Source organism: Caretta caretta, chromosome 22 (genome assembly GCF_965140235.1).
Source record: "Caretta caretta isolate rCarCar2 chromosome 22, rCarCar1.hap1, whole genome shotgun sequence".
NCBI lineage: Eukaryota > Metazoa > Chordata > Testudines > Cheloniidae > Caretta > Caretta caretta.
In genome coordinates, this window is record NC_134227.1 from 6,260,226 (window position 1) to 6,382,121 (window position 121,896).

At 50.4% G+C, this 121,896-nt stretch overlaps 2 protein-coding genes across 2 annotated transcripts; both read left to right on the forward strand.

Moving 5' to 3' along the window:
- Nucleotides 1-42,695: 42,695 nt before the first annotated feature.
- HEPACAM (hepatic and glial cell adhesion molecule) lies at nucleotides 42,696-120,481 on the forward strand. The gene is made up of 7 exons (XM_048827282.2): nucleotides 42,696-43,200; nucleotides 74,740-75,081; nucleotides 89,268-89,549; nucleotides 111,159-111,252; nucleotides 113,468-113,541; nucleotides 115,612-115,682; nucleotides 117,899-120,481. Exons 1-7 carry the CDS (start codon nucleotides 43,116-43,118, stop codon nucleotides 118,193-118,195), a joined length of 1,245 nt encoding a protein of 414 aa, XP_048683239.1. The 5' UTR covers nucleotides 42,696-43,115; the 3' UTR covers nucleotides 118,196-120,481.
- LOC142069789 (uncharacterized) lies at nucleotides 101,524-109,330 on the forward strand. Its single transcript, XM_075122209.1, has 2 exons — nucleotides 101,524-102,317; nucleotides 105,098-109,330. Exon 2 carries the CDS (start codon nucleotides 106,630-106,632, stop codon nucleotides 107,893-107,895), a length of 1,266 nt encoding a protein of 421 aa, XP_074978310.1. The 5' UTR covers nucleotides 101,524-102,317; nucleotides 105,098-106,629; the 3' UTR covers nucleotides 107,896-109,330.
- Nucleotides 120,482-121,896: the final 1,415 nt, after the last annotated feature.

Consider the following 121,896-nt stretch of genomic DNA (forward strand, 5'->3'; position numbering starts at 1 on the left):
GAGTTTGGGTGCAGGAGGGGGTTCAGGGTGTGGGCTCCGGGAGGGAGTTTCGGTGCAGGAGGGGGTTCAGGGTTTGGGCTCCGGGAGGGAGTTTGGGCGCAGGAGGGGGTTCAGGGTTTGGGCTCCGGCAGGGAGTTTGGGCGCAGGAGCGGGTTCAGGGTTTGGGCTCCGGGAGGGAGTTTGGATGCAGGAGGGGGTTCAGGGTGTGGGCTCCGGGAGGGAGTTTGGGCGCAGGAGGGGGTTCAGGGTGTGGGCTCCGGGAGGGAGTTTGGGCGCAGGAGGGGGTTCAGGGTGTGGGCTCCGGGAGGGAGTTTGGGCGCAGGAGGGGGTTCAGGGTTTGGGCTCCGGGAGGGAGTTTGGGCGCAGGAGGGGGTTCAGGGTTTGGGCTCCGGGAGGGAGTTTGGGCGCAGGAGGGGGTTCAGGGTGAGGGCTCCGGGAGGGAGTTTGGGTGCAGGAGGGGGTTCAGGGTGTGGGCTCCGGGAGGGAGTTTGGGTGCAGGAGGGGGTTCAGGGTGTGGGCTCCGGCAGGGAGTTTGGGAGCAGGAGGGGGTTCAGGGTTTGGGCTCCGGGAGGGAGTTTGGGCGCAGGAGGGGGTTCAGGGTTTGGGCTCCGGGAGGGAGTTTGGGCGCAGGAGGGGGTTCAGGATTTGGGCTCCGGCAGGGAGTTTGGGCGCAGGAGGGGGTTCAGGGTGTGGGCTCCGGGAGGGAGTTTGGGCGCAGGAGGGGGTTCAGGGTTTGGGCTCCGGGAGGGAGTTTGGGCGCAGGAGGGGGTTCAGGGTTTGGGCTCCGGGAGGGAGTTTGGGCGCAGGAGGGGGTTCAGGGTGTGGGCTCCGGGAGGGAGTTTGGATGCAGGAGGGGGTTCAGGGTTTGGGCTCCGGGAGGGAGTTTGGGTGCAGGAGCGGGTTCAGGGTTTGGGCTCCGGGAGGGAGTTTGGGCGCAGGAGGGGGTTCAGGGTTTGGGCTCCGGGAGGGAGTTTGGATGCAGGAGGGGGTTCAGGGTGTGGGCTCCGGGAGGGAGTTTGGGCGCAGGAGGGGGTTCAGGGTTTGGGCTCCGCAGGGAGTTTGGGCGCAGGAGGGGGTTCAGGGTTTGGGCTCCGGGAGGGAGTTTGGGCGCAGGAGGGGGTTCAGGGTGTGGGCTCCGGGAGGGAGTTTGGGTGCAGGAGGGGGTTCAGGGTGTGGGCTCCGGGAGGGAGTTTGGGTGCAGGAGGGGGTTCAGGGTGTGGGCTCCGGCAGGGAGTTTGGGAGCAGGAGGGGGTTCAGGGTTTGGGCTCCGGGAGGGAGTTTGGGCGCAGGAGGGGGTTCAGGGTTTGGGCTCCGGGAGGGAGTTTGGGCGCAGGAGGGGGTTCAGGATTTGGGCTCCGGCAGGGAGTTTGGGCGCAGGAGGGGGTTCAGGGTGTGGGCTCCGGGAGGGAGTTTGGGCGCAGGAGGGGGTTCAGGGTTTGGGCTCCGGGAGGGAGTTTGGGCGCAGGAGGGGGTTCAGGGTTTGGGCTCCGGGAGGGAGTTTGGGCGCAGGAGGGGGTTCAGGGTGTGGGCTCCGGGAGGGAGTTTGGATGCAGGAGGGGGTTCAGGGTTTGGGCTCCGGGAGGGAGTTTGGGTGCAGGAGCGGGTTCAGGGTTTGGGCTCCGGGAGGGAGTTTGGGCGCAGGAGGGGGTTCAGGGTTTGGGCTCCGGGAGGGAGTTTGGATGCAGGAGGGGGTTCAGGGTGTGGGCTCCGGGAGGGAGTTTGGGCGCAGGAGGGGGTTCAGGGTTTGGGCTCCGCAGGGAGTTTGGGCGCAGGAGGGGGTTCAGGGTTTGGGCTCCGGGAGGGAGTTTGGGCGCAGGAGGGGGTTCAGGGTTTCGGCTCCGGGAGGGAGTTTGGGCGCAGGAGGGGGTTCAGGATTTGGGCTCCGGCAGGGAGTTTGGACGCAGGAGGGGGTTCAGGGTTTGGGCTCCGGCAGGGAGTTTGGGTGCAGGAGGGGGTTCAGGGTTTGGGCTTCGGCAGGGAGTTTGGACGCAGGAGGGGGTTCAGGGTGTGGGCTCCGGGAGGGAGTTTGGGCGCAGGAGCGGGTTCAGGGTTTGGGCTCCGGGAGGGAGTTTGGATGCAGGAGGGGGTTCAGGGTGTGGGCTCCGGGAGGGAGTTTGGGCGCAGGAGGGGGTTCAGGGTTTGGGCTCCGCAGGGAGTTTGGGCGCAGGAGGGGGTTCAGGGTGTAGGCTCCGGGAGGGAGTTTGGGTGCAGGAGGGGGTTCAGGGTTTGGGCTCCGGGAGGGAGTTTGGGCGCAGGAGGGGGTTCAGGGTTTGGGCTCCGCAGGGAGTTTGGGCGCAGGAGGGGGTTCAGGGTGTGGGCTCCGGGAGGGAGTTTGGGCGCAGGAGGGGGTTCAGGGTTTGGGCTCCGGGAGGGAGTTTGGGCGCAGGAGGGGGTTCAGGGTTTGGGCTCCGGGAGGGAGTTTGGACGCAGGAGGGGGTTCAGGGTTTGGGCTCCGGGAGGGAGTTTGGGTGCAGGAGGGGGTTCAGGGTGTGGGCTCCGGGAGGGAGTTTGGGCGCAGGAGGGGGTTCAGGGTTTGGGCTCCGGGAGGGAGTTTGGGCGCAGGAGGGGGTTCAGGGTGTGGGATCCAGGAGGGAGTTTGGGTGCAGGAGGGGGTTCAGGGTTTGGGCTCCGCAGGGAGTTTGGACGCAGGAGGGGGTTCAGGATTTGGTCTCCGGCAGGGAGTTTGGACGCAGGAGGGGGTTCAGGATTTGGGCTCCGGCAGGGAGTTTGGACGCAGGAGGGGGTTCAGGGTTTGGGCTCCGGCAGGGAGTTTCGGCGCAGGAGGGGGTTCAGGGTGTGGGCTCCGGCAGGGAGTTTGGGCGCAGGAGGGGGTTCAGGGTGTGGGCTACGGGAGGGAGTTTGGATGCAGGAGGGGGTTCATGGTTTGGGCTCCGGGGGGGAGTTTGGGTGCAGGAGGGGGTTCAGGGTTTGGGCTCCGGCAGGGAGTTTGGGCGCAGGAGGGGGTTCAGGGTTTGGGCTCCGGGAGGGAGTTTGGATGCAGGAGGGGGTTCAGGGTTTGGGCTCCGGCAGGGAGTTTGGGGGCAGGAGGGGTTCAGGGTTTGGGCTTCGGCAGGGAGTTTGGGGGCAGGAGGGGGTTCAGGGTTCGGGGTCCGGGAGGGAGTTTGGATGCAGGAGGGGGTTCAGGGTTTGGGCTCCGGCAGGGAGTTTCGGCGCAGGAGGGGGTTCAGGGTTTGGGCTCCGGGAGGGAGTTTGGACGCAGGAGGGGGTTCAGGGTTTGGGCTCCGGGAGGGAGTTTGGACGCAGGAGGGGGTTCAGGGTGTGGGCTCCGGGAGGGAGTTTGGGCGCAGGAGGGGGTTCAGGGTGTGGGCTCCGGGAGGGAGTTTGGGCGCAGGAGGGGGTTCAGGGTGTGGGCTCCGGGAGGGAGTTTGGGCGCAGGAGGGGGTTCAGGGTGTGGGCTCCGGGAGGGAGTTTGGGTGCAGGAGGGGGTTCAGGGTGTGGGCTCCGGGAGGGAGTTTGGGCGCAGGAGGGGGTTCAGGGTGTGGGCTCCGGGAGGGAGTTTGGGCGCAGGAGGGGGTTCAGGGTTTGGGCTCCGGGAGGGAGTTTGGGCGCAGGAGGGGGTTCAGGGTTTGGGCTCCGGCAGGGAGTTTGGGCGCAGGAGCGGGTTCAGGGTTTGGGCTCCGGGAGGGAGTTTGGATGCAGGAGGGGGTTCAGGGTGTGGGCTCCGGGAGGGAGTTTGGGCGCAGGAGGGGGTTCAGGGTGTGGGCTCCGGGAGGGAGTTTGGGCGCAGGAGGGGGTTCAGGGTGTGGGCTCCGGGAGGGAGTTTGGGCGCAGGAGGGGGTTCAGGGTGTGGGCTCCGGGAGGGAGTTTGGGCGCAGGAGGGGGTTCAGGGTTTGGGCTCCGGGAGGGAGTTTGGGCGCAGGAGGGGGTTCAGGGTTTGGGCTCTGGGAGGGAGTTTGGGCGCAGGAGGGGGTTCAGGGTGTGGGCTCCGGGAGGGAGTTTGGGTGCAGGAGGGGGTTCAGGGTGTGGGCTCCGGGAGGGAGTTTGGACGCAGGAGGGGGTTCAGGGTGTGGGCTCCGGCAGCGAGTTTGGGAGCAGGAGGGGGTTCAGGGTTTGGGCTCCGGGAGGGAGTTTGGGCGCAGGAGGGGGTTCAGGGTTTGGGCTCCGGGAGGGAGTTTGGGCGCAGGAGCGGGTTCAGGGTTTGGGCTCCGGGAGGGAGTTTGGGCGCAGGAGGGGGTTCAGGGTGTGGGCTCCGGGAGGGAGTTTGGGTGCAGGAGGGGGTTCAGGGTGTGGGCTCCGGTAGGGAGTTTGGGTGCAGGAGGGGGTTCAGGGTGTGGGCTCCGGGAGGGAGTTTGGGTGCAGGAGGGGGTTCAGGGTTTGGGCTCCGGGAGGGAGTTTGGGCGCAGGAGGGGGTTCAGGGTTTGGGCTCCGGCAGGGAGTTTGGGCGCAGGAGCGGGTTCAGGGTTTGGGCTCCGGGAGGGAGTTTGGATGCAGGAGGGGGTTCAGGGTGTGGGCTCCGGGAGGGAGTTTGGGCGCAGGAGGGGGTTCAGGGTGTGGGCTCCGGGAGGGAGTTTGGGCGCAGGAGGGGGTTCAGGGTGTGGGCTCCGGGAGGGAGTTTGGGCGCAGGAGGGGGTTCAGGGTGTGGGCTCCGGGAGGGAGTTTGGGCGCAGGAGGGGGTTCAGGGTTTGGGCTCCGGGAGGGAGTTTGGGCGCAGGAGGGGGTTCAGGGTTTGGGCTCCGGGAGGGAGTTTGGGCGCAGGAGGGGGTTCAGGGTGTGGGCTCCGGGAGGGAGTTTGGGTGCAGGAGGGGGTTCAGGGTGTGGGCTCCGGGAGGGAGTTTGGGTGCAGGAGGGGGTTCAGGGTGTGGGCTCCGGCAGGGAGTTTGGGAGCAGGAGGGGGTTCAGGGTTTGGGCTCCGGGAGGGAGTTTGGGCGCAGGAGGGGGTTCAGGGTTTGTGCTCCGGGAGGGAGTTTGGGCGCAGGAGGGGGTTCAGGATTTGGGCTCCGGCAGGGAGTTTGGGCGCAGGAGGGGGTTCAGGGTGTGGGCTCCGGGAGGGAGTTTGGGCGCAGGAGGGGGTTCAGGGTTTGGGCTCCGGGAGGGAGTTTGGGCGCAGGAGGGGGTTCAGGGTTTGGGCTCCGGGAGGGAGTTTGGGCGCAGGAGGGGGTTCAGGGTGTGGGCTCCGGGAGGGAGTTTGGATGCAGGAGGGGGTTCAGGGTTTGGGCTCCGGGAGGGAGTTTGGGTGCAGGAGCGGGTTCAGGGTTTGGGCTCCGGGAGGGAGTTTGGGCGCAGGAGGGGGTTCAGGGTTTGGGCTCCGGGAGGGAGTTTGGATGCAGGAGGGGGTTCAGGGTGTGGGCTCCGGGAGGGAGTTTGGGCGCAGGAGGGGGTTCAGGGTTTGGGCTCCGCAGGGAGTTTGGGCGCAGGAGGGGGTTCAGGGTTTGGGCTCCGGGAGGGAGTTTGGGCGCAGGAGGGGGTTCAGGGTTTCGGCTCCGGGAGGGAGTTTGGGCGCAGGAGGGGGTTCAGGATTTGGGCTCCGGCAGGGAGTTTGGACGCAGGAGGGGGTTCAGGGTTTGGGCTCCGGCAGGGAGTTTGGGTGCAGGAGGGGGTTCAGGGTGTGGGCTCCGGGAGGGAGTTTGGATGCAGGAGGGGGTTCAGGGTTTGGGCTCCGGGAGGGAGTTTGGGTGCAGGAGCGGGTTCAGGGTTTGGGCTCCGGGAGGGAGTTTGGGCGCAGGAGGGGGTTCAGGGTTTGGGCTCCGGGAGGGAGTTTGGATGCAGGAGGGGGTTCAGGGTGTGGGCTCCGGGAGGGAGTTTGGGCGCAGGAGGGGGTTCAGGGTTTGGGCTCCGCAGGGAGTTTGGGCGCAGGAGGGGGTTCAGGGTTTGGGCTCCGGGAGGGAGTTTGGGCGCAGGAGGGGGTTCAGGGTTTCGGCTCCGGGAGGGAGTTTGGGCGCAGGAGGGGGTTCAGGATTTGGGCTCCGGCAGGGAGTTTGGACGCAGGAGGGGGTTCAGGGTTTGGGCTCCGGCAGGGAGTTTGGGTGCAGGAGGGGGTTCAGGGTTTGGGCTTCGGCAGGGAGTTTGGACGCAGGAGGGGGTTTAGGGTGTGGGCTCCGGGAGGGAGTTTGGGCGCAGGAGCGGGTTCAGGGTTTGGGCTCCGGGAGGGAGTTTGGATGCAGGAGGGGGTTCAGGGTGTGGGCTCCGGGAGGGAGTTTGGGCGCAGGAGGGGGTTCAGGGTTTGGGCTCCGCAGGGAGTTTGGGCGCAGGAGGGGGTTCAGGGTGTGGGCTCCGGGAGGGAGTTTGGGTGCAGGAGGGGGTTCAGGGTTTGGGCTCCGGGAGGGAGTTTGGGCGCAGGAGGGGGTTCAGGGTTTGGGCTCCGCAGGGAGTTTGGGCGCAGGAGGGGGTTCAGGGTGTGGGCTCCGGGAGGGAGTTTGGGCGCAGGAGGGGGTTCAGGGTTTGGGCTCCGGGAGGGAGTTTGGGCGCAGGAGGGGGTTCAGGGTTTGGGCTCCGGGAGGGAGTTTGGACGCAGGAGGGGGTTCAGGGTTTGGGCTCCGGGAGGGAGTTTGGGTGCAGGAGGGGGTTCAGGGTGTGGGCTCCGGGAGGGAGTTTGGGCGCAGGAGGGGGTTCAGGGTTTGGGCTCCGGGAGGGAGTTTGGGCGCAGGAGGGGGTTCAGGGTGTGGGCTCCAGGAGGGAGTTTGGGTGCAGGAGGGGGTTCAGGGTTTGGGCTCCGCAGGGAGTTTGGACGCAGGAGGGGGTTCAGGATTTGGGCTCCGGCAGGGAGTTTGGACGCAGGAGGGGGTTCAGGGTTTGGGCTCCGGCAGGGAGTTTGGGTGCAGGAGGGGGTTCAGGGTTTCGGCTCCGCAGGGAGTTTGGGCGCAGGAGGGGGTTCAGGATTTGGGCTCCGGCAGGGAGTTTGGACGCAGGAGGGGGTTCAGGGTTTGGGCTCCGGCAGGGAGTTTCGGCGCAGGAGGGGGTTCAGGGTGTGGGCTCCGGCAGGGAGTTTGGGCGCAGGAGGGGGTTCAGGGTGTGGGCTCCGGGAGGGAGTTTGGATGCAGGAGGGGGTTCATGGTTTGGGCTCCGGGGGGGAGTTTGGGTGCAGGAGGGGGTTCAGGGTTTGGGCTCCGGCAGGGAGTTTGGGCGCAGGAGGGGGTTCAGGGTTTGGGCTCCGGGAGGGAGTTTGGATGCAGGAGGGGGTTCAGGGTTTGGGCTCCGGCAGGGAGTTTGGGGGCAGGAGGGGTTCAGGGTTTGGGCTTCGGCAGGGAGTTTGGGGGCAGGAGGGGGTTCAGGGTTCGGGGTCCGGGAGGGAGTTTGGATGCAGGAGGGGGTTCAGGGTTTGGGCTCCGGCAGGGAGTTTCGGCGCAGGAGGGGGTTCAGGGTTTGGGCTCCGCAGGGAGTTTGGGTGCAGGAGGGGGTTCAGGGTTTGGGCTCCGGGAGGGAGTTTGGATGCAGGAGGGGGTTCAGGATTTGGGCTCCGGGAGGGAGTTTGGGTGCAGGAGGGGGTTCAGGGTCCAGGCTCTGGCCAGGAGGCGCTTACCTCAGGCAGCTTGCGGAAGCGGCTGTATGTCCGGCAGCGGCTGCTAGGCTCAGGAGCGACCAGGTGGCTCTGCGGCTACCCCTGCCTGCAGGCACCGCCCCCGGAGCTCCCTTGGCCGCGGTTCCCCATTCCCAGCCAATGGGCGCTGCGGAGTTGGCGCTCTGGGCGGGAGCAGTGCGCATGCCGTCCGCTTCCAGGAGTGGCACTGAGCCAGGGCAGGCAGGGAACCTGCCATAGCCCCGCTGCGCCGTTGGACTTTTAGCAGCCTAAAATCTCCCGGATTGGCTTTAGTAGCCTCCGGGAGATCAAGCCCAATTCCAGGAGACTCTGGGCCAAACCGGGGGAGGGTTGGCAACTCTACTGGGCCTCAGGCCGCCTGTCAGAGTGGGAGCCGCCTGTGCAAGTTCCCCAGACCAGTGACAAGGGTGACCTGGGGGCAGTGAGTGGAGCCTGCCAGGCAGCCCCAGACCAGGCCTCAGGAATGCTGCTCTGGCTCCCCAGGGTGGCTGGCTAGTGGTCACTTATGTCAAATGCACAGCATATTGGGCCTGTGCCCAGCTCCTTCCCCTGGATTGGTGGGCAACTTAGAGCTCACGCCAAAGACAGCTGTCAGCCAGTCCTAGAGTAAAAAAGCTACGGGTTTATTAACTAGGAAAAGGCAATGGGAGTGTTACGGAAAGGTGAAAGCAGCCAACACGTCAGCACCAATGAATCACAGGCTATGGTTCCAAAGAGTGACAGAGATGTAGTAACCTGTCTGTTGAATGCCTTTTAGGGCTAACCGTGGTTGACCTGGGGATCTCTGCTTTTATTTCTTAGCCCTTGTGACAGTCCAAACAGCAAAGAGATAACTTTCTTCTTGTGAGCATCTTTACCTGTCCTTTCCCCCAGAGTTCAAAGCCATGAGACAAATACTCCTGCACGTAACTTCTTTGTGGGTGGATGGGGCAATCAACAAAGTTCTTGTCCTACAATGCCCCATTTAGTTTTGATAGCCCTTCTTTGTGGGTGGGTGAACCACTCTTCCTGCCCAGATGCACAGATTCGGAGTAGGCATTTTTAAAATTATAAAGTAAAACTTCTATATTACCTTAGCACGGGATACAGACATTACAAGTAAGATTAATGCACACAGCAACTTACAAGAATTTCTGTGAATCTAAACACATCTGCACAAGTCTAACACTTTCTTGAACAATATTAATATACAGGTGAGCTGGTCTGAATCCAGCTATAACACCTACAGCATTGTCAAGAGCTGGCACCTGGTTTACTGGCATCATGGGGGCAGCTGAAGGGATGGGGTGCAAGGAGTAGCAGCTGATCTTCGGGCAGCATGACCGTGTGCAGGGGTACTGGGGAGGAGGAGTGCCGGCTGTACCAGCCCAACCATAATGGGAGCTGGTTTTGGGGATCTCAGGCCCAACTCACAGAAACAGCCTGAGGCTGATGCCCAGTGTGGAAAATTTTAGCCTGAACATTTAAAGTTTAGCAAAGATTAACAACTGAAAAGAGCATCTTATAGCGGGAGATGCTGGTGACATCACTAGTGGATGGTGCCACCAGCCCTGCCTGTAATGAGCCCTTTTATCTGGTACTGCTAGCTAGAAGCCTGTGCTGGCTCACAGGTGTAATTTGTAAAGTTGTGTGGGTCGTCCCCCCCCCGCCCCAAAAGAGAGAATTTAAAAACTGGACAATAGCAGCCAGCCCATGACTTCAAGTGACTGAAGCTGGCGATAATCTCAACAAACAGAGCTGCTTCCAGCTTACTCAAAGCATTTGGGGCTTCAGAGAGACAAGGTGGGTTATTGGACCAACTTCTTGGAAGCTTGTCTCACCAACAGAAGTTGGTCCAATAAAAGATATTACCCTCACCCCCTTATCTAATATCTTGGGACCAGCATGGCTACAACAACACTGCACGCACCGAGTGACAGTCCTAGACTCTTATTAAATAGTTAAATGCATCTATGTAGGGTTTCTAACTAGACAACATAGACAAGGCTTAAGGTTCATGGTGAGCCATGAGAGGTCTCCTTAGAGGCCCACGTGGCTCCCCACCGCAGAGTTCAGTGCACACAGGCATGGGGACAATGCTGCTCGACCCCCAGTAGTACCACCCAACCTCTGTCTCCCAGATTCCCCCAAGTCAGATGGAGCAGGGCTCCCTTCTTCAGAATCACCACATTTTGTAAAGGCTGTTCTTTGCTCCCTATGACCCCCCTAATCCACATGAAGGGAGGCTCCCCCTCTCTCTTGAGCTGCTGGATGGCGAGATCTTGATTGTTCAGCGACCAGTCGCACTTGTAGCTCTAGCTTCCTGCATGACAGAGGATGGGTCTGGATCTGCAAGTGCCGCGACACGCTGGGCTCAGGTCTCCAGCAAGAGATCCCTTCTGCAGTTACCAAATACAACCATGGCAATGTAGCATGTTCTCTTTCCTACCATTGAATTGTGGAGCTGTGCACTAGATACCAGATCCCACATCCCACATCTCAGCTATGGAACTGAGCCACACTTCAATCCTGCAGTGGGGACCTTTGCTACCTAGTGGCAAATAAGGAATTTGGAATTTATGGGAAAGCAGTGACACCTAGTGGTCATTTAAGTAACCACAGGTTTCCTCATTGACGAGCAGCAGCATCTTGGGCTGTAAGAAAACCCCCAAATAATGTGAGACTCACGATACAACCAAGGACCTGGCGACACTGTGAACTAGTTTCCCTAATGCAGAAACAGAGAAATGCCAATTAAGCAGCTCACACGTTCTGTGTTTTAAGACAGACCTGTTTGCCAACTTCTGCTTGGGTAGGGCTGTGGTTTGGAGTGTGTTAACATCATACAGGGAAATCTTACAACTTCACATACCATGTTGCCACCCATATTTTACCAGGGCAAATATGACCCAAAAATTATGAGTTTGCAAATGATACCTTAAAAGGCATACTTAAGAAAATTAGGACAGCCAGACTGGGTCAGACTAATGTAGCCCAGTACCTGTCTTCCCACTGTGGCCAGTCTGAGGTGCTTCAGAGGGAATGAACAGACCAGGCAATCATCAAGTGATCCACCCCCTGTCATCCACTCCCAGCTTCTGGCAAACAGAGGCTAGGGATGCTCATACCATGGAATTGCATCCCTGCCCATCCTGGCTAAGAGCCATTGATGGACCTATCCTCCATGACATCTTCATACAAAGATTATTACAATAGTGCATAAAGTATCAAGACAGGGATACATTCTGTCACAGGTCCCAACCCTGTATATACTACAGAATTAACGCAGACAAGCCTTCATTTCCTGACTATTAAGGCAGCAACAGGACACACCCACCACTCAAGAAAGTTAAAGACAAAATCTCAAACATTCATGGCCATCTTCATGTTGCCTCCTGCACAGTCATTAACGCACTGGTGTGTTCCCCAAGGGCCCACTTACCCCTCTAACAGGAACTGGAGGGCTGTGTGCACCCGACGTCATCCCAGGTCACAGCAGACGATCTAATGGTCCTTTCCGGCCTTACCCGCTACGAAACCTGTGCTTTAGTGCAGAACCTCGGCAGCGTCACACAGAACAGCCTGGCACCCATGCAGCATTTCAGCAGCCGGATTGGTGAGAGCATGAGGCGGGTCAGGACGACACCCAAACCCCTGGGAACTCTGAGGACGCCAAGGACAGGGAGGCTTCAGCTCAGACACAGTGTGACAAGCTCACAAACCGGAATGGAGGCATCTGCAAGGCTTTCCCCAAAGGGCTGGGGGGGGGGGGGGGTGACTTTGATTTGTTGACACTACTGCTAGCAGAGGGCAGCTCTGCAGCGGGAATCCAGCACCCTGATTTTCCATTTTAAAGGGCGCCCGAGTCAGGCAGCAGTTCCTGGCAAATGCCCCTGAGCAGGAGAGCGAGGAGCCATGTTTGCAGGTATGGCTCTCTGCTTCCCTCTGCCTCTCTCTTCTGCTTGAGCTACTTTCTTGCTTCTCTCCAGTTTCCCGTACTTTGCCCACACACACTTGGCCAAACTTCCTGTTCGCCAACTCTGGGGTAGCATTGACCTCTCCTTTTTTCCCACTCTGCCAGCTTTAAGTGCCATGGACCACTCTGTGACCGACACTTCTTTCCTCTTCCTCTCAAAGGGATGTCACTCAGACCACACTGGGCCTGAGTCTGTCTCACTTGCAGTCTTTTATGCCGCCTTCACATCCTTGACTCCTAGCTGACACCAGATGGGTGGGAGGAGAACTAAAAGACTTGTACAGGATTTCCCCCATTGCCACATGCCAAGCTTGAGGCTAAGAAGGACCTTATGCAGCCTCTAGTGATTCCTCTGCTCCAGGGCAGTGCCCCATCCAAAAACATCCAGTTTTCAACAGGCGCGCCTAGTCAAAAAGGGAGCCTGGCGGTTCCAGTCAGCACTGCTGACCAGGCTGTTAAAAGTCCAGTCGGCAGCGCAGCAGGGCTAATGCAGGCTCCCTGCCTGCCCTGGCTCCGCAAAGCTCCCGGAAGCGACCGGCATGTCCCTGTGGCCCCTAGGCACAGGTGCAATCAGGGAAGCTCCACGCACTGCCCCTGTCCCAGCACTGCCTCCGCAGCTCCTATTGGTCCTGAACCGTGGCCAATGGGAGCTGTGGGATGGCACCGGTGGGCGCGGGCATCGTGCACCATGCAGAGCCACCTGCCCATACCTCCACCTATGGGCCGGACATGGCGGCCACTTCCCAGAGCAGCGTGGAGCCAGGGAGCCTGCCTTAGCCCTGCTGTGCTGCCAACCGGGAGCCGCCTGAGCTAAGTGCTGCCTGGCCGTAGCCCACACCCCGAACCCCAGGTCAGAATTCCCTCCTGCACCCAAGCACCCTACCAGACCCTGCACCCGCTCCCGCACCCCAACCCCCTCCTTCTCAAGCCCTGAGGCCCCTCCCACATCCAAACTTCCTCTTGGAACCCTCACCCCAAACTTCCTCCCTCCCATACCCCAACCCCCTGCCCCAGCCCCGAGCCCCCTCCTGGAGCCCACACCTGCACCCCCTACTGCACCCCAACTCCATGGGCCCTGCCCCAGCCTGGAGCCCCCTCCCACATCCTTAACCCCTCATTTCTGGCCCCATCCCGGAGCCTGCACCCCCAGCTGGAGTCTTCACCCCGTCCCGCATCCCAATCCCCTGCCCCAGCCCAGTGAAAATGAGTGAGGGTGTGGGAGAGTGAGCAATGGAGGGAGGGGGCTGGAATGAGTGGGGGCAGGGCAGGGGGTGGGGCAAGGGTGTTCAGTTTTGTGCAATTAGAAAGTTGGCAAGTCTACCCATCCATTGTTCCAAAATCACCTCAAGATGGGCACAGCCCAGGCTGGACTGATCTTGCTGATGCTTGCTTGTGGTTTGGCTTTTGATTCATGGCCTGCCAAAACGTGGAGGTATGGGGCCATGTCCTGGCCTTGTTATCTAAGCACCACAGACTTTCTGAGGCCAGGTGGGGGAGCGGCTCGGGGAAGAGGCTGGAACTGTGCAAGGCCCTGCAGCTGTGCCCCTTGGGGCAGGTTTCGGCAACCCTGTATGTGTGTAATATGCTTTGGGATGAAAGTGCCTCATCACGGCATCCAGGGGTGCTGGAACAATGCGTACAGTGGGAGTGCTGAGAGACATTGAACCAAATTGTAAACCCTGGGCATGATGGAAACCACTTCAAGCCAGGGGGTGCAGCACCCCTAGTTCCAGCACCTATGACTGTGTCTCTTTGCTGTCTCTGCTCATGGCTAGGGGGCGATGCATTGGGCAGAGAGGGAGGATTATTTGCACATTCTTGGATTACAATTCACCACTCAGCAGGTGGACCTAACAAATCTTCATTAAGGCAAAGCTCATAAGAAGTGATCAGTTACTTACAAGTGGAAAGCACATCAGGATGGTCTCACCATGATCACATCCAGCACCGGCCAATACACAGCTTCAGCTTCCATTTATATAACTTTCTGCTATCTTATACGTACGTGTTAGTCTGTCGTTTCCACGTTAACGTTCCTTTACTGTCAATACAGGTTTGATGTTAGTGCAAACCAGTTTCTTCTAGTTTTGGGATTACTTTATCTTTTGTTTTGCTCACAAACATGATTACTCTGCATCTTTCTTGCACATGCCCAACATTAAGCATGATAAGCTGTAAAACTGTAGGATCACAGCTGGCTTCAGTCAGGCCTAAATATACCTTTCCTCCGAACACTCCCTAGCATGAAGCAATAGAATCCTTTTTAAGGCTTCATCAAGGCCTGTATTTCATTTACATCTCCTCTTTCCCAACTGCCTAACCAAGTGCCTGTCTTTTCAAATCTAAGTAATTAACATGATCACCAATATAGCTTGCATAGTTACAAAGCCTATTGATACCATTTGTATCCACAGATGGTCCCCAATCTTGTATGCGAACTTCCAGCATGGGGAATTTCTCAGCACATCTGTATCACTTTGAAAAATTCAACTTTCCTGACCTAAGGTCAACAAACATTCTGGGTGCCTACTCATTAAGGCCTGCACATTGAAATGCGATGGCGGCATGACTCAGCTTAACTGTACCGCAATGTCTAGGGCAGTTCTACTCAAAGTGGTGGTGGTCCACGAGCCATCGGCTGCCGGTTTGCGCGCATATTGGGGGGAAAAATTGCTGGTCCCCCACATCAGATATCTTGAGAAGCACTGGTCTAGGGCACCACCAATCAGAGGGGCAACAGCTGATATGTTGTGGATCTCATGGTGGGGAACTGGAAAAATGGCCTTTCCCCATATTCAGGTAACCTGCGTTGGAGCAAAACAGAACATTGGCCAGTTATGTGCCCTATTACAAGTGTCCAGCCCACAAGGTTACACAATCTTTGCCTTCTCCAGCCCTTGCAACCTTGGCTTGACCTTGTCCCCATTGTCTCAGGCATACTGTACAATCTGGGGTTTCTTCAACCAAGTTGAGCCCACATTCTGGCAATGCACTTTGCAGTACCTCATGACATAACCAGGTGCTGCTGCCCTTGGGGCATCATGAAGTATCTGGGGATTTTCAGACTCCCCCACCTGTCTGTACCAGTATCTGAGGTTGAGTAACATATTCCTTTAAGATGTAATCTGCCATGGTAAACTCCAATGTACCTATGGGCTGGACACCAAATACCCTTAATGCGTGATTTAGTTCTGTGGCCACAGGTTCTTCTACTACCAGAGGAAGTGTAAGAGGGTTCCTGGAGGGCCAGGCGGCCTAGTGGGTTGTACACCTTACCTCTGGCCCCTTGTTTCCCTGGTTGAGGTGCCTCGGTCTTTTAGGCAGATGGGGGGCATAGGGGGACATGAGCCTTCCCTCTCCACCCAGGGCCCTGTGAGAGTTGACTCCTGAATAGGGGGTCCTCCCGACAGGGAGTCTAAATCCACTGCCCTGGGCTACTTCCTACCACTCTTCCTTCAGTTTGGAGCATGGCCCCTATATTCCAATTCGCTGGGGTGGCTTTCCTCCCAGAGTGCCCCTTCATGGATCATGGGTGACACCCTGCCGTAGTCCCAGGCTTCTTTGGGCAGGGCAGCCATAAGGTTGGTGAGGCCGAACCCAAGGGTGAAAGTAACTTAAAGGATCTACGGTACACCGGAGTCCTGAGTGGGGGCGTGGTCTCAACCGGAAGAGGCGATTTAAAGGCCCCGGGCTCTGGCTGGGAGTCCTGGGGCCTTTAAATTACCCCGCTGCAGAGGCGGCCGGGAGCTCTGGGCCCTTTAATTCACGCCGGGGCTCCCGGCCGCGCAGAGCTCCAGGCATTTTAAATCTCTGCTGGACCCCGGCTCCCAGAGCCCCGGGGCTCTGGGAGCCAGGCTCAGGTGGGGATTTAAAGAGCCCGGTGCTCCGGCCACTACGGGGAGCCCCTGCCCGAGCCCCGCTGCCAGAGCTCCAGAGGTGATTTAAAGGGCCCAGGGCTCCCCACAGTGGCAGGACCCCCGGGCTCTTGCCCGTATGCCGTATCGGGCCAGACCAGCTTACTTTCACCTCTGATTAAACAGTAATTAGTTTTAAGATTAAAGCTCTAATTAAGTAAAAATTAATGATAGTTTAAATTTAGAAAATCTAACATGGCTGACCAAAATGGTGGAGACGGGGATAATAGTCTAAATTTAAAGGAGTACTTGTGGCACCTTAGAGACTAACCAATTTATTTGAGCATAAGCTTTCGTGAGCTACAGCTCACTTCATCAGATGCATCCCATGAAGTGAGCTGTAGCTCACGAAAGCTTAGGCTCAAATAAATTGGTTTGTCTCTAAGGTGCCACAAGTACTCCTTTTCTTTTTGCGAATACAGACTAACACAGCTGCTGCTCTGAGACCAGTCTAAATTTAGGTAGTGGAAAGTTCTAGCAAACAAGATGGCATCAGAAGGCGGAGGTTAGAAAGGTCTAGAATCCAAGATGGTATCAGAGGGAGGAGCTTTCCTACCTAAAAATAGGTATGAGGTCATAGGGAGGAGCTGGAAAAGCTGAAAGCTGATTGGCTGAGAGGAGCTGACCTTATGGGAGCAATCAGTATATAAGACCGAGAGCCAGCAGGCTGGGTTGGTAGCGGGTTTGGGATCCTTGAGAAGAGCAGAGCTGCCGGACACCTGAGAAGAAGAACAGAACATCCGAAAGCAGCTACCTGGAAGAACAAGAAGCATCAAGCAGCGGCAGAATTTCTAAGGTTGCCATAGCAACAAGCAACTGCCTGCCAGCAGCTTCCTTACTAGCAGCAACCAGTGCTGGGTTTACAGTGGCACCAGCGGCTCCACTGAGCCAGGCCCATGCTCAAACGCGGCCCTGGCCTACTCGGCTTGCGCTGCACCCCGAGACCCTGCTCCGCTCCCCGCCCACCACTTGGTCCTGCCGGCTGGCCGAGGGCTCCTCTCTGCCCTCTGGCCAGACCCCAGTGCACCCTGGCTCCGGGCAGTCTCTGCTTCCCACCACCTGTGGGGCCCCACCCGTCTCCCTGAAGCTGAGCCACCTGGGCCTGGTGCAGAAGCCTGGCCAGTCTCAGCCAGGTGGAGGGGACGGGAAAGTGTGGGGGACTCGGCTGGGCCCCTCCAGGCAAGGCGTCTTGACTGATTGCGCCACTCCTGAGGGGCCGGAGCGATTCCTAGCCCTGGGACCTGCCCCTGGCTGCGCTGCTGGATCAGCCCGGCAGACACAATCGCCTCCCAGCAGGGCTGGTGAGTGCAGCCAGGAGAGAGGGCTTGGGGCAGTGGGTCTCTGGGAGGTCGGGGGGGGGGGGTTGGGTTGGGTTGTGAGGGAGCGGGGAAGATCTGTGTGTGTTGGGGCACTAGGGAGTGGGGGTTCTGTGGGGGCGCTGGGCAGTTGTGGTGGGGCTGTGGGCAGGGGAGCATTGGGCCTGAGTGGTGTGCAGGGCCCTGTGCATTTGTGTAGGGCGGCTCTGGGCATAGGGAGTCGGAGGGTGTTGTGCGGGGGGGGCTGTGTGGCGTGGCATGGGCCCACCCCAGAGGGGAAGGGGCACACTGGCAGCACAGGGCTGGGCAGGCCACTGTGTGTCTGGCAACTGCTGGTTTGTAAATAGTGCCCTCGCACTGGGCTGGGCGGAGTGGGGCCAGCCCTGCCATGCCATGCCCCATTGCCCCTGGCTGGCCCCTCGCTCTGGGGACCGACCTCCCTGTGCCATCCTCCATTGCCCCCGTGGGAGCCCACAAATATGTTTGGCGCCAGGCCCACAAAAGGTTAATCCGGCCCTGCAGCAACGGATAAGTGGCAACCACCGTCCACCACTGCTTCTGAGGAGACCTAGAGAAGACAGCAGCACCCGCCTTGAAAACAGCCACGCTACCAACTGCCAGAGCAAATGGCCCGTTTGTGACTATGTCAGAGGGAAGTAAGAAGAAGTGTAAATGTGATTTTTTTTCTATCTATCATTAAGGAATGTGTGGGTCCTGGCTGTCAATAAAGCTGGATGCCCGTGTTTGAGTGAGATCTCCCCTACCCATGCTGTGACAGCCTGATCAGCCCTTACAGGAAGTTAATGTAAATACTTTGTTAGGTATTAAGTATTAAATGTTTCTGTTTAATATTAAATGTTAATGTTAGTGCTAAGTAAACTTCTCCTTTAAATCTGTGGCATTACAGTGGTTTCTCATGTGTATATAGAGGTCACGTATACAATTTAACCCCGTACTTAATCCAATATGGTATCACTAATACTAAAAGCCTTTGTGTATACGGGATCCCTATGTGCATGTTACATTGAAACTACTGTATGTGTTAGATATCCTATGTAGTCTGTGTTGGGTTTTTGTTGTTGTTTTTTTGTTTTAATTTTGTTCCGCCACTTCTTTGAAATGTAATTCTATTGTGTTTTACTATATCTTATTTATTCTTTCTTGCTTTATTAAAAACATTGTAACCTCCTATTTCATTAAATAAATATTTTTTTGTTTTCAAAGAATTACTGCTTGTGTGTCTATCCTTGAGCAGAAGGCTGTATCTGTGTCCTTGCGGGGTTAGCAAGACTAACTTGCTCTCGGGAGCCCGCCCCTGGTCAGAGACAAGCTCCCTGGTAACATCCTGGCAATTCCTTTAGGGCAGGCCACAACCTTGTTTAATCTTTTGATAAAATTAGATAAATTTTATAGGTAACAAAACTGGCGCCTAAAATTTTAGGAAAAAAGAAAAGGAGTACTTGTGGCACTGTAGAGACTAACAAATTTATTTGTTACAGCTCACTTCACCGGATGCTTATGCTCAAATAAATTTGTTAGTCTCTACGGTGCCACAAGTGCTCCTTTGCTTTTTGCGGATACAGACTAACATGGCTGCTACTCTGAAACCTAAAATTTTAGGGTAACACACTAACCATGTGACCAGCCCTGTAGGGCTTTGCATTGGTTTTTATGGTGTGGCTCAGCACCTGTGCCTATCCTTCTGTGCTTTGCTGCATGCCAGGCGGACAGCCATTTCAGCAGTGTGTTTGTGAATGACACGTACCAACCTGCCCAGGGAGAGCTGCTGTGAAATGCTCCAATAGCAGATAACCCAGCCCGGGGGCTGTTTGAACTGGATAGAGGCAGGTTTATTTGCCTGCTAAGTCTCACAGGACATGTGACCATGTCACCTGGTGCTGGAATCTATCTTAAACCTGGTGCTTTTCCATTTAGAAGGAGGGGTGGGGACCCAGAGAGACAAAAGAGTCCCACCTTGTGCCAAAGCTATAAAAGGGGGTGAAAAAGACCAAAGGGAGCTGCAGTCATGAGAAATCCCCTAGCTACCACCTGAGCTAGAACAAAGATGGTACCGGGGAAAGGATTGGGTCCAGACTAGAAAAGAGTCTAGTCTGTGAAAGAAGCGTATTGGAACATCTTTGAGCATGAGATTTGATCTGTATTCAGTTTCCTATTATATTATGCTTAGACTTGCACATTTTATTTTATTTTGCTTGGTAACTTACTTTGTTCTGTCTGTTATCACTTGGATCCACTTAAATCCTACATCCTTTTTATACTTAATAAAATCACTTTTTGCTTTTAAAAGAAAAAAAGTATTATTGAGCCCATCTAGGGACGTAAGGTTGCCAACCCTCCAGGATTGGCCTGGAATCTCCAGGAATTAAAAATTAATCTTTAATTAAAGATTGTCATGTGATGAAATCTCCAGGAGTACATCCAACCAAAATTGGCAACCCTATGTAGGGAGCAATGGGAAAGGGAATAAGCAAGGTCTTAGAGCGGCTCCTTTCTCTGGTTTTCCTGGTGTGTGTCCAGTTTATGGCTGCTCTCAGCCCTGGAGCTTTAAAATGAGCCCCCCAAGCTGCTGCCAAGTCCCTGCATCCTAACCAGGCTCCACTCCAGGCCTGGAGTCACCTTTGTCTTCCAGCGCCACAAACAGGGCATGGGCAAAGCCCTGCCACTCACTGAGAGATACAGAGCAGTCTTAGGATTCCAGTACGGCTGTCATTCATCAGATCCAATGTTTACTGTACACAGAATCCCTCTCTGTGCTAACATAGCTGATTTGAGATGGGGCAGCCCCCTGGGTACTCCCACAATGCCTCTCGGAGCTGGACCACACAAAGTTTATGGCACTAGAGCCTGGGAAATGCCTGGATCCAATGCAGGCTGGGCACTCCCCTCCCTGTCTCCATGAGATCTGTGCTGCAAAGGCAGCTCTCTGGAAGTGGGTACATGAAGCCACACGCAGGTTTGCTGGGAAGGAGCTGTCTAGTACTAGTTCCCAGCAGTGTGTTTGTGTTGTAAATTCACACAGCTAATCTCTCTGTTGTTCCTCGTGGTGGGGAGCCTGGACCTCACCCCTCCCGGGCAGTCTCAGTCCCACACAAAGGCCTTGTTTCCCAGGCACAGACTGGCATTCCAGCCAATGCTGAGCCCCTCCCCTCTCAGTTGCTTCTCTGCCCTTTCCCTGCTGCATGGATGAGATAAGCTGTGGAGTACCTCACAGGCTAATGAGAACATGTGTATACCAATGGCTCACAGGGTGTTTACAGTTAAAAGGCTTAATTCCATAGATTGAAAGGAGATTGTGAAAAATACTTGAGGTTTTGGAGCTGTGTATGCCTCTTGCTTCAGTTTTTGCTAAATTTAAACACCAGTGTGGGAGAATATGTATGTATCTGAGTGGAGGGACAGGATCCCCTTCCTCAGAAACAGTATCTATACAGTAGAGAGGCAGCAGATTTGATCCATGTGGTTACTGAAAAGCCGAAAATGACAAAAAGCAGCTCTTTCAAGGACTGTCTCTAGCAATACAGCTTTGCAGCTGCAAAATGAGTATCAAAGGCACAGAGATAAGCTTAAAGCTCCCAAATAATTTGGCGGAAAACTGTGTCACTCTGCCATATATGGTAGAAAGTTTACATCCCAGAATTTAGTAACTAGTGAGGCCTTGGGCAATGTCTTGTTTGACAATGAAGAACTGAAGCTGAGTGACGTAAAGAAAAGTGATATTAATAGGAGCTTTGGCACAGACTCTAAGTACATTGCATAACTGAGACATTCAGGAATAGTGTGTTAAAGAGGATATTAATAATCTTTTAAAAAAAAGGGAAAACACCTAGTAAGTCAAAGAAGAAGAAACATGAATAACACCATAGCCAAAACTCTATTGAGATCTTAGTTGCTTGAGACTCAAAAGAATAAAGAGCTCAAAAGTGGCAGTAAAACAGAGTGTTGCTAACAGAGCCCAGGCCAAAACGTTATTTCACCTGTGAAGACAGTATTCAAAGCTTAAATATAAAATAAAACCACAGTTAGAAGTGTGAGCTGCTTAATTTAGGGGAAGCCCAGTGAAAATTGAAAAACTATATTTTGATGGCCAAGCCTGTGGCAAGGAGCATGAAGTGGAGATCGGGTACTTATGCAGTATGTCTCAGATAAAAGGCCAGTTGGGAAGGTCCCTACGATGTAATGGATTGTTGAACTACTGTCATGCAAAATTTTAGAGAATCTATGGGTGAGGTGGAATTGGAAGAAATTTGGTAGCCTGAAAAGGGAAGAGAGAGAAAACGTATATAGGAACAATACTGGTAGTTGAAGTGTTGGGAATCATGGATATCACAGAATTGTGGAAGGAAAATCAGAGAGAGTTCAGCTGAAAAACCTGTTAAAGCTAAAGAAACAACAAAATGAAGATATAGGGGAGGATTTCAAGGATACTTAGAATGCAAAGATAACTGCACAGCTGTTTAGGGAAGTGGAGGTCACAATCAGCGAAATGGGAAAAATAATGAACCATTCTTTTCTAATACATCGAAAATTACCTGTTTGTGGTACGGCAGCTTCCTAATGCAGGAGCTAGAGGTAGGATGGAAGAAATTCAAAGCGGCAAACTGCTTGCCTTCATAACAAATAAGATGTTGGCTCAATGGACAAAAATAAAAGGAATAGATTTGTGCAGGGTTAGGTGCTATCCAAGGGTCTGTTATGCTGAGAAGAGGTGAAATCTTGATGAGACATGGAACCTTCCTGTGATGAAGCAGAAAAACTGCCCGCCAGGAGTTAAAGAGCCTTTGGGCCCAGCGAGCCCTGCCTCATATCTCTGCAGCCAATGTGAGGCCTAGAGTGGGGAGAAAAGGAGACCTTGGCTCAGTATGGGGCTGGCTGGTGAAGAGACAGGAGCTACTGCCTCTCTACTAGAGAGGAAGGGTCAGTAGCCTGCCAGCTGAGTTAGCCACCAGGGAGTGTGAGGACTGTCTTTCTGACCAAGGAAAACTGTAGAGGAGACCTAGGAGCTTCTGGCAATTGAGGGAACTGCGTGACTGCAGCCCTGAGACAGTGTGGTGTTTGGCCAGAGGTGAAAGTAAGCCGGTCCGGTCCGGCATACCAGCAAGAGCCAGTACGCCATGCCGGACTAAACCGGCTTTCCCGGCGGTGATTTAAAGGGCCCAGTGCTCCTGCCACTGTGGGGAGCCCCGGGCCCTTTAATTCACCTCCGGAGCTCCGGCAGCAGGGCTTGGGTGACGCTTTAAAGGGCCCGGGGCTCCTCACAGTGGCTGGACCCCCGGGCCCTTTAAAGCACAGCCGGAGCCCAGCTGCCGGAGCCGGACTCAGGCGGGGATTTAAAGGGCCCGGTGTTCCTGCCACTGTGAGGAGCCCCGGGCCCTTTAAAGCGCCACCAGAGCTCTGGGAGTGGGGCTCGGGCGGGGGCTCCCTGCAGTGGCCGGAACACTGGGCCCTTTAAATCCTCACCTGAGCCCAGCTGCCAGAGCCCTGGGGCTCTGGGAGCCAGGCTCCAGCAAGGATTTAAAATGCCCAGAGCTCTGCGGCGGCCAGAGCCCCAGGCCGTTTAATTCACCCCTGAGCCCTGGGGCTCCCAGCCACCTCTGCAGCGGGCTGATTTAAAGTCCCCAGCGCTCCCAGCCAGAGCCCCAGGGCCTTTAAATCGCCTCTTCCGGTTGAGGCCATGCCCCCACTCAGGACTCCAGCGCACCAGTAAATCCTTTAAGTTACTTTCACTCCTGTGTTTAATGCAAACCAAAGTGTCCTGATATTGTCACCACCTTAATTATGTCAATTTGGGAGAAGTGATTTTTATGATGTTTAAACACCTTCCGAGGTTTTTCTGCAATTTTCTATTTAAAGTGCTGCAAGGTATTTCAGAGCACTCAAAGCAAAATCTCTTATTACAAGTGGGCTGATGTTTATACAGGTTCCTGAATGCCGGAAAACCCATCTCGATGTTCTGGGCTCTGAGAACTGAAGCCCGGGACTTTGGGGCTGGTCACTGTCCCTTGGTACCCGTGTTCCCTTCCAGATGTGACAAATCCTTCCTCTGTTTTCTTAGACACACATCAAACCATTTGGCACATGTTTGGCTTTGCTGAATGTTGCTCTGCCAAGTACCAGTAATTGCTCAGCTGCAGTGAGGATGGGCTGGAGGACAAGGCAATGGCCTGCAACCTGGGTTCAGTTCCCAGATCAACAGCAGACTTTGTGTGTGACAAGTCACTTAATTTACCCAGTGCTTCATTCCCCATCTGTAAGGTAAGGCTAGCCCCTCTCTGGGTCATTGGGAGGAGGAGGATAAAACCATTAATGACTCGGGGGTGCTCAGATACTGTGTGTGTGAGACAGCACAGGATAGCGCAGCATAGGCACCAACTTCGTGCTGCTCTGGGGCTCAAGCACCCACCAGCCACAGCCGTTTGGCAGAAGAGCGAGCGGTGGGCAGGTGGAGGTCTTGGGGGAGGGGTTGGAGCAGGGACGGGTAGAGGCAGAGGGAGGGCGGAGCCTCAGGAGAGGGGGTGGAGCCTCAGGGGAAGGGGCGGAGCAAGGGAAGGAAAGTGTCTGAGTGAGGGCAGGGCCTTGGGTGAAGTAGGGGCAGGGCCTTGGGATGGAGTGGGGGACCCCCGGGGAAAACTAAAAGTCAGCACCTCTGTAGTGCAGCACAGTGCAGGGTTTCATAGAACAGCACAGGGCAGGGCAGTGTACTATTCATAAATTCTAAGGCCAAGGACCACTGTGATCATCTCATCTGACCTCCTGGATAACACAAGCCAGAGAACTTCCCCATAATAATTCCTAGAACAGAGCTTTTAGACAAACATCCCATCTTGATTGAAAAATCATCAGTGACGGAGAATCCACCTCAACCCTTGGTAAATTGTTCCATTCATTAATTACCCCCAATGTTAAAAATGTACACCTTATTTCTAGTCTGAATTTGTCTAGCTTCAACTTCCAGCCTTTGGATCATGTTAGACCTTTCTTTGCTAGATTGAAGAGCCCATTAGTAAATATTTGTTCCCTATGTAGGTGCTTCTAGACTGTGATCAAGTTACCCCTTTACCTTCTCTTTGTTAAGCTAAACAGATTGAGCTCCTTAAGTCTATCACTACAAGGGAGGTTTTCTAATCCTTTGTCATTCTCATGGCTCTTCTGTGAACCCTCTCCAATTTATCAACACCCTTCTTGAATTGTGGACACCAGAACAGGATGGATTTGCTATCACTGACAATTTTTATATCAAGGTTGGATGTTTTTCTAAAAAATCTGCTCTAAAAATTATTTTGAGGAAGTTCTGTGGACTGTTTTATACAGGAGTCAGACTAGATGATCACAATGGTGTCTTCTGGCCTTGCGGTCTATGAATTATGTAGTTTGTTTGCAGTGCTGTAGCTGTGTTGGTCCCAGAATAATAGAGAGACAAGGCGGGTAAGGTACTATCTTTTATTGGTCTAGCTTCTTTTTACTGGACTAACTTCAGGTCCTGAAGAAGAGCTCGGTGTAGCTTGAAAGCTTGTCTTTTTCACCAACAGCTGGTCCAGTAAAAGAAATTCACTCACTCGCCTTGTCTCTCTTTGTAGTTTGGTCAGTAGTCCTTTTCCATTACGGTATAGACCAGGCACTGACTGCTGCCCAAAGGGCAGGGCAGTGTACTATTAATAGAGTCTAAGGCACAGCACAAAGTTTCTATTGATGCTACAGATCCCAGGAACTACTGTTGAGTGCCACCTACTGGAAACTTGTTGACCTATATTTTGTTGACCTATTTGTGGATGCAGAGCACTCCTGTAACATTTCTCTTCCGAATATGGAAAATTAGTAATCTCCCACGAGCCCTTCGGTCACGCTAGGGTGGTGACACAGGCTGTATTTATCTGTCTGGGTGCTAGACAGGCCCATGGTCCAGCTGTCTTACTAGAGTCTCCCCTGCCATGTGGGGGTCTCCAGGCTAGTTGCGTGGTGGCCAGGTCCTAAACCCTGTGCTGGGGACAAGCAGCTGACCAGCACCAACCCCCTTTAGGGAGGCAGGAGGCGACTGCTCAAATCGACATCAATAAAGCGAAACTAAGCAGCGAAGCCCCAGCCTGTGTCTGGAAGCAATGTCCGGAGGAGATCCCTGTGGAAAGTTACACAGAGACCTTCCCCTGAATCCCCCATGAGAGTAGGGATTCAGTCCCCAATGCCTAGGTACACAGATGAAGTGCTCTCTGACCTGGTTCAGAGTTCAAGAAGCACAAATCCTCAGCTCCCACTGTGTGCTCTGAAGCGAGGGTGCAGCATGAGCTCAGAACGATGAGTTTTTGGTCCTGCTGCGTAGACTCATCCCGGTCCCATGGTGGCTACATTAGCCAGGACTGTCTGGCACTAAGCTGTTCTTTCTGTCAGCCCTACAGCTTTTTCACTCCTGATTCTCCTTCCCCAGCACCAAAATAAAGAGCCTGCAGCTGCAATTGCTTCCTTCTAATCACCTGGCCATGAGTCACATGGGTGAACCCCAGCCAGCCCAAGCTTTGGGTTTTGGAGTGGCATCCTGTGAGAGATTACACTATGTCTGCACACTCCTATGTCAATCTGCAACCTCCGATAACAGAGTGGTCTGCCCCTTTAAGAGCCAGGAGGGCCATGGAGCAGCCAGCCCTATTCTGGAGATGATCCCAGCAGGCAGGTGCTGGGAATCTTCATACCCAGCATCTAGTGACTGCACCTGATGAATCCCAGCTAGGGGATATAAATGAGAGCCCAGCTCTGTAAGGCAATGGGAGGAGGAGATGCTCATGTCTGTGCCCATTTACTGGGGTTAGCGCGGATAACTGTAAGAGGGCAAACTGGCCTTGCAATCAACCCCCATCCTTCCCTCTGCTTGGGGAAGGTCCTGACCAGTAAGCTGACAGAGGGTCCAAACCCAGGTTAGGAACAGGATGAGTGTTTTATGCTATTGCTCCACTTTTCTCTGTTTTGTGTGCTGGAGAATAAACAGGGCCCTGAGACGGGGTGACAGACTCAGCTGGGTGTGCCTAGTTGATTTCCCAGTCTGGAGATTGGGTCCACCAGCCTACCTGTCCATTTTGTTTTGTGAAGGCCATTTTCATTGTAAAACTGGCCTTGGAGCCTCCAAGCTGAGCTAAAACACAAAGGAGAAGTTGGGAACATTTCTTGCACCTAGCAGAGGGCTAACAAGGGAGAGCTAAGATTCCATTCAAACGGAAGCTCCATGTGCTAGCTAAAGTAAAGAGCACATGTCATTGGAGACCTTTGCAAAACTTGTATGTAAATCTTTACTTCACCTATGCTGTGCCCCTGAAGAATCATAGAATATCAGGGTTGGAAGGGACCTCAGGAGGTCATCTAGTCCAAGTGGTCCAAGAAGTGAACTATAAACCCAGAGTAGCCACAGGCGTGGAGCTTTGGGAGGATGTGCTGAAGACAGGGTCAGCACTGGTCCTGAGGCATAGGGGACCCAGGCTGTTTGGGCCCATTTCTGTGAAGGGGTCACAAACAGTCTGTGCCCAGAAAATGTGCCAGAGAGGCAGGGAAGAAAAGCAGTGCTGCAGTCTACTTAGCCCAAGGGAAGCTTAAAAGCACATGGGCCTAGCGTATAGGACCCGCACTGGTGACTGTCCAGATGGCTCGGCTCTTGTGTGACACAAACCAGAGAATTTCACCCAATTACCCCTTCACTGAGCCCAATAACTGATGTAAGCAGTCAGGTTGAGCTCTACCCTGACATCTGGTGGTGAGTTGTAGAAAAGGACTTCAAGGGCTGATCTTGTTTGCATGAGCACACCCACCCCGCCTAGCATGATGGGACTCCTTGCCAAAATGGTCACTTTGGCTGCTGTGGGATCCCCAGTCTCTTTGTTATTGGAACAGGAGTAATAAAGTGTTGTTATCATGGTTATGTGAATCAAGGACAGTAGAACTGTACCTGGCATTTTATGATGGAGGGACTTGCCCTCAATTAAGTAGCACTCGCTAGGCAAGGGACATGGGTTCTAGAACCCAATGTGTTGAGAGGTATGTGTGTTTCTTTTGATGGTTTCAAATGCTAATTTCATTATGGTCTCCCTCTACTATGTAGTGTTAGAGCTAATTTTGGTTCTATTAGGAGTCAGATTACAGGCTGGTGAGCTGTATTTACTTTGGGCCAATATTGTACCAGCACTGAAGATATAGTGGTGAGCAGCTAGGGGGATGTGGCTTTTGGAATGGTTGGTGGAGTGGAGCAGCTTGTGGTGAAGGCTGTAGAAGACCCCCGTGGAAAGGCAGGGCAGTTGGCTGTTGACACAAGTGACACAAGCAGCGGAGTATGTAAGGTCTCCCCATACCCTCCCCCTTTTTCCACCCAGGCTGGGAGGTAAACTCTGCAGATGAACTTTTGAACTCTGGGGCTGTGCTGGACTTTTGGGACTTTGGGTGACTTTTAGGTTGCTGGACTCAAGAACCAAAGGGAAAGGGCACAGCCCAATCTGCTTGGGGGTTGGTCTCTGATTCATGGTTTGTGTTTATAAACCCTAGTTGTGGTGTTTCCACAACATAATGCCGTATTGTTTCCCTCCTTTACTAAAAGGTTTTGGGTTTTTTTTTTGCTACACTCAGACTCTGTGATTGCAAGCAGGGAAATATTGCCTCTTAGAGGCGCCCAAGGGGGTGGTATGTAATTGGGTGGGGGCTCAAGCTGGTTTTGCATTGTGTTATTGAAACAGAACCTCTAGATACTTAACCCGGCCCTTGTTGCTGCCAACTCTGATGGGCAGAAGGTTACACTTATGTTTGACTAAAATATCCAGTCTCTATTTGAAGACATCAAGAGATGGAAAATCCGTCACTTTCCTTGCAAATTTGTTCCAATGCTTAATCAGCCTCAGTGCTGAAAAATGTGTGTCTCTGTAGTCCAAATTTCTCTGCCTCTATCTTCCAGCCACTGGTTCTTGTTCTGCCTTTCTCTGCTAGATTACAGATCGCTTCAGACCAGGGGTCTCAAACTCAATTTACCTTAGGGCCAGTGCCGGTCCTCAAATCCTCCCAGCAGGTCAATAATATCACTCATGATGCCCAGAACCTGCACCACAAAACTCTGCCCCCCCAAACTCTGCCCCCCAACCTGCCTAAGGCTCTGGGAGGGAGTTTGGGTTGGGGAGGGGGTCTGGGATGAAGGATCTGTGATGGAGTTTGAGTGGCGGGTGCAGGCTCTGGGCTGGGGCAGAAGGAGGGGGTGCGGTTGCAGGCTCTGTGAGGGAGGAGGGTGAGGGGTGCAGGCTCTGGGAGGAAGTTTGAGGGCTGGGGTGTGTGGGGAGGGGGTGTGTGGGGAAGGGGGAGGGAGTACAGGCTCTGGGAGGGAGTTTGGGGGTGGGGGAGCAGCACTTAACCTGGGTCTCCAAGGCAGGGTGGGCTGAGGGGGGCCTCCCTGTGCTGCTACCCCCAGGCACTGCACCCGCAGCTTCCCATTGGCCACAGGGGTGCTTGGGGCACGGGCAGTGCGTGGAGGCGCTGCTTCTCGCCGCCCTGCCCTGGGGCTGCAGGGAGGGGCCGGCCGACATGTGGAGAGAGCAGGCAGAAGCCAGTCAGCTCTGCTGCGATGCCGGTGGTGAGTGGGGCCCCGGGCCATTGTAAATGGCCCAGGGGATGCGCGGGCGGGGCCTAGGGAGAGACCCGGCCCCAAAATTGCTGGAGCCCCACGGGCCATACTGGGGAGGTTCTTGGGCTGCAGATGGCCCATGGGCCGGGAGTTTGAGACCCCTGCTTTAGAACCTGGTATTTTCTACCTATCAAGGTACTTATACACTGTGTAAGCAGAGTCAGGATGAGCTCCACCCTGACATCTGGCGGTGAGGTGTGGCAAGTTGTGGAAAAGAACTTCAGGGGCCGATCTCATTTGCATAGGCACACCCACCCCGCCTAGAATGAGGCCATAGCTGCCCAAATAGTCACTTTGGCTGCTGAGGGATCTCTGTTATTTATTTATTCTTCCTGCCCCAATAACAGAGCGGCTTGTGGAGCAGAGCAGTTTGTTGGCTGCCTAGAGCATCTCATGGGGCAGCTGGCAGAGCAGAGCCCCATGGAGAGGTGGGGCCATCAGCTTTGGGCCATGTCAGGTGCCCCTTAACACCCCCCCACACCAATCTCCACCCAGGATGGGAGGTAAAACTCTGCAGATAAACTTTCAAACTCTGGGGCTACCCTGACCAGGGACAGAGATTTTGGGTCATTGGACTTCTGGGACTTTGGGTGATTTTGGGTTGCTGGACTCAAGAACCAAAGGGAAAGGACATGCCCCGATTTGCTTGGGGTGGGGTTTTTGCTCATGGGTTGTGTTATGAATCCTGTTGGTGGTGTTTCCCCAACATAATGCCACATTGTTTCTCTCTGTTATTAAAAGGCTTTTTGCTACACTTAGACTATGTGCTTGCGACAGGGGAAGTATTGCCTCTTGGAGGTGCCCAGCGGGGGTGGTATACGTTTGTCCGAGGTCACTGGGTGGGGGCTTGAGCCAGTTTTGCATTGTGTTATTGGAATGGATCCCCTAGATACTGAACCCGGCCCTTGCTGCTGCCGACTCTGACGGGCAGAAGGGTTACAACTGTAAGCAAATCAACTTGTCATCTTCTTATTGGTAAGCTAAAAGATTGAGCTCCCTAAAGTCTTCATTGTAAGGCATTTTTTCAGCCCTTGTAACATTTCTATGGCTCTTCTCTGCACTCTCTCTGGTTTTTCCTTCTACCTTTTCAAAATGTGGACCCCCTTGGTTAGCTTCCTATCTGGGTTCTCAATAGCAGAGCAGCTGCTGTCCCTGCCCTGGATCTCCCCGGGACCAGAACATGCTGTTGCACTGATGGCTTTGGACAACAGGATCTGCGTTTGGTTGATCTCAGCATCCATGCAGCCTGTGCAGGAAAGAGACAAAACACACAAGACAGAGACAGTAAAACAAATGGCTGTCACTATGAGGGAGACTGTGATGGGGCATCTGCCCCACACTGGCCTATAAAGGGGTTAATAGAGCCCTAGGGAGTCTGTGTAGGAGGCAGCCAATTAGAGAAGGACTGCGAAGAGCAGCCAATCAGGGCTGAGCAAGCTGCAGGGAGTCCTCTGGCCCCAGCCCCAGGGCAGTCTGCACTCCAAAGTCCTCATCCCTGGCCTCACCCCAGAGCCCACACTCCAGCTGCAGCCCTCACCGCCCCAGCCCTTGAGCCCCCGTCCACACGCTGAGCCCCTCATCACCGGCCCCTCACCCCAGCACCCCAACCCTCTGCCCCAGCCCTGAGCCCCCGTCCACACGCTGAACCCCTCATCACCGGCCCCTCACCCCAGCACCCCAACCCTCTGCCCCAGCCCTGAGCCCCCGTCCACACGCTGAGCCCCTCATCACCGGCCCCTCACCCCAGCACCCCAACCCTCTGCCCCAGCCCTGAGCCCTCACCCCCACACTCTGAATCCCACGGCCTCACCCCCGCCACACATCACCTTCATATTGGTGCACAAAATTCATTCCACACATAGATATAAAAAATTAGAGGGTACATTGACTGCAACTCCCCCACAAAATAACCTTGTAACCCCTCCTCCAATAAACCTCCTTTTTTGGATCAGGACCCCTACAATTACAACACTGTGAAATTTCAGATTTAAATAACTGAAATCATGACATTTACCATTTTTATAATCCTATGACCATGAAATTGACCAAAATGGATGGTGACTTTAGTAGGGCCCTACCTATGTTCTGCCAAGAGACACATGGCTACACACCAGACTGTTTGGGACCCAGTGGCTAGCGCTGCCTTGCTGAGTAGTGGCTGAGCCTCCAGCAGCGGTTCTGAGATTGTGTTTCTGCCTCTGGCAGTGATGTAAGATCTGTCGGTGATGGTGCTGTCACTGATGGCTATGTCTTCTAGTGGCGTGTGGCTGTGTCCTTTGGGATCCAGATCTGCAGCTAGAAGAAGGCCTGCTTTTGACGGGTGGGTCAGAGCACTTTGGTACAATGAGTGACTCCTTCACTGAGGGTCTGTACAGCAAACACAGCAGCCTTTCCAAGCTCAGCAGTACCTTCCAAACAGGCTAAGGCATTGCAGCCTGTTTTACCCAGAAGGGGAAATTTGTCCCAAACACCACAGTGACAAACCAAGGGCCAAGAGATCTTTAAATCCCTCTGGTTTACCCCCTGCAGCCCAGAGGAGCTCAGCTTAACAGCTCCTCTGTAGTGTAGCACCTACCGTGCAGTATTGCAGCCTCAAGGTTGGACAGTGAATCTAGGTACTCTGTGTGGAATCCACTGTCTAGTGTTTGTGCGTGTCTTGTGCTGCACCGCCCCTAACTAGAAGGGGTCAGAACTGCCCATGTGCATTTCCTTTCCTTTTGATAATCAAAGGACGTGATTCCTTCTAGACAGCAACAGAGTCTGTAAAAGAAAATCTGTAGGCATTGTGTGCGCGTGTATCTCCTATAGATCCCAAAGAACTAGCCTATCCACATAGCTCCCTGGAAAGGGGCTTGTCTGCAGTCTAATCTCCCACCACCCTTAACACTCTCTCTTAAAATCCCTGACAGATCATGGCAGAATGGTGGGCAGGGCCGCCCTGCTGTGCAGCTACGTTACAGACCACATCAACTTGGGGAGCAGTAGGTGATTCCCTGATACATAGAACACAGCACAGTACAATGACTGACCTCTGAGACCAAGATCAATGGCACAGGCACCAAATGCTTCCTTGTTGCCCTGTTTGTCAGAAAGAAACACCTCTAATATCTCCTCAAGGGAGCAGTATGCACACACATTTGTAAAGTGTCCATTCATTGTGTTGTCTTTCTGATTCCTCAAGTATAAATGCAGCGGAAATGCTCCCAAGTTTAAACCCTCCATGGCTGTAAACACAATCCATTTATACTATTTTCCAAGAATTGTAGAAATGTCAGGCTGGAAGGGACCTCATGAAGTTGCCCCCTCCGCTCTGGCAGGGCCAGGTAAACCTGGACTATCTCTGACAGGGGTTTATCCAACTTGTTCTGAAAAGCCTCCAATGATTGGGATTCTACAACCTCCTTTGGAAAACTATTGCAGAGTTTATCTACCCTTATAGGGGAAAGTTTTTCCTAATATCTAACCTAAATCTCCCTTGCTACAGATTAAGCCCTTTACTACTTGTCCTACCTTCAGTGGACATGGAGAACAATTGATCCCTGTCCTTTTTATAACAGCCCTTAATAGATTTGAGTACTGTTATCAGGCTCCCCCTCAGTCTTCTTTTCTTAGAACGAAGAGGGGAGCAATCACCTTCCGTGTCTTACATCTGACACTCTTGTTAATGCTCCCCAGAATGATATTAGCTTTTCTGCAACTGCATCGCATTGTTGACACATATTCAATGTGTGATCCACTATGACCCCCAGATCCTTTTCAGCAGTACCACCACCTAGCTAGGGTATTCCACATTTTGCAATTGTGCATTTGATTTCTCCTTCCTAAGTGTAGTACTTTGTGTGACAGGGTCCCTAGGACTGTGGGCCCCAATCTGGACTGTGGGCCCGCTGAGCCTTCTGTCCCACCAACATGGGGTATCCCTCTCACACTGTGATGCTGTTGTCAAGCCATAAACCTCTGGCAGGGACTGCACTAACACAGCCATCCACAGGCAGGCACACACCCAACAGAGTTACATGAATGCTCTCCCAGCCACTCATGAACCAATAATAAAGAGACTACAGCCAATTCCCCCCAGACCCCCCAGCCTTACACCCCAGAACTGTACCGTCCTACGCTGATCAGAAGCCTGGCCAGTGTAAGTTCATTATCCAGCTTACCACTCGCTCTATGTGGAGAGGGCACACACCAGCCTTTGTAAACTGAGCTGAGATTTCCCAAGCACTTCAACCAAAACACACTGTTTTAGGTAAAAAACAGATTTATTAACTATAGAATGATAGATTTTAAGTGATTATAAGTAGCAAGCATAGAGATCAAAGTTGGTTACAGAAGAAATAAAAATAAATTTGCAGTCTAAGTTATATAAACTAAACAGAATTTGAATCAAGCAGTGTCTCACCCTGACAGATGGTACAGTTCCTCAGTACACAGGCTGGGACTCTTTTCCAGCCTGGAACCCTCTTCCCCAGTTCAAAGTCTTTGTCCTCCAGACATTCCTCCAGGTGTTGAGTTGGTAGGGGGAACGGAAAAGGCCAAGTGATGATGTCACTGCTGTGATGTGGGGATCAGGCAGTCCCCATTAGTCAAGCGGTTTCCATTGTCCACATGTTCTCTCTGAGAAGTCTTCTGGGATGGCTGTTGAGAGTGTGGATTCCCTTTAATGAGCCATCAGCACGTCTGGCTACTCCATTGTTGTACCTGAAAGGCTGGTTGTGGGTGTTCCCAACCTCACAACATATTTCAGTAACACACACATAGCAAAACCTCATAACTTCACAAACAATGACAGCACATACAATCCAACAGGATATTAATGTTCAACAGATCAAGACTTTTAAAATGATACCTCACAAGGCATACTGTGTACAAAACATATCATAATTATATTACAGTGGTAAATATGGATTCCAGAGTGCTACTCAAAGGTACTGAGTGTCACACTTTGCATTTGTCTTTATTGAATTTTTGAATTTTCTCTATACCTATACTAATTTTAAAAAATATTGAAATTTTCCTGTTTGCATTGATTTTAATTTTAATAATTTGAGTTGTAGCTATATTACAAGTGTTTTCTCCATTCATAATTATAAGGGATTACAATGAATATAAAAACATATACTTTAATAACACAAGTATTTTCTTTTGGGATTTTAAATCCAGTATAACTACTAACCTAAGACTAGAAAATTGACACAAGTTATTTCAGGGCCCATATCCCCCAAGTTCCCACGGCTCAATGCTAGGAACATCCTGAAATGTCTGAAGTTAAAGACAGACAGATGTCTGGTTAGAAGTTTTGTGCCTGCAGAGGCAAAAGAAGCATTTTTTCATTTTGGCTGCAAAAACACATGTCCTTGACAAAACCAGAAACACATAATTAAGAGATATGGAGTAATTTATAGCCTGAATTAGATGAACAGTTGATCTGTTTGAGGGAAGATAGGCCAAATGGCATGAACTGATGAGTAGGGCCCACCCTGCATAACGATTGCATCATCTGTGGGGATTCAACCTGGGAGCGCCGCATCTAGGAGCACGAGGCAGAGCCTTCGCCGCTTGGTGGCTACCCATAGACTAACTACTAGAGGGGCCAGAGGGCAGCATGAGTGTGGGTTGCACTTCTGTGTTTGAGGATGGGTTAGGCAGGCAATGGTGTGAAATTGCTCCAGGTTTCTTTGTTTCTGGGTTAAGTTTGTTGGTGTTAGATATTACCGGAAAGCTCATGGAGCATTGACTGTAAAGATCTAGGAACCTTCCATGAGCTGTCAGTGTAAAACTCAGCATAGGCAGCAAGTTATATGGGCCCGGGGTGCCTATGCTCCATCAATATTCATGAATGTGGGCCCAGCTTCACCAATGTTTGGGCCCCAGACCCCGTGCTTTGGGGGGGCCCCGCACCATGCGTCGGCAACGGGGGACACTCTCACCTCAAGGGCAGCTCCCTCGCCTCCCCACAAGCAGCTCCTCCAGATCCCGGAGTCGCTGCATGCTGTGGAGAGGCCCCCGCACTGACCCAGCTCCTGGCCCATTGGTTGGGAACCCTGGGCAATGGGAGCTGCAGGGGCCAATGCCAGAGCTGCCTGGCCACAGCTCCACAGCAGGGGTGGGGAGAGAGCCGCAGGCAGAGAGAGCAGCAAGCGTCTGTCGCTGTCAGAAACACACAGATATGGGGGGGGGGGTTGTGGGGACAGACAGACGGAGCTGTGGGCGGGGGAAAGGAGCAGCGATGGGCACCCTGGGGCTGGCATAAAAGACACAGTACAGAGGGGGCTTCCTGAGGGGTCTATAGCAACACCCCCCCGCAGAGCAGACCTGGGCTGCGGCTGGCTCCGTCCATCACTCCCCCCACCCCACAGAGACCCACACAACCCTCTCCCCCTCCAACTGGCCCTGTGCCCCCATCACCCCTCTCCAGAGAGTCCTCCCCTTTGTGCCTCCAGAAACAGCTCCCCACCCCGACTCCAGAGCTCCCTGCAATCTCCCCCTTTGCCTTCCTACTCCACCCCAGCCCATTGGCTGGGAGGCTCCCAGTCTATTGGCCAACGCGGCCAATTGGAGCCGCACCTGAGGCCGGGGGCCCGCTTGGAGATGCAGACCTGCCTGGCTATGCCTCCACAGCACGGGGAGGGGGAGCCACAGGTGAGCAAGCCCCAGTCATCGTTGTCGTCATCACAGGCCCAGCAGTTCTCTGGGTATTTAATTTCACTGAGGCAAGTAATTCAATCGACTCTTCCTTTCCAGACAGTTTGTGTTTTTTCTTGTAAGAAAACTGACAATTTCTTTGCAAAGAAGTCCATGGAGTTTTTTCACTTGAGAAGTATATTTTCTGGTTGTTCATAAGCTCATTTATTTTGTTAACTCGGTTTCATAGGCAATTTGAAAAGTCACTTGAATTGTACCTGGTTTTTTCCATTGGTCCAAAAACACATGGAAGGTGTGCAGATTTTTATTTCTGTGGGCCAAACCACCCTGTGTAGAAATGTAAATGTCAGTGCTAGAAAAGCTCTGCAAGGGTAAGGGTCCCGTCAGGAAATTGTTCTCATTTGTCATTATGCAAGGTAGCCTATTTCCCCTTGTTTTTTCCTACCCCCCCCCCCCCGCCCCCAGACGTTCTGGTTAAACTTGGATTTAAACTTGGAGAGTGGTCAGTTTGGATGAGCTATTGCCAGCAGGAGAGTGAGTTTGTGTGTGTGTGTGTCCCCGGAAAAAAAAAGGGGGGGGGGCTGAGAAAGCCTGGATTTGTGCTGGACATGGCCCACCTTGATTACCATGCACATTGTAGGGAGAGTGGTCACTTTGGATGAGCTATTACCAGCAGGAGAGTGAGTTTGTGTGTGTATGGGGGTGGGGGGGGGGTGAGAAAACCTGGATTTGTGCTGGAAATGGCCCACCTTGATTATCATGCACATTGTAGGGAGAGTGGTCACTTTGGATGAGCTATTACCAGCAGGAGAGTGAGTTTGTGTGTGTGTTTTTTGGAGGGGGGTGAGGGAGTGAGAGAACCTGGATTTGTGCTGGAAATGGCCCACCTTGATTATCATGCACATTGTGTAGAGAGTTGTCACTTTGAATGGGCTATTACCAGCAGGAGAGTGAGTTTGTGTGGGGGGGAGTGGAGGGTGAGAAAACCTGGATTTGTGCTGGAAATGGCCCAACTTGATGATAACTTTAGATAAGCTATTACCAGCAGGACAGTGGGGGGGAGGAGGTATTGTTTTATGATCTCTATGTGTATATAAAGTCTGCTGCAGTTTCCACGGTATGCATCCGATGAAGTGAGCTGTAGCTCACGAAAGCTTATGCGCAAATAAATTGGTTAGTCTCTAAGGTGCCACAAGTACTCCTTTTCTTTTTGCGAATACAGACTAACACGGCTGTTACTCTGAAACGTTCTCAAGTCATTCATTCTTCTGGGCATTCCATTCTATTGTTCCCTCCTATAGTGAAAGTGATCAGTGTTTCCACCCACAGGGGAGAGGCAGAAGACTGGGTCAACCCTGCAGTGACTCTGCCCCTACCCTTGTTCTCGGTCTGCTCCCTCTAGCAGCCCCTTTGGTCTCCTTAGGATTGCCCCTCCCATTACTCCCTCTGGGTCTTCTTTCTCTGGAGCGTCTCATGAAGTAAAGCCTGTCCTTACAGGTTCTTATCTCTGTAATGTATTTACTTTTGATGTATTTATTAAGTGTTAATTAATGCACTGTGGGAGTCCCCTTCAGCCCTCTGTATAAACTGATCCTCTTCTTTCCATATGTTTTGCCCATAGGGTTTTCTGCAGCCCTAGGGCAGCCAGCAATAACCCCTGTGCCTTTGCAATGGGGTGAGAGAAGGGGACCATGGGTTCCCTATTTATGTGATTTGAAAGAAGTGTTATCATTACTCAGGGTACCAAATGTGTTTAAATGATGTAAGTGCCTTGTAAAATCCCAAAGCAAGCTCATTTTCATTTCTCATATAATCTCATATACAGTAGACACACATTTTTCATTAATTATATGAGTTGAATTTATTATTATTATTCTTTATTCTTGTTATTATTTATTAGCTAGGTTACTGGGGGGTTTTCAGTGTGGCAAAATGTGTGCTATTTTATGGGTTGAATGATTGAATGATATAATACCCCCCCACCCCCAATGTCCGTCACTAAGTCCGGGAATTTTGTCAAGTGTTCATCGCACAACACGGTGGTGCCTACCCCTGCCTTGTACTTCAGGGGGTCATGGGGTCCAGGGTGCTCAGGGGAGTTAGTGGGGGGCCTGGCACTGGCAGCAGTGAGTGACCTGGCCCCAGCCCACTCCGCTCCACTTCTCCGGCATTGCTCAGGGGTGGGGGCTTCAGGGAAGAGGTGGAGTGGGGGTGGGGTAGGAAGAGGCGGGGTGGAGCAGGGTTGCTCACTGCCATCGGCGCCAGGCACCCCGCTAACCTCCCAGGCCACCCTGGACCCCATATCCTATGGATGGGTTGGATCCACTTGGTCACCACCAAAAATTATACAAACCTGCTGCCCATAAACTCAGGGTAACCCCAAGGAGTCTTTGTCTGGTTTGGAAAAAGAAAAGGAGGACTTGTGGCACCTTAGAGACTAACCAATTTATTTGAGCATAAGCTTTCGTGAGCTACAGCTCACTTCATCGGATGCATACTGTGGATACTGTGCATACTGTGGTTTGGGTCTGTCCTTTTCTCTACTTTCTGCACCAAGCTATGGTGCCTATTGACTCTCAGGCCAGGGCAGCAGTGAGAAGTACCAGGAATCTGGCCAGGCCTAGGTCTGGATTTATCTGCTCTCAGATGATGCTGTCTCCAAGGGGGAAACTTTACCCAAACAATGGGACTGCCCCTCCAATCCAACTATTCCAACCTGACCCCAGATGGACCAGAAACTCTGCTTATTAAAGGAAAAAGCCAAGACTTCAGTTTGAAGCTGCCAGCAATCATTACTTACCTACCACCAGCACAGAAAGGAGTTCTCTTCCCTCCCTTGTCTCCTCTTCTGTCTGTGCTTGGAGACAAAACCCATTGTTTAAGTAGCCGAGAACGTTCAGGTTGTAATTTCCCATCGTTCAAGAAGAGGGTTCAGAAACCATGCTGGTATTGTAACTTGCAGTTTTTCTGCGCCCGTTAGTTGATGAAGCAGAGGGGGCCCCAGCTTGTGTGGTTATTCAGAATTTAAGAGTGAAACTGTTAAAAAGACCCCCTAGGACAGCAACTGTTGTGGGTGCAACACCTAATGAGTCCATCCCTGGGCCAGCTCCTTGTCTGAGAGAACTGGCTTCAGCAGTCTGCTGAGCCGAAGGTACAAGAAGGCATTGCTCCTTACCAGCGCAGACATAGTGCGGGGGCCAGCATAACCCCGCGGCTTCACTGTTTCTGCAGAGTCTGTACCTCCGTCCTTCCGGTGTTTGTAGGGTTGTACGCTCTGCAAGTGTCTGTCCTTCCTAACACCACTTCTGTCTTTCCTGCACTGACTGTGTGCCAACTGCGTTTCAGCCAGCTGCAGATCCTCCAGGCACTGGGACGTCTTGCGGACTGAGGTTATAAAGATGGTGGCCACGCCTTATTAGTAGAAGAGATGAGTGTCATCCACGTACCAGCAGCACACATGTACACAGCTCCTTACAATCATAGAATCATAGAATATCAGGGTTGGAAGGGACCCCAGAAGGTCATCTAGTCCAACCCCCTGCTCAAAGCAGGACCAATCCCCAGCTAAATCATCCCAGCCAAGGCTTTGTCAAGCCTGACCGTAAAAACCTCAAAGGAAGGAGATTCCACCACCTCCCTCGGTAACCCTTTCCAATGCTTCACCACCCTCCTATTGAAAAAGATTTTCCTAATATCCAACGTAAACCTCCCCCACTGCAACTTGAGAGCATTACTCCTTGTCCTGTCCTCTTCTACCACTGAGAATAGTCTAGAACCATCCTCTCTGGAACCCCCTCTCAGGTAGTTGAAAGCAGCTATCAAATCCCCCCTCATTCTTCTCTTCCGCAGACTAAACAATCCCAGTTCCCTCAGCCTCTCCTCATAAGTCATGTGTTCCAGACCCCTAATCATTTTTGTTGCCCTTCGCTGGACTCTCTCCAACTTATCCACATCCTTCTTGTAGTGTGGGGCCCAAAACTGGACACAGTACTCCAGATGAGGCCTCACCAATGTTGAATAGAGGGGGATGATCACGTCCCTCGATCTGCTCGCTATGCTCCTACTTATACATCCCAAAATGCCATTGGCCTTCTTGGCAACAAGGGCACACTGCTGACTCATATCCAGCTTCTCGTCCACTGTAACCCCTAGGTCCTTTTCCGCAGAACTGCTGCCTAGCCATTCGGTCCCTAGTCTGTAGCTGTGCATTGGGTTCTTCCGTCCTAAGTGCAGGACCCTGCACTTATCCTTATTGAACCTCATCAGATTTCTTTTGGCCCAATCCTCCAATTTGTCTAGGTCCTTCTGTATCCTATCCCTACCCTCCAACGTATCCACCACTCCTCCCAGTTTAGTATTATCCGCAAATTTGCTGAGAGTGCAATCCACACCATCCTCCAGATCATTTATGAAGATATTGAACAAAACCGGCCCTAGGGCACTCTACTTGACACCGGCTGCCAACTAGACATGGAGCCATTGATCACTACCCGTTGAGCCCGACAATCTAGCCAACTTTCGATCCACCTTATAGTGCATTCATCCAGCCCATACTTCTTTAACTTGCTGACAAGAATACTGTGGGAGACTGTGTCAAAAGCTTTGCTAAAGTCAAGAAACAATACATCCACTGCTTTCCCTTCATCCACAGAACCAGTAATCTCATCATAGAAGGCGATTAGATTAGTCAGGCATGACCTTCCGTTGGTGAATCCATGCTGACTGTTCCTGATCACTTTCCTCTCATGTAAGTGCTTCAGGATTGATTCCTTGAGGACCTGCTCCATGATTTTTCCAGGGACTGAGGTGAGGCTGACTGGCCTGTAGTTCCCAGGATCCTCCTTCTTCCCTTTTTTAAAGATTGGCACTACATTAGCCTTTTTCCAGTCATCCGGGACTTCCCCCGTTCGCCACGAGTTTTCAAAGATAATGGCCAATGGCTCTGCAATCACAGCCGCCAATTCCTTTAGCACTCTTGGATGCAACTTGTCCGGCCCCATGGACTTGTGCACGTCCAGCTTTTCTAAATAGTCCCTAACCACCTCTTTCTCCACAGAGGGCTGGCCATCTATTCCCCATGTTGTGATGACCAGCGCAGCAGTCTGGGAGCTGTCTTTGTTAGTGAAGACAGAGGCAAAAAAAGCATTGAGTACATTAGCTTTTTCCACATCCTCTGTCACTAGGTTGCCTCCCTCATTCAGTAAAGGGCCCACACTTTCCTTGGCTTTCTTCTTGTTGCCAACATACCTGAAGAAACCCTTCTTGTTACTCTTGACATCTCTCGCTAGCTGCAGCTCCAGGTCGATTTGGCCCTCCTGATTTCATTCCTACATGCCCGAGCAATATTGTTATACTCTTCCCTGGTCATATGTCCAACCTTCCACTTCTTGTGAGCTTCTTTTTTACGTTTAAGATCTGCTAGGATTTCACCGTTAAGCCAAGCTGGTCACCTGCCATATTTACTATTCTTTCGACTCATCGGGATGGTTTGTCCCTGTAACCTCAACAGGGATTCCTTGAAATACAGCCAGCTCTCCTGGACTCCTTTCCCCTTCATGTCTTCCCCTTCAATCTTCCCAGTTCTTTATTTATAGTGCTGTAGTAGCCAAGGGCACAGTCATGTTCGGGGTGTGTTATGCTGGGTGCTATATAGACACACGTACGTGCTGCCTCTGCCACAAAAAAACATACTCTGTAAAAAGACAAACACAGGTGAGGTGATGTGTGACGGAACGGGTGCAGTAATCAGAGGGATGATTGACACACACCGAGTTAGCTCCAGGCCCCTCACATTAACCACTGGGCATTGTAAATAACCTCCGTCTCTGACCTACCAATTGTCTATTGCTAATTCGAGCATCTGGAGTGTCGGATCAATATGTGGATCCTTAGGTGCTTACCCAGGGCCCCCCCAAATCTGCAGCGATGGAATTCAGTGTTACTACGGATTGCAGGCTTCAGCAGGCAAGACCACATTCATGCCACCTCCCGGCAGAACAATCTGCAGTGTTAGCCAGGATCTGAGTGAATTCTCTTCTGCCATCTATTGACGAACTGGTGGAAAAGGCGTCCATCGACACTCTGACTCTACCTAGGTGCTCAGCAGCCAGAACTGCGTCGCCAGAATGACCAGTTTTGGCTATTTTAGGTTAAAATTCACTTTAGTCTTGACCACAGGGATAATGAAATATAATTATCCTTATTGTGTGCCTAAAAGTAAGGAGAGGGATAGCTCAGTGGTTTGAGATTGGCCTGCTAAACCCAGGGTTGTGAGTTCAATCTTTGAGGGGACCACTTAGGGATCTGGGCCAAAAATTGGGGATTGGTCCTGCTTTGAGCAGGGAGTGGGACTAGATGACCTCCTGAGGTCCCTTCCAACCCTGAGATTCTATGAAAAGGCAACTTAACATGTCCTACAGGACTCACGTGCTAAGCAGGGGATAATGTAAAGTCCAAAGGACATTTGAGGGGGTGGACAAGTGTTTCTACTTGGTGATATATGGCCTCTGTTTAAAGAGTCGTATTTAACCCTCTGCCTCCAGTGCTTAAAGAGAGAGCTGATCAGAGTCCACTTAGAGCCCCTGGTTCTGCTCAGGGGTCACTGGAGCTGAAATCACTGATCAGCAGGTCGGGGGACTGAGCCTTCCATTGGATTTGGGGAGAGCCCTGTAGTGAAAGATCGCACCAAGATCCCTGCTGAGATCACTGAGAACTGGGCTCGGTGGGGGAATCTCGGAACATGTCACTGCAACTGGAGGCGGAGGCCGTGGTGAGTGGCAAGCAGCAGAGACATTAGCGGTGTGGGTGAGCAGAGACAGCAGCAGATGGCACGGATGGGAGGGGAACCCGTGTGAAAGCACCCCTGAATTCTGGGGCTTTGTGGGTGCAAAAGAGGGGAAAGGAAGTGGCATGTTAAATGGACGTTTGTCCATTGGACTTTCACACTGCAAGGGGGAAAGCTGAGGCAAAGGACACTGCCCCCGTATTATGAGGCAGGCCTTTACTTACAGTTGCACACTTTTGAATCATGGTGTTTTGCCAAATTAATGCGGAGTTGCCACTCCCTTTTAATAAATGTTTTCTCTTGTTATCCCCAGACTCGATGTTTGCGAGTGAAGAAGCATTGCCCCTTAGAGGCACTCTGTGTGAGTGTTTAGTTTTCCCAGATTTTGGGGGTGGGGGGTGAGGACAGAGAAGGCTTAAGCTGGTTTGGTTTTGTAACATTAAGAGGAACCTCTAGATAGTGAACCCAGCTCTTCTTACTCCTGGCACCACCTGGCAGAAGGGTACAGTATGGAACATCCACTCATGGCAATGTTGTAGGGCTGGATAAGCCAAGTGGACATGGTCTTGCAGGGAATCCCAACAAATGTCCTCTGCCTAAACTGCTCTAAGAATGGGCAGCAGATAGCATCCTGCATCAGGGAAGGAGACCCTTCCTCCATGGGGAAGGGAAAGTATCTGTTAAGATGTCAGGGAGCAGGGTTCCTCTAGGGGGCAGCAGTCCCCCCCCCATGCCGCTTCCTATAAAGACTGTCCTGTTTAATGAACCTCAAGAGATTTGACCATCTGAGACACCAGAGCAGAGTTATTTGTGATCCAGTGAGCCAGGGAAGCTTGGCAAACTCCACTGCACAGTGACCACAAAGAACGCAACCCCTTTAAAACAATGCTAAGTGTCTGGCTTGAGCCCGAGAGGCCGGGAAATGCAAATGCCCTGCATAACTGCCCTGCTGGTCCGTTTCAGGGAGAATTGCACATGCAGGGCAGGGTGTGCTGCACGCTCAGAGAGCGAGCGAAAGGCAGTGTCAGCTGGGATTCAGAAGCTCCTTGTTTTCAGAGGTTTAAGTCAGGCCTTCGCTGTTACTTTGTGTTTGAAGATTTGGGGATATTGTTCATTATTTCTCAGTCCTGGCAGCTAATCCCCTGATGCTGAGGATGCAGGGTTCATGAAACCAGAAAATGTCAGGTCTGACCAAAAGAAAAGACAAACTCAACAACACACAGAGCTCTGTCTATTCAAAGAGGAGTTGGCAGGGCTGAGCGGTGGCAGGACAACTCCAAGCGGTACTGAGGGACGTGCCCGGAGTGGACAAATCATGCCAATTGTCTGCGAGAGGGACCTAAAGCTAAACCCAAAATGAAGAGAGAAAGGGAAGCCTTGTCCAGAGTCCTCAGTGCTCCAGGTTTCGTGCACTTAGTGTGCCTTCTTCTAATCCACCCAGGTAGGAAAACAAATCTCTTAAGAATCTGGGAGGTGGGAGAGGGTGTGCAGATGATGTTGTGTGGCGGGAAGAGGGGGGTGAGGTGAGGCTTTGGAGCTGAATGCTGGTGTTTATGAGCCTGCTTATCCCCTACATGAGCAGGGGATGTTTATTCAAGCAACCGCCCTGAATACCTTTTCTTTCCCCTCACACAGCAGCTCTCTGGCTTCGGGAAAGGATTGTTCCAGCTGCATTTCAATGTAATGAGAGAGAATTAACGAGCGGTTTCTTACTGACCACATTGTTGATCTGTGCCTCTGAAATCAGACACATTGTGAATCGGGCCTGGGGAGTGTTTGTTCTGTTTGAATGAGTTGTAGAAGCAGGACAGTTTGATGTTGTGAGTTAATCTAACACCCTCTTCTGGAAAGACAATTGAAGGAGGTTGAGACCCATAATTCAGCTGTGTTTAATGCTAAGCCAAGGTCTGGAGGTGCTGGAAAGTTCAAACAAAATGTTATGTAGTTACTGCCACGCATGCTGGCCATAAGTTTTGACTCAAGCCCTAGTCAAAGTGTAAAAGAGACCATATCACATTTGGAAAGTAACTGGCTCTTGATATTACTGTAGAAATACCGTAAAAGTAGTTTATTTTAAAACCTTGCTTCTGCACAAACTCATCTATGTTTATACTGACTTCCCAGCTCCCAAGAGATGTGGAATTGAATGGGAGCTGCGTGTGAGCCTGGATACAGTTTGATCTAGCCAGCTGCTATAGGGAAGAACTGTCTCCCATGTCACGGTTTCTTGTGGCAGCCCACACATGCATAGTTCAGACACTCTCTGGAATGGGCTTTCCTGATAGAGACTCGGGCTGCTTTTTGGTTTCTGCTTTAATTTACCTTTGAAAAGTCCCCCTTGGTGCCATGCTGTGCTCGTGCTAATCCACTCCTGCCAGCTACAGACTCTGCCCAGTAGCTGGTTAGTTGTCAGTGTCCCACTCAGCTGTTCTGGTTTGCAGTGAACACACTGGGAACAGGTTTCAGAGTAGCAGCCGTGTTAGTCTGTATTGGCAAAAAGAAAAGGAGGACTTGTGGCACCTTAGAGACTAATACATTTATTTGAGCCTAAGCTTTCGTGAGCTACAGCTCACTTCATCAGATGCTGTAGCTCACGAAAGCTTATGCTCAAATAAATGTATTAGTCTCTAAGGTGCCACAAGTCCTCCTGTTCTTTTTACATTGGGAACAGTTTGTCCCAGTCCTTTTCAGCAGCTCTGAGCTGAATGAAGATGTTTCTCTCTAGAACAGTCTGTGCTATTTTTTGTGGCTTGTATGTTCAAATAGCTCTAAACCCAACACTCCACAATGATGCGGACTGATCAGGAGCTAAAGCTGAGAGACCTCCCACGAGGAGACATGCACGTTCTCTCCCACAGGCAATGTGAGGTAAACACTAGGACAGTTAGACCAGCTCTTTCCATGGAGGAGCCAGTCTCTCAGCCTGTCCCAACCCCGCAGAGCTGGCGGACATCTGACAGAGTGTAGGCAGAAAGGGCACAGAAAGGTGTCCAGTGTGCTGCAGCAGCTACAGGTCATATCGTATTGCTGGCAGCTCTTTGGCTAAAGCACTGGATATCATCTTTCTGGAGCAGGTGTGTTTCCAGTGAGGTCCCTCAGGGATCCGCTACTGGCCCTGCACTAGTTAACGTTTTTATCAGTGACGTGGAAGAAAACATAAAATCATCACTGACAAAGTGTGCAGTTGACACACAAAGTGCGGAGTGATAAATAATGAAGGGGAGAGGTCAGGGATACAGAGCCATCTGGATTGCTTGGTAAACTGCATGCAAGCAAACAATATGTGTTTTAATAAGTGTAAATGTATACATCTAGGAACAAAGAATGTAGGCCAGACTTACAGGCTGGGGGACTCTCTCCTGGGAAGCAGTGGCTCTGACAAAGATTACCAGCAATCCGGATGGCTCGGTATCAGTGACCTGTCCTCTTCATTGTTTAACACTTCCCAATTTTTATGTCATCTGCAAACTTTATCAAGGATGATTTTTTGTTTTCTTCCAAGTAATTGGTAAAAATGTTAAATTGAGTAGGGCCAAGAACCAAGCCCTGTGGGACCCCACTGGAAACGCACCAGCTCGATGATGATTCCCCATTTACAGTTACATTTTCAGACCTATCAGTGAGCCAGATTTTAATCAGTTTAATGTGTACCACATTAATATTATATTGGTCTAGTTTTTTATTCAAAATGTCATGCGGGTACCAATCAAATGCCTTATAGAAGTAGAAGTGTATTATTTTAACACTACTACCTTTATCAGCCAAATTTGTAATCCTATCAAAAAGATATCAGGTTAGTTTGACAGGATCTATTTTCCATAAACCCATGTAGATTGGCATGGGTTACATTACCCTCTTGTAGTTCTTTATTAATTGAGTCCCATATCAGCCAGTCCATTATCTTGTCAGGGACTGATATCAGACGGACCGTCCTATAATTATCTAGTATCAGGGGGTAGCCATGTTAGTCTGTATCCACAAAAGCAACAAGGAGTCCGGTGGCACCTTAAAGACTAACAGATTTATTTGGGCATAAGGTTTCATGGGTAAAAAACCCACTTCTTCAGATGCACGGAGTGAAAATTACAGATACAGGCATAGATATACTGGCAGATGAAGAGAAGGGAGGTACCTCACAAGTGGAGAACCAGTGTTGACAGGGCCATACAATCAGGGTGGATGTAGTCCACTCCCAATAATGGATGCGGAGGTCTCAATTCCAGGAGAGGTAAAGTTGCTTTTGTAGTGAGCCAGCCACTCCCAGTCCCTATTCAAGCCCAAATTAATGGTATTAAATTTGCAAATGAATTTTAGTTCTGCAGTTTCTCTTTAAAGTCTGTTTCTTTGAAGTTTTTTTGTTCAAGTATGGCTACTTTTAAATCTGTTATAGAATGTCCAGGAAGATTGAAATGTTCTCCTACTGGCTTTTGTATGTTACCATTCCCGATGTCTGATTTGTGTCCATTTATTCTTTTACGTAGAGACTGTCCGGTTTGGCCAATGTACATGGCAGAGGGGCATTGCTGGCACATGATGGCATATATCACATTAGTAGATGTGCAGGTGAATGAGCCCCTGATGGTGTGGCTGATGTCGTTGGGTCCTCTGATGGTGTCGCTAGAGTAGATATGGGGACAGAGTAGGCAATGAGGTTTGTTACAGGGATTGGTTCCTGGATTAGTGTTTCTGTGGTGTGGTGTGTAGTTGCTGGTGAGTATTTGCTTCAGGTTGGGGTACTGTCTGTAAGCGAGGACTGGCCTCCCTCCCAAGGTCTGTGAGAGTGAGGAATTGTTTTCCAGGATAGGTTGTAGATCATTGATGATGTGCTGGAGAAGTTTTAGCTGGGGGCTGTATGCGATGGCCAGTGGTGTTCTGTTATTTTTCTCGTTGGGCCTGTCCTGTAGTAGGTGAATTCTGGGTACCCGTCTCCCTCTGTCAGTCTGTTTCCTCACTTCCCCAGGTGGGCATTGTAGTATTAAGAATGCTTGATAAAGATCGTGTAGGTGTTTGTCTCTGTCTGAGGGACTGGAGCAAATTCAGTTGTATCTTAGGGCTTGGCTGTAGACAATGGATCGTGTGATGATGATCACACCATCAGGGACTCATTCACCTGCACATCCACTAATGTGATAAATTTTCTAGGTCATCCATTTGCCCTTTTTAAATAGCGATACAACATCAGCATTATTCCAATCTTCTGGAACTTCCCCCAGTGTTCCAAGACGTACTGAAAATCAACATTAATGGTCCAGCCAACTCCTCAGCCAGCTCTTTTAAAACTCTTAGATTCAAAGTTATCTAGACCTGCAGATTTTAAAATGTCTAACTTTTTTAGCTGCTATTTAATATGTCCCTGAGATACAAGTAGAATGGAAAGTTTATCATCATCATATAATATGACTACATCATCTGATTTCCCCAACTATAGAACAGAAATGTTTATTGAATACTTCTTCCTTTGCTCCATTATTATTGATAATTCTACCAGTTCCATCTAGTAATGGACCGGTACCATTGTTAGGATTATTTTAAATACTAATATACATAATAAACTCATTATTATCCTTGTCTCTGCTGGCCATAGATTTCTCCTTGTGTCCCTTTGCTTCCCTTATCAATTTTGTATACTTTGTTGTTTCTGATTTTGTTAATTACTATCAACTTTCTCAAAAAGAAAAGGAGTACTTGTGGCACCTTAGAGACTAACCAATTTATTTGAGCATAAGCTTTCGTGAGCTACAGCTCACTTCATCGCATGCATACTGTGGAAAGTACAGAAGATCTTTTTATACACACAAACCATGAAAAAATGGGTGTTTACCACTGCAAAAGGTTTTCTCTCCCCCCACCCCACTCTCCTCAGCCGTGCAGAACACAATGCCATCCACAGCCTCAGAAACAACTCTGACATCATAATCAAAAAGGCTGACAAAGGAGGTGCTGTTGTCATCATGAATAGGTCAGAATATGAACAAGAGGCTGCTCGGCAGCTCTCCGACACCACTTTCTACAAGCCATTACCCTCTGATCCCACTGAGAGTTACCAAAAGAAACTACAGCATTTGCTCAAGAAACTCCCTGAAAAACCACAAGATCAAATCCGCACAGACACACCCCTGGAACCTCGACCTGGGATATTCTATCTGCTACCCAAGATCCATAAACCTGGAAATCCTGGGCGCCCCATCATCTCAGGCATTGGCACCCTGACAGCAGGATTGTGTGGCTATGTAGACTCCCTCCTCAGGCCCTACGCTACCAGCACTCCCAGCTACCTTCGAGACACCACTGACTTCCTGAGGAAACTACAATCCATCGGTGATCTTCCTGATAACACCATCCTGGCCACTATGGATGTAGAAGCCCTCTACACCAACATTCCACACAAAGATGGACTACAAGCCGTCAAGAACACTATCCCCGATAATGTCACGGCTAACCTGGTGGCTGAACTTTGTGACTTTGTCCTTACCCATAACTATTTTACATTTGGGGAGAATGTATATCTTCAAATCAACGGCACTGCTATGGGTACCCGCATGGCCCCACAGTATGCCAACATTTTTATGGCTGACTTAGAACAACGCTTCCTCAGCTCTCGTCCCCTAATGCCCCTACTCTACTTGCGCTATATTGATGACATCTTCATCATCTGGACCCATGGAAAAGAAGCCCTTGAGGAATTCCACCATGATTTCAACAATTTCCATCCCACCATCAACCTCAGCCTGGTCCAGTCCAGACAAGAGATCCACTTCCAGGACACTACGGTGCTAATAAGCGATGGTCACATAAACACCACCCTATACCGGAAACCTACTGACCGCTATTCCTACCTACATGCTTCCAGCTTTCACCCAGACCACACCACACGGTCCATCGTCTACAGCCAAGCTCTACGATACAATCGCATTTGCTCCAACCCCTCAGACAGAGACAAATACCTACAAGATCTCTATCAAGCATTCTTACAACTACAATACCCAGCTGCGGAAGTGAAGAAACAGGTTGATAGAGCCAGAAGAGTTCCCAGAAGTCACCTACTACAGGACAGGCCTAACAAAGAAAATAACAGAACGCCACTAGCCGTCACCTTCAGTCCCCAACTAAAACCCCTCCAACGCATTATTAAGGATCTACAACCTATCCTGAAGGATGACCCAACACTCTCACAAATCTTGGGAGACAGGCCAGTCCTTGCCTACAGACAGCCCCCCAACCTGAAGCAAATACTCACCAGCAACCACATACCACACAACAGAACCACTAACCCAGGAACCTATCCTTGCAACAAAGCCCGTTGCCAACTGTGCCCACATATATATTCAGAGGACACCATCACAGGGCCTAATAACATCAGCCACACTATCAGAGGCTCGTTCACCTGCACATCTACCAGTGTGATATATGCCATCATGTGCCAGCAATGCCCCTCTGCCATGTACATTGGTCAAACTGGACAGTCTCTACGTAAAAGAATAAATGGACACAAATCAGATGTCAAGAATTATAACATTCATAAACCAGTCGGAGAACACTTCACTCTCTCTGGTCACGCGATTACAGACATGAAAGTTGTGATATTACAACAGAAAAACTTCAAAACCAGACTCCAGCGAGAAACTGCTGAATTGGAATTCATTTGCAAATTGGATACTATTAACTTAGGCTTGAATAGAGACTGGGAGTGGATAAGTCATTATGCAAGGTAACCTATTTCCCCTTGTTTTTTCCTCCCCACCCCAGACGTTCTTGTTAAACCCTGGATTTGTGCTGGAGATGGCCCACCTTGATTATCATACACATTGTAAATAGAGTGATCACTTTAGATAAGCTATTACCAACAGGAGAGTGGGTTTGTGGGGGGGGGAAGAAACCCTGGATTTGTGCTGGAAATGGCCCAACTTGATTATCATACACATTGTAAGGAGAGTGATCACTTTAGATAAGCTATTACCAGCAGGAGAGTGGGGTGGGGGGACAGAAAACCTTTTGCAATGGTAAACACCCATTTTTTTATGGTTTGTGTGTATAAAAAGATCTTCTGTACTTTCCACAGTATGCATCCGATGAAGTGAGCTGTAGCTCACGAAAGCTTAGGCTCAAATAAATGTATTAGTCTCTAAGGTGCCACAAATCCTCCTTTTCTTTTTGCGAATACGGACTAACACGGCTGTTACTCTGAAACCTATCAACTTTCTCTATTTTTCATTTGTTATATATTACATTATTCATTATTATTATTTTTATAGCTGCCTTCAATTCCCCTCTAAACCAGGTCATCTTTTTTAACCACCGTGACCTTCTTCCTCAGTTGTGGGACTGTGGCTTTTTGGGCTTCTGGGAAGGTGTTTTTAGACAATTTCTAATTGTCATTTATATTGTTCTGATTACATTCTTCCTCCCAGCTGATCTGGCTCTTACTTGTTTTCAACATTCTGAAGCACCAAGGATATATATTACTGGTCTGGGCTGTATTGTTTGTACATTATAAATGTGATCAAGTCACGCTCACTTATACCGAAGAGATGATTAATTTTTAGTTCTGTGATAAGCTCCTCTTTATCTGTGAGGATTAGGTCTAATAAAGAATCCCCCCAGGAAATTGTCATCTATAACAATTAGAAAATCCACGGATATTTTAGCACTGGCTGCATGAGACCTCCACCATAAGTCATTCAAATTGAAGTCCCTCATGATCACACAGCTTTTTTCCTTACACATTGGAAACAGGTATGTTAAGAAGCAGCCATCCTGTCTGCTGGCATGATTTGGTGGTCTGTAGCAGACACCCACTTATGCTCCATCTGTTAGGACAAGATAATTTTCTTCCAAGTTATCAGTGACTCAGACACAGGTAATACTGTTTTTGACATAGAGTCCCACTTCCCCTCCCGTTTTGTCCCCTTGGCCCTTCCTCAATAGATTATAACCATTGATTTTAACATTACAATTGTGCACATCATCCTACGTGGTTTCATTAAAACAAATAGATTGAATTTTGCGTCTCAGTGAGCAATTCCAAATCCTCTTGTTTGTTACCCAGACTCCTAGCATTGGTGTACAGGCAATTCAGTAATTTCTTCTCTTTGTGTTCTTTGGTTCCTTGATTAATTTTGTTCTGAGCATCTAGATTTTGTGCTTGTATCTTCTCCCATCCTTTTTACCGTCCCCCTTTGTTATTACTTTCGTGAGCCAGCCCCTGTCCTCCCAGCGTCCCCACCCTATACCTTGCACCGCTCCGATCCTACCTCTCTCAGCTCTTGCTTTCTGCTAGTCCCATTCACCGTGACTGAGAGCAGGACAGAGTGCTAACTGCAGGGTAAGGTACTGCCTACCAACCGGCTGCTTTCACCTACTCAGTACATGCCACCTCTGCCCACCTCACACAGATGTGTCCTCCTCCACCCAGTCTGACTGTCACCAAGGCAACCCTCGGTTCTTTATGCATAGACATGAACGGGTGCTGCTGTCAGTGATGGGGTGCCAATCAGCGTGAACTACCACAGATCCCAGCAGTAAGACATATGTGTCTTCCCCTTCAGTAGGGCCATTCAGGGAGGGGGAAGGGGGCAGTGGACACATGCTTTTGTGACGGTCAGGTGTCTGCATCCTGTAAGGGCTCACGGAATATTTACTTTGGACTCTTAAAAATAAACACATTTTGAGAAGGAACCGATCTGCAAAATGTGGCTTTGAGCCGCAATGGATGATTTAAAAATACCATTTTTGATGCGGAACACTTTGTTCCTTCCACATTAAAATGCAATGAAATCGGACGGCAACATGTGCTTCGACTAGCGTAGCTCAGCCCATTCCTCCCTTTTAGCTGCTGCTGCTGCTTTCATACAGCTGGTGTAGGGCAGCAACTATAAATTCACTGAAGTTGATCAAGCCAAATGGCTACATCAGGAGTAGCAGAATTTACTGCAGGGATGCCACCTTCATATTTATATATTGGGCAGTAGGTGGCGAGCTGTTTGATGGTCTGTTGTGGGGAACCACACGCGCACACCGGGGAGTCCTTGATTTTCCATTTGTGCATTAGATATCTGCATCTACCATGGTTGGTTTGGATTCAGCTCAGTTGACCAAGATGATCGTGGAAGGCCAAACGCAGGAACCCTCAGCAGGGAGAATCCAGCTGTATGGACAACTTCCTGTCCCTGGGCTTGGGTTAAATAAGAGCTGGGAACCAGGCAGGGCCCCTAGGGTTCCACCAATCAGATCTGGGGGTCTCTGTGCCTCACAGAGCAACTCTGGGGAAATGCTGCCTGCAGAGCAAGCCCCTGCCATGTGGCAAGCTTTCCAGCTGCTGTCTCCGGGCTGGAGCATGGCAGCACATCCCTTTTCAGGCCAGGCCTAGCCCCACTCTGCCACTTCTCTGAGTCTCAATCACTGTGGAAGGCAATCTCTGCAGATTACCAGGCTACTTGAATCTGTGCGGGTTGAGAGACTCTTTATTCAGCTAAGACTGCTGTACAATAGAAAGGATTAGGTGCCCCAAATACATTTCCTTAGTGGCTGCTGAAATGCGGAGCAAAGTTGGGTACCGATTGGCTGAGAGAGGCCTTTCGCAATGGCCCCACTGGCTTTGTTCAGGTCAAAGCCCGTCCTGCCCTGTTGCCTTTGTGCAGCTGCTGATTAGTATGGTCACTGTGTCTGTACTGCTGCCTTCCTTGGGAACTGCCTCACTGCAGCCTTTAACCTCGAGCTGGGGGGAGATAGGCCCAACACCCAAAGACTTTGCCCTCTGCTTCTGGCAACCCCATTCTTCCCCACAACTGGAACTGGCTCCTGGAAGCGCAGCCCCCTGTTCCTGACATTTAGCACCAAGGCCAGCCGTTTATCCCTGTCAAGGTTCCTTCCCCACTCTGAACTCTAGGGTACAGATGTGGGGACCTGCATGAAAGACCCCCTAAGCTTAGGTTAAAACTTACCAGCTTAGGTTAAAACTTCCCCAAGGTACAAACTATTTTACCTTTTGTACCGGGACTTTATTGCTGCCATCACCAAGCATCTAACAAATATAACAGGGAAAGAGCCCACTTGGAAACGTCTTTCCCCCCAAAATCCCCCCAAGCCCTATACCCCCCTTTCCTGGGGAAGGCTTGATAAAAATCCTCACCAATTTGCATAGGTGAACACAGACCCAAACCCTTGGATCTTAAGAACAATGAAAAAGCAATCAGGTTCTTAAAAGAAGAATTTTAATTAAAGAAAAAGTAAAAGAATCACCTCTGTAAAATCAGGATGGTAAATATCTTACAGGGTAATCAGATTCAAATGTAGAGAATCCCTCTAGGCAAAACCTTAAGTTACAAAAAGACACAAAAACAGGAATATCCATTCCATTCAGCACAACTTATTTTATCAGCCATTTAAACAAAACAGAATCTAACGCATATCTAACTAGATTGCTTACTAACCCTTTACAGGAGTTCTGACCTGCATGCCTGCTCTGGTCCCAACAAAAGCAACACACAGACAGAGAGGATCCTTTGTTTCCCTCCCTCCAGATTTGAAAGTATCTTGTCTCCTCATTGGTCATTTTGGTCAGGTGCCAGCGAGGTTATCTTAGCTTCTTAACCCTTTACAGGTGAAAGGGTTTTTCCTCTGGCCAGGAGGGATTTAAAGGTGTTTACCCTTCCCTTTATATTTATGACAATCCCTCCCCCCCTTTCCGATGTGATTTACAATGTGGATGTTTCGTAAGAGGGCAAGCGGCTGACAGATCAGCTACCTTCCTGCTTATAAATAGTGACCCAGCCCTGTGGGCATTCGCCCTGCATGAACTGCCCTGAACAAGGGGAGATGGTTTCCTCCTGCCCCCCGCCCCCTTCTCTAGAGAAGAGAGGTGGGTGCTGAATAGGTTTGGCAGCTGGGGGCAGGGGAAGAGGAAAGCCCAGTCCCCTGTGCCAATGACTCCCCCTCCCCCCCGTCACGGCTCCATTTCTGTACAGGTTTGTGCTGAAACCCCAGAGCGCCCCGGGGTGTCTCCTGAGATCCCTCCCTCCAGCCCCAGCACTGGGGCCTGAGTTCCTAGAGAAGGTATAGGGTGGGGATGCACAGAGGCTGCCCCACTCCACCCTCCCCCATAGCTACCCATCCCGAACAGGACGCTTCACCTGTATCGACCACCTTGCCCTATTCTTATTTGTGGATGAGGGGGCTGGATCCTGGGGCAGGTGGTGGCCAAAGCAAAGTGGTGTGTGTGGCTTGTGGAGTTCCATGACTCCGCATGTTCACTTAGTTACTCCCCACCATCCAGAAGCAGGAGAAAGCAGCTCTTGGCAAGTGACTAAAGCCCACGGGTTATTTGGTAGGAAAAGCCTGGCACATGCTCCTAGAATCTCCCCATGCCCAGGGCCTTTGGTTAACATCTGTCTCTCCCGCTTCATCTCACACGGAGCCAGAGATCCCGCTGACGTCAGGACTGGCCCAAGGCTTGGCGAACAGGGGAAGGTCACTGCATCGCCGAGTCAGGCTTGGACATTAGCTAGACGCTGTCAGAGCTGCGAATGGCACAAACACAGAGGAAGCCAAGAGACTGGATTTACAAAGGTGCCTATGTGGGTTAGGTGCCTCACTGTCATTGACTTTCAATAGGAGTTAGGCGCCAGACCTGTTAGGTGCTTTAGTCTATTCCATTAGGCACCTCTCTGAAGGTTTAACTGAAAATTTGGCCCACGTTCCCTGCCCCAGGGAGCATAGATTGTTAGCTGAGCAGATCCAGCACAAGTGAAAAAGGACCAGGCAGAGCAGCCAGAGTAGAGAGGGCCAGCCAGGGGATCAGAGGTGCCTGGCTAAGCATACAGCGAGTTTAAGGGGAGATAGGAAAAGGAATGGGAGGGGGCTCGGCACATTGGATTTGCCAAGTGACAGTCAGCAGAGTGGACAGTCTAGTCAGGGAGTGGGTGCTCCTACTTCTTATCCCTTAGAATCATCGAATATCAGGGTTGGAAGGGACCTCAGGAGGTCGTCTAGTCCAACCCCCTGCTCAAAGCAGGACCAATCCCCAATTTTTGCCCCAGATCCCTAAGTGGCCCCCTCAAGGACTGAGCTCACAACCCTGGGTTTAGCAGGCCAATGCTCAAACCGCTGAGCTATCAAACCACTGAGCTATCCCTCCCTTCCTTCTATCTAGGGTGACCATATGTCCCGTTTTGGCTGGGACAGTCCCTTTTTTAAGCCCTGTCCCAGCCAGCCGGACTTTTTTGACACAAGTGGGCATTTGTCCTATTTGCTCTTGCCGACTTGATCAGCTGGCCAGAGCAAACGGGACAAATGTCCACTTTTATTTAAAAAAAAAGCAAAAAAAAAAAAAAGCAAAGTGGGGTGCAGAGGAATGTGCGGGGGTGGGAGGGGAGGAGAGCTGTGACGCCAGCTCCACGGGGGTGGTGATCGTGGGGGGGGGGGCAGGGCTCTGGAAGGGGCAGGCAGGGCTCGGGCGAGCAGCAACACCAGCCCCAGCCTTTAGGAAATAGGGTGACCCTATGTAGTGTGTGCATCGCTGCTCGCCCAGGCCCTGCCTTCCCCCCATGCAGGGAGGAGGGTTTGGGCAAGTGGCTCAGGCCAGCCCCATGTGGCGGGGCTCAGGCAAGCCCCTCGCTATGTCCCATTTTCCCTTTGGGAAATATGGTCACCCTACTTCTGCCCCACACATCCTTCTCCCCAGGAAAGGGGATGTCTGAATCAGGAACTTGTTTTTCATCAGCCTTTGTCTTTAGATCACTTGTTAGCAGAAATAGCGTTTTCTGCTGGTTGCATGGAGCTGGAAGGAGGAGATGCTCTGCATACTAATGGGTCTCATGACTTTCGGACTTGTTTAAGCCTTTTCTTATGCTCCTGTACACAGCTCCTAATCTAACACTGAATTGTCGCCCAGATGAGTCATTTTCCCTCTGCCGCATTTCAATGCAGGTTTTGTTTGCCGTTGGATTACGGCATCCAGGCTGCAGGCCGATGTCCTATCGGAGGCGGCCCATCAGATATGGAATATTTCCTCCCTCTCCACATCATGGCTGAAGAAATGTGCCCTGGGCTGTCCATTAGCCAGGCAGTGTTTACTCAGCTCTCTCTTCCAGACTCCAAAGCTTGGAGTGCAAATAGCAGCCCTACCTCTGCATGGACTAGCAGGGGGCAGGCGAGCAGAGCGGCAGCCCCTCTATCCCAGGGCTGTAGATCAAACAACCGAACCCCACTGCCATGCACACACTGAGGACTGACAGCAGGAGTAACTTGGCCTTTTGTCTCTCTAGGATAGGAGACATTCCTATCAGACAGTTCAGAGCAACAGCCCACCCTCTGAGCAAAAAGGCCTTCAAAAAAGTAGACATTGTCTCTTCCTGCTGCATCTTCCTTTGCCTAGGATTTCTGCTCAGGCCCCAAGCCTTCTGGAGTGCCCCTGGTCCTCCTCGTCACACAAGTCTGCAGCATAGTCTGAATTCAGGTCCTGTGACGAGGTTGTGTAATGCAGCCATAGCCAAGGAAGTGACCTCTAGTCACAGAACAGGCTCGGTGCTGGTGGCAGCAGAGTACATGTCCTCCACACCCTGTCGCTGTGGTGGCCTGAATGCTCACCTACAGGGTCACTGCTGGGGATGGCAGCTGGGCACAGCCCGAGGCATTTCTTATGGCCCAGGCAGACTTTGGACGTTTTGCTGCTGTTCTCTCCTCAGCTGCTAGTTGTTCTTTCTCAGATTCAGTGGTTTTTTTCTTCTCCTGGGTCCAAAGTTCCACCGTCAGTATCTGGTGCTCACGTTCTTTCTGGGCTTCCATGAGCTTCAGCCAGAACAGTTCCGCTGCAGTGGTCTTTGTGACATCTGAGGTATGGGGGTGCTCAGACCCTGCTCCTTGGTCAAAGTCTATGAGCAGAGCTCCCCGTTGCTGATCTGAGCTTGCTTTTTATGGGATATTCTTCTACTTCTGCATAATTTTCCAAGGTCTGTTGTGTCAAGATCCTCCTGTGACTGTCATTCGCTCATTGTGACTAATCTTTAACCCATAAAAACTCTCAGTATCAAATTTAAACTTCTCACAGCATTGGGTTATGAACTTTAAGCCCAATTGACCTGTGTCATGTGAATCCTGTCATGACTATGCCAATTGTCATATTGTCTGGAGTGGCTCACAACCGCAAGTGTCAGCCTCAGGGCAGATTGCCAAAAATGGAGCAGACAGCCCCAAACTGGTGGTGTGGTTTATAATTGATTACTAGCTCGGTGAAATCTAATGTCCTGTCCCTTTAAATGTTTGAGCACTACCCCCTCCCTAGTGCAAAACCTCACTTTCATATTAGCTTCAGCTTTGCAGCTAGAACGATAAAGCCACAGCAGCAGAGAGCTGTGTGTCCATCAATGCCCTCTGCCTCTGTTTCTCTAGCTCCTTCTCTGCTGACTCCAGAAATATAACACTGGTCCAGTGCAAGAGCAATGATCCTGCCTAGGTCCTGACATTAATCCTGGGCAAACGAATGGGACATATGATATGGAACTTGATTAATAAAGAATTAAAAGAGAGGAGAATAATTAATGCCAACATGAGTTTGTGGAAAAGAGATCCTGTCAAACTAACCTGATATCTTTTTTTGATGAGATTACAAGCTTGGTTGATAAAGTGGCACTATATATGCAAGAAAGCACAGAGTCAAATAGTGTAAAACATCTTAAATGAATCAAACACTAGCATAGAATCTCTATGGATAGAAATTCCATGGTTGAATAATAAGAATAAAGCAGTAGGAATATACTGCTGACCACGTGGCCGGGGTAGTGATTGTGAAATGCTCAGGGAGATGAGAGAGGCTACAAAGGCAGAAAACACAACAATAATGATGGATTTCAAATATCCTTATATTGACTAGGCAAATCAGGATAGGATACAGAGATAAAAATTTTTAGACACCATAAATGACTGCTTCTTGGGGCAGCTAGTCCTGGAACCCACAGGGGAGAGGCAATTCTTCATTTAGTCCTAAGTGGGGCACAGGATCAAGATGTGAATAGAGCAGAACCACTTGGTAACAGCGACCATAATGTAATTAAATTTAACATCCTTGTAGGAGGGCAAATACCAAAGAAACCCACCACAGTAGCATTTAACTTCAAAAATGAGAACTACACAAAAATGAGGAGTCTATTTAAATAGAAATTAAAAGGAACAGTCATGAGCGTGAACTGCCTGCTAACTGTATGGAGACAATTTTAAAACACCATAATATAGGCTCAAATTAAATGTAAATCCCAAATAAAAAAACAGTAAGAGATGCAAAAAATGCCACCCTGGATAAACAACAGAGTAAAAGAGACAAAAGGCTAGAGACAAGAAGGCATCCATTACAAATTGGAAGTCAAATCCTAGTGATGAAAATAGAAAGATGCATAAACTCTGGCAAGTCAAGTGTAAGTGTATTATAAAGTAGGTCAGGAAAGAAACTGAAGAGCAACCAGCAAAAGACACAAAAACGAACAATAAAAAAAAAAAAAGTTAAGCACATCAGGAGAAGGAAGCCTGAAAAGGAAGCTTGGATGATAGAGGTGCTAACAGAGCACTCAAGGAAGACAAGGCCATTGTGGCAAAACTACATGAATTCTGCACATTAGTCTGCACTGCAGAGGATGCGAGGGAGATTCCCACACCTGAAACATTCCTTTTAGGTGTCAAATCTGAGGAGCTGTCCCTGATTGAGGTGTCAATAGAGGAGGTTTTGGAACAACTTGATAAATTAAATATGAATAACTCATCAGCACCAGATGGCATTTACCCAAGAGTTCTGCAGGAACTCAAATATGAAATTGCAGAACTACAAATAATGGTATGTAATAGGGTTGCCAATTTTGATTGGACATATTCCTGGATATTTCATCGCATGACATAATCTTTAATTCCTGGAGACTCCAGAACAAAAATACTGGAGGCTTGGCAACCTTCTGTGCAACCTATCGTTTAATCAGCTTCTGTACCAGATGACTGGAGGGTAGCTAATGTGACACCTATTTTAAAAAAAGGCTCCAGAGGTGATCCTGGCAATTACAGGCCTGTAAGCCTGACTACAGGATTGGTTCAATTGGTTGAAACTACAGTAAAGAACAAAGTGATCAGACATGTAGATAAACACGATATTTGGGGAAGAGTCAACACAGCTTTGTAAAGGGAAATCACACCTCACCAATCTATTAGAATTCTTTGAGGGGGTCAAAAACATGTGGACAAGGGGGATCCAGTGAATATAGTGTCCTTGGAGTTTCAGAAAGCCTTTGACAAGGTTCTTCAGCAAAGGTTCTTAAGCAAAGTAAGGAGTAATGGGATAAAAGGGAAGATCTTTTCATGCATCAGTAACTGGTTAAAGGATAGGAAACAAAGGGTAGGAATAAATGGTCAGCTTTCACAAAGGAGAGAAGTGAATAGTGGAGTCCTCCAAGGATTTGTACTGGGACGAGTGCTGTTCAACATGTTCATGAATGATGTGGAAAAGGGGGTGAACAGTGAGGTGGCAAAATCTGCAGATGATACAAAACTACTCAAGATAGTTAAGTACAAAACAGACTGGGAAGAGCTACAAAGAGATCTCACAAAACTGGGTGACTGGGCAACGAAATGGCAGATGAAATTCAATGTTGATAACTGCAAAGTGATCCACATTGGAAAACATAATCTCAACTATACACACAAAATGATGGGGCCTAAATTAGCTGTTACTCAAGAATGAGATCTTGGGGTCATTGTGGAGAGTTCTCTGAAAACATCTGCTCAGTGTGCAGTGGCAGTCAAAAAAGTGAACAGAATGTTAGGAACCGTTAGGAAAGGGATAGAGAATAAAACAGAAAATATCATAATGCTGCTATATAAGTCCATGGTAAGTCCATACCTTGAATATTGCATGCAGTCCTGATTGTCACATATCAAAAAAGCAATATTAGAATTGGAGGAAGTGCAGAGAAGGGCAATGAAAATATTAAGGGGATGGAGCAGCTTCCATACTAGGAGAGAGTAATAAGATTGGGACTGTTCAGCCTAGAAAAGAGACGACTGAGAGGAGATATGACAGTGGTCTATAACAACATGACTGGTGTGGAGACAGTTAATAGGAAAGTGTAATTTACCCCCTCACATAACACAATGTATAGGGGTCACTGGATGAAATTACGAGGCATCAGGTTTAAAACAAACAAAAGGAAGTACTTCTTCACACAATGCCTAATCAACCTCTGGAACTCATGCAGGATAGGTCCATCAATGGATATTAGTCAAGATGGTCAGGGATGCATGCTCTGGGTGTCCCTAAACCTCCAACAGTCAGAAGCATCTGCTCTGGCCACTGTCAGAGACAGGATACTGGACTAGATGGACCATTGGCCTGTCCCAGTATGGCTGTGCTTATGTTCTTAAAGGTAATAGTGTTGATGTAATATACTTAGACCTCTGTAAGGCATTTGATTTGGTACCACACAACATTTTATTTAAGAAACTAGAACAATACAAAAATATATATCGCACACATTAAATGGATTAAAATATTGCTAACTTGATGGGTCTCAAAATACAATTGTAACTGGGGAATCAGCACTGAGCAGATGTGTCTTGAGTGGAGTCCTATAGGGATGTGGTTTTGGCCCTACGCTATTTAACATTTTTATCAATGATGAGGAAGAAGACATAAAATCATCACTAATAAAGTTGGCAGGTGACACAAAAAATTGGGGCAGCGGTAAATAATGAAGCGGACAGGTCACCAGTGCAAAGCGATTTGGATCGCTTGATAAATTGGGCACAAGCAAATAATCTGTGTTTTAATGTAGCCAAATGTAAATATTTACCTCTAGGAACAAAGAATATAGGCCATATTTACAAGATCGGGCACTCTATGCTAGGAAGCAGGGATTCGGAAAAGGTCTTGGAGGTCATGATGAATAATCAGCTGACCATGTGCTCCCAGTATGAAGCTGTGGCAAAAAGGATGAATACAATCCTTGGATTTATAAACAGGGGACTCTGAAGTATGAATAGAGAGGTTATATTACCCCTGTAATTGTTACCTGTGCAATTGTTACCGTAATCCTGTGTCAGGTTCTGGTCTTCACAATTCAAGAAGGCTGTTGATAAATTGGAAGGTGTCAGAAAAGAGCCACAAGAATGAATAAAGGATTGGAAAACCTGCCTGAAAGTGACAGATTCAAGGAGCTGAGTTGATTTAGTTTACCATACAGAAGGTGAAGAGGTGACCTGATCATAGTCTGTAAGTACCTATATAGAGAACAAATCTAAATAATAAGAATTCAAGATTGTCATTCTGTGTGTCACTCTGAAGCCTAATATGTCTGTTGAGTCAGTGTAAAGTGATGAAAAAACTAGAAGCATGGTTGAGACCTCTTTTTGTTCAGAATATCAAGAAGATGAATTATCACTGGGATTCAAGGTCTGTTACCATCCAATTTTTAAGTTCTCAGTCATTTTGACTTTATGAATTACACCCGTGCAACAGTAAGGCATATATCTATGCCATGCCAAGAGTCCTAGATGGTTGTGATATCAAAGATAACTCACCAATCACTACCCTTATTCTACAGTTAATTTGCATGCAACAATTTCATTGGTTGTACAAGGGAGACCACACAAATGGTGGGTTACGGGGCCCAACTGCCACAGTTGTTAAAAACCACCCACACAGCTACACAACCAGCACACACAATAACCCCAAACCATGGACAGTGGGTTTGATAGACTGGGGAGGCTATGCCTCCCCAAACAGCCAGGCATGGCCCCGCCCATTCTCCGCCTCCAGGCTCCCCCCATCCTCCTTCCCAATCGGTGTGATTCCAATCCCCCTATGCGGTGGCCCCAGCTCAGGCTGAGGCAACGCCGCCTGCCCTCCCAGTGCTTCAGGGCTGGGGGGGCTAGCCTGGGGCAGGGGCCGGCAGCTGCTGTTGGGTGGGGGGGCTCTGGACTCCAGCGGGGGGGGGGTGTGCAGAAGGTGCAGGGTTGGGGGCTAGTCTCCCCCAGCTGGCGATTCATGCACCACAGTCAGGGTTCCTTCCCCACTCTGAACTCTGGGGTACAGATGTGGGGACCCGCATGAAAGACCCCCTAAGCTTATTTTTAACAGCTTAGGTTAAAAACTTCCCCAAGGCACAAATTCCACCTTGTCCTTGAACAGTATGCTGCCACCACCAAGTGATTTAGGGAAAGGACCACTTGGAGTTCCTGTTCCCTAAAATATCCCCCCAAGCACTTACATCCCCTTTCCTGGGGAGGCTTGAGAATAATATACCAATCAAATAGGTAAACCAGATCCTTGGGTTTTTAGGACACTAAAAACCCCTATCGGATTCCTAAAAGAAGAATTTTCACAAACACAGAGGAACTCCCTCTAGGCTTAGTTCAAAGTTACCAAAAAAACAGGAATAAACCTCCCTCTAGCAAAGGGAAAATTCACAAGCTAAAACAAAAGATAATCTAACACGCCTTGCCTGGCTTTACTTACTATTTTTGTAATATTAGAGACTCGTTCAGGATTGGTTTATAGGAGAAGGAGTTTTCTGACCTGATGCTTCTCTGCTTCCCAAGAGAACACACAAACAAAGCCTCCCCCCGTCCCGATTTGAAAGTATCTTCTTTCTCCTTTGGTCCTTTTGGTCAGGTGCCAACCAGGTTATTTGAACTTCTTAACCCCTTACAGGTAAGGAGGAAGTCTAGGCTACCCTTAGCTGTACGGTTATGACAGCCACCCATGCCCAAACACAAATAGCCCCTCATGGCAGCACACACCTGTCTTTCATCACTTTCACTAATATCCTAGCATAACCCCCCCCCCCAGGCACAAATCAACACAAGAACACAACTGGCGCACACAATAATCCCAAAGATACATAGCCCCTCACCTCAGCGCTGGGGTGGATTCTCCATCACTGGACATTTTTAAATCACAATTTTTTTTCTAAAAGATCAGCTGTAGTTCAAACAGGAATTATCTGGGGGCAGGTCTGTGTTATGCTGGGGGGCAGACTGGATGATCACAATGGTCCCAGCTGGCCTTGGAATCCATTCAGACCAATTCCTGGCCCTGTAGAGTAAGTCTGCACAGCATTTGGGAGCGAGCCTCCCAGCCCCGGTCGACAGACTCAGGCTAGTGGGGCTCACCCCAGTGCTCTCGAAATAGCTGTATGGACTCAGGCTCTGAAGCCCCTCCCTCCCCTCGCCCCCCAGGCTTCAGACCCCAAGCTCCAGCCTGAGCCACAACTTCAATGCGCTGTCTACAGAGCTACTTTTAGAGCATGGGGGTGAGCCCCGCTAGCGAGTCTGCCAAAGGCTCGTTCCAAAACGCTGTGTGGACGCACCTGTGCAGTTACAGCTGGCAGTGAGTCTGCAGCAGGGAATGTCAGACAGGATGGATGGAGGGAGATGAGGCAGGAGCAGAGAGGTCAGATTGACTCCTGAGTGGAGAGAAGGCAGCTGAAGCCGTACAAGCGGAGGAGATCACCCAAAGAAAAAGCGTGAAATGAGAAGGGGAGGGAGCCAAGGACAGAGTCCTTTGGTGCCTGCGCAGAAAGCAGAAGAGAGGAGGAACCACCATGAGAGAGACTGCGGAGGCACAGCCAGAGGAGAAGCAGTGATAAAAAATCGGGGAGGACAATTCAGGCCTTAGCTTGCTCCATAGCCCAGAAATATTGGAGTCACCACAGGCCACAAACATCCTTCCTTGTCTGTAAGTCACTAACCTGCCAGCACTGTCAGCTTGCCATTACCAGAACCCCACCCCTGCCAAGATCCTTGTGCAGACCTTACCCATAGAAATCAGAGCTATTCAATGACCTCTTTCAGCATCACCCCCTGCCCCATAATGGGACTTCAATCCCCCATCACTTTATCCAGCCTGCAGGGTCATTCACTCACATTTTATAATCCTAGAGCCATGGGGCTAGAAGGGACCGCAAGAGTCACCTAGTCTAACACCCTGCCAAGCTGCAGGATTTGTTGTGTCTAACCCATCCAAGGCAAATGATTCTCTAGCCTTCTTTTGACAACCGCCAGTGAAGGAGCTTCCATGACCTCCCTAGGCAGTCCGTTCCATTATCCTACTGTGCTTACAGTTAGGAAGTTTTTCCTGAGATTTAATCTAAATCTGTTCTGCTGTAGTTTGAACCCATTGCCTCTTGTCCTGCCCTCTGTGGCAAGAGAAAATAACTTGTCTCCATCTTTTTTATGGCAGCCTTTCAAGTTTTTGAAGGTGGCTATCATGTCCCCCCTTAATCTCCTCTTTTCCAACTAAACATACCCAGTTCCTTCAGCCTTTGCTCATGTGGCTTGCATTCCATCCCTTTGATCATCCTTATTGCTCAGCTCTGGATCCTTTCCAGTTTCTCTACATCCTTTCTATACAGCGGTGACTGAAACTGGACACTATATTCCAGCTGAGGCCTCACCAGTGCCGACTAGAGTGGTACTATCACCTCCCATGACTTGCATGCCTCTGTCAGTGCAGCCTAAAATTGCATTTGCTTTTCATCGCATTGCTGACTCATGTTGACTTCTCAGCAGTGCTGCTGTCAAGCCAGTTTCCCCTCATTCTGTATTTGTGCCTTTGGTTTCTCTTCCCTAAGTATAGTACATTTGTCTGTGTTGAATTTCATTTTGTTGTCTATAGTCCAGTTCTCCAATTTATCAAATCCCTCTGAATTTGAGCTTTATCCTCCAAAGTGTTGGCAACCCCCCCCCCCAGCTTTGTGTCATCTGCAAATTTGATCAGTATGCTGTCTGTTCCTACACCAGGTCATTAATAACAATGTTAAACAACAACAGGCCCAGAACAGATCCCTGTGGAACCCCCCTTGAGACCTCCCTCCAATCTGACATCATTCCATTAATAGTTACTCTTTGTTTGAAGTTGTTTAACCAATTATGTATCCACTTAACGGTGGTTCCACCGAGCCTGTATTTCTCCATAGAAATGTGGGCTCCATTCTCCACTTTCACCACTTTCTGTTTCTGCGCTTTATCCCTCTCCTCCACAGATGTCTGCCGATTTCTCTTTTCTCCTACTGCCCTCTCCCCATATCAATCATTTCTCTGTTCCATGAAACATTTTCACTCACTCTTTATTCTCTGGTTTCAGAGTAGCAGCCGTGTTAGTCTGTATTCGCAAAAAGAAAAGGAGGACTTGTGGCACATTAGAAACGAACAAATTTATCTGAGCATCAGCTTTCGTGAGCTACAGCTCACTTCATCGGATCTCTCTCTCTCTCAATCCAGCTTCCCTTGCTCACTCACTGGGTTCTCCTGTCTCTATAGCACTCTCTGCCCCTCTCTCCCCTTCCCAGTTCCAGTGCTTTGTTGCCATGACACTGACACAAGGACGAGCCCCTTTCTATAGCAGCAGGAGAAAGAGCCATAGCTGGGAACAGATTGTCCAGCATCGCTCTGGCGTGCTTCCCGCCAGCCACGGGAAAGGCATTTCTGCTGCTTCTCTCTGCCTTTCCTACACAGAATTTAATTTCTTTCTTTCTTTTCTTTCGATCCTGAGCTTCCTTCCCTGGCTGGTGAGCAGGTCAGTTATTGACACGGATTTTTACATGGAAGGCACTCAGGTGTGTCGTTCAAAGAGGAATTAATTCAGGGAAGTTCTCTGGCCTGTGCTAGAACGGAGGTCAGACTAGATGATCACAGCTTTCCCTTCTGGCCTTATCATATAAAAATACCACCTTAAGATACAGAGATCCTTCCGTCACACTCTCTGGCAACGGGGTGTCTGAATGCAGCTTTCCCACCCTGCTCTCCTCTGAATACTTAAGGGGCCAGAAACAGCTGTTCCCAGCAGCAGATTGTCTGCCTGAGCATTATATTAACTTAAGACTGTTCTGTGCTGTGGTTTCTGTACACCCCCCCCCGCCCCCGGCACAGGGACACCAGAACCGGGGGGACCAAGAGGCGATGGCCCTCCCACTTTTCACCATGGGCCCAGCTCCCTGCTCCTCCCCCCCCCAGGCCACGCCCTCTGGACAGGACAGAAGCTGGAGTCCAGTCAGGGTAAGAGTGGCCTGGGATGCCCAGGCAGCTGTGGGGAGATGTGGATCCTTCACCTGCCCTGGGCAGGCAGTCTGGGGAGGTGGGTACACAGGCTGGGGGCTGCTCTCAGGCTCCCCCACCCCAGGTAGGTGGAGGGACCCAGGTTCCCCTGCCCGGCTATGGCTTCCGGCTTGACCGTGGGGCCAGGCCTCCGGGGGAAGAGGTGGGGCAGGGGTCAGCCCTGCCCCTGCAGCAGCAAAGCGGGAGTTACCTGCACTTGACCTGATAGAATTAGGCATTTAATACCCTGGAGTCAGAGGAAGGCTCCTTACTTCAGCCTCATCTAGAGGAGCAGTTAAAATGAGAGAAAGTTTGTGCTCGCTGGAGGAAATGGATGCCACAGTGGTCTTAGCTGGTTCCATTTCATTAAAATAATTGTAATTGCTTTCAATTATTTTTCTTTCTGGATGACATTGGGCCAACTGCTGCTCTCCATTAACCCCACATGGATTTTAGAGTGTTACTTCAGTGTGACCGGGAGCAGACTTTTGCCCCTTGCTTCACTATTTCTAGATTTCCTCTAGGACCGATTCATTGCAAAAAGACAAAGTTCTAGGTTCTCCTGCAGGTGCATATGGTAGAGGCCAGATGTTCCAGAGCTCAGCTCCCGTTTAGGCACCAAAGCAAGTGTCTCCCTGTTGGGTGCTAAGCATTTTTGAAAATCTGGCCCCAACTGTAAATACAGAGAGCTTGGAAGTCTGGCCCCATGTCTCAGCCCTGGTGCCAGGATCTGCAGCACTCTGCACTCTTCTAGAGCCGTGAGGCAGTAGGGGGCAGTCTGTGCACATTTCACTCCATGGCCCACATTCTTGCTCCATGGTGTCCAAGTCCATGTGGTTTACTCCACCACTGACTGTTACAACCATGGATTGAATTAATAACTAGTTTTCCCACTTGTTCTGGGAGCCAGTACTTTAACCTGAGTCCATGCTGCTGGATGGACCCCAGTGGGTTTTGAAAATCAGTGAAACAGGGTAATATTTCCCCCTGCCATTCCCAACACAGTGATTAATTGGTGGCTGTAGAGTAACAGCTCCGGGCCAGGTTCTGTGCCAGCTGCATGGCGCCCTCCAGCAGCCTGTACCCTGGCAGAAAGTCCACCCAGGAGGAGACTTTGGCAGTAGAAGACAGCACTAGCTTGGCCAGGGACAGACAGAGCAGCTGGGGGATGGGCTGATTTCACGACTGACATTCTATTACTGAGAAACTCCTTTGTGGACAGTGCATGTTATTTTTTTGCGTAAACAAGAGCGAGCGTGTAAAGGTAACTCTCCCCTCTACCCAGCTGGCAGGGCAGGACCCTGAGGGACCCACTCCCGCTGTGGTGACCCTCTGGAAAGACAGCAGCAGTGACATTGCCTGTCCTGTCCAGGGCAAGGCCACTTCTGGGACAAGTCAGTGCAGGGAGGTGTAACTTACCCCATTGGTGCAGATGGGAGCAGAGGTGACATATGGGGGGTGAAATGTGGGGGCACATGCCCCCTAGATTGCTTGGTCACATGGTATGGCCGGGCCCACTCCCTGCGGAGCAGTTGAGCCCACGAGCTGGAACAGAGGGACAGCTGGGAGCTGCATGGAGGGGCAGCTGGTTTCTGGGAGGGTGGGGCTCGGGGGGGCCTGACTCGAGCTGTTCAGGGGGCGTGCCCCCCCACTGTCAGCAGGCACAGGTTGTCTCTGGGTGGGAGTCGAGCCTGGGAGCCCACCGCCTGTGGAGGAAGCTGATCTGACTCACACCGACTGGTGGTGTGGCTCAGAGGCACAGCTGCCTGATATTACTGAGGCTCAGAGGAGACGCATGGGGGAGGGGGTCTGTGGGGTCACGTGCTCCCCCAGCTTTGCTGCTTGGCTTGTCCTGAGCACGCGTACATGGACGGAGCATGCTCAGTAACGCTGCTGAAGGCGGCCGCCCTCATTCTGTCCTCCTCGCCCCCCTACTCCCCACTCTCAGCAGGCACAAGTGGGCTCCGGCAAGGCCTCGGGCAGGCTGCAGCCGACATAGGCTGGGGCGCCCTTGGACCCCCGTCTCCACTGGCGTAGGAGCTGTTTGTCTCCGGCCAGTGCCGGGATTACAGGGTTGAGTTCCCGTGTGACGAAAGCCCTTTTAAAGAAAGCCGGAGAGACATTCTGTTTTGCCTGATCCAAGTCCTGCCAAAAGAATCACTCGAGTGAGAGTGAGACAAGAGCGGCACAGAGCAAGGCTCTGACTGCCGAGCTGCTCCGACTAGCAGCGGGGAGCGCCCAGCTCCAGGCTGCATGGAGCACGAGGGAAAGTTGGCCCCTGGCCCTGGGGAGTGAGGCTTCAACACACACACGTGCGTTTGGTGAAGCAGGTGCCGGAGCAGAGGTAGAAGGACCTGGGGCAGAGGGATTGCACTGAGCACTGTGTTCAGAGACCAGCCAGATCCAAAGCAGCACTCCGAGGCTTCTCAGAGCCAGGTGCAGAGTGGCAGGGGGTTGAGAGGGGCTCGGTCGGGGAATGGCTCTAGCTGGGGCTCAGCAGCCAGGCCTCTGTCAACATTTGTCCATTGGCTGCTCCATACCCCCCTCGAGGCCCCATGAGCTGTACACATTCAGGGGTGCTTTGGGTTTTCAGATCAGTGGCCTCCTAACTAATGGGTGTGACGGGCCCTGCAGATTTTCATGGGGACAGCAGTGTGTTTTCAGAGTAACAGCCGTGTTAATCTGTATTCGCAAAAAGAAAAGGAGTACTTGTGGCACCTTAGAGACTAACCAGCTCACGAAAGCTCATGCTCAAATAAATTGGTTAGTCTCTAAGGTGCCACAAGTGCTCCTTTTCAGTGTGTTTTCGTCTGAGTGGCACCCTCTAACAATATGCACCTACATGCGTACATTCCTGGTAATCCTGTACGTGCAAGGTCACCAAGGGAAATTTCTCTCTGCTTCTTTGTTCCGTTGCCTGGTTTCGGTGGAGATGGCTGGAGTTGGATTTTCTTGCAATCACTGCACTGAGCAGAGAACAACAACTCTTAAAGGAGGCTTAAGGAGCCACAATGAACCACACAACGGAACAGAGGAGGCTTGGTGCTGAAATCAGCTTGAAATGCAGAACACCCTCAGCTGGAGTCCACAGCTTACTGATTACACCCCATCAAGCTTTTGTGTGTGAACAGGACTGGAGTTAGGGCCAATAACTAATATACATATCTCACAGTAGCAGCCGTGTTAGTCTGTATTCGCAAAAAGAAAAGGAGGACTTGTGGCACCTTAGAGACTAACCAATTTATTTGAGCATAAGCTTTCATGAGCTACAGCTTATGCTCAAATAAATTGGTTAGTCTCTAAGGTGCCACAAGTCCTCCTGTTCTTTTTGCTAATACACATATGTTCTGCTTCAGCTGGGCCCCTTGTGGAATTTCTCTTCAGCTGCACAGACTGTAACAAAGTGGGAATGTTCTTAATGTTTTCTCTGAATATTGTGTGGGTGCCTCATAGAATCATAGACTAGCAGGGTTGGAAGGGACCTCAGGAGGTCATCTAGTCCAACCCCCTGCTCAAAGCAGGACCAATCCCCAGATCCCTAAATGGCCCCCTCAAGGATTGAACTCACAACCCTGGGTTTAGCAGGCCAATGCTCAAACCACTGAGTTATCCCTCAGTTTAACCTAGGTATTTCTTAAGTATGGAGGTGGTGGGATAAGGGTGTGTGATTGTCGCAGAGCCCTTGGGGGCCAGTGTGATGGTGTCTGTGCAGAGAATGGCCGACACCCTATCTCCTGGCAACTGATGGCCTGGGCCCCTCCCCTGCAAAGGTGCCAACTGAAGGGGTTGGAGAAAAAGAGATCAGGGGGCCTCCTGGCCTGGGAAAGGGACAAAGGCCAGAGGAGGGGCTGGAGAGTTTCAGTTTGGAGCTGGCTGGGGAAATAGAGGGAGGCCCAGATGGGGCTCTGGCCTCCCTGCCCCCCAAGACAGACCTGACTGGGAGGTCCTGTTCTCTGTACCTGCAGGCTCTGTTTTAGACCATGTTCCTGTGGTCTAATAAACCTTCTGTTTTACTGGCTGGCTGAGAGTCACGTCTGACAGTGGAATTGGGGTGCAGGGCCCTCTGCCTCCCCCAGGAGCCCCGCCTTCTGCGGACTCACTGTGGGAAGCGCACGGTGTAGACGGGGATGCTGAATGCTCCAAGGTCAGCCTCAGGAAGGTCGAAGCTGTGTAAGCTCTTGCCCTGGAGACAGTCTGCTCACAGAGAGGAGGCTCCCCCAGAGTCCTGGCTGGCCTCGTAGGGAGTAGTTCCAGAGCATCGCCCGGGGACTCCGTGACACAGACCTTGATCCTGCATTAGATCTTCCTTCCCCCGACGATGGAAGTACTGACTACAACTCCCGGTAGCTGTTAACACAACCACTCCGTGCAGCCCCAGAGATATTTTGCCACGTGGCTGCTCTAACTGAAATTAGCTAACTCAAGAGCAGATCTCTCGGGGTAACGTTTAAGTAAACACACAGCCGTAGAGTGCGTCTACACTGCGGACAGAGGTGCGACTGCGGTATGTGTGTAGCGTCCCAGTGCGTTGGTCTAGCTAGCATGAAGAACAATGGCTGTGAGGCGGTGGCAGCATGCCCAGGGCCCTGGGTATGTGCTTGGTGACGAGCCCATGCTGCTGCAGCTTCACGGCTATTGATGTTCCAGCTTACTAGCGAAAGCCAGTTCCAGTGTGTCTGCAAGTGCTGCAGTCATGCCTCTGACTGCTGCAGTGGCAGACCCCTAGAGCCCTGAGCACCTGTGGGAGGAGGAATCTGAACTGGAGTTAACTCCTTATTCGCCAGCCCTTGGCTGTCGCAGGCCAACCAGACAGGCCCTCCGCCAGTTTAGCACTGGCCCAGCATCCTTGCTGTACAATATGCACTGTAGAGCACTTTAAAATGGGCCCCTGGAATTGCAGGGCTCTCCTTGTGCCAGTTGCCCATTGCAGTCATTAACCTCCCCTTTCTTGCTCCGTCTTGGCTCCTGACCTCTTGCTTGGGGAGGCTTCTCCTGGCCTCTCTCCTGTCTCTGTGTTTGGCTGAATGGAGATGAGCTCGTACATCACCCCACTCCAGACACATAGTTCTAGGTAATTAACTTGGTGTTGTAACAGCCCTTCACCTTGCTGACATTGTGCCGTGGGTGCTGAGGGACTGAAAGGTCAGGCAGGCTGTGCCTCCTGCCAAAGCCTGGGGCTGGTCTGCTTTGCCCAAGGTGGGGGAGACGATTTGGAGACTTTCCCATAACAATGTCTGTGAGGCCAGGGCCGGCTCTACAGGTTTTGCCGCCCCAAGCAGTGAAAAAAACCTGCCACCACGGCCGGCGGAACGGAGAAGCTGCTGCCGAATTGCCACCGCGGCAGAAACGCTGCCGCCCCTTGCGAAGCGCTGGCCCAAGCACCTGCTTGGAGCGCTGGTGCCTGGAGCTGGCCCTGGGTGAGGCTGACCCCACCCATCAGCCCTGCCTCAAACATGCCAAACGAGGGTACGATTCTCAGAGACAGTGTTTCTAAATGTGCATTTAAGAGCAGCAGTGAAAGAATTATACCCACCAAAATATCGGAAACTGTGTGTAACAGTGGATCAGCCAAGGCTGGGGCGTTTGTGTTTGAACTGTGTTCTTTAGGTCTGATCTCGCTTTTCTAATTCGACAAATTCATGTTTGGCTCATTTGTTCTCTTTCGGCAGTGGATTTTGTCCTAGCTGCTGTGGGGGTTTGGGGCTGGCTATTTAATCTGGTAACCCATTAGTAGAAATGAACATTTTAAAACAATAAAGAAAATATTTTTTGAACAAAGTGGACACCATTTAAAAGAATAATCTGCATTTAATGCTTGGCTGCTGTAGTAACAAAACAATAATGCCTTGCTCTTATCTAGTGCTTTTCATCAGTAGATCTCAAAGTACTTCACAATCTTTAATCTTTAGTAGGTTTCAGAGTAGCAGCCATGTTAGTCTGTATTCGCAAAAAGAAAAGGAGTTCTTGTGGCACCTTAGAGACTAACCAATTTATTTGAGCATAAGCTTTCGTCAGCTACAGCTCACTTCATCGGATGCATACTGTGGAAAATACAGAAGCTGTTTGTTTTTATACACACAAATCATGAAAAAATGGGTGGTTATCACTACAAAAGGTTTTCTCTCCCCCCACCCCACTCTTCTGCTGGTAATAGCTTACGTAAAGTGATCACTCTCCTTACAATGTGTATGATAATCAAGGTGGGCCATTTCCAGTGTCCACTTTGTTCAAAAAATATTTTCTTTATTGTTTTAAAATGCTCATTTCTACTAATGGGTTACCAGATTAAATAGCCAGCCCCAAACCCCCACAGCAGCTAGGACAAAATCCACTGCCGAAAGAGAACACATGAGCCAAACATGAATTTGTCGAATTAGAGTGAGTTTGTGTGTGGGGGAGGGGGGTGGGGAGAAAACCTGGATTTGTGCTGGAAATGGCCCACCTTGATTATCATACACATTGTAAGGAGAGTGATCACGTTAGATAAGCTATTACCAGCAGGACAGTGGGCCGGGAGGAGGTATTGTTTCATGGTCTCTGTGTATATATAAAGTCTGCTGCAGTTTCCGCAGTATGCATCCGATGAAGTGAGCTGTACCTCACGAAAGCTCATGCTCCAATAAATTGGTTAGTCTCTAAGGTGCCACAAGTCCTCCTAGTCTTTAGTAGATCAGTTTAAGGGGGTATTTCCTCCTAGTTGCAGTGTAGGGAATTCTGCAATAAAGCCAAATATTGCCACGTGGCAGTCGATGTTTTCGTGCCACACGCTGCATGTCCACGATGGACTCTGGCAGTGGACCGAGCACAGTGCCAGCCCGCACCTGTCGGGAACGGGCCTGCACTGACAATGAGATGGATGGACTGGAGTACCTAGCAGAGCGCTGGGGGGTGGGGGGGTAGCTCAGTGGTTTGAGTGTTGCCCTGCTAAACCCACCGTTGTGAGTTCAATCCTTGAGGGGGCCACTTAGGGATCTGGGCCAAAAACTGGGGATCGGTCCTGCTCTGAGCAGCGGGTTGGACTAGATGACCTCCTGAGGTCTCTTCCAACCCTGAGATTCTATGATTGTTTCCATCTGCAGGCCAGATTCCCTCTCGCTCTACACACACGCAGCTGTAAGTGCAGTTGGAAGGAGGTGTGTGCGTGCTTGGAGTGCAGTTTTTGGCCCAATGACTGAAGTGCAGACATACCCTGAGCGAAGGCTAGGAGCATGCTCAGTACCACTGGCCTGTAGGAAACTCTATGGAACTTGAGCAAGCTGATAGCAGTTGATGCACAGGAAGCTCTGTGGGGCTGGAGCATGCTCAGTGCAGATAGACTGTTCAGAGAGTTTATCAGCAAGCCTCTAACCAGGCTCTACTCAGCATGTTCATGCAGCATTTTCTAGATGCTTATAACTTAGCCAGATCTAGGTGGGTTTTCATGAGGACAGCAATAGGCACCTCCCTGACCCTAGGACTTAACGGTTACGTGTTCAGCCCTAACTTTCATTTACCTCGAGTTTAACTGTGATTAATCTTAACATTGGCTTCATTTTTTAATTTAATTTCCTTGGTTTGTGTAAGGTAAAAAAGCTTGGGCCCAGTTCTATCTTAGCTCCTACTTTATGGGTATGAAAGGCCTTGATATTGCTACACTCCTCACTGTGCAAATGTCTGCTCAGTGGCCTAGCCACGTCCACAGTGTTTGTCTTTTTTGTTAATGCACACTCTTTTGCAGTCTTAACTATCGAGGATGCTCCCACCATGACAGCCATAACAAATCGTTTCACTACCCACCATTGAAAGGCAGACACCTCTGGCGTGGACTATGGCTGTGACTGCTCACCAGTGCACCCAAGACATTGCACAGCACTGTAGGATCAGAAGAGAGGTCCAGTTATATGTGACAAAGCAGCTCTACAGCACGCACCTGCACCATGCTATTAAAGGCGGTGGGCAAGATGAAGGTTTGATCACCATCAGGCCTTTTATTAGCACGCTGCCAGGTCTCTCTGACTCCCTGGGGCTGCTTTGTGTGTTGCAGTGTCTGAAATGGTAGAGCACTGTGAATGGTGGGGATAATGGCTCAGTTAGTGTGTGTAGAATATTCCAGTTGCTCGCTATACTCCTTGGGGTAGGCCCCCTACTGCCCTACCTCCATGTAGTGTATCCCAGCCTTTGTATCCATGATCACTGGCAGCAGGTTCTCTGACGGTTCCTGGATGTCTAGGCCTGGGTTCTTAGCAGTAAATACTTTATGTAGCTCTGACTGAGAACACATTGATTTTAAAAATTAATTCAGACTTGCTCCTTGGGAAAGTCTGTCCCCCCTTGGTGTGGCTCAGTTTTCTGTCCACAGTCCGCTGGAGGCAGTGTGTACTAGCGGCTAGAGAAGGGAACTGGAGTCAGGAGTGCTGCACAGTTTTCTTGTGTCCTGAGGCAAGAACTTCACGTCTCTGCTTTTCAATATCCTCTCAAATGGAGACAACGAGATTTCCTCTTCCTTGTAAAATGTCTAAAAGTTGGTGGGGGGAAGGTGCTGTGTAAATGCTCAGTCTTGCTGTCTCACCATTTAAAACCGCAGTAAGGAGATAAGGGCCACGCAGCCTGAGCTGCAAGGGTCAGCCGCAGCATGCCTGGAAATAGGTATCACTCATTGTCTTGAGAAGGGCTCAGTTCTGTTCTCACTTAGCCAGCGCAGCCCCACTGACATCAGTAGGGTTGCCGTTGGCTCCTGCGTAATGTGGAATAAACTCTCAGGAGAGAAGGCCCAGTATTTTCATTAACTGCATAAGCAGCCAGCTAAGACTGAGCCTGACAAGGTTTCTGGAAACCTCTGGGCATCTTCAGAAGCTGAACACAGGTATTAGACTGTCACTCCCACAGCGATAACACGAGTCTTAGCCTTGCCTTAACCAGCCCTGCTGTCTTTTCCCTCTAGGTCTACTGGAAGGCGTCAATATCACCAGCCCAGTTCTCCTCATCCATGGCATAGTTGGCAAACCTGCCCTGCTCTCGGTGAGGTACACCAGCACCAGCAGCGATAAACCTGTGATCAAATGGCAGCTGAAGCGAGACAAGCCTACCACAGTGGTACAGTCCATCGGCACCGAGATCATTGGCAACCTGCGCCCCGATTACAAGGACCGGATTAAAATACTTGAGAATGGCTCCCTGTTGATCAGTCACCTGCAGCTGTCAGACGAGGGCACCTATGAGGTGGAGATCTCCATCACAGATGACACCTTTACCGGGGAGAAGAACATTAACCTTACCGTGGACAGTAAGTGTACAGAACTTCCCAAGAAAATGAGCACAGCTCCTTTCTTCAGTAAAATCCTCCCTGGAGTCCCTTTGTTCTCCTCTTTATTACAGAGAATGTAAAGGACTGATCCAGGCCAGCTCTCTGTAGCCCAGCAAAGTGCTGTCAGGAGGATTTTGCTCCATGCTAAATGCAGGAGGAACCTCAGTAAAAGTTCTTAGAACCACAGCAGTTCTTAGTCCTTAGACTTTCATAAACAGGGTAACTTTCCAAGTATCCATTTTTACAGCACAAGCCCATCTAGCCTGCATTTCTCTTATCAGATTGGTTAACTATTAAGGACATTTGTAAGGGCTCCAACCTTTTCAATTTAAAGATGTAGTTAGGGTTAGTGGAGGGGCCCAAACATTTCCTGCTTGGTTTTTGCATCAGTCTTGGGAATTTGGAGTTTGTCCTCAGGCATGTGGTTTCCAAATAGAATATGGATGATTCACTTTCCCAATTGATCATGCAGACTCAATCCAAACCAAGGAGCGGGCCTTAGGCACCAGCAAATCTTCAGTCACAGGGAAGGAGGAGGGCAGGAAAATGCGAGAGACAATTTCAGCAAACCGCCTAGCTCTCCTGCACTGCACATCATTCCAAGTGTTTTTCACCCATCCCGGCACTGGGGGTAATTTCCCAAACTTTCGCAAATGGAACTTTTTAGAAAGCCAGCTCTCTAATCCTATAGGCTGGGGAGGACCCTTCACTGGAACAGCATGGGGTTCTGCAGGCCAAGAGTGAGTGAGGCGTGCGGATACGTCGGTAAGAGCTATGCAGTGGGGGCCCCAGGAGCTGGGTAACAGGGGCATTGGCAGAGCTGTGTGTGGGGCGCAGAGCTGGATTAAAAAGGGTTGTTGCATGTCAAATTTGAGACACATTAAAAGAGCTGGTAGGGGACCCTGGAAAGGTCCAGCCCTCACCATCCTGGACTGTTACTATCTATTACGTGCTTTGCATGAACACTTTGGGGCTCCATCAAGGGGTCGGGGCCCCATTACGCTTGGGTCTATACACACATAACAAAAAGACAGGCCCTTCCCTTACTGACTCACTAACCCTCCTTTGTCCTTCCACTTCACCTTGAACAGTTTCTTACAACAGGTTAACTCCTTATGCGAAACAATCTGTTTCACCTTGCATTTAGCTGTGACCCTCTGAATACCTTTCCCAGAGCTGAAGAAGAGCTCTGTGTAAGCTAAGAAGTTTGTCTCTTTCACCAATAGAAGTTGGTCCAATAAAAGATATTCCCTCACTCTCCCTGTTTCTCTGATACAGTTTAGTATTTCATTGCATCTCCCCCTTTAAGTCCTACATTCCTACCATTTACAATATTTACACTATCGTGCTATCTTTGAAGTTCAGCACAGATCAGTCTGCTAAGTGTCGCTGAACCATACTGGTTTTCTAATTATATGCCCTGAATGCATAACAACTTGGTTATCTGGCAGTCTACTGGTTAATGACTGGCTGTGGTTGGTTTGGAATCCTTGAGTCTTTTCCTGGTTCTGCATCCACCAGCTGTAGAGTTTTCTCTGTGGATTGTTCTCTCTAAGGAACAAACTGTAGATGTGGATGGTTCCTGCTGAACTCTCCACTGTCGATCTTGCTCACATGTGATCTGGGCACTGAATTATTTTTCTTCATGAGAGCGAAGTTGTCCATCCTTTTTCTCCATCCAGTGCAACATGAACAAAGTCACCAGGTCCTAGACCCAACAGTTCTCTGTTGCAAAAGTGTGTGTAAGCTCTTTTTGCTTTTCATCCAGTTTGGCTACTTTCTTCATGTCTGGACATTTTGGAGACAGATTCTTTTTCAGTGTTGAAACAGTATTTCTGAGTTGTCTCCCCACGTGCTGGATTATATCCAGTAGCCGCTATTGGTGTTGATCTGTAACTCAGAAGAGCAAGGAATGGGTCTTCCCGCTGTAGGATTTTCTTGGCTCTCTGTACACCTCTGTCAGCCTTTCCATTTGCTTTTGAGTAATGTGGGCTGCTAGTAATACAATTAAAATCATATTTCCTTCTGAATGACTTAAATTCTGCTGCAATGAATTATGGTCCATTGTCCGTCACTAGACGTTCTAGAATACTGAAATGATCAAAAGTGCACTTCAGCTTCTTGATAACACTGTGACATGTTATGTCTTTTGAGTACATTATTTCTGTATACCTGGAAAAACAGATAATGATGGGCTCTGGATTTGTAGAAATCTGCTGCTAGTCTCTGTCTGGTAGAGGTGTTTGTACATTTCCCACCTTTCTCACCAGACCCATCACAGCTGCCATGCTGCAGCTGAGAAGGTTGTTGGTCTTTGATCCTTTGATCACATGCACCCTGAATGCAAAGCTTTTGTCTTTTTAAATTGCTTCTGTGGTGAACTGGCCCATGTCAGTCAGAAAAACTCCAGGGCTAGTCAGAGCTGTGTCAGGTGACTTCAGCTCTGGAGGTGTTGAAGGTTATGTTAAGTCCCTTCTGTGAGGTCTGCTTCTGGGTCTATTTTAAAGTCAATTGTCTTTCCATGAATATTCAGTTTCACTCTCCAGGCAGACTCTGTGTCATCACATGTGATAGATCCCAGAAACAATGGCTCTTGATTGTCTGTAATATAAGCCAATTTCCCTATTGCTTTGGTTCAGCAAACAACTGCAAAATGTCCATACTTTGTGCATTTATTACACCTTGTGCTTTTGGGTGGATGTGCATCATCTCTTGGGGTATGATTTTTTCCAGATATTGTGCATTTAGGCTGCAGGGCTTTGATGTCTGACTGGAATTCATCCCTCTCAGCCTGGGAATTATTTCTCCTTGCCCCAGGGGGTCTTATGATAATGACTTGTAGCACTCTTGCGGGCTCTGTTGACAAATTCTAAGCTAGTTTCTTGTTTTTCAAGTTTGGCAAGTTGCTCTTGGTTTCCAGCTCAGACTGCTTTGCTATTTGAATAGCTTGTGTGTAGGTTCTTGGGGGTCACAGATGCTACATCAAAGACCTATGCGATGACCTCTACACTTACTGGCTGTACAGTATTATCACACAGAAGTAACGTGAAATGTTAAGTCTTCGCGGTTGGCCAGAACTAGGAGTAAGTGATCATGAGATTGAAGCTTTGATGAAGATGAATGGTGTGAGCCATATCAGCGCCTCGCTGTGCCAGTCAGTTAGCAGTGGCGTAGCAGAGAGATTACTCCAGTCTATAAATCAAGCCTTGCCAGGAAGATCACCTGTGTGTTAATGGCTGGCTTGTCTAATTTTATCTTAGCACTGGCAGCGCCAAGACAGAGCCAGTCCAACATGCGCTACACACAGAGATGGTGTTGCATGGCCAAGATACCCTTTTAATAGGCGGACGAGACTTGTGCTGGGAGTCGGATTGCTGATTTTGGTTGGGTGTATTCCTGGAGGTTTCATCACATGACATAATCTTTAATTCCTGGAGACTCAGGACAAACCTGGAGGGCTGGCAATCCTAGCTGGGAGCGATTCGCTGGCAGGCCTCGTGGTGGAGGAGACTGTAATGAAATACTAAACTGCATTATATTTTTCAGCCAGTAGGTAGTGATGTGTGGAGCTTATTTAAGCTCACAACAGTGATTCCTGGCAGAGCTTTAAAGGATCTTATCGAAGATAAGTTTCTGGTGTATCTACCAGAGAAGGAAGCTGTGTGGCCAGTCTATATCTGGTACAGAAGCTTGACCTACTAGTAGCGGTCTGCAACCTCCCATGTACCTGAAATACATGGCACAGTGCCAGGAGTAAAGTAGTACCAGAGAAGAACAGAAACAGAAGGAAAACAGCATCAAAGGTTGCTTACAGAAGGAACAAAACAACACGGGTTGCAGGATCTCATCAACATGCCACTCTTCAATGCCCCAGAGAACTTCAGCTTGAACAAACCTTCTGTGACCGGGGTCCTAGTGGGGAGCCAGCTGTGGTCACTCAGTTAGGGTGAACTGCAAAGAATGGGGCAGACAATCCGAATAAAGCTGGTGGCTATTCCAATACTTAGATTTACCAAGCCAGCATAAAACAGTTTCTTTATTACCTCACGGAGTTTGTTACAGGGATTGGTTCCTGGGTTAGTGTTTCTGTGGTGTGGTATGTAGGTCCTGGTGAGTATTTGCTTCAGGTTGGGGGGCTGTCTGTAAGCGAGGACTGGCCTGCCTCCCAAGGTCGGTGAGAGTGAGGGATCATTTTCCAGGATAGGTTGTAGATTGTTGATGATGTGCTGGGGAATGTATGTGATGGCCAGTGGTGTTCTGTTATTATTTTCATTGGGTCTGTCCTGTAGTAGGTGACTTCTGGGTACCTGTCTTGCTCTGTCAATCTGTTTTCTCACTTCCCCAGGTGGGTATTGTAGTTTTAAGAATGCCTGATAAAGATCTTGTAGGTGTTTGTCTGAGGGACTGGAGCTAATTTGGTTGTATCTTAGGGCTTGGCTGTAGACAATGGATCGTGTGATGTGTCCTGGATGGAAGCTGGAGGCATGTAGGTAAGTATAGCAGTCAATAGGTTTCTGGTATAGGGTGGTGTTTATGTGACCATCACTTATTTGCACTGTAGTGTCCAGGAAGTGTTTCTCTTGTGTGGACTGGTCCAGGCTGAGGTTGATGGTGGGGTGGAAATTGTTGAAATCATGGTGGAATTCCTCAAGGGCCTCCTTCCCTTGGGTCCAGATGATGAAGATGTCATCAATATAGTGCAAGTAGAGCAGGGCATTAGGGGACGAGAGCTGAGGAAGCGTTGTTCTAAGTCAGCCATAAAAATGTTGGCATACTGTGGGGCCCTGCGGGTACCCATCGCAGTGCCGCTGATTTGCTTATATTTGCTTATATTTGCTTATATTTGAAGGTATAAGTTGTCCACAAATCTGAAATGGTTGTGGATGAGGACAAAGTCACAAAGTTCAGCCACCAGGGGTGCCGTGGCCTCATCAGGGATACTGTTCCTGACGGCTTGTAGTCCATCCTCATATGGAATATTGGTGTAAAGAGCTTCTACATCCATGGTGGCCAGGATGGTGTTTTCACGAAGATCACCAATGCATTGTAGTTTCCTCATGAAGTCGGTGGTGTCTCGAAGATAGCTAGGAGTGCTGGTAGCGTAGGGCCTGAAGAGAGGGTCCAAACAGCCAGATAATCCTGCTGTAAGAATGCCAGTGCCTGAGATGATGGGGCGTCCAAGATTTCCAGGTTTATGGATCTTGGGTAGCAGACAGAATACCCCTGGTTGGGGCTCTAGGGGTGTGTATCGGTAGATTTGTTCCTGTGCTATGGCAGGGAGTTTCTTGAGCAGATGGTGTAGTTTCTTTTGGTTCTCCCCAGTGGGACTGGAGGATAGTGGCCTGTAGAACCTGGTGTTGGAGAGTTGCCTGGCAGCCTCCTGTTCATAATCCGACCTGTTCATTATGACGACAGCGCCTCCTTTGTCAGCCCCTTTGATTATGATGTCAGAGTTGTTTCTGAGGCTGTGGATGGCGTTGTGTTCTGTACGGCTGAGGTTATGGGGCAAGTGAAGCTGTTCACAATTTCAGCCTGTTTACGTCTGTGGAAGCACTCTCTGTAGAAGTCCAGTCTGTCATTTCAAGCATCAGGAGGAGTCCACACAGAATTCTTCTTCTTGTAGTGTTGGCAGGAGGATTCCTGTGGGTCAGTACACTGTTCAGTGGTGTGTTGAAAATATTCCTTGAGTCGGAGACGGCGAAAGTAGGCTTCCAGGTCACTGCAGAACTGTATCATGTAACCAGTCTCTACGTAAAAGGATAAATGGACACAAATCAGACATCAGGAATGGTAACATACAAAAGCCAGTGGGAGAACACTTTAATCTCCCTGGACACTCTATAACAGATTTAAAAGTAGCCATCCTTCAACACAAAAACTTCAAAAACAGACTTCAAAGAGAAACTGCAGAGCTACAATTCATTTGCAAATGTAACACCATTAATTTGGGCTTTGAAAGGACCAGCAAAACCCACATGGATGTGGTGCCGTTGATTCTCAAGTCATGGCCATGGATACATGTTGCTTAGTCCATGTCCAGATTTCTTCTGGCCATAGAAGATATGAAGAAGATTCAGTACTGTAGCCAGACAAGGAGTAAGACATCAGCAGTAGTTCAGAGGTACTTGATGCATGAAATATAGCCCTTTTTTATTTCCCCACAGTCACATTCTTGTGCCTACAGTCATGGTCTGCAGGTCTCTTTGCACCACACAGATGTCACTCTCGGTGTTATCACCACCGCACTGTGCTGTAGGGACCTGGCTTGTCACAATGGGAACACTCCCAAGTACCTGGATTTTCTTGAAACTCCATTGTTATCTTGTGCAATTTTGCAGATGCAACTGGCACCTGGGATTTCCTGGCAGAAATTGCCACAGACATGGATTCTTGCAGCCTTCTGCTATTGAAGGCCAAGCACAGACAATGGGCGTTGACTATACAAGGCTTTTATGTAGGGTGTCATTCACACTAGTCAGCTATCGTCTTTGGGGGAGTGGTTCAATAGCATAAATAGGAGGTAGTCCCATATATCTTACAATGGGAGATGGCACCTGACTGCTCTCCATGCCTTTGGAATCTCCCTCTTTGAGGTCACTGCAGATTGTGAGGTGAAACCATCTTCCCCTGGTTAGGAAGTTCCATAACACTCTTACACAGTGACCACAGGAAGGCACCCAGGGGCCAGCAGAAGCCTCTGGCAGGGGGATGGGAGGGGTGAAACCTGGCCATTCTCTATTAACCTCTTTGTGTATGGACAGAACCCGATATATAGAGCCAGCAATGCCCCTGGTTGGTTATAAGCCCAGTTAAATGTGTAGTGTAGACAGGGCCTAAGCTAAATAACTTTGTCATTGGTAAATTTTATCACCTCACTATTCTCCTTCCTACCCAGGTCATTTAAGTAGAGCCCTGCACAGATACAAAATTTGTATCCGCGTCCGATCTGCAATCCACAAAAATGGTCCATGGATATTTGCATCCACGGATGTGGATCTCTGCAGATATCTGCGGATACGCAGGGCTCTACATTTAAGGTCGCCATAGTTAGCAAGTGACACACTTGCCTATGTAATTGAATGGCTGGGGTTGAGGGTGTTATAAGCAATGCAGGTATCGTGCCGGGCACCATGTCAGAGAGTCAGAGGAGTGATGGATAGAAAAATTCATTCAGTTATTATTAGTGTCCATCATGTTTATTACGGTAATGCCTAAGGGCCAGCCAACTGTGGGGCCCATTGTGCTAGGTGCTGTACAAACCAATTCCCCTGAGTGTGCAGTGTTGTCTCCCAGAGTTTCTATTCTTCTGTCCTGTCAAGAGTCCCAAGCAGTGGAGCTTCTGCCTTTCCCCCAGGAGGCCGTTCCGCACCCTCCAATGCCTCCCGCCCAGGAATGGCTCTGTGCTACTCATGCCGTACTTTTTGCTCAGTGCCATTATTCCTGGTTTGCTCTCGCACATCGTCCTAAATACTTGCAACCCATTATGTCCCCTTCTCCCTACTTTTAGTCATTGTTTAGGGAAGCTATGCACATCAAGCCAAGTCTATCCCTGATTTCATTGGAGTTACACCAAGCATGAGTTTGGCCCATTTGGATCTTTCACTCACACCTGCCAGGCTTCTGATCATGAGTATTGATCATCCCTGGATTCCCTCTAGCTTGTCACTGTCTTTCTGGTACCAAGGTGGCCAGAACTGAATGCTGTACTCCAAGGGCAGTCACGCCAGAAGAATCATTGCCCTGTGACTTGATGCCTGGCCATACGCTGCCAAGTCCCTTTGAAATGTCACTTCTAGTTTGCCAGGAGAGACCTGGCCCCAAAATTGCTGGAGCCCCATGGGCCACATTGGGGAGGTTCTCAGGCCACAGATGACCCACGGGCCAGGAGTTTGAGACCCCTGACATAGATGAACATAATCTGTTGGGGAAGAGTCAACATGGTTTTTGTAAAGGAAAATCATGCCACACCAATCTACTAGAATTCTTTGAGGGGGTCAACAAGCATGTGGATATAGTATACTTAGATTTTCAGAAAGCCTTTGACAAGGTCCCTGACCAAAACTCGTAAGCAAAGTAAGCTGTCATGGGATAAGAGGTCCTCTCATGTATTGGTAACTGGTTAAAAGATAGGAAACAAAGGGTATGAATAAATGGTCAGTTTTTCAGAATGGAGAGAGGTAAATAGTGATGTCCCCCAGGGGTCTGTACTGCAGCCAGTCCTATTCAATGTATTCATAAATGATCTGGAAAAAAGGGTAAACAGTGAGGTGGCAAAATTTGCAGGTGATACAAAACTACTCAAGATAGTTAAATCCCAGGCAGACTGTGAAGAGCTACAAAAGGATCTCACAAAACTGGGTTAGTGGGCAACAAAATGGCAGATGAAATTCAATGTTGATAACTGCAAAGTAATGCACATTGGAAAACATAATCCCAAGTAAAATGATGGGGTCTAAATTAGCTGTTACCGCTCAAGAAAGAGATCTTGGAGTCATTGTGGATAGCTCTCTGAAAACAGCCACTCAATGTGCAGCGTCAGTCAAAAAAGTGAACAGAATGTTGGGAATCATTAAGAAAGGGATCGATAATAAGACAGAAAATATCCTGTTGCCTCCATATAAATCCCCGGTACGCCCACATCTTGAATACTGCGTGCAGATGTGGTCTCCCCATCTAAAAAAAGATATGTTGGAATTGGAAAAGGTTCAGAAAAGGGTAACAAAAATTATTGGGGTATAGAACGGCTTCAATATGAGGAGAGATTAATAGGACTGGGACTTTTCAGCTTGGAAAAGAGTCCACTGTGTGGGGATATGATAGAGGTCTACAAAATCATGACTGGTGTGGAGAAAGTGAATAAGGAAGTGTTATTTACTCCTCATAACACAAGAACTAGGGGTCACCAAATTAAATGAATAGGCAGCAGGTTTAAAACAAACAAAAGGAAGTACACCTCTAGCCCGATATAACATGACCTGATATAACACGGGTTTGCATACAACGCGGTAAAGCAGCGCTCTTGGGATCAGCGCGTCAGCGTGTCAGACATGCTGCTCTGAGAAGCGTTTTAAGGGTGCTGGGCCGGAGCCGAGGGGTTCGATAAGGGGCAGAGGGTCTCGGGGGGCGGTCAGGGGACAGGGAGCGGGGCGGGTTGGATGGTTCAGAGGTTCTGGGGCGGGGCGGTCACGGGACAGGGAATGGGGGCATTAGATAGGGTGTGGGAGTCCCGGGGTGCCTGTCAGGGGGCGGGGGTGTGGATAGGGGTCGGGGCAGTCACGGGACAGGGAGCAGGGGAGTTGAGTAGGGGGTGGGGTCCTGGGGGTGATTAGGGATGGGGAGATCTCTGGAGGGGGTAGTCAGGGGACAGGAGTGGGGGGGGTTGGATGGGTCGGAGGTTCTGAGGGGTAGGTCAGGGGGCGGGAAGTAGGTGGGGGTCGGATAGGGGGTGGGGCCAGGCTGTTTGGGGAGGCACAGCCTTACCTACCTGGCCTTCCATACAATTTTGAACCCTGATGTAAAAAATCAGGGACGTCTCCAGGGAGGAGACCTGACTAATGTAAACACTGAAAAGTGTTGGGAGCTTCAAAGGACTATTTGAAACAAGGTAAAGTTTTAAAATTCAGTGGGTTCCCCAAGAAATCTCTAGGGGGAGGCGTACGCAAATGTAACTCCTCCGGTTCTGCAAAACCTCGTCCTTTGGAAACTACACCCTGAGGAGAAACCCATTGTCTAGGACTTAGCTATTCCCATATCAAACCCTGTATTAGGCGTGGGCAAATTTTACAAAATAATTGTTGTAATTAAAGAAAGGAGATACAATTTAACCATTGTAGAACAGATTTATTTACTGCATACACCGTGTTAGTTCTGACAAAAATGATTTGCTGACTATTAATAACGGAAATGCTTGAGGCCAAAAGAAGTTTGATATAACGCGGTTTCACCTATAACACGGGAAGATTTTTTGGCTTCCGAGGACAGCATTATATCGGGGTAGAGGTGTGTTTCTTCACACAGCACACAGTCAACCTGTGGAACTCGTTGCCAGAGGATGTTGTGAAGGCCAAGACTATAACAGGGTTTAAAAAAGAACTAGATAAACTCATGGAGGGTAGGTCCATCAGTGACTATTAGCCAGGATGGGCAGGGATGGTGTCCCTAGCCTTTGTTTGCCAGAAGCTGGCAATGGGTGACAGATCATTTGATGATTCCCTGTTCTGTTCATTCCCTCTGGGGCACCAGGCATCGGCCGCTGTCGGAAGACAGGATATTGGGCTAGATGGACCTTTGGTCTGGCCCAGTCTGGCCTTTCATATGTTCTTATGGAGTAACTGTTTGGCTTTGCAGCAGGACAAGCTTCCTGCCCTTAGCACGTGTTACACTAAAAACGCAAAGTGCTTTTCATTATTCATCATTCTCATTTGCTAAGCAACCCTTGTTAGAATTCATTGTTTGTTTGGTGATATTCCCGGCCCTCTACAAAACACAAATGCACAGACAGCTCTGTGCAACAGTGCTCGAATGTGCTGTTTGCCTTCAGGCTGCGGAGCTCTATTATTCAACATTTGATTAGATTTCTAGTTTATTTACTACTTCAGAAACTCCAGAGACAAAGGACCTAGCAACTCCAGAGCACCGAAAAGCATGACCTTATTTCTTGAAGATGGTGACAGCTAGGCAACTAGGAGTCAGAATAACATTACCTCACTGCAAACGCTACCAAGTGCAAAGCTTCCTGCTGAGTCCCATTGTCCTCCATCCGGTCATATGGGTGAAATCCTGGCCCCAATGACCTCAGAACTCCCACTGACTTCAGCGGGGCCAGGATCGCACCTGATCAGACTATGGAAAGCTGGTGGTTTCAAAAGGGTATACGGAGTGCTCTCTCTAGTCTCAGTACTGATCATTCACAGGAGCCTCCAGGAAGGTTTAGTTTCCTATATCCAGTCCAAGAGAAGTCTTGTAATTAGCATGACAGCTATGGCAATGTCCTGCAATATCGTGGACAAACCTTACTGACTTAAGTTGAAGTATCTTAGGAGGTCATTGTCTGGAAAATGCAAATGTCCACATATTATTGTGGGATTGTGTGTGACGTCTCCAGGGAGGAGACCTGACTAATGTAAACACTGAAAAGTGTTGGGAGCTTCAAAGGACTATTTGAAACAAGGTGAAGTTTTAAAATTCAGTGGGTTCCCCAAAAAATCTCTAGGGGGAGGCGTACGCAAATGTAACTCCTCCGGTTCTGCAAAACCCCGTCCTTTGGAAACTACACCCTGAGGAGAAACCCATTGTCTAGGACTTAGCTATTCCCATATCAAACCCCAAACTGTATAAAGGAGGGACTAAGCTTTGCGTTTGTTCTTGTTCTGAGAAAAAGGAGTTTTGAGCTTGTAGCCACACAAAAATTTTGTTTGAAGGACTGTTTACCTGTCTGAGCCCTTGAGGGGTGATCTCTGGTAAGTTTATTTGTAGGTTCTTGTACTGTTTGTAACATGTTTTCTCTATAATGCTTTCACTTTAAGAATAACTATGCTTAGAAAGAGCCCTGTGTTAACTTAACCGTGGCAATTACACTGTTTGAGGAGAAGGCAAAGCAGGCCTGCTTAGACAGTTTGGCTTGCTGGGGAACTCACAATATAGGCAGGGGACTGTGCAGCCTGGAAATATGCCTGTCAGGAGGAAGAGAAACACAGGGCTCTGCCCAAGAGATGTGATGTCTGGGGAGCTGGAAGCCCGAGGGTGGGTGCGCTTGGTGGGCCCTAGAAGGGGGAATGTAGGTGCAGTTGCTCTGACCTGTGACAATTAATAGGCATATTGCTGGTCGTGCTGGTTTGCCAAATACTGTTTGTGTCAAATGTGTACATTTTGACAAAACCCCGCAGAAAACATGTCGTCTGCCATATTCTTTCCCATTTTCAAACATTTTAATCTCAGGGACTTCCAAACATTTGTTTTCAATTTTATTTTATAGGTTTTCCTCGTTTCCGTAGCAGCAGTGCATAATATGAATTCCTACTCCTCCTCACAGGCCGTACTATGGCATAACAGTTGAAATATCCGATTCTTTTTATTTTATGTACGTCTAAGATTCTTGCAGGCAGCTGCCACTTGGTACAGATTGAACCATCTTATCTTTTTTCTCGATTGTAGTGTCTCTTGTTTGTGCTGTAATGAATGGAATAGTCTGCCACTTGGACGTGAATCGTTACGCTCTCCGACCAGAGACGTTATGAAATAATGTAAAAATAATAAAAATAGAAACATGAACAAACCATTAACAGTCTAAGCAACATTTCACAATTCTGAAATGCAATTTTTCTGAAACTGGAAATGTGCAGAAATTCTGTTTTGCCGGAAATTTGGAAAACATTTTTCAGTCCAATTTGGAATGAAAACAGATTTTGAAATGTCCAAGTTTCCTGCAGAATGGAAATTCATTTTGATCAGCTGTAGCTGCTAGCAAGATCCCCATATGAGCTGATCCACATTAAGAACAAGTGACGTACGCTTATTTGTGCAATCACTCACTCATTTGTGGAGCTCTATTGTTATTTAACCTGTGGATTGTGGTAGTGTCCATAGGTCCCAATCAGGCCCCACTGTGCTAGGGGCTGTACAAACACAATGGAAGACACAGTCCTTGCCTGTATTACTGGCTGCACACAGGTTTGTAGTCATTGTTAAATGTAAAACCCTGTGCTACGGAGGGACGCGCTCAAACCTGATTTAGAGCTCAAACAGCCCCAGCTCTGGTCTGTTAGCCCCAAGCTAGGCACCTCCTGCTGCAGGGACTTGCAGTGTGAATCGCGGTCCCTGCTGCATTGCCAGGCATCTGGCCTCGTCATGGCTGTGCCGGGCAGGCCTCCATGGGGCCCCTCTCCCAGCCTGGCTGCGGCCATGTGCCCGGCTTGCTCCCTGAGTCAACCCCCTGCCCTGGCTTCAGGCTGTATTTGGGCCTGCTGTCTCCACCAGCAACACCCAGATGTGCTCTCCCCTAAGCTGGTGCCTCCTCCTGCTAGCCCTGTCAGCCACTTGGGTAGGGCAGCGCTCTCGCTCTGGATTGGCAGCACCCTCCTCTAGAGAGAGCTTCCTTAGCTCCTGTCCCTGTCACCCATCATGTCAGACAGGGTGATTGAGGGAGGGTGGGCCGTGGCATGGGGCCTCTGTGGCTGCCACAGACCAGTGTTTGGTTAATGTCACTGCCTCCCAGCACCAAGTATGGGAGGGGAAACCTCTCCCTGAGTACGAGGAGCTGGGATTTCAGCCGGCTGATTAACAGGTCAAGGGGCTTTTGCCATTACCAGTACACCATGAATGGAATCCCGGCAGCAGCTGGGGACAGAGGGCCGTGGCCAAACAGCTTCAAGGCGGAATGAGATGGAGACGAGGGTTTATGGGAGAGACTCACAAACACCTGCTAACCCCTACGGAGAGGAAGGACATCCTTGTGGTTTAGGTGCTGGGCTGGGACCCCGGAGCACTGTGCTCTGTCCCAGCTCTGTCATAGACTCCCGGTGTGACCTTGGGCAAGTCCCTTAATCTCTCTGGGTTCAGGTCCCATCTGTAAAATGGGGAGAGAATGACCGTCCCTTTGTCTATTAGAGGGTAAACTCTTTGGGGCAGGAGCTGTCTCTTCCAGTAAGTGTCTGTGCACCACCCAGCACAATATGGCTCCACTCTCTTTGGGGTCTCTGGGTGCAAACAAATAATGACATGGGAGGACTGCTAGAAAACTCAGCAGCGCTTTGCAGTCAGAGTTTGCTGAGTCCCAGTCATTTGAGCCTGGAGGACAAGGGGATTCACTCTTCTTCAGTGCTCCTCCATGGCCAGACCCCCTGACTCTTTCGTGGCTTTGTTGCAGTACGGTTGATTGTCGGGGGGTTGGTTTTATCGTCAGGGCTGCCACATTCTGCCTCCCTAGCATCTGGCACTGCCTGCAGCAAAGTCAGAGCGTTCACTGAGTCTGAAAGAAAACCCCAAAGAACCCGAAAATGGCCAAGTGCAATCAATGAGCAGGACTCTGCTGCTGGCTACACCAGTTTCTCCTCAGGCCAGGAATGGGGAAAGATATTGGAGCAGGGGCAGGGGTTGAAACACTGCGGGGAGGTGCCGTCTCTTTCATAGTGCTCATTAGAAGTGTTTTTATTTTCTTTTTCTTCTAGTTCCAATTTCAAAGCCTCACGTTGTCCTTGCATCATCCACCGTGCTGGAGCTCAGTGAGTATTTCACCCTGAACTGCTCCCACGAGAATGGTACAAAGCCTACCTACACCTGGCTGAAGGACGGCAAGCCCCTCAGCAACGACTCACGGCTGCTGCTCTCCCACGATCAGAAGGTGCTCACCATCACAAGAGTCCTCATGTCTGATGATGACATTTACAGCTGTCTGGTAGAAAACCCCATTAGTAGCGGGCGCAGTGTCCCGATAAAGCTGACGGTGTATAGTAAGTATTCCGACGGTGCGGACATGTGGGGGAAGGCATACAGTTCGTGTGGTGACATTGTCCATTCCACGTGCTGCAGAAACTCTCCAGCCTGGCACACACGGGGAACACATCATGGTGATTTCAGGCAGGGCACGTTTAAATCCAATGAAAAGCCCTTTACTGGTGATTGTTCTGTATTACTAAGATTAGTTAATTGTTACAGGAAGTGACTGAGTAATTGGTAGTTGCTGATACCAAATGATATAACTACTTGTGTTTTCTCAGGGTTGCATAAAAGCAGTAATTATCTGCATGTGCAGAGCCCACGGTGTGTGGGGCCAGGTTCCCACTCTGGGGTGGCCGATCTTTTAGAAGGCTTTTGCCTTCTCACTGTATCTGAAATAGCCACTCTCCGATTCTCTGTGGGTGAAGTGTAGGTGAAATCCACCTGCCATCTGCAGCTAGAGCATGGCATGGCAGTGCAGCCTTCTGAGGCCACTGGGCCAGTCTCTGAACTGCAGCCCCTGCACACTGACTGCCTGGAGAGATCCCGTGGTCCATTCCTTAGTCCTAGCGCAGACCACTCTCGCCACTGCCCTCCACACAGCGCCTTCCTGTGGCAGAAAGAAGGTGCCAAGTGACCACTGTATGGCCACTTCACCCTTCCCTCTGGGCAGCCGCAGTGCAAGACACAAGTGTTGTAGAGATCCTTACCCTCTCCCAGTGCATGAGAAGTGAATGATACTGTCTCAGTACTAACGCTTACAAATACTTTCTGTGATCTTCTCTTGGGATAATACATTCTGCAGCTGAAGTTAGCCTATAAACTCCCCAGTAGTTAGCATTGGTTGTTTAGTCCATGTTAAAAAATTCCTACACGTGATTTCTTTGAGAAGCCCTAGTGTGACGGTGCTTTGGAGCAGGGACTTGAAATTTGGCAGGGCGGCAGCCTTTGGGTCAGGGAAATGGCATTTGCTGCCCCCATATAATAATACCCAGATTTAGCATCTGAAAATCACCGTTTGCACATGCTCACCAGGCATCTGTTAAGACAAGTAGTGAAATCTCAGAACAGTCCATCACAGAGCGAGCTCCAGCTCAGGGCTGCAAGGCTGAGCCGGGCTCTTCCTGCAATTGCTCCTCCTGGTCCGTGGGGCTCAGTGTGGCATCGGGCACAGGAATTGAGAGCAGGTAGACTCTCTGTCCTGTGCTTGCTGCTTCCCTGCGATGCCCAGCAGCACTGGGGGCCAGGGGCCGCAGGGAAGTCTGAATGCATGGGACAAGGCCAGACTGGGGACAGAGGGTTGGAGATGCATGGAAAGGGACAGAGACATTCAGTGTGCGGCCCTGTCTCACCTGCTGCCACCATCCAAACCTGGCACTGATGAGGCAGTTCCATGAGGCGGGTCTGTGGCACCCATCACTGTTGTATCTGAGCCTCACAAACATCCAGGGCTTTGTTTGCACTGTCTGTCAGGCACCCTGCAGGCTCTATCTTCTGGGAAATGTTGTATCCCTGATGGGGCACGCTTCATAGAATCTCAGGGTTGGAAGGGACCTCAGGAGGTCATCTAATCCAGCCCCCTGCTCAAAGCAGGGCCAATCCCCAATTTTTGCCCCGCGATCTGTAAATGGCCCCCTCAAGGATTGAGCTCGCAACCCTGGGTTGAGCAGGCCAATGCTCAAACCACTGAGCTATCCCTCCCCCTCACTTCCCACTGCGTTCAGACAAACTAGGCTGCATTGCTGGGCACTGCCCGCACTGTACTGCTACTGAACTCAAACTTCTCCCTAAGTTAATAGAGCACTAAAATGCGTGCAATTCCCACCCCAGTCCGTGATGCAAAACCCAAACATCAGCCAGTCTGCTAAGGTCTCTCCTGTCACATTAACAACCCAGCTGGTCCCAAAGAGTGAAATGTTGGTTCCATGCTGGAAATGAGTGAGGGTGAGAAGGCAGGAATCTGTGTCCTCTTTAGCCTTTAAACTCTCTGAAGTGGGGAAAAGTCACTGACGTGCTGAACTTGTCCTCAGAGCTGCAGGGCAAATAGAGTTAAATTAGATGCCTTTCTTCGTTTGTCACAACTCCTTTCTTTTCTGTCCCTGTAGCTGGGATACAAAGCCTGATTGTACCTGTGCCAGAGAAATGCAGTGTTCAAAGAGGGGGGCTCCTGCCTGGTCCTATCTGTGGACGAAGGGCCTGCAGAGTTCCATGGCCCTGACACCCTTGCCTGTGTCATGCCCTCTGGACCCTGCATAACAAAGTGCCACAGTTCTGTCCTGCCAGTCCAACAGTGCCTTGTGTCAGCCTGGCGGTGGGGCCAGAGCCTATCCCACATTTGTAATTACAGGCTCCAGTTATAAATGGGGTTTAATACTGGACCTATGCAGAATGTTTGCAGGTGGATGTGAGGGTGCCAGGGTGTTCTGGGTCTGATGCTCATGCAGAAGTATCCTAGCCAATGAAATGCTGCTCTTTATAGCCAGGGCTGGAGGAACCAGGAGAGCTGGCTGTATTTTAAAGAATCCTTATTGAGGTTACAGGGACAAACCATTCCGATGTGTAGAAAGAATAAGTAAATATGGCAGGCGACCAGCTTGGCTTAACAGTGAAATCCTTGCTGATCTTCACCACCAAAAAGAAGCTTACAAGACGTGGAAGATTGGACAAATGACCAGGGAGGAGTATAAAAATATTGCTCAGGGATGCAAGAGTGTAATCAGGAAGGCCAAATCCCACCTGGAGTTGCAGCTAGCAAGAGATGTTAAGAGTAACAAGAAGGGTTTCTTCAGGTATGTTGGCAACAAGAAGAAAGTCAAGGAAAGTGTGGGCCCCTTACTGAATGAGGGAGGCAACCTAATGACAGAGGATGTGGAAAAAGCTAATGTACTCAATGCTTTCTTTGCCTCTGTCTTCACGAACAAGGTCAGCTACCAGACTACTGCACTGGGCAGCACAGCATGGGGAGGAGGTGACCAGCCCTCTGTGGAGAAAGAAGTGGTTCGGGACTATTTAGAAAAGCTGGACGAGCACAAGTCCATGGGGCCGGATGCATTGCATCCGAGAATGCTAAAGGAGTTGGCGGATGTGATTGCAGAGCCATTAGCCATTATCTTTGAAAACTCATGGCGATCCGGGGAAGTCCCAGACGACTGGAAAAAGGCTAATGTAGTGCCCATCTTTAAAAAAGGGAAGAAGGAGGATCCGGGGAACTACAGGCCAGTCAGCCTCACCTCAGTCCCTGGAAAAATCATGGAGCAGGTCCTCAAGGAATCAATTCTGAAGCACTTCGAGGAGAGGAAAGTGATCAGGAACAGTCAGCATGGATTCACCAAGGGCAAGTCGTGCCTGACTAATCTAATTGCCTTCTATGACGAGATAACTGGTTCTGTGGATAAAAGGAAAGCAGTGGACGTGTTGTTCCTTGACTTTAGCAAAGCTTTTGACATGGTCTCCCACAGTATTCTTGCCAGCAAGTTAAAGAAGTATGGGCTGGATGAATGGACTATAAGGTGGATAGAAAGTTGGCTAGATTGTCGGGCTCAATGGGTAGTGATCAATGGCTCCATGTCTAGTTGGCAGCTGGTATCAACTGGAGTGCCCCAAGGGTCGGTCCTGGGGCCGGTTTTGTTCAATGTCTTCATAAATGATCTGGAGGATGGTGTGGATTGCACCCTCAGCAAGTTTGCAGATGACACTAAACTGGGAGGAGAGGTAGACAAGCTGGAGGGTAGGGATAGGATACAGAGGGCCTTAGACAAATTAGAGGATTTGGCCAAAAGAAATCTGATGAGGTTCAACAAGGACAAGTGCAGAGTCCTGCCATTAGGACGGAAGAATCCCATGCATCACTACAGACTAGGGACCGAATGGCTAGGCAGCAGTTCTGCAGAAAAGGACCTAGGGGTTACAGTGGACGAGAAGCTGGATATGAGTCAACAGTGTGCCCTTGTTGCCAAGAAGGCCAATGGCATTTTGGGATGTATGAGTAGGGGCACTGCCAGCAGATCGAGGGACGTGATTGTTCCCCTCTATTCAACATTGGTGAGGCCTCATCTGGAGTACTGTGTCCAGTTTTGGGCCCCGCACTACAAGAAGGATGTGGAAAAATTGGAAAGAGTCCAGCGGAGGGCAACAAAAATGATTAGGGGACTGGAACACATGACTTACGAGGAGAGGATGAGGGAACTGGGATTGTTTAGTCTGCAGAAGAGAAGAATGAGGGGGGATTTGATAGCTGCTTTCAACTACCTGAAAGAGGGTTCCAAAGAGGATGGATCTAGACTGTTCTCAGTGGTAGCTGATGACAGAACAAGGAGTAATGGTCTCAAGTTACAGTGTGGGAGGTTTAGATTGGATATTAGGAAAAACTTTTTCACTAGATCAGATGAGCCTTTCAGGTGATGCTATAACCTTGCACCGACCTCTGTGCTGCTCATCTGGCATCTCACCCACCAGGAGAGGAATCTCCTCCACTCACGATGTTAAAAATGCAGTATTGCCAACCTCAAACATTCAGAAATCATGAGCTGGGCTCAAACAATCATGAGATTTAAAAAAAAATACATATTGGGCTCTTTTCCGTGGCCTTAGAAAGTAACCTTGAGTGAACTAGAAACTTACTCATTTAAACATGAAGGCTGAGATTCTCATGCCATCACTTGACTCCAGGAGCTAGGGCTTTAAGAAGAATATCAAAACAGTGGCAACCGTTCTCCTTGAGGCCTGCTGTGCTTTCCTCTTTGCTCTCTTTGCTTTCCCCTCTCTCAAACACCTCTCTTCAGCCTATTTGACTCCTTGGCACAGTGCAGTGCTGCAGGGCAGCCTGTTATTAGCTGTATCTTCCCAGCTTGCAGTGTAGATCTTGAACATTTCCAAGTCCCTCTTGCAAATGTCCTTGAACATCAAGCTAAGCCGGCCCAGTAGCCTTGCAGCGTCCACAAGTTCTCCATACAGGAGATGCTTTGGAATGGGTCCATCATCCGTCTGATGCAGAAGACCAAGGCAACGGAGATGTCTGTATTTGAGATTAGTGATTGGATTTGGCAATTTTGCTTTACTTTGGAGTCAGGAACTCTGCTTTCCCACTTAATATTTAGAGCACAGTATGGACAATGGCTGTGCACGGTGTTTAGTCTTCTTTATGCCTGTTGTTGGAGGTCCAGGTCTCGCCACCATAAAGCAGCATGCTTGAAACACACATCTGGCAAACCCATACCTGGGTGTTCAGTGTTAGTTTCCTATTATCCCCCACACACTTAGTCAGTTGGCCAAATATAGGTAGGACCTGCCTTCCTGATGTGAGATTTAAACTCTTCATCTAGAGATAAGTTATCTGATACAGTTGATCCTAGATAGCAGAACCTTGTGGCACGACTTTTAGTGTGGTGTTAGCTGTTGAAACTTCTGGTGCAATCAACACACCATATTCATCGTCTTCTTTAGACTGATGGTTAGTCCAAATGTATCACAAGCTAGCGAAAAGCTATTACAAAGTTGTAGAAGCACCTCTTCACTTTGTGTGATGAGTCCTGCATTGTTGGCAAAAATAAATTCTCTTATCAGCAGGTGTTGGACTTTGTTGTTTGCTCTTAGGTGTGCAATATTGAAGAGTTTTTTCCATTTGATCTTGTATGGAGAGGAGAAAGCATGACAAAGTAGCAGACAGAATAGACCAAAGACTGTTGTGCCAAAACACATCCCTGTTCGAAATTACAGGACATTTCTGATCTCTCAGATTGATCACCTTAATACTAGAGTGTAGCCTTCATGCCATCATGGAAGAATTGAATCTGACTGAGGAGGACTGGGGGGCAACCAGTTCTCTCTGGCAGTTGAAAAAGGCTTGTTCTTCTGACCAGGTCAACACCATTGTAAGATCTAGGAAGGCAAAGTAGAGAGGTTTTCCTTGTTCTTGATGTTATTCTTGCCTTAGTGTGAAGACCATGTTGATAGTAGATCTACCAGCATGGAAGCTGCACTGACTCTGTGGATATGTTTGTTCAGCCAGAACTTACGTGTTGAGAATGACCTATGCAAATGCCTTGCCAGCAACAGCGAGGAGACAAATTCCTCAGTAGTGGTGGCAATTACTGCGATCTCCTTTTGCTTTATACAATGTTATGATGTTGGCGTCCTTCATGTCAGTGGTGCCCCTCCTTCCCTCCAGTAGCCAAGCAAGACATTGTGTGGATGTTTCAGCGCTGTTTCAGTACTTCAGCTGGAATTCCATCTCTTTCTGCTGCCTTTCCTGCTGCTAGGAAGGTGAGTAGCTGCACTAGCTTATTTTTAAACTGTTCTGTATCAAGCTGTTGGATGGTCTGAAGCTTGGGGGTTGCATTTAGTGCTGCTTCAGAGACTGTGGTTTCACATGAATCGATTTCATGATAGTGTTCAACCCATCACTGCATCTGTTTGCTCCCGTCAATGATGATGTCTCCATTAAGAGATTTGAATGAGGCAGCCTTTTTGGCTGACGGACCTATTACTTTCTTGATTGCATCATACGTACAAGCATCCATTGAGAATGGAGATCTAAGAGGTGTCTTCTCACACAGATCGAGCCAGTATGATTTAGCACATTGCCTTGCTGCTAGTTGCATTGTTCTTTGGCCACTCTGCGGTTAGCCCGTCTCTCAGGAGAGGAGTTCCCGCCATGGTGCAGATATGCTGTGTACTTTGATTCAATAACTGGAAGCATTTCTTCAGAATATGCGTCAAAGCAGCCTTTATCTTCTACAGTCTTTTTACCAAAAGCTACCATTGCAGCTATGTGTGTGTTCATTCTGAGTGTATTTATGCTGCATCAGCATTCAGGAGAAGTGCAACTGGTGACATAGCTTACAGGAGATTTGCAGTAAATTGGAGACATCTTTCTTGGTCTTTTGTGTTGTTGATGTTAATACATGGGCAACAGTTTTGCTGGGTATGATGGAATTTCCATAGTGAAAGCCATATTTTGCCACATACTGTGAAAACCGTGAGTCTGGAGAACATCCTGTAGATGTTTTCTGCAGGTGACAATTAAATTCAGTCAGTGCCAACATCTACATCTGGGGTGTCTCCACAAGACTGTCCAGCAAGAGACTGCCTTGGAAGTAGGTATTGGTCATGCACAGTCCTCGGGGGTGCAGAGCTCCGGCCTTTGCCCATTGTTGTTCATTTTCCCCCCTCCATGGTGGCCAGTGCATAGCACCTACATCTTGTGACCTGAGCTGACTCTGGTGTTGAAGTCTCTCACTAGACAGAGTTGCTTGCCCAGTGGTAGCTTGCTGATGGCACTGTCAAGTTGCTGATAGAACAAGTGCTTCTCTTCAAAGCTGGAGAGTGATGGAGCAGATATGCTAATGATGTTGGCAAAGCCTCCTGGGGCAGATATTCTCAGTGGTACAATTCATTCTGATGTTGCAATGGGACATTCAACCAGGGATACTACTGCATTTTTGACTGCAAAACCCACCCCATGTTCATGGTGGTCTTGTTTGCTTTTTCTGTGCCAGAAGAAAGTGTAATGCCTCTGGTACAGAGAGCCTGTAGTTAGTCTGGTTTCAGAGAGATGGCCTACATCGATGGCAGACTTCCTATTGTCACTGGCCTCCTCCAGATCATTTAGCATATCAGAGCACATTGTCCTCACATTCCAACAAGCAAGTTTGAAGAGGGTGACCATTCTACCTGAATGTTCAGTGCGGATGCCTCGGCAGACAGAGGCGTGCCTTAGAGTCAAAGTCCTCCTCTTGGCAGCACTGACTGCACCTAGAGGCTTGGAAGACCAAGATGTCTGGAAGCAAGCACAGCTGCAGGAAATGCCAGGGGGCAGAGCTGAATTGCCGTGCCAACCACCTGCCACTTTCTCTGCAGTGGATTTGGTTCAGGGTTTTCTCCCCTAGCTTTTGCTCAACTAAGAATTAGCTGCAAAGCAGCAGCACCAAATGGAATTACTCCTTCACGGATATTGTTTTTCATTCCAACTGGTATCAGGCTTACCTGCTACAAGACTGTGGTTATTGCAAAGACGTGCACCAATTATCACAATAAATTATCATCAATTATCAAGATAAAATTGAGAGAGTTGGCAACAGTGAAAGTCCCCCCTTGCAGGGGGGAGTGGCTAGGAGAGAAGTTCATGCTCTGTTACATTTGTGGTAACACTTGAGAATTTGTACCTAAACGTGATGCCCAAATTTTATAATCGTAGGTTTCACACATGCAGAGGAGCTGAACAGCCCATCCTCAGCTGAGATCGATATTTGCCATAGGTACAAATGAAAATCAGGCCCTTGGTGCTTCCCAGCGGACTCCCAGTTAGTGATCGCTGAGACAGGCAGATGAGCAGACCCATAACCTCTGTAGCAGAGCTGGGCAAATCATTGATTTTTCAGTTCACTGGCAGGTCCAAAACATATTTTTTTTAAAAAAAGTGGTTCGATCCAAACCATATCCAAAAACTTCTGAAGTTTTTGGTGAATTGGCAAAGTCTGCTTTGGAGCCAAGGAAACTTTTCATTTGACACAAACCATTTTGTTTCTGGCAATTTTTAAAAGACAAACCAGCACAAACCAGCTGGAAAGCCCCCACTTCTATCTCCAGTCTTAGGGCATTTGGGATGTGGGAGACCAGCATTCAGGTTTCCCTTCTGCAGAGCAGGGCTTTGAATGTGGGTTTCCAAGCACTGCGGGGAGCTTCCTGACCATTAGGCAAATGACTGCTCTAAGGTGGGGATCCCTCAATCTCTCCTCTTGGTGCTGTTCTACCGTGCAGGAACTAGTCACTGGGCCAGAGAGAGCGAGAGAATAAATGACTTTATGGTCTGGTGTTTAGGGCACTCATCTGGGAGGTGAGCTGCCCAGCTGGCTCTTTAGTTATTTATCCAAAGTGGAACAGCTTCAACGGGCCCGTGTGAGAGCCCCAGAACCCAGCCGTTAGAGTGCTCGCCTGGGGGCTGGACCCACGTTCAACTCCCTGCTCCACAGCAGGTCAAGAGGGGACTTGGACCTGGGTCTCCCACATGCTAGATGAGTGCCCTAACCACGGGGCTAAACGTTGTCAAGTGCGAGTCTCCTCCACTACCACTTTGTGAACAGTCCCAAAGTCCCCTTGTGATTCTAGCCCCCCAAATAAGATTTTTGGCCAGAACGAGTCGGTGAATTCACATCAGATTTGTTGTGAAATGGCGTTTTTCAGTGAATAATCTATTTTCCTGAAAAAGTTTGCCCAGCTGAGCTCTGTAGTCTTGTCCTCTCAGCCTGTCTCCACATCACGGCTAGACTTACTGGCCTACTCTTGGCACCCCTCTGGAACCCAGAACGTTACAAACACGGTAACTAGCTCTGGGAACATTTTTGTGAGCGCTGTTTTCAGAACAGTTTATAACTCTGCAAACGCTAACTCCCAGCGTGCATTGCTCAGAGCGAAGTCTGCGTATCCCACACCTGTCAGTCCTTGCTGAACGGCCTGGAGGTGAGCTCAGGTGGGGCTGAGAACAGCACGGGATGTTCCGTCACAGGCATGGAACGAGAGGGAACCTATCAACTGGCTGGAGCGCTCAGAGCAGCCATGGCACAGGGGGGCCACCCTGCATGCACGCAGCCTGCAGACTGGCCTGAATTCAGGTGGCTGGCTGCTGCTCCACTGATCTTTCCTCCCGCTCCTCGATGCTGAGTCTGAGCCAGTCGGTGATGTTCCTGCACAATAAGCAGCTCAAACTCTCAGCCTCTGGTGTAACCCGGAGGGGGCGGGGGGCAGGCGGTTCTCAGCAAGAGGCCCTGGTCACACCACAAGGCCAGTTGTTCTGCACTCCCCTCCTGAGGGTGAGGCACAAGCTGGTTGGTGGAGAGGCAGAGGCCTGGCTTGAGGTGCTGGATGAACCCAGGGGCTTCAGTCCGCCGGACACCAGCCCCAGACTGTAGCCATGTGTTACAGCGAGTGTCCATATGACCAGAGCATTGGCCAGAGGGCTTGTAATCAGTCGGCAACACGGCTTTTACAGAGCAAAACAAAATCACCATGTCCTGGGGCCTCCATCTGGCCCAGAGCTCAGCTGGGCACCAACCAAACCAAGAGCACCCAGCACCACTGGAAACAGGATGAACATGGGCCATAATTGGCCACCTGCAGCCTGGTGCCCAGAAGATTAGCCCTGCCAGGAGCAGGAGCGTCAGTGCAGCATGGGCATTTCTTCACAGAGCCCATTTCTGAGTCAAAGGCGTTGAGGCTGGAGCACATAGACCAGGGACACTCGGACTGTGGCTTGGGAGCCATGAGGGGCTCTTTAATGTGTCTCCTGCGGCTCTTTGCAGCACATGTTATTGAAACACTGGGTGACTGGATTATTAACCAGCCTAAACTATTAACCAATCAGGAGGCTTTTACTGTGTTATTAGCCAATTGTAGTTGATAAAATAATAATACTTGGTCAGTCATTTTGCTGTGAGAATAATCAATCCATATATTATTTATAGGGCTGTTGATTAATTGCAGTTAACTCACACAATTAACAAAAAAAATTAAGTCATCGCAGTTTTAATCGCACTGTTGTACAATAAAATACCAATTGGCATTTATTAAATATTTTGGATGATTTTCTACATTTTCAAATATACTGATTTCAATTACAACACAGAATACACAGTGCACAGGGCTCACTTTATATAATTATTTTTTATTACAAATATTTGCACTGTAAAACAGTATTTTTCAATTCACCTCATACAAGTACCATAGTGCAATCTCTTTATCGTGAAAGTGCAGCTTACAAAAGTAGGTTTTTCTTGTTACATAACTGCACTCAAAAATAAAACAATGTAAAGCTTCAGAGCCTACAAGTCCACTCAGTCCTACTTTTTGTTCAGCCAGTCGCTAAAACAAACAAGTTTGTTTACATTTACAGGAGATAATGCTGCCCTCTTCTTATTTACAGTGTCACTCGAAAGTGAGAACAGGCATTCACGTGGCACTTTTGTAGCTGGCATTGGAAGATATTTACATGCCAGACATGCTAAACATTCGTATACCCCTTCATGCTTCGGCCACCATTCCAGAGGACATGCTTCCATGCTGATGATGCTCATTAAAAAAGAATGTGATTGTAGGTCCTCTGCTCTGTTTTACCTGCACTCTGCAGTATATTTCATGTTCTAGCCATGTAGGATGATGACCCAGAACACGTTGTTCGTTTTAAGAACACTTTCACTGCAGATTTGACAAAACGTAAAGACGGTACCAATGTGAGATTTCTAAAGATAGCTACAGCGCTCAACCCAAGGTTTAAGAATTTGAAGTGTCTTCCAAAAATCGGAGAGGGATAAGGTGTGGAGCATGCTTTCAGAAGTCTTAAAAGAGCAACACTCTGATGCGGAAACTACAGAACCCGAACCACCAAAAAATAAAATCAACCTTCTGCTGGTGGCCTCTGACTCAGATGATGAAAGTGAATGTGCTTTGGTCAGCACTGCTATGGATCGTTATCAAGCAGAACCCATCATCGGCATGGACGCATGACCTCTGGAATGGTGGTTGAAGCATGAAGGGACAGATGAATCTTTTGTGCATCTGGCATGTAAATATCTTGAGATGCCGGCTACAATAGTGCCATGTAAACACCTGTTCTCACTTTCAGGTGACATTGTAAACAAGAAGTGGGCAGCACTATTAGGGTTGCCAACTCGCTAATCGCACAAAACCGAACACCTTTACCTCTCCCCCTGCCCCACCCTCACTCACTCCATCCCCCCTCCCTCCGTTGCTCGCTCTCTCTGACCCTCACTCACTTTCACCAGGCTGGGGCAGGGGGTTGGGGTGCGGGAGGGGGTGAGGGCTCCGGCTGAGGGTGTGGGTTCTAGGGTGGGGCCAGAAATGAGGGGTCCAGGGTGCAGGAGGGAGCTCTAGGCTGGGGCAGGGGATTGGGGTGCGGGAGGGGGTGAGGGCTCCAGCTGGTGGTGCAGGTTCTGTGGTGGGACCAGAGATAAGGGGTTTGGGGTGTGGGAGGGGCACAAGGTTCTGAAGATTCAGAGCAGGCTGCGCAGCGGGGACAGGAGGACGGTGAAGAAATCTGGCAGCATGTGACCTCCAGAAGAAGAAGGGGGAACGTCCATGTACCAGCAATGCGGATACAGGTAAGTAACCATTTTCATGTTCTCTCCACAGGTACCATTGCGGGGAGTGGCCCAGATGATATGTCTGGGGGAAGGGAGCAGAAGGAGACTCCACCAGTTGAAAGGCATGAGATGCACTGTCCTAAGGTTGGGGGTTCCACGACCACCACTCCCAAGAGAAGGAGGCGGATGATGGTGGTCGGGGACTCTCTCCTCAGGGGGACTGAGTCATCTATCTGCCGCCCTGACTGGGAAAACAGAGAAGTCTGCTGCTTGCCAGGAGCTAAGATTCGCAATGTGATGGAGAGTCTGCCGAGACTCATCAAGTCCTCGGATCGCTACCCCTTCCTGCTTCTCCACGTGGGCACCAAGGATACTGCCAAGAATGACCTTGAGCGGATCACTGCGGACTACGTGGCTCTGGGAAGGAGGATAAAGGAGTATGAGGTGCAAGTGGTGTTCTCGTTCATCCTCCCCGTGGAAGGAAAAGGCCTGGGTAGAGACCGTCAAATCGTGGAAGTCAATGAATGGCTACGCAGGTGGTGTCGGAGAGAAGGCTTTGGATTCTTCGACCATGGGATGGTGTTCCAAGAAGGAGGAGTGCTAGGCAGAGATGGGCTCCACTTAGCGAAGAGAGGGAAGAGCATCTTCGCAAGCAGGCTGGCTAACCTAGTGAGGAGGGCTTTAAACTAGGTGTCACGGAGTCCCTGGGCGATGCTCTGGAACTGCTCCCCATGAAGCCAGTCAGGACTCTGGGGTAGTCGCCTTTCTGTGAGCAGACTGTCTTCAGGACACACAGCTCACACCGCTTCCACCTTCCTGGGTCTGACCTCGGAGCATTCAGCATCCTCTGCCTCTCCGTGTGCTTCCCCCAGCGAGTCCGCTCAGGCGGTGCTCCTGGGGAAGCCAGAGGGTCCTGCACCCCAACTTCGCAGTCAGACGTGACTCTCAGCCAGCCAGTAAAACAGAAGGTTTATTAGACGACAGGAACATGGTCTAAAACAGAGCTTGCAGGTGCAGAGAACGGGACCCCTCAGCTGGGTCCATTCTGGGGGGCAGTGAGCCAGATAACCACGTCTGCACTTCACTCCATGTCCCAGCCAGCCCCAAACTGAAAAACCCCCTCCAGCCCCTCCTCCTCTGGGCTTTGTTCCTTTCCCGGGCCAGGTGGTCACCTGATTCCTTTGTTCTCCAACCCTTTAGCTCTCACCTTGCAGGGGGGGAAGGGCCCAGGCCATTAGTTGCCAGGAAACAGGGTGTCGGCCATTCTCTGTGTCCAGACCCCTGCACACACCTGCCCTCTAGGGCTCTGCAAGGATCATACACCCTTACCCCACCCCCTAGATACTTAAGAACTGTCTAGGGGAAACTGAGGCACCCCCACACTATTCAGAGGAAACATTAAGAACAGTCCCACTTCGTCACATCTCTCCCCCCTTCGAGATCGAACTGAGCGGGGTCACTTTAGCCGGTGACCTGGGGAAGTTCGAAGCCGTTCCCATGGATGCCCCAGCATCTCTCCCATTCCTTGGTAGGAGTTACACCAGGCCCTTCCAGTTTCACGCCCTCCCTTAGGTCAGGGGTGGTCGATAGCACTCGCAGGCCGCATGTGGGAAGGTTTATGCAGCCCATGCCCTTTGGCCACCCCAAGAATGTCTCCCCATTGACCATCACCTTCTGCTCCCACTGGAGGTCCGAGGGGCCTGGCCCCAGGAAACTCCACACAGACATATAGGTTGGGGTCAGGAGTGGGAGCCTGTCCACATCCCCAACCATCTGGCTGACGGAGTCTGTGGCCTTGGGACCCAGCAAGGGAGCTAGACACCGGGGCTTTTCCGCAGGGTCCCCTTGGTTCAAATCACCAGCCTGCTCAAAGGCAGTGAGGTGGGCATCCACACACCCCCCCTCCTTAACCAGGGGCAGCAATTTAGTCTCGAGGTTCCCTGCGGAACTGGCCCCCCGGGATCTATCCCCACTCACCCCGGGGAGGTCCCCTAGGCCTCTCCGCCCCACCACCGCCAGTTCATGCTGCTGCTGCTTCTGCAGCTCTTTCTCGGGCTCTCGCTGTCTCCCACGGTCCTCTTGCTCTCTCAGACTCAGCTCCAATCCCGTCCGTCTCGATCCCCCGATGGGGAACCCGATCGTGAAGACCCCCGTCTGGTCGGGGACAGGAGTCTTGGCGATGCCTGGCTCCCGCTTCAGCTGCTCCCAGATCCTGCTATAGCCCCAGTTGGGGTCAGGAATCTGTTCCTTAGAGCGGTCATCCTCCTCCAGCTGCACGATTAACTCTGCTTTGGTGAACTTTCCAATGCTCAACCCTCTCTTTCTGCACAGGGTTACAATGTCCTTCTTAAGGAGACGGTGACAGGCCGTCACTCCGCTCTTCCCAAGTTGTTGTGGACTCACAGGCCTGTGTGCTCTCAGCTCCCCACGGTTTCCAGGGAGAACCCCTAGTGTGCCAGCCCTTCTCGAGGTCACCACCTCTTTGCCAGGGTCGAGCTGCAGACTCCTCCGCCCCTTGGACTGCTCGCTGCAATCCCCAGGGGAACCCTGTTACTGCACAGTCCTTCTCGCTGGTCACACACTCCCAGGGGTCAACCGCCCCCCAAAACCGCTCCTCTCTGAGCCTTCAGCAGGCCTGGTCCTCGGCAATCCCCCTTCGTGTTACTGCTCCCCAGTCACTTACTGCAGGAAGCACCATCCACGGGGTGCAGTACATCCCACCACTGCCACCAGTTGTCACGGAGTCCCTGGGCGATGCTCTGGAACTGCTCCCCATGAAGCCAGTCAGGACTCTGGGGTAGTCGCCTTTCTGTGAGCAGACTGTCTTCAGGACACACAGCTCACACCGCTTCCACCTTCCTGGGTCTGACCTCGGAGCATTCAGCATCCTCTGCCTCTCCGTGTGCTTCCCCCAGCGAGTCCGCTCAGGCGGTGCTCCTGGGGAAGCCAGAGGGTCCTGCACCCCAACTTCGCAGTCAGACGTGACTCTCAGCCAGCCAGTAAAACAGAAGGTTTATTAGACGACAGGAACATGGTCTAAAACAGAGCTTGCAGGTGCAGAGAACGGGACCCCTCAGCTGGGTCCATTCTGGGGGGCAGTGAGCCAGATAACCACGTCTGCACTTCACTCCATGTCCCAGCCAGCCCCAAACTGAAAAACCCCCTCCAGCCCCTCCTCCTCTGGGCTTTGTTCCTTTCCCGGGCCAGGTGGTCACCTGATTCCTTTGTTCTCCAACCCTTTAGCTCTCACCTTGCAGGGGGGGAAGGGCCCAGGCCATTAGTTGCCAGGAAACAGGGTGTCGGCCATTCTCTGTGTCCAGACCCCTGCACACACCTGCCCTCTAGGGCTCTGCAAGGATCATACACCCTTACCCCACCCCCTAGATACTTAAGAACTGTCTAGGGGAAACTGAGGCACCCCCACACTATTCAGAGGAAACATTAAGAACAGTCCCACTTCGTCACACTAGGTTCACCGGGGGAAGGACACCAAAGCCCTGAGGTAAGTGGGGAAGCGGGATACCGGGAGGAAGCACGAGCAGGAGCGTGTGAGAGGGGAGGGCTCCTGCCTCATCCTGAGAACAAAGGGTGATCAGCGGGTTATCTCAAGTGCCTATGTAACCCTTCTGCCCGTCAGAGTTGGCAGCAACAAGGGCCGGGTTCAATATCTAGGGGATCCATTCCCATACCACAATGCAAACCGGCTCGAGCCCCCATCCAGTGAACTGGGACAAATATATACCACCCCCGCTGGGTGCCTCCAAGAGGCAATGCTTCCCCTCTCGCAAGCACATAGTCTGAGTGTAGCAAAAAGCCTTTTAATAACAGAGAGAAACAATGTGGCATTATGTTGGGGAAACACCACCAACAGGATTCATAACACAACCCATGAGCAAAAACCCCACCCCAAGCAAATTGGGGCATGTCCTTTCCCTTTGGTTCTTGAGTCCAGTAACCCCAAATCATCCAAAGTCCCAAAAGTCCAGTGGCCCAAAAGTCTCTGTCCCTGGTCAGGGCAGCCCCAGAGTTCGAAAGTTTATCTGCAGAGCTTTACCTCCCAACCTGGGTGGAGATGGGGGGGGAGAGAGAGAGAGAGGTAAGGGGCACCTTACATGATCTGAAGCTGACCACCCCACAGCTCCATAAGCCTTTGCTCCGCTCCGCCCACCGCCCCACGAACTGCTTCGCTCGGCGTCCCACAAGCAGCTCCCACCGTCCCATGAACTGCTCCACCAGCCTGTCCACAAGGCACTCCAGCCCTCCCACAAACTGCTCCACCATATATCTTCAGGCTCCCCCACTACTTAACACAACACTCGGTGATTTCAGCTCTTAGGTGAATTCAGCTTGTAGTAGGGGAGCCTCGGTGCTGGTGCACCATTAGCCCAAAGTGAGCTCAGCAGCCTGTAACTAGACTCCTAATGGAATCAAAATTAGCTCTGATATTCCACAGTGGAGAGAGGAAGAAGTGCAATTAGCATGTAAGGCACTCACCAAGATGCCCATACCACCAACTATTAATACTTACCCCCCAGTCCCTCTCTCTCTCTATTCACAGAGTTTTGGAACCCATGTCCCTTGCCTAGCGAGTGCTGCTTAGTTGATGGCGAGTCCCATCATAACAAAAGGCCCAGTACAGTTCCAAGCACAGTTCCCATAGTCAGGGTAATAACAATTTATTCTTCCTGCCCCAATAACAGAGACACTGGGGATCCCACAGCAGCCAAAGTGACCATTTGGGCAGCTATGGGCTCATGCTAGGCGGGGTGGGTGTGCCTATGCAGATGAGATCAGCCCCTGAAGTTCTTTTCCACAACTTGCCACACCTCACCACCAGATGTCAGGGTGGAGCTCATCCTGACGCTGCTTACACCTATATACAAATGCACAAAGCCTGGGAAACAAGCAGGGAGAACTGGAGGTCCTGGCAAAGTCAGGGAATTATGATGTGATTGGAATAACGGAGACTTGGTGGGATAATTCGCATGTCTGGAGTACTGTCATGGATGGGTATAAACTGTTCAGGAAGGACAGGGAGGCCAGAAAAGGTGAGGGAGTTGCACTGTATGTAAGGGAGCAGTATGACTGCTCAGAGCTCCGGTACGAAACTGCAGAAAAACCTGAGTGTCTCTGGATTAAGTTTAGAAGCCTGAGCAACAAGAGTGATGTAGTGGTGGGAGTCTGCTATAGACCACCGGACCAGGGCGATGAGGTAAACGAGGCTTTCTTCAGGCAACTCGCAGAAGCTACTAGATCGCATGCCCTGGTTCTTATGGGCGACTTCAATCATCCTGATATCTGCTGGGAGAGCAATACAGCGGTGCACAGACAATCCAGGAAGTTTTTGGAAAGTGTAGGGGACAATTTCCTGGTGCAAGTGCTGCAGGAACCAACTAGGGGCAGAGCTCTTCTTGACCTGCTGCTCACAAACCGGGAAGAATTAGTGGGGGAAGCAAAGGTGGATGGGAATCTGGGAGGCAGTGACCATGAGATGGTCGAGTTCAGGATCCTGACACAAGGAAGAAAAGAGAGCAGCAGAATACGGACACTGGACTTCAGAAAAGCAGACTTTGACTCCCTCAGAGAACTGATGGGCAAGATCCCCTGGGAGAATAACATGAGGGGGAAAGGAGTCCAGGAGAGCTGGCTGTATTTTAAAGAATCCTTATTGAGGTTACAGGGACAAACCATCCCGATGTGTAGAAAGAATAGTAAATATGGCAGGCGACGAGCTTGGCTTCACAGAGAAATCCTTGCTGATCTTAAACACAAAAAAGAGGCTTACAAGAAGTGGAAGATTGGACAAATGACCAGGGATGAGTATATAAATATTGCTCGGGCATGTAGGAATGAAATCAGGAAGGCTAAATCACACCTGAAGTTGCAGCTAACGAGGGATGTTAAGAGTAACAAGAAGGGTTTCTTCAGGTATGTTGGCAATAAGAAGAAAGCCAAGGAAAGTGTGGGCCCCTTACTAAATGAGGGAGGCAACCTAGTGACAGAGGATGTGGAAAAAGCTAATGTACTCAATGCGTTTTTTGCCTCTGTCTTCACGAACAAGGTCAGCTCCCAGACTACTGCACTGGGCAGCAGAGCATGGGGAGGAGGTGGCCAGCCCTCTGTGAAGGAAGAAGTGGTTCGGGACTATTTAGAAAAACTGGACGTGCACAAGTCCATGGGGCCGGATGCGTTGCATCCAAGAGTGCTAAAGGAATTGGCGGATGTGATTGCAGAGCCATTGGCCATTATCTTTGAAAACTCATGGTGATCGGGGGAAGTCCCGGAAGACTGGAAAAAGGCTAATGTAGTGCCCATCTTTAAAAAAGGGAAGAAGGACAATCCTGGGAACTACAGGCCGGTCAGCCTCACCTCAATCCCCGGAAAAATCATGGAGTATGTCCTCAAGGAATCAATTCTGAAGCACTTAGACGAGAGGAAAGTGATCAGGAGCAGTCAGCATGGATTCACCAAGGGAAAGTCATGCCTGACTAATCTAATTGCCTTCTATGATGAGATAACTGGTTCTCTGGATGAAGGGAAAGCAGTGGATGTGTTATTCCTCAACTTTAGCAAAGCTTTTGACACAGTCTCCCACAGTATTCTTGTCAGCAAGTTAAAGAAATATGGGCTGGATGGATGCACTACAAGGTGGGTAGAAAGTTGGCTAGATTGTCGGGCTCAACGGGTAGTGATCAATGGCTCCATGTCTAGTTGGCAGCCGGTATCTAGCGGAGTGCCCCAGGGGTCGGTTCTGGGGCCGGTTTTGTTCAATATCTTCATAAATGATCTGGAGGATGGTGTGGATTGCACCCTCAGCAAGTTTGCGGATGACACTAAACTGGGAGGAGTGGTGGATACTCTGGAGGGTAGGGATAGGATACAGAGGGACCTAGACAAATTGGAGGATTGGGCCAAAAGAAATCTGATGAGGTTCAACAAGGACAAGTGCAGAGTCCTGCACTTAGGACGGAAGAATCCAATGAACCGCTACAGACTAGGGACCGAATGGCTAGGCAGCAGTTCTGCAGAGAAGGACCTAGGGGTGACAGTGGACGAGAAGCTGGATATGAGTCAACAGTGTGCCCTTGTTGCCAAGAAGGTCAACAACATTTTGGGGTGTATAAGTAGGGGCATTGCAAGTGATCGTTCCCCTCTATTCAACATTGGTGAGGCCTCATCTGGAGTACTGTGTCCAGTTTTGGGCCCCACACTACAAGAAGGATGTGGAGAAATTGGAGAGAGTCCAGCGAAGGGCAACAAAAATGATTAGGGGTCTGGAACACATGACTTATGAGGAGAGGCTGAGGGAACTGGGATTGTTTAGTCTATGGAAGAGAAGAGTGAGGGGGGATTTGATAGCTGTTTTTAACTAACTGAAAGGTGGATCCAAAGAGGATGGATCTAGACTATTCTCAGTGATAGCAGATGACAGGACAAGAAGTAATGGTCTCAAGTTGCAGTGGGGGAGGTTTAGGTTGGATATTAGGAAAACCTTTTTCACTAGGAGGGTGATGAAACACTGGAATGCGTTACCTAGGCAGGTGGTGGAATCCCCTTCCTTAGAGGTTTTTAAGGTCAGGCTTGACAAAGCCCTGGCTGGGATGATTTAGTTGGGATTGGTCCTGCTCTGGGCAGGGGGTTGAACTAGATGGGCTCCGGAGGTCCCTTCCAACTCTGTTATTCTATGATTCTATAGGGGGCTCATGGCTGGGGCAGGGGGTTGGGGTGTGGGAGGGGGGTGTAGGGTCTGCACTCTGGGAGGGAGTTTGGGTGCAGGAGGGGGCTCAGGGCTGAGGTTTAGATGCAGGAGGGGATGTGGAATGCGGGCTCTGAGAGGGAGTTTGGCTGTGGGAGGGGGCTCAGGGCTGGGGCAGGGGGGTGGAGTGAAGGACAGGGTGTGAGGTGAGGGCTCCAGGAGGGAGTTATGGTGCGGGAGGGGGTTCTAACCTGGGGCAGGTGGTTGGGGTGCAGGAGGGGGATTCGGGTGCAGGCTCCAGTTGGGTGGCACTTATCTCAGGTGGCTCCCGGGCGACAGTGCAATGGGGCTTAGGCAGGCTCCCTGCCTGCCCTGCCCTGCCTCCATGCAGCTCCTGGAAGCGGCTGGCATGCCCAGCTCCTAGGCGGAGGAACCGGGGAGTTCTGTGCGCTGCCTGCTCTTTCAGGCACCGGCCCTGCAGCTCGGGCAGGGACAGCATGGGGAGCCCCCGTGGCTGCCCCTGCACCTAGGAGCCGGACATGCTGGCCGCTTATTTGAGCCACACAGAGCCAGGGCAGGTAGGGAGCCTGCCTTAGCCCCACTGCTCCACCAACTGGACCTTTAGCGGCCCGGTCAGCGGTGCTGACCAGAGTCACCAGGGCCCCTTTTTGACTGGGCGTTCCGGTTGAAGACCAGATGCCTGGCAACCCTAAGCATTATGTCCTGCAAATGTAAACAAATTTGTTTGTCTGAGCGATTGGATGAGCAAGAAGTAGGACTGAGTGGACTTGTAAGTTCTAATGCTTTACATTGTTTTATTTTTGAGTGCTGTTATTTTTTGTTCATAATTCTACATTTGTAAGTTCAACTGTCATGATAAAGAGATTGCTCTGCAGTACTTGTATTAGGAAAATTGAAAAATACTATTCCTTTTGTTTTTTACAATGCAAATATTTGTAATAAAAATAAATATAAAGTCAGCACTGAAGACTGTATTCTGTGAAATCAATATATGTGAAAATATAGAAAACATCCAAAAATATTAAAATAAATGGTATTCTATTATTGTTTAACAGTGTGATTAATCGCACGATTAATTGCGATGACGTTTTTTAATCACTTGACAGCCCTAATATTTATATATATATATAAAAACTAAATTTTCCCATCATACTGTTTAAATATGAATAGTACTATTGTAAATGACACAATGAATTCACACTACGATGGCTCTTTTGGGTACTGTTGATTGCTAATTTGGCTCCTGAATCCCTGAGGTCTGAGTCTCACTGACACAGACAATCCCCCAGCCTGGGCACTGAGGGTCCAGTGTGTCCAAGATCCAGGGCCAGCAAATGTTCTCTGCTAGTCGCTGGCATTCAGTGCCGCTGCAGCATCCCTGCTGGGTACGGTGTTTGACAGACACCTGGGAAGTGATGCAGCAGGGCACTTAACTAGGTCCTGGGGGCTCAGGCTGGAAGCCTAGAAGAGGGGCAAATTGTCTCTTTCTGCACCATTTGCCTTATGCTGGGGGCCCATAGAGGCTGCTTCAGCTCTTCTCCAGCCTTCTCCAGCTGTGTGTGTTGGAACTGAAAGAAACAGAGGATTGTGTTCATCTCCAGGGCTGTTTGGGTTCTCCTCCGTCAGTGGGAGCTGGGGCATCCCTGGCAGGGTGTCAGCGTGACCCCGAGCTGAGCACTGCTGAGGGCGGACTGACGCTGGGGTTGTTCCTTGTACTGTCTGCAGAGAGCAGAATGGGCATTGTAAAGGCTGAGGCAGTGACAGGGCAGCCGCTGTGGGTGTGAGCGGTAATTCCTCTGCCTTCTCTCTCCTAGGAAGGAGCTCCCTCTACATAATCCTCTCCACTGGGGGCATTTTCCTTCTCGTCACCTTGGTGACGGTCTGTGCCTGCTGGAAACCCTCCAAAAAGTGAGCATTTTCACCTAACTTGAATAAAATACCTGTCACTCTGCTTCCCCAGTGCCAGCCTCCCAGCTCTCAGTCCCATCTTGGGGATTGCACAGGGACACAGCTCCCTCTGGCTGCTCCTCTCCCAGCTCCCAGCCCCATCCCGGGGATCACACAGGGACACAGCTCCCCCTGGCTGCTCCCCCGTGCCAGCCTCCCGGCTCCCAACCCCATCCCGAGTATTGCACAGGGACCCAGCTCCCCCGGCTGCTCCCCTCCCAGCCCCATCCTGGGGATCGCACGGGAACACAGATCCCCTAATGGATCCCCTGCACCAGCCTCCCGGCTCCCAGCCCCATCCCGGGAATCACAGGGGAACACAGCTCCCCCGATGGATCCTCTGCACCAGCCTTCCGGCTCCCAGCCCCATCCCAGGTATTGCACAGGGACACAGCTCCCCCGATGGATCCCCTGCACCAGGCTCCCGGCTCCCAGCCCGATCCCAGGTATTGCACGGGGACACAGCTCCCCCTGGCTGCTCCCCTCCCAGCTCCAAGCCCTATCCCAGGGATCGCATGGGGACACAGCTTCCCCGGCTGCTCCCCCTGCTCTGTCAGGCCTGTCTCTCTTGGACACACCAGTATTTATCTGTATTTGTTTCCTTGTGGCCTATTCTCTCTCTTTCCAATCTGTCCTCTCACGCTGCATGTTCTCACCCATGGCAGCCGTGACGGGGGGAGTGGGGTGGGGCTGGCTGAGGAGCTGGGAGCGCTCTGGGGACCATCTCCCAGCAAATGGCTCCATGTGGTTTGCTGGGCTGTCTGTGGACCCAGGGGGTTTCTGTCTGCCACAGGGAACACAACCCCAGTAACACGTCCTTGGTGTCTTTATTCTCTCCGAGAAGGGGCTCCCCAGAGCCCTGCGCACTTAAACTCGACAAACTCCGCAATCAATCAAACCTACGATGAACTGACCCCCCCAGGAATTAATGAATAACCCCAATAACCCCACGCACCCAGCGGGGCAGAGTCCCCGCTGCGTGCAGACAGGAGGGGCTGTCGCAGCGCTGGGCATGGCTCATGATTATCTGCCCTGGTCGCAGGACAGAACAGCCTGGGACAGCTCTACCAAAGGGACTGCAAGTCGTTCCCCCCCCCCCCCCCCCCCGCTGTAGTTCACTTTCAAATAGTCTCTTACAAAGTCTTGGGTAGGTTTTTTAAAAACCAGAAATGTTTAAAATTGGGGACGGCTAAACACCAGCTTATCTCCACCTCAACAATAGGGCAGACTGGGCTAACTAATCATGCACCCTGAGCTATTTCCAAACCTAAACCCCTGATAAAAGTCAAGCCATTCCCAGTGGAGGAGCCCTACCCCAGCCCCTCCGTGACTAGTGCTGCCATAGAACCCGGGCTACAAGTCAGTTCCTTGTTTCACAGAATCTCAGGGTTGGAAGGGACCTCAGGAGGTCATCTAGTCCCACCCCCTGCTCAAACAGGACCAATCCCCAATTTTTGCCCCCGATCCCTAAATGGCCCCCTCAAGGATTGAACTCTCAACCCAGGGTTTAGCAGGCCAATGCTCAAACCACTGAGCTGTCCCTCCCCCCAATACTCCAGGTAGGATGCAGTGGATTCTGACCTTAGTCACGCGGTGCCATTCTCATGTATATTTAACCCCTACTCCTCACCTGCCTTTTCCCTGGAGTCACTGCTGCAGTGCTGTTCCCTTCTGTCCCCCTAGAGCTGGGATCTCATCCCAATCCAATTCCCGAATCCCCTCAATCTCTCTCCCGCTCATTCACTGCCTGGCTGTTTCCCCACATTGCCCCACGTCACCCTATGTGTGTTTCAAACCATCCTGCTGTCCCAGGAATTTGCTGGCCATTATTGCAGTAGCTGAGGTGACAGGTCCTGGAGCAGGCAGGGTCCAGCTGCAGCATCTTCAAGACTCAGCTGCCATCCTCCTTTCATTTTGCAGTCCTGGGATTTTTGTTCCCTTCGGCCACTGAACACATTCCTCATCAGCGGCCTCGGCTGTGTATAAAGCTGGGGAAACCTCTCCAGCAGCAGTGCCTCAGTGCCATTGTGCTGCCTTGGAGCAGAAGAGCCGTGAGCATTGCAGGACAAGTAGCACACAAAGGGCCTTCCCCTGGGACAAGAACATTGTTAGTAAAGGGCATCTGAGCACACGTCTCCCGGCTTGTTCTTTACAAAACACCTTGTACATTTAACAGAGACAAACAGAAGCTGGACAAGCAAAGCTCCTCCGAATACATGGATCAGAACGAAGAGCATTTAAAGCACGAAGGTAAATAATTGTCCTGAGATTCTGTCTACTCTGAACTCTCTGCAGGGCACAGATGGCTGGAGCCTCCCAGGGCTTGTTGGCCAATCCTGCCAATGTGGCTTTTGTTGCTATTTGTAGCCACTTATCACAGCACCTCTGCAGGCAAAGAAAACAGTCAAAGGGGAGTTTTCCTGTTGACACAAACTGGGGAGCTCGGAAAACAGCTGGTAACGGCTTGTTGTCAGGGCTCCTTAGTGACCCTCTTCTTATGCGATGACCCTCACGACCTGCAGACCCTTGCCGTTAGGCGCAGTCGTCACTGCGGGACTCCTCACGCTGGGTAGCTCCAGAGCCACTAGTAAACGCTAGCTGGGTCAACATCATGTACAATAAATAATAACAGGCTAGATTTTGTTCTGGCTTCCTGTATAAGAAAGGGCACCGGGCTCTGTCCTAAGCAATTATTTCCCAGGGATCCATTAGCCAGAAAATTAGTCTGAAGATGTTTAATCATGTTGTTATCCTGAATAATCAATGTGTGGGTGAAATGTCCCTGCCTGTGCATCATCCCAGAGCCAGGGTTAACTAGGGTGACCAGATGTCCCGATTTTATAGGGATGGCCCCGATTTTTTGGTCTTTTTTTTATATAGGCTCCTATTACCCCCCCCCCACCCCATCCCAATTTTTCACATTTGCTGTCTGGTCACCCTAGGGTTAATGGACTACAGGCCTAACCAAACCCACACTTTTAACATTGAGACAAACCAGCAGGAAGAGACAAGCGTTAATAAATACAGCACCGGTGGCTCCGGCCCACATGTGCATACACAATTTCCCTTGTGATTTTTTGCACGCTCTTTCAGTTTGTGCATTCTTTCTGCTATTAATCCTGAGCTCCCAGCATGGGGAGGTTCAGGCATGTAACCACTCCTCTGTGGCATCGGTTCAATGGAAGCCCTGCTTCACATGGAGGTGGGAAATCTCCATTGAAGGCTTTGGAGCACCATGCTCTGGCAAAAAACTGTTTTCAGGTTTCTCTGCTTTCTAGCTCCTGAGTCCCATCATTTATTCTGGCTTCTGCTTAAGACCCTGTTCCTTCAGTGGGGCTCTGTATGCATGCATGAAACCAGAGGCCAGATGGGATCCTAAAGCAAGTGTTGTGTCACTCGGCCTGTTTGCGGGGCTGGGGGGTACAAAGGGACTTGTATAAGAACATAGGAACAGCCATACTGGATCAGACCAAAGGTCCATCTAGCCCAGTATCCTGTCTTCCGACACTGGCCAGTGCCAGGTGCCCCAGAGGGAATGAACAGCACAGGTAATGATCAAGTGATCCATCCCCTGTCGCCATTGCCAGCGTCTGGCAAACAGAGGCTAGGGACACCATCCCTGCCCATGCTGTCTAATAGCCATTGAGGGTCCTATCCTCCATAACCCCCTGGTTCCTGTTTGATTTTGCACAGACCACGAATCTGAGCAAAAAAGTCCTGTTTCCCTTTCCTGTATCTGAGCCAATTTCTCATGTGGGGCCCAGCAGAGGAGGGGTTCTATATGCCATAGGCCACCCCTAGAGCTGCTGGCTCTTGCTCCCTAAACTTCAGTAGCTGATTGCTGTGATCTCAGGTTCCTGCTACGATGCAGCCTTTGGGGGCTGCCCACAGAATTTGTCTAAATATTACACTCGGGAGGAAGCCAATATTGCCAGCTCTGCCCACTCCTGATCAAGCACGCATGGGCATGTTTTTACCCCACTCATGTGTGACTCTGTGCTTGGCAGCCCATGCCTGCACTGCAGTGTAATTCAGTCACACAAACAACTGGCAGGATTTCCAAAATCTAGCTCAGTAAGTCTGACTTAATGGAGACTGGAAGATTGTGTAAACTTGCAGTTTGAGTCTTTGTCCTGTTCCTGGAATCTAAGCAAAGCCAGGAGGATTCTAACACCCACACACCAGGTCCGGCCTAGGCAGCAGCTGGGATGGACGGACGGACACACAAACACACACAGAGACACACACACGCTGTGCGTAGGGTCCTTCTCCAGTTATTAATCAGAAATGTCACTGGGGTTTGTTGCTGTTTCTGTGCAGTTGAGATTGTCCCCCGCAGCGGAGAACATGAACGCAGGAATCCGGTTGCTCTCTACATCTTAAAGGACAAAGTAAGTGTTGTGCTTTGTAAGCCGTAGGGTCTGTAGGCCAGTAATTTCACAGCTTTCCCCTGGGATGGCGCAGGGCAATTTCTTTCCATATAAGAGGGTGAAACAGCGTTGTTCCAGGCAAGGCCAAAGGGGACATGTTCACATGGAGGCACGGGCATGGATCCTGTAAATGGGCTCGCAATCCTGGAACTGTGTGAAACACTTTCAGTTAAGCCCTAGCAACTTTTTTTACCAGCACTAGTCATAGACTCGCTTGGCTGAGTCTTCTGCATTGCTTGGGGGAAGCTGTTTGTCTTGGACAAATTTGAAGCCGTTTAGAGCCGTGCATGGAAATTGGGCAGGACTTGTGGTTTCAGGTGAAACAGGGGGAGACCCAGACATTCTGACTGAATTTCTCTGAGGTTTGAAGTTTGTTTGAACCAGAAACTCAAAGCAAAACTTGTGGGCCGTGAACCCCAGGGGGACCCACCCTGGAAATGGCCAGTCGAGCTCCTCCAAAGCAAACTGCTGAGATTCACCTGGCTCTAACAAACCTGCCATGCATGAAAAGAAGCTGGATCAGCACATGCCAGGGCGCATTTGCAGGTAGCAATGGGATTTGTGGCACCTGTGAGTTTGGCAGGTCCCAAGTAGCTGGCTGCAGTGGAACATTCAACCCAGGATATCAGACTGCATTTATCTGGGTATGGAGGAGCCCGGCCCACCAAGTGTACAAAAATAGCCTGCCCCTGGCTTTCACTCCCACACAGCTCCAGTAGACCCCCTCCCTGTTACCAGGCCTCTGCACAGCTGACAATTGCAAGAAACAGGGTGAGCTTTTACCATGGGCCCAGAACGTGGGCTCCTTTGACAGTGGCTGCTGGGCTCTTCTGTTCCAGTAGTCCCAGGGCTGGGAACTCTTCCAGCACCCTGGGAGTGGATTAAGTATGTCCAGCAGCCCAGCACTGGTGTGGCAGGATGAGCATCTCGCAGGCCTTCCTGCTTCGCTCAGTGCAACAGCGATCCCACACGAAAGCATCTCATAGAACCAATTATCAAACACATAAGGGGTAGCCAGCCCCAGGCCTAACAGAGACAGCAAATTGGGGAGGGGGGGATTTCAGTTTTTGAAGAATCTTGTCATTTTTCTGTTCTAAGTCCCAAACCTGTCTTGGTAAGCCCAGGCTTTTCCAGATCATTGTCCCCTGGCTGAACTGTACACACAAGTTTCAGAGGAACAGCCGTGTTAGTCTGTATTCGCAAAAAGAAAAGGAGTACTTGTGGCACCTTAGAGACTAACCAATTTATTTGAGCATGAGCTTTCGTGAGCTACAGCTCAGCTCATGCTCAGATAAATTGGTTAGTCTCTAAGGTGCCACAAGTCCTCCTTTTCTTTGTACACACAAGGAATTTCAAAGGGCAAGAGGCTTTTTTCAGAATGCAACCTGGGAGGGATATAAAAACTAGCCGTTTAATGGCAGCTGAGTCACATCCTTAACCATGGACTGTGGCTTCTTCATTTCTCACCTGCTCTGTTATTAAAAAGAACAAGCAAGGAAGACAAGTTCAGCTTCAACAATGCCCCGCCCCCTCATCCTTCTCTGAGGGCTTGTCTCATTCAAGCTTATTGTGACTCAAGGGCAACACCTGCTGGTAGACGGGCAGAGAGCAGGGTGCTGTGCAGAAGCACTGTGGGCGTGGGCAGCAAAACGTGCCATTCTGATCCCCTGCAGGCTGAACCTTCTCCAGGGAAGGGAGCCGGTGTGTGCGATAATCCGCAGCTCAGGAGATCAGAAAGCACCATCTGAGCAGCGCTTTAGGGCAGGCAGCTCCTGGGAAACCCCCTCAAACGTCCAGGGGTCCGGCACTGGCAGCAAACACGATTGATGCTGTTTACAAATGCCCTCTGGCATGATCTGTCCCCGCTCCGCAGCGGCCTGAGACCTGTCTGCGCTCAGAGGAGGATGGAGCAGATTGAACGATAGTAAGTCATGCTATCAAAGGCTGCCCGTGACTCCTAGTGCTGTGACTTGGGGGTCACACGAGCATTAATCCCTGTGTGGCTTTGGGAATGGAAAAGCGCTGGCTGGAGAACGCAGCTCCTGAACCCAGCTACGGCACTCCTGCAGGATCTGCCTCTTGCTGGCTTTTAAGGCCTGCCTCAACTGCAGTGTCCCTACTGTCTTTGCCCAGCTCATCCTGAATGCCACCTGTTGCTTCTTCTTGTATTCCTGAAGGATTCTCCGGAGGCGGAAGAGGAGTCCCCTCCGGATGCCAGAACCGCAGCTGAGCAAGGACCGCCCAGCTACTCCAGCTCTCCTCCTGGCAGATCCCCAGGTCCTCCTGTTCGATCGGCTCGCAGATATCACCGCTCCCCAGCCCGATCTCCAGCCTCCTCCAGAGTACACAAATCCCCCCCAGGGTCCCCAGGCTCTCCTGTGTGCTCCCGGAGCGCTACTCGCATGCTGCGGACTGCTGGCGTTCATATCATCCGGGAGCAGGAGGAGGGCAACTCTGTCGAAATCAATGCCTGAGGGCATCTAGCTCATGTGAACAGGAAGCTCCCACTGCCTAGGAATGTGTCTCTAGCAGGTGGCAGTGCGTTTGTTTCAGCGTGTGTATGTCCGCGTGTGGGCCCAGGTACTGCCTGTAGATAAAGGTGAATCGCGTTGCTCTGCTGGCTGGCTGAGCCCAGTTTAAAATTTACTGTAGCCTCAGTGTTCAAGCTTCAGCGGGTTTAAAGACACTAATTTGCTATTTAACACTCTAGAGCAATCCCAGGCCGCTCACTAAGCTTTGGCTTTCTGGGGTGTCAAACTAATTCCCTCACATTTGAGATCTGTCCCTATGCAGCGCTGCATGTGTGTGTGAGCGTGAGTGTGGGTGTGTGCAGCTTAGCATGAGTAGGCATGTGTGAGCAGACATGCTTCCGAGTGTGACTAGGTGTGCATGTCTGCGTGAAGGTGCATCTCAGTGTGACATTACGTGAGCCTGTGGGCAAGTGCATTTGCATGTGAGCTCGCACACACACACACACCCCTGTGGGCCGATGTTGGCGTGGAGCGTGTCTGTGGGCACTCGCGTGTGGCCGTGTCCCTGTAGCGGGGGCCTGTCTGCATGTGCTGATCATTGGACGGACCTCGCAGACATTCACAAAGCATTGCGGTGCTGCTTTCGAGGGAGCGGAGGCCTAGGACTGTCAGGACACTGCTTGGTGAGTCTTTGCTCATTTACAGGGCTTGGTGCGAGGCTGGAAGGCCCGTCAGAGGCAGCATGCTGCTGAAGCTAGTCCATGCTTGTGCCGGAGTTAGGCTTGATGGCTGTGCTCAGTGGAGTCACCCGGCCGCAGAATGCAGGGGGTTGGGCTGTGCCACTTTCCCCTCAAGCCAAACACAGGGTAGATCACATTCCAGACCTGGACGTTAGGGTAGATCACATTCCAGACCTGATTCACCAGGCCTTTGAACAGGGCTTAATCCAGAAAAGGACATGACCCCCTCCAAGAAGCCGACACTTTGGCCGGTCAGTGATGTCTGCGCTCCCCCTTACCTGCTTTTCTGCGTCTGAGTCTCAGCAAGCTGGATTTAAACATGCCCCAAATGAGCAGGACTGCAGAGACTCCTCTGGTGCGTGAGCGTGCCCCCCAGCCGGCAGTGTGTTCGCACCGGCCGCTGACAAGAGCCGTCCCAGAATTAAGTATGCTCTGTCCTTCCATTTGACAAAAGCAAAGTAGACGGCCACTGGGTGGAGCTGACAGCCACAAAGAAGCTCACTGCGGGTCCCTGATCATGGGACCAGTTACAGGGGGCCCCAGCCACAGCCTACTTTAAAGCAGCCTCAGATCAAAATTTTCTGGCTGGCTGTGGCCCCAAGAGGGCAACATGCTCGCTGAGAAGAGCCAGAGCAGTAACCTTCCGGCCGTGCATATGCCCAGGGCTGCCCCAGGGGCCAGCTTAGGAGCTGGCTATTCCAGTTGGGACCCTTCTCCACACCACACCTATGCCACGGGGACTTCTCAGCTGAGGGGAACCTGCAGTTTCCAGCCCTTTGCCCCGCCAGAGCAGCGCAGAGGGCCCAAAACAGCTGCACGAAGTCACTGCTTCAGCGAGCGCAGATGTGAGTCCTGGCCCCACCAGGCCCCCAGCCTCAGCCTCATCTCATCTCTGCTTGGGGCAGCAGAGCGGGGCAGCTTTGCCAGCCCAACGGGAGCCGCCCTGTTCCCTCCACGGCGCCGCCCCGTGGCGAAGCTAGAGGTGCAGGCTGGCGTGTGACACCCTGCTGCCTGCAGGGTCAGCTCCACGGACTGTCACTGACTTCCTGCAGGCAGCCCCCCAGGCGGCGGGGACGGGGGACTTTCGAGGGCCCGGACTTGAACTCCAGGTCACTAGCACAGCTTGGGGTATGTTCTTTTGTTGTGAAATAGCTCTACGTCCCGTCACATACAGCTGCACGGACCACGTTTCCTCGCAGTCTGCTTGCTTCTAGCACGCTGGGCCCTGGGATTTGCCTGACAAGTGTTTAGTTAGCCCGACTGCTGTCTTCCCTTCCCCCGCCACCTCTGCCATGTCTTTATTTTCTGTGAAAATGGCCTGTTCTTTACACGGACGTTCAGACGTGACACTGGTACATATTCATGTTGGACTTCTCTGGGGACGGTGGCATGGAGATGGGCATCCCACCCCCAACAATGTGTGGTGAGAGAAGCTGCCATCTAGCCAGGAGGGGTCAGGGTCCCACGTCCTCCTCACACCCAAGAGCTTGTACTGCATCCCTGTAAGAGCAGACACTGTTGACTAATAAACTAAACCTACTACCCTCCAGCCTGGCTGCTTTGCTCCATTCATCTGCCACCACTGCCAAACAAAACCTGGCGCCCAAGCTGTGCGCATCGCAGACAGGCGGGTCTGGCCGGGCCGGGACCTGGGGCCTCACCTTCAACACGTAGAAACAGTTGAGGAAAAGCTTTAGGGTGATTTTAAGACTCCTCAGCACCTTTAGCCCACTGTGGAACAGCTTTCGAGGCCAAACATGACCAACGCGCCTCTCAGGTCAGGCACTTTCTGCTCCTTGAGGAGGAGACGTGCTGAGCTGAAGGCCCAGAAAAACATCTCACTCTCTGAAGGAGGGAGCTTTGCAGGCTCACAGCCTGACCCAGTTCTCAGCCAGGCCAGAATAAATCAGGAGTGACTCCTGCACCAGCAGTTATGTAAGACCTGTGGAGGAACCTGGATTGGGGGGCACTCCATCCCTGGGGGGGCAGTCTTCACTGCAGAGGTAATCCAGGTGATCAGCACCCAGGTCTGAGCACTGAGTCAGTGCAGCCCAACTGCACTGCAAAGCCCTGCCCAAGTTACTGCATCCTCTTGGCGGCTGCACGCCCTGCTGTGTGTCGCTCGGTCTGCTGGGGGCACATCCCAGGGTGCGTTGTGCTGCACGGAGCAACCCGCTCTACGACTCTTCCCCGGTGAACAGTCAGAGAACTCGTCTGACCTCCTGGGGGGATTGTGGGAAAGCACTGGAGGACTATCGGCACTGGAATGATTTAACCTGCATCCTCTCTGCAAAGAGGGCAGGTCACCAGCTCTAGGGAGAGCGGTGCCCAGACTCCAGCCCACCTCCCAGCCAGGCCAGCTGGCCGGGGCTCAAAGCACCACCCCGCTTGGGGTGGGGGTGGGGTGGAGCCTGGGGAGAGCCAGACGAACTGCAGTGAAGACAGACCCTGCGGGAGGAGCTGCCATCTCTGAGTCCGGCACATCCGGGAGGATCCTGAGCCCACAGAACTGGACAACTAGCCAGGAGTGCTCAGCCCCGGGCAGATTTCCTGGGACATGTCCCTCGAAAGAGGGGTGATCCTGGGAAAACCTGGTCAGGTGGCAACCCCTGGGAGGGGACAGTGAGCCCCCCACCCCGCAATTAAAGAGTGTGAGGGGAAGGAGGGGGCAAAGTCCATCCTGTGTGCCATGCCCCAACCCAAAGCACGGGGCAGGCAGAGCCTGAGCACAGCCGGGTCGACTCCACCCCTCAGGGCAGATCCAAGGGGCCCGGGGTCAGTGTCTGAGCCCCTGGGGCCCCATCACCTTGGCAGGCTGCTGCCAAGGGAGCAACTGGTGCCCAGGGTGGAGAGGAGTGCGGGCACCTGCGGGAGCTGGGACAAGACCAAGTAACAGCAGAACCCACCCCAAAAAAAAACCCCATTTAGTCCCAACCCCTGGGCTGGGGTCATGTGAATGGCTCT

Excerpts from the sequence above, each read along its gene's own strand:
- HEPACAM (XM_048827282.2), top strand. The coding sequence starts at position 43,116 with ATGAAGAGAGAAAGGGAAGCCTTGTCCAGAGTCCTCAGTGCTCCAGGT. Across the intron at positions 89,550-111,158 it reads GATAAAGCTGACGGTGTATA|GAAGGAGCTCCCTCTACATA; the intron begins GTAAGTATTCCG and ends TCTCTCTCCTAG. Across the intron at positions 111,253-113,467 it reads TGCTGGAAACCCTCCAAAAA|AGACAAACAGAAGCTGGACA; the intron begins GTGAGCATTTTC and ends TACATTTAACAG.
- LOC142069789 (XM_075122209.1), top strand. The coding sequence starts at position 106,630 with ATGGATGGGTATAAACTGTTCAGGAAGGACAGGGAGGCCAGAAAAGGT.